The sequence below is a fragment of the Myiozetetes cayanensis genome, unplaced genomic scaffold (assembly GCF_022539395.1).
Source record: "Myiozetetes cayanensis isolate MyiCay16 unplaced genomic scaffold, myiCay2020 scf1, whole genome shotgun sequence".
In the NCBI taxonomy this organism is placed as follows: Eukaryota; Metazoa; Chordata; class Aves; order Passeriformes; family Tyrannidae; genus Myiozetetes; species Myiozetetes cayanensis.
In genome coordinates, this window is record NW_026086604.1 from 69,831,271 (window position 1) to 69,975,449 (window position 144,179).

Sequence of the window (144,179 nt, forward strand, 5' to 3'; positions counted from 1 at the left end):
CGCCGCTTTGCTGGAGGTTGTTTACAAGACTTGTCCTGGAGGGAGAGAGCAGGGAGAGACAGCGTGCAGAGTTCAGCTCCGGCAGCAATGCGGCACGAGCACACCACTGATTCATTTTCTGGGCTGGACTCTTCCCACTGGAAGGAAGAAACGCACTGATTTCCCTTTGCTGCAGCCTCGAGAAGGGGCTGTTAAATGCGCTAAGTTGCTTTCCTTTAATGCCAAAGCTAAATTTGAAATTCACAGGCAGGAAGTTTTCAAGGGGTCTGTATACTTTGAGAAGCCTCACTGACGTTCAATAGGATTCAGGCATTTAAGAAAAAAAAAAACAAAACAACAAATCACCCCAGTGGCACTAGGCTACGGTATATTAATTTTGCAGTAAACTAAAGTAAGAAAATTCTAACAATTTTCCAAAAGTAACAAATTACTAACATTAGGTAGATGTTGAAGAAAAGCATTCCATGTGCATTCCCTCTTTATCCTTCTAGGTTTTTCAGTCAACAGATTTTCTAGTTGTTCCTGAGGACATTTCTGAGCAGAACATCATCAGACTATTCATTTAGAAGCACGAGGTTTTTTTCAATTTTCCCCTCTATCACAGATAAACCTCCCTACCTCTACAGTCCTGTGTTTCTAAAAATCAGCAATGTTAACTAGAGAAATCTCGCAACATTTAATAGGGACTACTCACAAGGATGGACTGCATAATTTGTGAACGTCAACTTAAGATTTTTGCATTTTCAGACTTACCATGACTGCACGTCACTTCTGTCTTCCTTTTATATTATTTGCAGCAACCCACATTCCAAACCACTAGAGCAGAAATTTGGCCACCTGAGTGTCAGACCCGCAGTAGCACAGAGCTCAGCAGAGAGAGAAAAACAAAACACACTCCATTTCATCAGGCTCCCAGCCTGGGACGCTAGGACAGTGTTTTCAGCCACTACCCAGACAGTTTTGGACATCTCCTTTCTGGCTATCAAAGTAAGAGTAACTGGGACAGAGCAGCTGGTGCAAGTAAACTCACACTATTAAAAAAACCCCCAAAACAATAAATCTGCAATCCCTGGATTTGCTTGGAGATATGGAGCAAAACTGCTGATCAGCACAAGAAAATTAGACTCTCAGTTTCTTGGCTGAGATCTCTCTCTTGCACTTGACAAGAGAAAAACACCTTCAAGAAGCCAAGAGCAAAGCAAAATTTCATAGATAACGAAGGAAAATGGGACTACTCAGAAGACTTAAAATGATGCAGATGTGTGCTCTTAGTCTATTACAAGTCTGAGTTATACTCAGTTTCAGATCCAAGAACCTACTTTTCTTTAGCACCCAGATAAAAGCTTCCTACTCGTATTTTAGTCAGCCAGTGGTAAGCTCAGTCAAAAATAATGATCAGGACTGTTAATTTTCTAGTTTGCTTTCTGCTGATTTAATTGTCTGGACTGTTTGTATCAACAAGTATTCTTATCAGCTTAACTTGTAATAAACTCATATTCTTAGCTGAGCCACTGACTGAAAGGAAGCTTAAACTGCTGCTCAGAAACATCAGTTGATACAGTAACAGAAGGCATAATTAAATACAAATCTTAGTTTCTTCACATAAGTTTTAACACTTGACCTTTTGATAATTTATGCAGATCATCAGAGCGTAAAGATTAGATAGATTCAAATCACCCTCAGGGTTGAGCACTGCAAATGACAATGAGGACTTAAAAATCACACTGGTCTTTCCACCCTTCTTCCATTTCAAATGCCCAATATGTCAGAACAAATGCAAAGATACAAAAATGTTTGAAGTTAAAAGTTGCTACAATTCTTTTCCTCATATACTTTAAGAGTTAAAAATTACACTTTGCACACACATCCATGCCAAAGAAAATTCTGCTATGCTTCTCTTCAGCCTAAGGAGCTGCCAAAAAAGAACGTGGCCCATCACAGTTCCCAATTCAAAGAACAAACTCAAACCTTAGCAAAATACAAGGGCAAGAACTGATTTTTTATTAACCTATTTTATGGACTCTCATGAGGAAAATGAGTCCTGCCAATGGTTCTTCACTGCATGAGACTAATATCTCATCAGAGGACACAGCATTATTTCACTTTTATGTCTGTCCCTCAAGAATACTCCCTTTGATGAAGTAGTTCAAGGGCAGGCATCAGAAAGTCTGTTGTAGCAAGGTACAACATATGCATCTAAGCCACATAAGGACTCCATCAGTAAAAACTACACATGGTAAAATTCCTTTCGACAAGCAAAGCAAATATTTGCATCATGATGGCTCTAGAGGAGGATAGTGCCTTGTACCATTGGTCACTTCCCTTTCAGGTCAACTTGATACAAGCAGAGTACTGCTGAAACTAATCCACAAAGGATGGAATTTATATTTGAAGTTTCTGAGGTAGCCAACTTTTTTTTTTTCCAAGTCAGATTAAGTAAGTTACCCTTTTGAACCTAAATAACCTCTTTTTAGCATCTACTATACAACATATATACCACCACATTTTTTTTAAACTATTACTTCAGCTATAAACAAGTATCTTGCAAAAAGTAGAGATGACTCCCCCTTGAAGAACTGACAGATAAACAGATGACCCCCAGCAGATCTGGGGTGGTGGTCACAGACTCTTACCAGGCACATTTCAAGACACAAGTCTGAGACATGCTCAGCACACCTGAAGATCTAGTTACCAACATTTACTAGTTGTGTCTGCCAAGCAATTAATCACTCTGAAGAAGAATCTCAGACATCAGTCTCCAGCAAAATGCATTCTGCTTTTTTTTTTTTTCCAGGATGCTGTACATGGTTTTGTTTTGAACAACTGTTAACCAGGTTGGTAGCCAGCCATGCTGTACGCACATCTGTATGCATACTCATGCTGATTCTCTTATCCATTAAGGAGCCTGCAGAAATAGTAATCAGATTGGGTGTAGGTGGGCTAAGAATTTTTTTTTTTGAACTTATGTACTTTGAATGAAATTCCAGGCTTTTCTTCTGAAGGAATTCTTGACCAGTTACATAGGCAATCCATTTGTTCCATTTAAAATATGGGCTTAAGATTTTACCAGTGCCTGGTCCTTTGTCAGCAACAGACATGTAAACCCACCACTAATGGTAAGTTTAAAATGGCAAAAAGAAGACACACTCAAAATCTCTTTATAGCTTTCATTGAAAATATAAAATAGGTGTAACTTCAAAAAGAGGAACATTCCACTCCAACCGAAATTTTAAAATACAGTTTCATGCTAAAAGCAAAAGTCTCGATTTGAGCCTCATGGAAGCTGCCAAGCAATACTAAAAAACCTAATCTTTCACATTACTTGTATCTGTGCCTTTGCTTATGTGAGTGGTGGCATTTTTACTAGATTGATCTGAATCCTCAGTTTTATTTTCTATTTCCATTGCACTGCTTTCCACAGGACTCTGGGAAGATTCTTCACCTATTTCTGCTTCCATTTTTGTGACTAAATCGTGTTCTTTATCTTCCACATCCATTCTTTCCTCTGTTTGCGCCAGCTTATGTTCCTCAGTTTTGTTTTCCAATTCCTCCTCTTTCCTCTTTGCTTTAAACACTTCAACTCCCATCATCCTCAGGTAATGAAGTCTCTCGTTCTTGGGCACAAAGGCACGAAGTGACGTCTTTCCTTGCCAACCACACAGCACTATGGGACACTGAAGATCATCAGGTTTTCTAAAAACAAGCAGTTATCTTCAGTCAATTATAAGAAAGTTAATCTTCAAAACTTCATTTTATAGCCATACCCCAATAAATAAGTGCACAAAATTAAAAAAAAAACAAAAACAAAAAAACAAAAACCAAACAAACAAACAAAACCCACAAAAATCCTCAATGCTATTAAATTTCTCAAACAAACAAAATAATTTTCTGGCTCTGGTTTCAGAACTAATACAAGGAACAACAAGATGAAAGTTTACTTTTAAGAAGTTCTCAAGAATTTTGTCCACGAAAAGGTACTTTGTCCACAAAAAATAATAATGAAAAGTAACATTTTCCTTTCCAATGCTGGACTTTACAGGGAAACAAACAAATACATCACATGCAGTGAACTGTGGATATCTGGCAGAACTACCAGCTCTCCTTCATAAAGCTAAACGCTACACTTGTTTTAAGAATACACAGGCAAGACACCTTCTCTGTCAGTCTCTGTATCCTATCTGGCTTTACTGTTAACCTCACAGCATCCCTATGCCTCTACTTCTGTTTTTGTTGAGCGAAAATAAATTCTTGTCCAAGTGCATAAACGGAAAGCAATACATCTACTTACTCAGGGTCGGGGTCATACTTCAGAACTACACTGCCCATTGCTGCAGGGAATGGGGGTGGGGAAAACAAACAACAAAACATGTTACTTGGTACAATGTTAAAGTGATTGTAATCTGAAAATGTTCAAGAAAACAAGTTTTTAGACAGTCACACAGAATGAAATGGTTAGCAGTTATCTACATCAATACACTGAACTATAGACAATATCAGGTTTTATTCCCTCTTTTCCAGACCAAAGTATTTCTACAGTTACAGAAGCAACTGCCAACCCTGCCTCCTCCAAATGCCAAACAAACAAATTAAAATACAAAACCCACATAATGGATTAATTTACTCAGTGAACCTAGCAAGGAACCTCTACTTAATTAAAATGAACATAAGAGTATGCCAGCTCAAACTTTTAGAAAAATTTTTCATCCCATTTTTTCTCATCAAACACTGAAGTACAAGGATCAGCAATGAGTTGGAAACTCATCTTCATTTCTTCAAGCATCCAGTGAAGAGGAAATAAAAATTTAATACTAGTAGACATTGCTCCCCATATTTAAGGAAACTGAATCTGAATAACTATATTTGATACATAAGATCATGACATGCAACTGCAGATGACAACCAGTTTCAGCTGGAGCACTAAAAGGCATAAAGATCAGAAGTGTATATAAAATCTTTGTTCATCAGATATTTTATATGCTGCCTCACAGCACTGCTTCACAGAAGTCACAAGTCTGGCTCTGAAGGTCATAAACCTTGAAGACTGCAACCAGAAAGGACTAAAATTTCTAATAGCACAGATGGTTTCAGTAATGTTTTCTTACCTAACAAGTATATTCAAGATAAATTTAGCCAAAATTTTTAGCAAACACAGTTTATGTCACAAGATTTTCATAGTCCTCTGTGTAATGTATAAAAATAATTCTGTCACAGAACAAATTAGAAGGCTTACCCATGTCTTTGACTTTCTTCTGTGTTTCACTGCTAAATTTACTTAAGAATGGGTTTTCCTGGGTTAGCAGAATTTTAACATCTTCTATGCAGACATTTATAATCCTCGCATGAATGAATGGGTACAGAGTATAAATTCCCTGTTTAATAAATAAACACAATTATTTCAAAATGCAACTCTTACTTTGTGAAGGAAAAGTGTTAAAAACAGTATGTCCTTTTACCTAATATCAGAAAGCAATTTTCACATTTTAAACCACACTGAAAATGCAAATTGTCACCAATCTGACAAAGTTCATGCCAGCTGTGTTATAGGCTCTAGAGGAAACCAAAATATCTGCTTTGAAAATACAACGCTACGTAATTACCTCTTGCGCTAATCGGAATGCACATCCAAACTGTTCACCATCACTGTTGCGAGACCAGACTTTTATCCCTGTGTTAATAACCTGCAAATGGCAAAGCCAAAAAGCGTCATTAAGGAGCATAAATTCTAAATTACCAGTCTAAACCTTGTTTTTCATCAACTGTTTGACTAAAAGGAGGAAGAAAGGATAACTCTGCTGTAACGTTTGTTCACTCGCATTGGACACTGAATTAATGTGAAAATTCATCCAACAGAAAAAGGATCTCCCGCTATAAAAATGTAGTGCCCTCTCATCATAAAATGCCTTTTACTCCTTTTCATATTGAAAACTGAACAGTGTGAGGAAGTGGCAGTTTTAAAATTAGGGCAATGAACTATTAATATCTAATTTCAATTTTAGTGAGTAAGAATTTTCTGTGTGATTTTGGGAAAGTCAAGCAAGGACAATAACAAATGTATACGACATTAATATTAGGACACTATATGCTTTGTGGTATTCAAAGTCTCACTACCTAATGCAATGCACTAATTTCTTAAAATTTTGTCAATTATGTAGCCATTTCCTGCATGGGGGATAAAAGAATAATTATTTATCCATCTCAACGATCTGTTGTAAAGATGGACTGAATATCCTCAGCAATTTTCAAGATTTGACTGGACCCAGATTGTATCTGATCTAGCTTTGAAGTCAGCTCCCTTTGATGCAAGGCAGAAGCTGGACTAGATGACCTCATTCCAACTTAAATCACTCAATGACTTGAAAGACAAATCTTTAGCATTTGCAAGATGTTTACCATAGGGAATCCTATAAAAACATTTTTTCTCCTCTAATTCACAAAAACTTATTATTCCATAATCAGTCAGCTCAACAACTTCTCAAAATGTTCATTTGTTGAAAGTACTTTAAAACAGTGTCCTCATATAACGCAGCCACCTAATAATTCAGCTGAAAGTATCTTATTTTTGGTAGGCTTTCAGAGCTCTTAATGATTTTATAATTAAAGGGTTCATAAATACAACAGCATCAATGTAAACTTGTGCAATTACCTGAAGACTGCATAAAAATGCTGATACACACAAAGCAGTTATATATATTCGCTCTGTTTACTTTTAAGTTGCCTTTCATCCAGCAAAAATTTACCGATTTTAATCCTGAAGGCTGTTATTTACCTCTCAGAATCAACTCTTCACCTCTAATAGAGGAGGGATGGAGAGGAAAACATTAATCCAGATTAAAAAAAAAAAATCTGTCAGAGGGCTAATGTTCTATATAAACAGCAAGCTTGGCAATAAAGTTCAAGGAGATACCCACTAGTGCTTATAACCTCCCTTGTGAAAACCCGAAGATGAACCATACCTTCATCTTCTCACTGTTGTTCAGAAGCACATTCCTTAGCTCCTTAGAAACCATGTACAGCTGTCTCTTCTTTCCTTCTTGAGTTCGAGTCAGTAAATTCATCTTGGGAAATGATGGGTCCAATGCATAGAACTTCCTGTAGCCATAATGCTTGCTTTGATTAACTGAGCAATGAAATCACATACTCAGATTGCATGGGCTAGCCCACTTCCTCTGGCTACCTCTGCAAACACTTAGCACTTTGCTTCCACAACACAAAGAGTAGACTTTCTAAAGTGTATGACATCAGAAAAGACAAGCTGTCATAGACACTAAGATATAATTGAAAATTTCCAGTGCAAACTCCAGTTGGCTATTTTCATTTAAGAAGTGTTTAAATGTTAAGGAGAAGAGTCCCTAGTGTAAAATTAGGCAAAAATCTTTACACACAATCAAATAGACCCATCATTTGTGATGAACTAAACTACTAATATTCCCAAACTACTAGGAATCTTACTGCCAAACCAGAAACACTTTTTTCTTACTCGATAGGAAGGAACAATGGATCATCTTCAGGGAGAAAGACAAAAGGGTCTTCTTTAAAACCAAACAACTTCATTTTTTTAGATGGTGGTGGCCTAAAAAGAAAATAACACTGCACTGTTAGTTTTAGTAAAAGTACTCAGTTTCAAATTAGTATTTAGTCAACACTTGCTTTATGGTAACAACAGTATGCCAAAGCGAATACTGGCATTTTCCCACACTACACTAAGACAACAGTACTCACAATATAACTTCTTAACACGAGGAAGCAAAAGTAGTGCGTTAAAACAGAAACCACAAAAACAAGTAAACAGAGATTTCTGACAGTGATTGCAAAGACAATAAAGATTTTCCAAATGTTAACTTCCGAAAGTATTTTTTTTCCTTAAAAGAGAAGAAAGTACTAACAGACTTTGAAAATGCTAATAAGAAAACTGGTTAGTTTCCAAACTTGCTGAAATACAAGACAGAAAACATGGAAATGCAGGACAACTGAATGAATTCATTAATTCTTCTTGATCGACTTCTAAATGAGTCCAGTAACAAAAGAACTATAGAATACTTAGCAATTACAAAGCTGTGGCAGGACAAATACTTACCCACATACTCCTTCCTTTTTGCTTTGCTCAGTGTCCGAATTCTGCAATCCTTGCATTTTCTTAGACTCCTCATTTTCAGAAAGTATTGGTTCTTCAGTAATACAGTCAGAACCGTTATCTGAATTAGTTGCTGACACTTCAGTATCTCCTGTTCTTTGCGGTAACTTCTGATGAACCTATTTCAGATTAAATTATTTTCAACAAAGCAAAGTAGAATCCAAATTGTAACAGAAGGCACCTACGTTCTCCCTTTGCATGTGCTTTATTCTTGTCAATTTGTATCCAAGTGCTTAAACAGATCCATTCAGGGAGTTAATCCGATTACTAGAGTAAGATACCACTATAAATTGCATTTACCTCTAGTACTGATCTGCACAGTTTCGTACCAACTCTCCAAGAAAGCTATTTTTGTACTATTTACAAAGTCATGTTCAAGCACTCAGAGAAGACTACTTTAAGACAGGATCTGCTGTTTTCCTCCTAGTGAAACATGCATCCTGCAGCTGCACACCTTCCAGGAGAGTGCTACAATGTTCAACTTAGAACAGAATAAACTACCTAGATGACACTTGCTACTGAATAAATGTTTCTTCCCTATTGCCACATATACATTTTACTCGTAAGCTGTTCTAATTAACCAAATCAAATGAACAAAACCACCTAAAGGAGCTTATTCCCACAAGACGTTTTTCTCACAGACGTGGCAATCTAAGAGATCAAATAAATCACGCCAACTTGAAATCCTGTTGACAGGATTTTAAAGACAATTGACAACAAATGGATTAAAGTCAGATGGCTGAAGCTGCTGCTCCTAACAGCTTTACATCCACTCCCCCTGCTGCTGATCTCCTAGACTAATCTGTCAGTGAATCACCCCTGAGCAACCAGCCACTGAGTAAGATAAACTGAAATCAGAATTAGCTTACAACACAGCAGAAAAAAGCCTTCAGCATGGGGACCGCACACACTGAAGGAAGTGACAGCTTTAGCTACCCAATATAATCTGCTTCCATAATTCTTTCAAAGGCTTAATTTTAGGTTCAAGCTTTATCTTACTATTTTACTATAATTTCAAAATCCCCTCTTTTTTTTTTCTATTTTAGAAGTTGTCATTTTTTTTTAAGTACTTAAGGGATTTAAGAATTTATTTTTAATTGACACACTGAGCTATAACTGAAGGGCAGATACAAAAAACAGTTATAGTATGTTTTCTATTATGTGTAGTATTTTTAAAAAATTCTGAAACATTACTAATAATTAACATTTTAGAAAAAATTACCTTAGGCTGACGTTTATTCCAGGGCATTGGAGATTTTTTAATTAACACAGCCACAAAGAAACCACCTGTGTTCTGGTGATGTGGTAATATCCTAAGACTAGAGAGAAAATAAAAAAAAATGTTGCAGTGTATTCATATCTGCATTCAGGCTCTCACAAAATACTAAAAGTGTCACATTTATATTCATTTCCAGGATAAGCTAAGTATTCCTAGTAGGATTGTGCAGATTTAATTTATCAAACTAGAAACAGGATCTAAAGTAGCGCATTCTGGCAAAATTACTTGCATCAGTGCAACACATTCATTTCACAGTTCACATATGAGCTTTAATGACTCATTTCTAAACAATATTTTTAGAATAGTTACAGAAAGCCTTTCGTAGCAAGTAAGTTACACTGTTAAAATGCCGAAAATTTACATACTTTTCCAATAATTTTGGCTATACATCTCTATTGGATGCAAAGAATTTGACCTTTTTGTGTGAGTACTTACTCCTCAGAAGCAACACGTGATAATTTCTCTGAATTCAATGGACTTTAAATAGTCTACTGCCATTACATAGGCAGCAATCAAAATATACTCAGACCTATACAAACAGGTCTATACTGCAATACATTCTTAATCTGACGTAATTATATGTTGCCCACCATCATACATATTAATCATCAAATCCTCATAAGATCTACTCTGGGAAAACTTACCAACGCTCTAGATTCATTGCCTTGAGCTTCTCTTCATCTTTTAATGGAAACATAGTGGGACGTATTTGTGTTTGTCTATTCGAAGGCACATCTTTCCACTCTTCAAACCACTGTCCATCTTTCAGCATTACCTTCAAAGGAGTAAGTATAAACATTGTGAAGAATATAGGTCACCATTTTATAAGTTTTAATTATAATATTTCCAAACCAAGGTTTCGATGCCAAAAAGAGAAATTATTTTCTGTCATAGAAAATAACACTGCTGTCTACTAGAGATTAGAACTGAGGAATCCCAATTTCATTACATAAGAAAGATGCAAGAGTGCTGCACAACAGCTAGGTAATCACAGAGCCCCATGCCACAGGTGCACATAGGTCATCGATAGAGATGTTTTCAAAGAAAGCTGCTGAAGAACCATGTCCCCCATGAATTTTCTAGTGTCTATAACTTTACCCAGAACTCAGAACACATTTATAAATCCACTTTAATATACCGTGTAGGCCTAACATCACCTCATTCTGGTTAGAGGTCAAAGCTTTTGATGGACTCTTGAGATACAAGCAGAAGGTTAGAGCCACAAATATTGTAGGAAGGCATTCTGAATGCTCTTTGAGAAAGAATACTAAAGTGAAAAAATAAGTCAGGGAAAATCTCACTTCAGAGCTCTAGATGCTTGGTTTTGTACTGGTTGTAAGAAAGGTCATATCTGGGTACATGTGGGGCAAATGTGTAAAATTAATATCTGAAACGAAGGCCCATTTTTGTCATTGAGGCAACAAAATAAAATAAAGAAGTTGCAGCAATGCTACATGTCATAGTGCTAGATGGAGACAAGACAGACTGTACATCTTTGGAAGTCATGAATGAAACCTGAGAAAAAACAAACAATGGGACTGATAAATAACTGAAATCCAAAAGAGTCTAGAACTATTTTGGATTTACCAGAATAACTGCTCAACAGCCCTGTGCTGTTCAGTTTTGGTTTACCAGCCTAACTGGTAGACTGGTAGAATGAGAAAGCACTAAAGAACACGCCGAACTCTACTGCACATTTTACTAGCCATGTGCTAGGGTAGAACAAAGAGTGAAAGTGCTGCAGAAGTAGATTATCGGATCTGGAGTTAAAAAAGGTCTCTTCCTTCAAGACTGAAATAATTCACTGGAGTTCACTCATCATCTGGCTTCAGGAGAGAGTACTGAATGCTGCTTCTAAGCACCTAAGTGTCCCTTGAACAAAACCTTATTTCTGTTTTGCTGTTTCCAGAGATTTACAGTCAACTGATGCTCAGGAATATTCAATGTAATCAGTCACAGAGCTCCCAGTGAACAGATGTTTCACCAGGGAATAAATAAAAAAGGCAATAAAAGTAAAAACAGCACCAAAGCAGGAAAATATATTCAGTGACAAGCTAGCCAATGAGGCCTGAAAAAAACAGAGTACCAGCAAATAAGGACTGAAGAAAGTCTTGCAAACTTTCAACAGATTTTATTAGCCTAGTTTCCAAAATACCTGTTAAGAGATTTATAACTTTAACTGCAGAGAAATAAATGCAACAGGGAATACAACATACCTTAGTCATCATTTTATATATATATATATATAAATACATATATATATAAAAATGCATATATATAGTAGCTTTCTACAGAACCAAAAAAAAGTAAAATTAAGATTACAGAGCCACAGTTATGTATTTTACATTTATTCTTCAGGCACAAGTACAGCATAAACTTTTGGAACTGTAAGAAGAAAGAAATCGGCTAGTTTCTCAGTTGGATTTCCAATGGCAGAACATACGCAAATCTTTATTCCACATATCTTGTTCACTAGTCAGCACACAGGTATAAACCTGCAGCCTGCCATTGCAAGGGACTAGTAAGATGGTAGGACAGAACAACCAATGGCATTGCAAAGGCACACACTCAGAACTAAAATTTAATCAGTTTCTCTCCCTATTACCAGGATGGCCTTCTACTCTTCTTGAGTATACTCTTAACTGGAAGTTGAAGCAGCTATGGGTTTTTTTGCCCTTCCCTACTAGTCTGTTTCTAGAACTGAAGTCACATAAGGCCTGGAACAAAATACAGGATTCTATTAATATTCTAGATTAGTCACATCACTGCAGGTTTTAATAGCTAATTTCCAAAACGGGTTTCACAGGTTTTACTTCCAAATGATTCAAATGGACCAGCTGAAGAACTACAGAATCTAACATTCACAGACTCTAAAGACCACGGAGGATGGATAACTTTAAAAGTGGCTGAAATTACATTGCCATCTACAGGCCACATACGCACAACAGGAAAGGGAATTATACCACTAAAGTATAGGAGAGAAACCTAAGAAATCTAGAGGTAAGAGAAGAGCAGATGAAGAGACAAGAACTTACTATCAGAAAGACTTTTAGCTCTCTCCCCTAAACATCAAATCACTGGCATTAATCCAGCTCAATCTAACGTTGTAAAATGTTACACTTCAAAATTTCTCTAATTTAGTACTCTACCACAGACAGAGAACTTCAAAAAACTATCAGTTTAAGTACCTTCCATTTTGTAATTCCTGGCATCCTCTTCAAGCCTGGTAACTCAGAAGAGACATCAGCAAGTTCTAAGGCACCTGAAATCCAAATATAAAGAGTCTTGAAAACAGGATTGAAGAGTTGTGTTGCTAATTAACTTTTATAAAAAGTTTCCCTTCAAATTTTAAGAACACTGCTTTTTAAAACTTTCCAGAAACAAAATAATACACAACTACTACCATGTAAATCAACAAAGATGGTAAGAACTGCTAATAATAACTATATAAGTTTGCAACCTATAAATTAACCAAAATATAATGGTTCAATATTTTTTGTAGTAGCTGCATAGAGTAGTGCTCTATGACTTCTATCATATAACAAGGTTCTAGGCAAAGCGATCATTTAAGTTTTTATTCTCATTTACTTAATATTCCAATTTACCACACTGATTAAGTATTTTTCAGGGAATAACTCTTAGGATAACAAAGCCTTCTAAAAGGCCTGCTATATTCTCATTTTATGGATTTAACATCTCAGTATATTTCAGTGTGAGAGGAAAGAGAATTTATTATTTTTTAAATTGAAAGGAAAATTCCGGAAACTCTTTGACAGTAAGGTAAGTACTATCAAACTAACAGGACAAAAGACTTTATGTCTAAAATACGTCAAATTACTACAAGAAATATCAGAGTATAACTTAATCTACTGAATTAAAGCTTTAAACTGCCCCAAGTCCAGAAAGAACGATATAAAAATTCACTGTTTAAAAAGTGGTCCCTCCAGAGATGAGTAACTTCAACATTTCTTTTTTGTGATTCTGAATACTTATTTAACACTCAGGTAGGCTTTTTCCTCGTGCCGTACACAATTTATCAACCAGTTCTATATGACTAACCATTGACTCTTACAGTGACAGTTTAAGCAAGTCTTTTAAATAAATGAAAAAGTGATATGTGAGTTCATAGACAAATTCAAAGATGGTATTTCAAATGTGCTTAAGCTTGATATTTGCATGCATCCTTTGAATAGTCCTGCCTCTCTACAGCATGACTTCAGCTGACGCCTCAAGACTACATCAGATTGATCAGGCACTAAAGAGTGTGCCAGAAGTACCACAATTTCCATTAGTTTCTAAATGGTACAAAGTGTCCTTTCCTTACTCCTTCAGCCCTAAGGGGAAAGCAATGTCTCATCTGCTCTGCAGGTAGCAGTCAACACTGTGCTAGAAAGTACCAACAATCTTCTGGACTGACCGGAGCGAATTCTTGAAGTTCAGTGCCCCTTGCAGACCACTGCACTACCTCACCCTTCTTTAGCTACTCCTGTGTTCAAGTTCCAAGGGTAACATTCACTAGTCAGGACACATCAAAGCCTCCAGGTAGACTTCAAAATACCTCCACTGGGCCAAGACTAGATCTCAGTGTCACAGCCAGTCAGGATCCTTCCTTCCAAGTACTGAATTTGACCCAGATACTGCAAATGCTAGCCTGTTAACATCCATACTGCTTTGTGCCCCTATCCAAACTGGTCATTGTTAAATTTAATGCTGGCTTACTACAACTTTCAATAAGCCAAGCCTAATATAATTTACTGGAAACACATTCATGCCTACCAAAGAAACTACCTCTAAATAAAAACGTCATTTGAGTGGAAATTAAATAGTCAGTTCCTAATTAATCTGCAAGCACTTTAGCTAAACTGCTGTTTCTGAGACAATGAAGTTTCATGCACAATTTGGGGCCAGAACAGTGACTGGCACAAAGAAATCATTACACAAAACAGGCTACCAACTTCAAGAATAAGCTCAGTTCCAGGAGCAATACAGCTGCTTCTGCTCTGTAAAAGACTCAATTTAACACAAAGTTGGTGGAACTTTTCATGCCAAATTTCATTAGATATCTCCACATTTCAGGTTACTGATTCAGAAAAAACAGTATCCACAAGCAACTAAATAGGCTACTAAACCCTACTATTGCAAAGAGATGCAGTGCAGCTTCTCAGTCAACCTCAATTTTTCCACCTCTTGTTACCTCAGCCATCATATGCAAGTCAAAAATGTAAAAAAACCCCATGAGTTTAAAGACATTGAAATTTCAATCATGTCAAAATGTGGGTCAAAGGATGCTAAAGGTAACAGTGACTCTCACCTACTGGTGCACAATAACCATCCTCTAACTGCTTAACTACACTCTGGGCTTTTTACTCCAATAGTGTACAGCAGCAATGTTCCACGCTGGGTTTTCCAAAGGAATTAGGAATGTCAGACAATGGACTCCAACCAGTGGAGTCAATTAGCAGAAGCCAGGTAACAGAGACTGAATTCCACTGATTCACACAACACTTAAGGTTTTATATTTGCAGCCAATTTAGGCCCATTTCAGAAGACTGTTCATAGCAACATTAATGAAATCCTACTGGTACCGAAAAATTTATGTAGTTCTGCAAACTAGAAGCGTATTACCCACACTAAGCTTACTACTAGTACCATCATACACGTATCTTTTTTTGGGCTGAGATTAAAAAAAAAAAGTTTCCCAATTCCACCCAAACTCACATTCTCACCTTGACTTTTTTCCAGCAGAGATGCGATTACAGCTTCATTTTCGATAGGATTCAATGAACACGTAGAATACACCATTCTCCCACCTTCTGCCAGCTGTTCAACACCACGGGTTGCAATTCTCAGCTGCAATCTAACAGAATACTCTTGGTCTAGCCAGCTGTTATTCAGGAACCCGAAAGAAGCTATACTGCAGACACACAACTCTGCATGGACTAAGCCAGTACAGCTACAGCTGTCACCAGTACACAAATTAAAGTCAGTTTCAAACTGTATCAGCTTAGTGCAGTCTATACTGCAGACACACTCACTGTTATACCTATTAAATCAGAACAGCAATTAGGTCAAACATACACACTGATGCAGGGTAGCTTTTAATGTAACATTCCATATTTTGTTCTTTCTAGTGCCCCATCAAGTTTATTATAAAGTACTCAACACTAGAAAAACAATACCCCACAACATGACTCTTCTCAGAAATCCAGAGTTAAAATGAGCAGTAATCTGACTATTACAAATATTATGGACAACACAGCTTAGGTAGCAATGGCCTTCTGAGAAAGGTATCCTTGAGCTGGATGACCAGCTTAGATGTACCTCCACACTTAAAACTACAAGAAAATCTGCAATTATGAATGAATTACCAAGTAGTCATAGGTTAGATGAGTCGCAGTAACCAATGGCACCCCCAGCTTATTACAAATACACAGTAAAATGTTCTAAGATTTCTCATTTGTGTTTCAATCTGAATTTTATCATGTGCCAGCACTAGGATAACTACTCATTCACCATCAGCTAACATAAATCAATCTCAGGTAACTGAAACCATTTATGTATGATTTCTAATATCCTAAAGACTTTAAAATATTACTAGCAAATTTTACAAGTTACTATATATTCCAAGAGTATTTGCAATGCTAAGAATCCCAACCAAATGATTTCTTCTGTTTTATTAGCTACCCTGTCTAAATCAATTTAATGAACATTAATATGTCAGATATTCGTAAGAATACCAGCAATTTGGATTCACATGCTCCACTCACATCTGGAACCCTACACTTCCTCTGAATAGTCTCTTGATTTGAGAGAAAAGTGACTCTTCTTAGTCTCTGCTTTGTCATAGATTAACATGTGAAAGCATGCAGATGTTGAAGATATGGGAAAAGGAAGAGAGAGAAATGAAAGAAGTGCAGATGTGTCATAAACATTTTTACCCATGGAGCTGCAAACTGTTTTGTGTTGTCCACTTCTTCCATACATCAATGTTTTTCCTCATGGTTCCATCTCCGCTGCAACAGAGGTTGGAGTAGATTTGTATTATTTGTGTGTAAAGCTCTTTTCACATCCAAGTCATTTATAGCAGGATAATTTTTACAGTTCTCTCACATTAACTAGTTTTCTAACACTGTACTCTGTTTCCTCACTGTCTTCTTATTTCAGTATCCTGAGCTTAAGCTAAAAATTTGAAGCCCTTTAACGGACCAAATTTAAGGACCATTTGGAATGAAAAAAGTTCACCTTGATTCCGTATCCCCACATCTAAGACAACTTAAGGCATTCACCTGTTTTGGAAGTTACTATAAATAGTAACTCCCTAAGCAACTCAAAAAGCATGATTTGGTAACACACAAAAAAACCTTCCATGTATTCAAGTTTACATGCCAGATACCTGCAGGGGACGTCACATAAAATCCTGTCATAGAAGAGGATCTCTTTTTTTCCATCAACATCTATTTGTAGGTTAGGAATGCTGGAGGCATCATGATTTACCACCATGATGCACGGACTGTTTAATCTCTTAGCCTGATGAACCAGCAAATAGCAGCGCTTGTTGTCGACATCATTAGCAATTACGAAACCCTCTGGGAACATAAAACAGCGGAAAGATGCTTTACTCTTCAACATCTAAGTAATTTTACATAGTTTATTGCCTTATGTTCAAAGTTGTATAAACCTTTCACTAGAGATTTTTACTTAAAAGACTGCTCGTGAATAGAGGTGCCCTTACTGAGTATAAAATAAGGTATCTTGAAGTTTAACTTATGCGTCACAGTCTCAAGAGTTCTAGCTTCCATCTAGTGGCAGTAAGACACAGCCAAGGGCCCTTCAACTTTTCAAAGTAAAACCCCTGTAACAGAGAAAACCCCCACTATCACCAAGCTCTACATAAGCAAATTTTCAGTAGAATGCAGAAAAAAATCCACACACTCCCACAACTTTACATTTCTGTGAACAGTATTTTCTGTGAGCATCTAACCAAGAGTAAAGATTCCAAAACTTAAAAAAAAGATAAATATCAGAACTACTTTAAATCTAAAGCAGCTTAATCCAGTGTTTGCAGAATACGACTAAACCACAGGGGCTCATGGGCCATCATCTACTACGTAAACTTTGTTTATATATAAGAATTAATGTCTAATCACAGCAAAGATACATATATATGTATACATACATATATATATATGTAATTAATCTTTCTCCTTCATGCCAAGGAAGCCCATGAAGTTTCAAATCAAAGATGGGGTACCTTTCATATCGTTATCGCTCAGTCACCCTGGAAATTCAATATGTAGTTAAATGTAGTTACTCATCTGCAATATTAAAAATAATCTTCTACAAGAAAAAGCAGAAATTCCACGTCACAAAAGCTTTTAGTAGTTTTTCAGACTTACTGGGAAAAGGAACATTCATGTCAGCATGCAACATTTCAATGAGTTGTGCAGTCTTAGATCCAGGTGCAGCACACATATCTAGAATCTACAAACACCAGAAAGTTAAAAAAAGTCCTGCTTTGTATTTTTCAAGTACTCAAGAAATTTACTATGTGTTCTTTTTTAAACTAAGTATTTTTGCACATAGAGAATTGATTGTTCTGACCACCAATTAGAAAAAAAAAAAGTACAGTCCTGATCTTTGAATGCTTTACCTTTGAGAGTCTAAAATATAAAAAGGACTTTACATTCTAGGGAACAAATACACCAGATGAAATAGAATTTGAAAGAAGAACCTGAATACAGATATAGGGATATGGTCCTTTTACCAGCAATTCCAACTGAAGTTAACTGGTACTTTACATATACACACACATATTAAGAGCAAAGTTATAATCAAGAGCAAGTAGTACTTTTCTTTAAACTATTAGTAAATTAATCAGAGACAGCTGATTATATAGATATTATAAAAATGAACTGCCAACCCTCCCCACGCATTTGCATTTTAATGCAAAAAATCAGGGCAGCATCAATCTCTTCTTTCTATATCTTGAAGACGCACTTGGGAAGTGTTTGAACTGCCCTGAGGCATCTGAACAGAACAGCACCAACATCAACAGACATGAACACCTAAATTCTAGTGTATTTCTCCTTCCTGGTTCATCAGGAACTTGTGATCGAGTCATTTATAGTCACTTTCACAGCAAATCAATTGATATCTAATACTGTTCTCTTAAGTACGGAAGCCTAGAGTCCTTCCTCTTGTCTAGTTACAGATTATCAGAAACACATCTATCTCCCAGATCTTTGGCTCCAACAAAAATTAGCTGAAATCATGCAACAGGATAAAGGATGGGAAGGGATCTGCTCAGATCCTCATGCAAGCCCCTGGCATGAACAAGACTAAACTAGAAGACAGCCCCCAGAGAAAAGCAAAGAGAGCTCCAGAGAGCATGTGGTTAAGTGCTAATAAATCGTGAAACACACTCAGGAAGACAACATTGAACGTGCTCTTTAAAGTAACAGTTGTGACACTACTGTTTTCTAGTTCTGCAGGTAATACAAAAAGATAATGAAGAATATACAAGGCTAAACATCCTCTAGAACTTGCCAGCAAAATGACGGTGAGGAAAACTAAATTGTGAAAAACAGATTGAAAATGAACACAGATACAGAGAGGCTTGACAGTCACTAAGTTGATCCTTGTACAAGATGGAATCAGCAAGACATGATGTACAGGACATGCTAGTTAAACATGAAAAGTAACGTGCAGTTCTGGTCATAACAAGCAGTTCAGAAGCTAAGACAATAAGGACCAGAAAAGGTCCTAAATGATAACAGTTGCTGTCATCATTACAGCAGTTATTTGTTCTCTTGGCACATGACAGGATAAAGAACCTATTCTAAGCCTGATTTATGAGCAAATCTGTGAAATCTTCCACTGATTTCTGGAAAATGCCTGCTGAAATACAGTCACCCAAGTTAAACATTCAGTGTAAAACCCCTATACCGCTAGTTTAGCATATACAAGGCGTGTGCAAAAATACTCCCACAGTTTGTGTTTTACATTAAGTTGAATGTGTTCACTACCTGTTCAACTCCAGACAAAACTGAAAATGCACCTGTGACACATCAGGACTAAGTCTTTCAATTCATTGTTCACTTAAGAGAGATGAGAAGACCTTGATTCACATCAGTTCTGTGTCATACATTGGGTTGGGGTGAAGGTAGAAGATAAAGTGGTATGTTACGTATGCTAGGTAATGTTAATATAAATTACAGACTAGGCTATAAAATACGTCAGAAGTTTGAAAAACTTAAAATTTTAAGATACATCATGAAAATTTAAGAAAGAACACAATATGACAGCTTAAGGTAACAAAATAACTAGCTTATTAATTTAACAGATCAAGAGAATAAAGCCACCTGACAGATTTAGTCTGCAAGCAAGCATATAGTATTTAAACATCCCAGATGTTAGAACAGAAAGTTTGCTACCAGATATCCCCATTCCTACAGTCTGCTATAGGAAAATATCATGGGCATTCCTTAGACACCTCCAATAAAATTAGCACCCTATAGTGTTTAGCCATCACCAGTACTGTGTTTCAATTCACCTAAATTATTTTGCCTGACAAATTTACAGAGCAGAAATTTAAAACTTCTTCAAAAGGCATAGAGGAGCGAAATCTACCCGGTAGAGAACATTATCATTTGGATCTGGAAAACTACATCTGGTTCACAGTGTGATGGAGAGCAGGAAGTTAAAAACAGTCATCTTACTTTAAAAGCAGGTTGAAGCATGAATACATAACTCAAATGCAGCTGAACACATTTACACTTTGAAAATAAGACTATGCAACTATTAAAATCTAAGTGTTTCTTACAGGGTACTACATACAGCTAAATAGCAGATGTTCCTCTGAGTGTGTTTGTGATATGAACACTGGTTGAGTGTTACTGTTGATGTGCAGAAAGCATAAAACATACCAACACAAAACAGAACTGCGCATCAGTATTGATACTGCTGTTGTGATGTGCAGTTTAATCAAACTAACTTCAGGGAAAAAGTTTTAGTACACATTATATTATAGAGTTACCTTATGATGAGGGCTAACGTTAAGCAGCAGAGGTGGGATCATACTAACAGCCTCTTGACGACTGATATTTCCCTTAAAAATAAAAAAGAAATTAAATTTGGTTTTATTCACAAAACAATGCATTTCTTTTGCAACAAAATTTTTAAATCACTATGTAGTAAAATACGAAAGCAGTCAGAAACACACTACTATAAATCTAGGTTTAAATTTTGTTCAAATGTAACCAAAAAAAGAAATCACAGTATTCACACAAGTGTAACTTCTGACAATTGCATACTTATTCCAATTGCATTAATTCTACAGTCACAGTTTCTGCTCAAGAGATGAGAAACTGGCTTCAACCAGGTGACAAATCGCTTGAGCTAAGTCTTGTCATGCACACACGTGCACTTTTTACCGGATTTAAATATCTGGCTTCTAACAGCAACTAATTATTTTACAGACACTCATTTTAGCATCCCCAAACAACAACAAAAAAATGCAACTAGTTTAAGAAAAGTATTTGTAGCTGTGGTTATGTGCCAAGAGTTGTGGGATGAATCACAGTCAACAGCAACATAAAATCCAGATTCTTCTGAGTTATTCAACTCTTGAGAAAAAAGGTACAGTCTCACTCTCTCATAACGTATTTCAATAAAGCACTGCTCAGGACATGAAAGTAAAAAACCAAGATCTATCCAAAACTTACACACTCTGTCTCGCTAACCAGAAACTGATGAAACTTTTCCAGTTGTGGGGACTTGCGTAAGATTTTTCTACTCAAGTTAGTGTGCCAGGCTAACTCTTCTGGATACCTGGGAGAAAAGAGAGGGGAAAAGGGCAGAAGCAGAAGGAGACCGACACACCATGCTGGATGTCGGGAACAGGCAGGGTGCCTTAACTTGCCTTCAGACCACTCACCAGCTCAGCGCCTGTGGCATCTCGACTTTTTGACCATCCACCTCCAGGTCCTGCAGCTCCTTGAAGTATTTTTCCTTCAAGCAGTGGAGAATCTCTTTGGCGTGGCTGCATGCGACAGGCGTGCACAGGGACACCGGATGGAGAATCACAGAACCACGGGATGGTTTACATTGGAAGTGACCTTAGGGATCACCCAGTTCCAGCCCCCCCAGTAGAGCAGGTGGCTCAGACATCCCTTGTCCCGGCCAGCATCCCGCCCCCGCGGTGCCCGGGGCAGGTGCCCAGGGCAGCGGCCCCAGCCCTACCTGCGGTAGCCCGTGATGCGCAGCGTGGCGGGCAGCGGCTCCCGCAGCGCCGCCATGAACGCGTCCCACTCGCCGGCGGGCACGATGCCCAGCTCCCGGTAGTACCGCTCGAACAGCTCGTTCTCCTTCACGATCTCGGGGTAGCCGCCGGTCCAGCCCTGAAGGAACACGGCACCGCCGTCAGCTCGCTGCCCCCACCCCCGCCACCGCTCCGCTCCGCTCCCCGCCCGCCCCGGCCCGGCTCTCACCGCCTGGTCCCCGGCGCCGCCGCCGCCGCCCCGCTCCTGCCGCGGATGCTGCTGCTGTCGCCGGCGGTCCCGCGCCCGCCGGCCCATGGCGGCCAGGCGGCGGCCGAGCCGCGACAGCAGCCCTGCCGTGGGGAAGGAAGGGCGGCCCCGGCCCCGGCCCCGGCCCCGGCCCCGGCCCCGGCCCCGGCCCCGGCCCCGGCCCCGGCCCCGGCCGCTCCCGCTCCGCTCCCGCTGGGCCGGACTGACGGCGCGGCTGCCGCGCGCCGCGTGCTCGCGCCTCCGGGGCGCACGCGCGGACACGCCCGCTCCTTCCCGAAGCCCCTTCCCGGCGGAACTTCCCGAGAAGCCGAGCGCGCGGCCCGCCCCGCCCACCAACAGGCGAGCCGCTCGGGCCACGCCCCCTGGCGCCGATTGGCCCGCTGTGCCCGGTGGGCGGGGCGCCGAGCGGGCGATGAGTAGGGGCGGCGGGGGGCGATGGGGTTCGGTGCAGGTGGAGGCGACGATGGCGGCGGGCGCGGGTCGCGATGGCCTTTGCGGCTTCTGGCACAGGGTGGAGGGCCCCGAGGAGCGTCGGCTGCTGGAGCTCTTCTCCTACGGGCTAATAGCGCTGGGCGCCGTCTCCGCCCTGCTGCTCTGCTTCATCCCCATGCCCTACGGCCGGTACTCCACGCGGCGCTTCGGCTGGCTGCTGCCCGCCCGCGCTGCCTGGGCGCTGCAGGAGCTGCCCTCCCTCCTCGTCCCAATCGGGCTCGCCGCCTGCGGTGGGGAGGCCATCGCCGCCCGGGCCAACCGTGTCCTGCTGGGCTGCTTCGTCCTGCACTACACGCACAGGTGCGGGCGGGGCGGGGGCTCCTTGCGGTGCCGCCGGGGCGGGAGAGGGAATCGGTCTTCATAGGAGCGCCTGGTTGCCACTTCCAGACCGAGGTACTCCGGTTAATTAGCGCTCGTTACTTAATATCGCAGTCGCTAAGTCTCTCGGGGTTCGCTGCGTTGGGGTGTGGTGCGCTGTGGCGGGAGCCGGGCGCGAAGCCGTGTCGGAGCGGTGCCGCCTGCCGTGTTCGGTGCTCCCGCGGCAGCCCCTCCATCCCTGCGCTGCGGCCGTACCTCGGGTAGCGACCCCCGTGTCAGCAAAGGGCTTGATCAGGCTGTCTGAAGGGACCTAGTGTTGAAAACAGGGGAAGTTCAGCACTGTGTAGTCATATAAGTTCAGTGTTGTGAAACAGTGGCTGTTTCCTGTTAACGTTCCTTAACGTGGTCTTTCAGCATAGTGTTCGTTGAAGGAGTTGGGCTGGATGAGGGTTTTCTCCAGCTCGGGATATTCAGTGATTCATTGAAACACTAGCAAAGGCCGTTCATGCTCTGTATTGTCCTATAGTCAACTTGGGTCTTTAGTAAAAAAGTTCTTGGAGAAGGCAGCTTAGCTGGAGCTCAGGTAGGGTTTTGCCATTGACTTCAAGTTACGGACGATATCTACTGGTCATACTCTACACGCAATTTTGCCACAATGCTAATAGAGGAGCAATAGATTTATCACGTCATGTTAAGCTCCATGTGTGGCTGATACGCTGTTGTTTTCCGGTGCTGAATGAGAGAGGCTGGTGCTTTTGACTGAAAGCATTCCACATCCTCACAGTGGAGAAGAATGCAATACAATTGGGCTGGTGGCTGGTTTTGAAAACCGAGGACTGTGTCTTTATTCCTTTTTTTCATTCTTAAGAATAAAGGTATTAGCTTTCTCAAGGAATCTTAACTCATCCTCGATATCTGGAAATAGCTAGGAACATGAGACAAAGGTTTGTAGAGCAAGCTGAGCTGTGCTGCAGTTTTTTTCCAGTTGCTTGTTGCAATTGCCAGACTGAGGGATTCTTCTGTAGGTGAGTGCAGACTGGAAGAGACCTCTCTTATCTATTTCCTTTTGTTATAATGTAGTATGCTTTAAATAATCCTATTAATTAATTTGTTACTCTTTTTTGGAAGCTGTTATGGTTGTGCTTTCTTTGGAAAGACTACTTTGACGCACTAGTCCTTGGGTAGATGGAAAACACGAGAAGAATGCTCACGCTTCAGTAATCCTGGTCCTGTATCCCTACAGATTGTAATTAAATCAATAGGCAATTGGGAGTTGGCTAGTTGCACCAGAAAGATCACAAGAACATTCCCCTGATCTTATTTAGAGCTTGTTGGTTTATTCCCATAATCCCCCAGGAAAAGCAATCAAGATTCCTTTCCCAAATGGGATGGCAATTGTGGGTTTGTCATGTGTTTAGCAGGTGTCATAGGGTAGACCAAAATTGTCGAGGTGAAGCAATTAAGGTTTTAGAGTGACTTTTAAGGTAGGAAGGAAACTGAGCTCAATTAGGTTAATTTTAAGGGCATTGACCTTCCTCCCCCCCAGAAGCACTGGGGGATTTGGTGCAGGGATCATGAGAATTGGCTCATTTCAGAAAGCTTGATGATAGTACTGAGGATTTAGGAACAGAGGAGGATAAAAATAGTCTGTACTTAACATTAGTTACATTTACTCCTTTCAAAGTAATTGCCTTGGATAGTTCAAAAGGAAGTTCAAAATTTCTGTCATACAGGGAGAGAGGACTGATCTTGTAATTCCAGTTAGGCAACAAAATGAATGTTTAGGTGTTAAACCAAGTGCACCTGTCCTTCAAAACAGGGGCCAAAACCTCTAATGCTTAGAATTTGGAAAGTAGGATAGTGTGGACTATGGATTACAGGTTTTTTACTTCAAAACTCTCTCTTTTGTTTGTTAATACAATAAATTTTCGTTCCTTGTTTGTCATAGGGCACTCATATTTCCTCTTCTGATCCGTGAAGGAAAACCAACACCATTTTTCACTTTTGTGTTAGCACTTCTGTTCTGTGTTTTCAATGGATACTTGCAGGGCCGAAGCTTAAGCAACTATGCAACGTACCCTCCGGGCTGGTTGAAAGGTCCATGCTTCATTACGGGTAAGTCAAATAATGTTATGAGAACTTAAGGTGTAATTTGCCTTTGTCCTCACAGCTTGTTATTGTAATTTTATCGTATCTTCAATGCCGTTTTGTTAGTATTCTCATAGGTATTTCTCTTATTGGTCTATCTGGAAGCCTTTTAACTTTTTTTTTACTTTAGAGCTGTGAACTGACATTTCTTTCCACAATATCAGTGCTAGGTGAGCTGACTGTCATCTTTACTCTTTAGCACCAAAGTAAATATTGTCATGTATTTTTTTCAACGTAGAAACTTGAAGCCTCACATGGAACCAGGAGCATGCATATTTAGAACAAACAAAGCAGTTTTTCTGTGTGACATGTAGATCAAACTGAAGTAAACAAACTCATGGAGTAAAGATCTAGCAAGGGTAATTGCTAACTACCAAGATACCACGGCTAATACCAAAGACCTTGGTGTGAGGATATTTACATGTGATACACACGCATGCATCAGCACATCCGCCCTTGTAATAGGGGTGAGCTTTATCAAAGGATGAAACTGGCCCCCAAGGAAGTGGGTGGAGGGGTTGATCATTCACTTGCAATCTGGAAGGGAGTACATTAATTTATGGTTGAAGTCATGGATGTGATGAAAAGGCTACGATGCTTAGTGACAAAATACTGTCACCCTATTTTTTTGTTTCCTAGGTGTCTACTTTTGTTGACCATGAAAATCATAGTATCATTTTCTAATGAAATCTTTACAAAAAAAATCTCTTTCATGTGAAGATAAATCAGAATATTTTGTCTCATCAGTCAAAGGTGGAAGACTGGGCTGTGCTTGATCTAAACAAGTGCCCTTCTTGGTTTTGTTCTGTAACCAGAGCAAGTTAGCGTTTCTCCAGAACTTCTCAAGCCTTTCATAATAAGAAAAAGAAAGTTTTTTCCTTATTACAGTGTTGTTGTGGATAAAAGTGGAGGACCACTGTGCTAAATGCTGTAATGACTATAAGATTGAAGAAACGTAAAGGAGGTCCTCTTGCCAAGGTTAGGAGGCAGTACTGCTTGTGCACTAAAAATGGAGAAATTGAGGTACAACGGAATAACTTCAGTGAGTGCTAGGCACGTGGATATACTTGAAATTCTCTTGATAGTTTCAGATTTCCAGTTTCCGTAAACTGGGACCCAGCAAAAAAATTGGTTAAAAGATCTGTTCACCAAAACTGTTAAAGGCTCTGATGCCTAGTTTAGTACATTAATAAAAAGATATCTTAATACAGTGCTGTGAACAAATCATGATTAAGGAGCCATAAATCAATTCTTCTTTACTGAAAGATCTTAAAAAAATGAAGTTAATAGGTTTCCTTGGTTTATGTTTTTGAGTTTATCAAGGATTTCTGAAAGATGCAAATGAATAAATGATAATAGTTAGGTTCCTCTGCCTTCAATTATGAATGCTTCTGTGTATGAATTAGTTTGACTTGTATTTGTGGGGGGTTTATTGTGGTTTTATTTTGATTGTTTGCTTTTTTTTTTTGCAAGTAATGCTAATCTGGAATATATGCTTATATATGTTTCTAGTACTGTTAAATAAAGTATTGTTTTTGTGATTAAAGAAATATTTTGAATTATAATAAAAAGCAATCCTGAAAACTAAGTTATCCTAAAAACTAAGAAAGCCAAAATTCCTGGTACACATAGCAACCATTTTCACAGTATGACTACAGCTGACTTTTTTGACACTGTTAGTACAATAAATTTTTATATAAAACTTGACATAGCTGTGAAACAGCCAAACTGAAGACGTGTTTTTTATTTTATTCCTGTAATTAGAGTATCTTTTGGGTTTTTTTGTTTTGTACTACATATTAATATAATTGGATCTTAGCAATTTATAATGGCTATTTGGTATTCATCCCAGCTGGGTACCTTGAAATATCTGCAGTTTATGCTTGTGGTTTTGGTCAACTCAAATGCCAAGGGGCTGTACTCCCTGAACAAGTAGACTATTATGTTCTAGTTCTTCAAAAACATCTGGCAGTGTCCTTAAGCCTCCATTTAAAGTTACTAGAAAAAGTTACTAGAATATTAGCAAACAACAGCAAGAAAGCATATCTGCTGAGGGCTAGCAAGATATTTCTTAAGCTGTGTGGAGTTATATGTGGAAGATAAATGAGAGAGGGTCTAAAAGTAGCAGCCAACCATGGTTCAACAGTCGGAAGCTGAAATGAGATAAATTTGGAGTGAAGACTGAAATGTGGAGAAGTCAGGCTGATTAACTGTCATGATGAGAAGTTTCAAACAACTGCTGTGTTCTGTCTGGAGCCTTATTACAGTTTCCCTGTTTTCAGGCATTTCGTGGTTAACTCTGGGAATGCAATAGCTTGTATCTACACCAGCAATTGATTTGGATCAGGAATATACTTTTGCTGTGATTCCCTCACGGTTTCTCTGGACTGTGTGTTGGTTTAGTTCAGAGCAGTGAACACAACTGTTTTCAGAGGAAATGGGAATGTTTTGCTTCAGATGCAGCACCATGAGCTTGCAAACCTATGTGGAAACAACTTCATAATATTTCAGCATGTACCTTACACGTGTGCCAACAAACAGCTTGTGAACTTACCAAGACAGCCCATGATACCCTGAAGCTGTGAATGCTACAAAAAAGGACACATATACCTGTGTGCTTCACCCTGATGTTCTTTCCTAATCTGTCTGCACTTCTCTCTGGAAACTCGTTCCTTCCTTTGCTTGCTTTAACATCTTTAAACTCTTTGCAGTATGCCATGTGTCTTTTCTTACTCCTTTAAATCCCCATTCAACTACCTCCTTTGAATGTTGATGGTTAACTCTTCTGTACATCAGAAACTTCCCTCAGTAGCAGTTCTGCAAAGCAGAGCAGCACTTGTAACTCAGAAGGTGCAAGGGACTGAACCTCATCTGTTGCATGAAGCTTTTTCTCTGGCAGTCAGGCAACCAAGCACATGTGCCACTTCTGCTCTTGTCACAGAACAGACATGAAGAGCGCCTGTGCGTTGTCCTTATCTGGGTATGATTTTGTAATTGAGTGATGTCTAGATATTATCTCATAGCCCAGGGATGTAGATTTGCCTGTATCTCTGCTAATATCTACATGCATCTAGATATTCCAGATAATCACTTGTGTTCTTGGAAGCTAACCACAGAGTCTGAGATGAGGCACTGGTTCACATGAAATGTTTATTTGACATTCTCAGTCCAGCTGCAGAAACAGGCCTCCTGATGTGTCTGTACAGCATCTTGCACTGCGTATTCTTGAAATCTGGAAAGGGAAGGTGAGCCAGACAGCAGCTACCCTCCTGTCACTCTGGAATAGCCTGCAGAACAGCAGTAGGTCTTCTTGTGTGAAATTCTACATGGGCAAGGGTAGAGAGGGCACCGGTGCAACAACACACACGTGCTCTCTTGTTACACCAGGTTGTCCGTTAGTTAGACCTAGTTACTGTCATCCTTGTCCAAATGTTCACCTGGTATGTGCACAAACCTTCATCTCCAGGTTTATCCTGATAAAGGAAAAAGCCTCTTAATAGTCTCATGAGATCATCTGTGTTGTGTGGTGCATCCTGTGGATCTGAAAATCTGATGTAGTATTCAGTGGCTCCCTTCCTGTTTACATGTCCATGTTTCCCTCTGCTGGTAGTCAAGTCATGCGGATTGTAGGGCAGAACCAGCTCTTGGCTTTGTAGAGTCGTAAGACTGCCATGGTGTGAGTCTGAAGATTAGGACAGGGGAAGAGCTCCAAGCCTGACAGCTCAAGAAGTTTGGACAATACCCTCAGGCACATGGTGTAACTCTTGGGGATGGTCCTGTGTGCAGGCCTGAGATTTGGGCTTGATGATCCTTGTATGTCCCTTCCAACTTGGCATGTTCAGTGATTGCCCACAGAGTATGGGTGCAGGGAACATGGTTATGCAGTGCCTTAGAGGAAAGGGGATCTTGAAATTGAAGAGGTGTGTTATAAAAATCGCCTACATTTATCAGTGTGTTGTCCACAAAGAGATGTGATTGTTTCCTTCTGCCGTTTTGCAGCTTTCGAGTCAGAGGGGTAAAAGTGCACAGGATCAAACTCGTCTTCTGTAGTAATTTGGCATTCTTAAAGCAAGCTCCAGCCTTTCTGCGTTATCTGAAGAGTTCATATACTAATTTATAAACAGATGTCCATACAGAATGCACTGGAAACATTCACCAAAATTATAGTATATCTAATGTATAACAAATCATAGTATTATAGATATATGGTATAAACTGTAGTATATCTAATACTAAAATATAGTATATCTAATCTATGTCATGATGATGTATTTACATCAACTATAGAGTTGATCAGTAAAATTTTACTACAAAAGGCACTTTACATATAGCATCTGCACACCTGGATTGCTAATGGAAACTTGCTGTGCTGTATAAAGAAAATGTTAACAAACATGCTGGGAAAGGTAGCTTAAGTCTTGGTATAGTGTGCTCTGACAACCTACCAGTCTTGAAGTGTGGCCTTATATATTTGGACTTACAGTTAGTGCTTTTGTTGAGATGATCACACTCCTGGATTTCTCTATATTGAAAAAGAGCCACCTGAAAGACTCAAGTTATGTGTGTAAAAAGGCAAAGGTTTCTTTATCTGGCGTGTGAAGTGGCTTTGTCCTAGAAGAACATCACTGGCATATTCTTGGTAATTTAAGTAAAACTGATAACTTTGGAGGTGGCTTCAAAACAACACAATGGATCTATCTTCAAATCCCAAATCTTGTCTGCTCCTAGTAGCAAGGAAGGCTGCCTTCAAAGGAAGATAGCATAGATAACGTTGCCGAAGGGTGAAAATCATGAATTTCAGTCCAAAATTCCTTTTGATTTATCCCATAGTTATGGCAACAAGACATAAGGATGCAGAATGTGACAACAGTCTCAGTTTCTATGAAAGCCTGGTGCAAATGGCTAAACCATTTTGCTGAATGACACAAGTAAATCGTATATTAACTCCTTCATTGTTTTATTCCTTTTGCACAAAATTCTGTTGTGGAAATTCTAGTATGTTATCAGTAAAAATAGAAAAGGAGAGTGAGGCTAAAATGTGTCCCTCTGGGAAGAATGAGAATGGCTGTTTGTTTCAGGGTTTAAAATTTTAGTGTATTTGTTTTTCTGTGTGAAAGTTAAGGAATTACATGATATCTGCATATGTGCCTGTGCATACATTTATATATGTCTACCAACATAAGAATAAGCTTCATATTTGTGGTACTATTTCATGTATAGGGAGCTCTTGATTACTGTGAGCTCTGCTAACTGAAAAGCTCAGTCTGTCTCCAGAATTGTTTATACTGCTTACATTACTGCTGCTTTAAGCTGATATGCCTACATGTGATCCATGACCATAGTTTTTCTGAATGAGTGCTTTCACTCGGTGTACTGAAGATGTACTTTCAATATTTCTTTTCAGGTTTTATAGGGTGGTTGCTCGGCATGGCAATCAATATTCATTCTGATCATATTCTCAGAAATCTGAGAAAACCAGGGGAAACTGGTTACAAGATACCAAGAGGTAAGTGAAAAAATGGTACAGAGATTAATATAGCAAAAGCAGTATATCTCATTTGAGAAGTGGTAAAGAAAGCTGGGACTGAAGAAAAGGCTCACTTTATTTTTTTCCTCTTAAGCCAAGTATTGTAAGCAATCTGTTTCATGATATCACTTAGCTTGTGCAACTCTTTGGATTTCTTAAACCAACTTTGGCTGTGTTTTTCAAAAGGGGTAAAAATGTCACATCATTCCACAACTTTTCTGAGAATCAACAGGAGGGTGGAGAAAGAAGACCTAAATTATCAACCCAGTGTGGGGGCAGGAGGGGAATGCAGAAAGTAGTCAATGGCTGGCCCATCTGATGTCCCATGTATGAAGAGGGAAGCACCTCACGTAATCAGAGAGCAGCAACTGCTATCGAAAGGGACACACAGTAAAAAGAGGACAGAAATCCAAACAAAGTAGGGCATTATGAATTCTGGCCTTCATGGGAAAATGGAGAATATGAAAGGTTTTCCTATGGAGCCTATTGGAGTGTTAAAGGTTATTGATGTTTTTGGAAACATTAGACTCTTTCAGGTACATTACAAGCACTGAGAGAAGAAAAATAATACTACCTCTGAACTTGTTTTGCCTTTTTTTTTAGTTGTTGCTTTTTCTTGGTTGTTAAGGGGGGTTTTTTAATATAACTGGAATATTAAGATACATAAGGCAGTAGACTGTTTTTCACCCAGAAGGTAAGTTATAATTTTAATAGCTGTAAATCCAAGTGCTCATGTAAAATATGAATATGAACATACTGTACTGTGTTCAGTGCACAAAAAGATTCTAAAGGAAATAAGATGTCATTTGCTGCAAGATCAGGAGGAGCTGGTCTTTTTGGTGCTGTTTATCCAGTTTAAGTGCTAGAATTTTATCTCCCTTTTGTCAAAAGAGTAGAGCAATTAAAACAAGGTCAAAATATGTCCTTTATTACAGTTGCCAAACACTTGTTTGAATAGTCCCTCTGGTAAAACACATACTGAGATGTTATCAGTTTGTACATTGACTTTGGAATTAGGGTGAAAGTTCTTAGTTTATAAAATTTTCTGGCAGGTGAGTACCGATTCTTTATGCATAATTACCTGTACAACAGATTTAATGTGGACTGCCAATTACTTTTGTCACTGAGTATCGGGGCTGAAGCAGTCAGCCTCATGAGGAATGGAAACAAAAGAGCAACATATTTTAAGCTAGAGAATAAATTTGGGACTTTACTTCATAATAATAATAGTATTGTTCATAAGTAACTTAATTTCTGAAGTACTTAAAGAAATGAAACATTGTAGGCTAACTAACTCTATGAGTATTTTCTGAGACTCAAGGTGAGCATGTCCTCTATTTTTACATATTATAAAAAAGGTTTAGTTTATGATCAAAGAGATAATTTGATATTATTGTTAAGTAACTATTTACAAAGACATGTACTTGCTTTTGATACTAGAAAATCTGCTTTTCTTTCATTATTTTAAGAGGAAAAATGGAGCTGGAGAAGGTCTGTCTTAGAGGCCTTAAGTGATGCTTCATAGTACAGCTTGAACTTAAAAATACTGCTTCCACTGCCTTTAAAATTATATAGAGACATTGGTGATGTAGCTCTTATTTGATGTACAGTAAAAGATAGCACTGGACATCTTGATTAAAGTGCTTTTGAAATAACTCTGTCCTACTTTCAGGAGGAATGTTTGAGTATGTCAGTGGAGCCAACTTTTTTGGAGAGATCTTGGAATGGTTTGGGTTTGCCCTTGCCTGCTGCACCATGGAAAGCCTTGCATTTGCATTGTGTACCCTTTTCATCTTGGGTTCAAGGGCAAGGCAGCACCATCAGTAAGTGGTTTGTGTCTTATAATTTCTGTTGTCTCTGCCACACTGCATTTACATTTCACAAATCATGCATCATCCCATAGCAATGTTGCAGAGCAAGTCTTGTGAAAGAGGCTGCTGCTGCTGCAAGGGAGAATATAATAGAGAATACTCTGAGAAGAATAAGCACTGCAGAATTTCAGCAGAATAGTACTGAGCATAAACGCATACAATGTACAATGAAGTGGTCAAAATAATGTTTAAATGAAGGTAGTTCATCCTGGATCTGTAAAGATTACAGACAGATTTGGCAGTATTGTCTTAAATGATCATATACTCTATTTTCCTTTGCTGCTTTAACTGGTTTCTACAATATTAAAATTCTGAAAATCACTCTAAAGTAGTCTTTAATAGGCACGCTTTATAGCTAAGTCTCTATCATATTGTCTATAATCAAGTGAATGGACAGTATGAAAACAGTTCTGGTAGATAATAATAAAGTCTCTGCTCTAATTAAACAGTGTGACTGCTAATGTACTGTATTCATAATGTGGCTTTCCTGTTAAAGGACCATAGTTTGTGGAGAGTAGTTTCTTGATTCTCTTTAAGGAATGGCATGTTTAAAGGAATTTGAACATGTTTTAATTTTATTTTGGATCATTTTCAGCTTCCTGCTTTGGTTCTCATGCTGAAACTTAGTGGCTTAACAGGAAATAAGCCTGAATATATGGAGGGAAATAGGTTGAAAAAAATGCCATTGCTGACTATCTGTGGGGGCAGCCATGGGTATGTCTAGTGGAGTCCTGAAAGCTTCCAGAAACTGAGATTTTCATGCACCTTGTTTGTAGAGTGTTCCGGGTCTGTATTACTCTCCAAGTGAACAAATTTTTTCTGCTGTCCAACCTGAACCTTCCTGACCTGTCCCCTCTTGACCATCCTTTCTTATTTTATCACCTGCTATTAATGAGCAGAGTTGCAGAGTATCTTGGGCGAGGAGGAGTGTCTGAAGGTTGTCCAGTCAGCTGGTGTGACCTACAACCACCCTTTTGCCCAGGGCCTCATCCAGTTGAGTTCTGAGTGTCTACAAGGGTGGAGGCTTCAGCACATCTCTGGCACAGTGCTGAAACAGGATTTTCCTCATTCTCATGGGGAAGAGGGTTTTTCATTATGACCAGTTGGAATATTCCATGTTGCAACCTTTATCTCCTGGTGCACTTGCTGTGTGCCTCCAGGAAAGGTATGGCTCTGCCTTCTCTTTAGTGTCACAATAGGTGATAGAAGATTGCAATTAGGTGTGCCTCTTTGCTTCTTTTCTAGGCTGAACGAACCTAGTTCTCTGAATGTCTCATATGTTCCAGCTATGTAGTTGTCTTACCATCTGCTGAATTCTTCTCCAGTTTGTGGATATCTCTATTGCACAGGAAGCCAAAAACTGGAGGCAATAATGCAGATGCATGCTCTCAGCTGCTAAATGGTAAAGAGAATAAGTCCTTCCTTTGACTTGGTGGCTCTGTACTTGTTAAGGCAGGCCAATGTGCACTCAACCTTCATCATTGCAGGGATCCATTACTGACTCATCCTTAACTTGTCCACCAGGATGTCCATGTCCCTTTGTGCAGAACTGCTATCTAGCCAGGTAGCTTCCACCCTGCACTTCTGCTTGGGGCCACTGCATTCCAGCTGCAAGAGTTGGCATTTCAGTCATAACTTTGCTCCATTGTCCTAAGAAATTCACCTTCCGTGACCTGTAGGCAGCACCTGTAGGTAGCCATAACAGGGTCCCTAGTCTCCTCCTTGCCAGGCTAAGCAATGCCAGGTTCCTCAGCCTCTCTTTGTATATTATGTTCTTCAGGTTCAAATTCCGTGGTTGGTTTCCATCAATCCTAAGCCTTGATGGCACTCTTTCAGACCATTAGGAAAAGCTAAATGTTGTAAAGGAAGTAATTTGCACTAATGGAAAAAAAAGCATAAAAATGGAAGAGGAGTGCAAGAAGAAAACCCCAAACAACTAAAAAATAACAAATCCATGTAACTGAAGAAACATTTTAGTGTAGTCTGTTTAGTTTAAAAAACTTGGAATAAATTATTGAAATGGAAAAATAGCGTAATGATGGTATTCCACAGCTGCAGGTTACTGTGCATTGCATGTTTTGTCCTCTGCTTATTCCAGCTTTGATCTTGCAGTTGACTGTTGATAATGTGAATATCTGCACCTCTGAGAACCCCAGGTGAAGTTAATTCCTTTATTTCAGAGAAGCAGAGAATGAGTATTTGAAAATGGGAGTAAACGTGTTTGTTATATAAGGCAAAAAGACAAATAATAGTTAATAGTTCTATGTATTTCTTCTTTGTTAATTGTCTGGATTTGAAAATACTGATGTCCTTGAGAGGTATTAGCAATAAGCCTAGTGTAGTGTTTGTCATGTTCAGTTTGGTTATCCAAATCCTTTGGGACTGAAGATGTTTCTATGCAGAATGGGACTCTCATTCTAGTATGTGAAGTAATCCTTGGTTCTGTGTGACGTTGTTAGGCAATTACATGGTTTTAGTTTAATTTCTTCCCCCTCTGCTTCTGAAATGCAGATACTCAGGATGCATAACAACATACATTTTGAAAGAATAGGCTATTCCTTCCCTGACTGCTCTCACCACATCTGTTGGTTTGATTTCCCATTGCTGGCAGAACAACTTAAGTTTTGTTGTAGTTGATGATCAGATGTTGTTAGGATGAGTGCAGTAAATGCCATTTTTATATCCAGAGTAGGTCTAAAGGCATTTTTTTTGTTTGTAGAGAGAAAATATATGGATTAAATTGAACACATTGTACAATCACTTAATTTCATCAACAGCATTTGGAAGACTAAATATTCATCAGATTTCTGTCTTTCTTTTACAGATGGTACCTTGAGAAATTTGAAGACTACCCAAAGGACAGAAAAATTGTGATCCCGTTTTTGTACTGAGCTGTGCTTTTAACACTGTCTGAGATGGACGCTTTTAGTAACAGCTAACATTTTACAGGTGGTGGCAAGTTAAAAACATACTCTGATCCTGACTGTGACAAAGCCTGTCCATCAGTGCTGCTATTACTTACTGCTTTTTCCTCTTAATGGTAACCGAGAATCTGATGGACATGGTGAATAGGATCAGAAATGCTTTTCCAGCAGTGAAGCACCTTCATAAACACCTTAGGCAATGAGTCTGACTGCCTCTGCAGGCTTCTGCTGTTTCCACTCAATCTTGTCATGCTGTCCTGAGGATTGTGCCGTGAGCTCAGTCGCTCTCACTGCAGTCTGGATGGTGTATTCTGCCTGTTATTTGCCTGCATACACAAATAGGATTGATTTTATTTTTTCTTCCTCACCTTTCTAATCCCTTCTTCCTCCCGCCTGCATTTTCAGGAGAGCTGATGATGCAGGCCAAGGAACTGAATGTAGTTGCTGTTAGGTGAGAGGCAGTGTTCCTCCTCTTTGCATTCTTGCATACGGATATTGTATAGATAATTGCATACGGGATGCTGTATAGATAATATTTAATGCTATTTACCTGTAAGTTCTAGGGCTGTCTTCCCCAAATGATAGATTAATATTGTCATCTACCTCTTAAAAGTAATAGCTATCTCAATATGCAGTATGTGTCTTCTCACTCTAGACTATTTTTCGAAGGCATTCTTTACTTAGGATACTTAGGGCAGTCTAGCACTATTAAAAAATGTGTAATGTTTTCTAACTTAGTTTATAAAAAAAAAACTTGGGATTTTTACAAAATTTTCTTACTATGTTGTTTTAAAAAAATCAAGTGTTTTCCGTCTTCTGTTGATAACATTCTAGGTGATTTTATATTCTGGAATATTTTGTTTTACTTGTCATGTAAATGTCAATGCTCATACCCCAACATTTTACTCATGAAGGACTCCAGAGCACTTTCAAGAACATGATGGGATTCCAAGCATACAGACTTTCATGTTTCAGGCACATCTGTGTGCTTTGCATGATTGTGATAATAAAGAATTTTTTAGAATTTAGAAATCCTAAGAAAAAACCCAACAGAACATAATTAAAAAAAAATCCAACAAAAAAAGAAAACAAAACACAAAACCCAAATTATAGCAACTATAAAAAAACCAAAAAAACCAACAAATTAACAACAAGGAAAAAAAACTTCCACAAAATCAAAAAATTCTGCTGCTACTGTAATGTGGAAATAAATGGAAATCAAACTTTTGCCATGTGTCTTCTGCTTTCTCTGCTCTTTATGTTGGATTGTGTTCTTCAGTACAAGTTGGTAATAGAATTTTGCCAGATGCTGAGTTTTCTGATATGGTATTGCAGTAAGATTTGCCTAAAGCTCAAAATTCTTTCTTTGCTGTTGAATTACACTGCTCAAGTAATCAAAGTAATGTGTCTGATGAAATTTACCTTTAAAATTTTAGAGATTAATTTTCTAACTTAGCTAGAGGTGAGCCCTTGGACTGCCGGTTACTCCTTGTAATGTTGACTGAGGGGATGATTGTTGTGATCTCAGCCAGCGTGCAAAAAGTTCATCTTTGGGAGAACACAGGAATACCCATTCCTGGGTGCCAGTGTCATTACTTGATTCTCAAATTGTTTAATAATTCCTTTAGTGTTTACATGTTTCTTCAGTGTTTTACAGGAAGTTTGAGGCTTTCCCTGTTGTTTTTGTTATCATACTAGAATTTAGCACTTTGATCGTAGCTGTTTTGGTGAACATTCAGTCATGATGTTCCTTGGACAGAGAAAGGATAGTGAGGAGGATGAGTTATTCCTCAATGCTAAAATGGACTTAGTGGACAATAAAACTTCAAGAGAATATGCTTTAAGTGATCCTAAAGAGAATTTTAGAAACCTAATCTTATATATCAGGATATTTCTAAACACTGTCACATTGCTGTAGCAGTTTTTAAAATTTTGCTGTCTAAATCATCAACTGTTTTAGTTGGGAAAAAAACCAGGATTCAAAGAGCACTATCTCCTCAAAGTGTTTTATTACTAATTCACCATGAACTATGGAATTATCTTGTACCTTCAGGGATATTTGTTAAAAAACCACTAATGGACAACCTACCAACCCCAAACAATCTGGCTGCAGCACTTTAGTCTCTAATACATTCTTTTTTAGCTTTTATGAAAAGGCAAAGCTTCTTATTGTAGTAAACAGCAAGAGAAAGGTTTCTGTGTTCACTTTGTCTCCTATTCAAGATCTAGCTCTATATAGTCAGTAGTCTTTTATCATAGTTCACAGAAAATTTGTACTGGTGCCTCAGTTTTGTTCTGCTACTATGCTGCTAAATACTTCTCTTGGCTAGAAGTTCATCTCCTTTGCTCACATAATGTTAATTTATGATTTGCTTATAGTGGGATGGAGTTCTGAAATGTGATGGTCAGACAGCTTATCCTTGTTCCTTCTCTTCTTACAGAAAAGGAAAAGCTAAGATCTAAGGGATGTGAATGTCAGTGTGCTTAGAAATTCTAGCCAATTGGATTAACAACAAAATCAAACCACACTGTTTTGGTTTTTGTGTGATTATATTTATTATTCTCACTATTAGAACCTTCCCTAAGTAAAGTGCAGATTTTATTTGAGGCGGTTTATTAGAGCACAAGTCTTACGAGGAGCAGCTGAGGAAGCTGGCGTTGTTTAGCCTGGAGAAAAGGATGTTTAGGGGAATCTTAATGCTCTCTACAACTACCTGAAAGGAGGTTGTAGCCAGGCGGGATGTTGGGGTCTTCTACCAGGTAACAAGTAACAAAATGAGAGGAAATGGCCTCATGCTGTGCTGGGGAGGTTTAGATTGGATATTGGGAAAAATTTCTTCATTCAAAGGGAAATATTGGAACAGGCTACTCAGGGAAGTGGTGGAGTCATCATCCCTGGAGATATTGAAAAGATATGTAGTTGTTGCAATTTAGGGATATAATTTACTGGTGGACTTGGCAGTGCTGGGTTAGAGGCTGGACTGAGTGATCTTAGGGTTCTTTTCCAACCTAAATGACTCTGATTCTTGCATTTCAAGACCCAGGTACATTGGTAAAAGCAAATGATCAATGGTCAAATGCTAGAACTGCCTTTTGTTTAAACAATATCCCACTTATTTGTCATATTTCACTTGTGATCCCCTTTCAGCAGCTTTGACAGAATTTTTTTTGTTGCAAAATATCTTAATACCAAAAAATTTTTTTTAAGAATATATAGTGTGAAAATAAACTGTTCAGCCCATTCCAGAGGGAGAAAACATGCATGTTTGCTATTGGGTATAATATCTACAGTGATTTTTTTTTTCTTTTAAGAGAGACTTCTAGTCAGATTGCCTACCCCTAATAAAATATTATTTGTGGTGTCTTGCTTGAATACCTTTCTTTTCTTGTTAGTAATTCTTGCTCTAACTTGTGGAGGTTGATGAAGGCTTTTGTACCAGCAGTTTCATTATCCCAGTTGAGATCTTGGGGACTGTAATAATAAGGTTGGATTAGAATCCCCTAGATGCATATGTGAACTGTACCAGATGTACTTGAAACAATTACTAAAAGTTACAAAATAAATTTGTCTAGTCACACATTCTTTATTACCTAAAGCAGAGTATGTAGCTGTGATGTTCTACACTTGCAATTAGAGCAAAGATTAACAGAAGCAGAGAATACTTGTTTGGGTTCTTCTCCTGCTTCTAGGTCACTCTTAAAACAGCTGTACTGCCTGCTGTTTTAACTATTTAATTGTGGTTCAGCACCATATCTTTTTGTGGAGTAAAGGTACTGTATGAATGACTTGTTATATAAACTTGTATTCTACCACCAGTCACAAAATCCTTAATGCCTACCACAGAGTTTTTACAGCCTATTTGTGAAACAGCTCTAATAAGCACTAGTCTTTGATTGAAATATATTAATAATTTTTGTTATGAGACTGTCCAAGCCTGTTCTATGCTATTAAGTTTTACCAATAATGGTTGCAGTTGTGGGGGAAGCCTTTCAGACATACATCAGTCTTATGAAGACAGGAGACTGCTGGGGAAAATTGCACCACTTTTTGCAGTGATGCGGCATTTATCATCATCTCTGTGCCCATGCAAAAATACATGAAATACACGTAAGCAAGCAATTGTGAAAGTTAGTGTTGCAAGACAACTAAAGGGTAAAGCCTAAAACAAGGTTTACAGCTGAGAGAGTTGCACAACTGAAGCTTGCTCTTAAACTTTTTAACGTGTTTTTTACATCCCTTGCTTGGTTTATCATGTTTGGTTAAAACTCAAAGCCAATACATGATGCTTTGTTGTGTACAAGTGGATAGTGGAAGCCACAGGTTATTTGTTTGCAGACATGAAGGAAAACCTGTGTGACAATTGACACACCATTTGGTGTAATGCTTCTCTGAAGATGATGCATTACCAATGTGCTAGTAAGAGCCTCTCATTGTTGTTGTTTGTCCCTGCCCCCTAATTAATTTGCAGCCTCTTGCTTTGCAAATACCTGTCCAGTTTTCCAGAGAGAAAGCAAGTGGCTGGATCTGAAGAGAGAGCACTAGCAAAGCCACACGTTCCAGCTGCTCTGGGAGGGTGAACCACTGCCAACTTAGTTATAAACTTCTACCAGAAAAGAAAGGGCTGTGTAATCTGTGAACCAGGGTTCAAACATTGAGAAGCACTGTCAAGATTAAAGGCCAGCCCAATGCTAGCTAGCAAAACCTACTCCAGGTACCTGCTATTATTGTGTCCTGCTGGCTGCTGCATTGGTTAGGGATTCAGTCTTTTTTATCTATGTCAGTGTATATGTGAACAGTTCAAGAGGCTTCCAGCTATGCCCCTTGCTCCATGTGTCGTGTTTGCTGCAGGAGACCAACCAGATGCTGTGCAAAGCCAGGGTTCTGCTAATGTGCAAGGAAACCCTGTGACAAAGCAGCCCAGTGCTGTTTTGTTTTGTGAGGGCAAATATCTTTCCACTTTCATTCCCTGCCTGTCTCTTTGGAAAATGATGGTGGTATTGGAACAGGAGAACTGACTTGAAAGTCCCAAATAGTACTGTGAAAGTGTTCAAGTGTTAAAGGAGAGTGACCAGTATATACTAACATCATATACTAACCAAAGATGAAAGTAGTCCTTATTATGCTTCAAGTAATCCTTGCAAATTTTACTAGGACTCAGAACTAAAGAGCGATAGCTTAAGCGTAATATTTAGCCTAAAACAGTGCAGTATATGATCATTACTAATAGAATAAAGGAATAGTAGGAAAATCAGTTTAGAAAATATGAATAGCTATACAGACAGCATATAACAGTGTAGTCTTATAAACAGAAAGCTAAATGACCAAGAAAAAAAGAGCTATTTTCATGAGCAAAAAGAGAACTAGGTTGTTGATGAACAATATAATTTTTATTAATACTAAATTGAAATAACGTTGTAGATTTCACAGTTTAGTGATATTTCATACTTGTCATTTAAATAGTAGAAGAGAAATCTGGTGCTACACATTGAACCTGCTTTCACCCAGATTCCCATCTGAAGACACTCAAACCCCTCCTTGAAATACAATGTCTAGGAGCAGATAAATTAGTTAAGGGGTGGTTTTGTGGTTTTTTGCCATAATAGTTTAATTCCCACTAAGTGATCTTGAAGTATTCCTGTAGCATTATTCCTCGACGTAATTTATATATATTTTTTTTTTAATATTCCATCAATTTTCTAATAAAACTAGATCTAAAAAAGTCAGGTTCCATTCAAAATTACCATAGCTATGATATGTGATTCTCTCAGTTCTCAACTTGTTACTTCCTTTTCTCACTGAGGTCTGGTGTCCTCACTAGCCCCATGTGGCTTTTGCTTCTTCCTCTTATTTCTCTTCCTTTTTTAAGTTAGTCTTTGCAACTCAGTGCTTTGTTGATTTGTTGCCGTTTAAAATCTTGGTTAAAAGCATCTACTTTTGTCTTGATGCCAACTGGCCACCAAAGTAACTCTACCACTCCCCTCTTCAGCTGGGCAGGAGAGAGAGTTGGAAGGGACACATCAGGATCTTCAAGTCCAGCTCAGGACCATCCCCAAGAGTCACACCATGTGCCTGAGAGTATCATCCAAACACTTTTGCAACTCTGTCAGGCTTGGTGCTGTGACCACTTCCCTGGGAAGCCTGTTCCAGTGCCTGACCACCCTCTGGGTGAAGAACCTTTTCCTGATATCCACCCTAAACCTCCCCTGACACAGCCTCATGCCATTCCCTCAGGTCCTGTTTCTGATCACCACAGAGAAGAGATCGGTAATGACAGGTTAGTGGGTTGAGGTAAGGACAGGGAGAGATCAGTCACCTGTTACTGTCACAGGCAAAACAGACTTGACTTGGCAAATTAGTTAATTTATCAGCCATGAAATCAGAGTGGGATTATAAGAATAAACCCCCAAACTTAAAAACATCTTCCCCTTACCCCTCCTTTCTTCCCGGGCTCAAATTCACTCCCAGTTTTCCCTCCCTCTTCCCCTCCAACAGCACAGAGAAATGGGAAATGGGAGCTGTGGTCAGTTCATCAGTCTCTGCTCCTTCCTCCTCTAGTGGGGACTTCTCACACTCTTCCCCTGCTCCAGCGTGGGGTCACTCCCACAGGAAGGTCCTCCATGAACTTCTGTGTGGGTCCCTCCCATCGGCTGCAGTTCTTCATGAATTGCTTCAGTGTGGGTCCCATCCATGGATTGCAGTCCTTCAGGAACAGGCTGCTCCAGTTTTGGTCATATGTCAGGAGTCACGAGTCCTGTCAGCAAACTTGCACCCACGTGGGCTCTTCTCTTCATGGGTTCACAGGCATTGCCTTTGTTGGACAAGGGGGAAGCTTCTGGAAGCTTCTCACAGAAGCCCGCCCTGTAGTCCCCCCCTCCTTGCCACGTAAACCCAATACAAAGTTTGAATTTATAAAATTTAAAAATAAAACAATTACATGGCACTTGTAGGAAAGGTCTTTTGTCAATTGCTTTAAGCAGTTTTCCTAAACTGAAACTGTCATGCAATGTTTTTGGAAGGTAGACATTTCAGACTTCAATGAATAATGTGCTATAATTACTACTTTTAAAAGGATTACTACTAAAAGTCCACAAAAACAAGGTAAGAGTACTTTGTTTCCTAATTCTTCATACCAGATGAATTGTCATTGCAACTGCTTTTAATTGCAATACAAAGTAGACAAAACAGTCGACTCCTTTACAGATGCAACCCCATCTGCTACTGTGGCTAAGCCTCAGAGGTTTTCTTGAATATTCATGTTTCTGAGTCAGATCAAAAAAGGATAAATTACAAGTAACACTGCAGATAATAAACCATGCCTTATTTTTCAAGGAATAATGTCATCTTCTACCACTTGGTGTCTGCATTAACGCTTGGCTAATTAGAAACATGAACTGATTACCTAACATTTTCTTGCATATAAACCCCAGTCAAACACTGTTCCCCATTGTCTTATTGTGCACTGCACAGATGTGGGCTTACTGGGTACCTATTGCATCATAGTTTCCAGTCCCTGCTAAGCACTGCCTAGAGCAGAAATTGCTAGTCACACTATCAATTTCAAGGACAGTGCCCTCCTCTACTTCAGGGATGCTGGAAGCAGACAAGAAAACACCCCTAAACGTGCAGGCATATGTTACCAGCAGAGGTCTGCACCAACCATCTGTGTCTGTGTTGCACAACGTGTAGAACAAGAAGGGATGCTAACCTTCCTGCTCATGATCCTCTTTATCCTCTACTCCCCAGTGTTGTCGCCCTCAGTAAGTTGTTCCATCCTCCATAAACTTACTGATAAGTAGACCAGTTCCTTGCCAGCTCCGAGGGCATAGACTCCCCACTTGGTATCACAATGCTCAGCCAAATAGGCCAGGAAAGATGGAAACCCATATGGAGAATTTTGAAATTCAGCCTTTCAAAGGCTTACGAGTTTTGTTTTGGTTTGCAAGTTTTTTGTTTTGGTTTGCAAGTTTTTTTTCTGTTACTGGCAAATATAGCGATACAAATGTACAAGGTGGATCCCTCCAGCAGCTGGGCTCAGGCGTGCTGTTTGCCCAGTACCTGCCCCTGGATCCCAGTCTCCCAAGTCACTGGCACCTGGATGTACAAGGCCCTGCCATTGCTGTTACAGCCCCTCACCTCCTCACAGCCATGCACACGTGTGGAGACGTGATATGAATCCACCATTAACTGTGCTTAGACGTGGAGGGCATCCAGCAGGAGGCCCTGAATCCTCAGCCTCCACAGCTGACAGCACTTGGGCATGCACACCTCTGAGAGGCCCGCAGCTCCATCCTGGCTGCTGGTATATTTGGTTGGTTCTCTCCTCAGATTTTCTCTAACACCATCAGTTAAAACAAACAAACAAAAAAACCCCAACACCCCGGGGAGAAAAAACCTATTCGATGATTTATTTGTGTAATGTATTTTTACATATAGAGAATTTATGGACTATTTCATGAACTGATCACAAGAAAGGTTACTGGATACCAGATACTTGAAAGTCATTTGTTGTGCTCAGTCATCTCTAATGTTCTTTGTTTCTTGACTAATAAGATCTAACTTTTATAACATATTTTTCCCTGAATTAATTTCCTCTTAGCAAAATATATTTCCCTTAGCAATCTGAAATGACTGCATAAATACAAAATCTACTCTACAACCATTTGTAGAAACAGAATTCCTGTCTGATGTTCACAGAAGGAATTTAACTTCTCTATCCACTTCCTGCAAGGGAAGTACTCGCATGTAAAAATAAGTATGATGCAAGCTGGCCCATACATGTGCAGGCTGAGCAAAGGGGCCTTCCAGGCCTCAACAGAAAGCAAAGTGAGACTGTGGCCAGCTAGGAAAAGCAAGCTTCTCTAAGTCACTCACATGGCTTCATATTAGCATGTCATTGCTAGTCTCATTAGTATGACAGCATTGGTCCCTAACTAGAAAAAAACTATGGAGAAAGGATTGCTTACCAAAGCAGACTTTTACTTTGTTGGGAGTTTTTTTGTATGTTTTGGTTTGGTTTTGGTGGTGTTTTTTTTGTTTGTTTTTCTTGGTTGATTGGTTTTAGCTTTTGTTTTGTTTTGGGGTTTGGTTTTTTTTTGGTTTTGTTTTTTTTTAAATAATAGTAAGACTAACATAGAATTGTTTGTGTTTGTGCTGGTGAATTTTAGGCAAAGCACTGTTTGAAAGAGGAGCAGAAAGGTAAATGCTGATACTGATGAGAAGAAAAGTTGGGTTCTACATTTATTAGTGATTTGCAACTTAAATATGTTCTTAAGTAGTTGATTGTAGAACAAGATGTAGGGGAAAACACAAAGTACAAAGTGCATCCCTACTGTTTATAGAGATCATTCTCCATAACACTGTATTTTTCGGCCTAGGTAAGTATGTCTCCATGAACATTTTGAACAGCAGCCTTTGCTTTCATTTTAAGTAAATCTCTTTTCCTAGAGGCTCTCCAGCAAGGATTTGGAATGTATACTAGCGAAGTCTACAGGTAATTTCGGTCTGCAGGAACAAGGTCCCATATATTTGTTAACTGCTGTACAGGTCCTCCAGAGAAATGTACTCTGCTCTCTGCTCCAGCATCAAGGCCAGCTGTTTGGCAGCAAGGCTGGGCATTCAGCCAGAGCTCTACTTGATCCAGAAAAGGTTTTATCTTTCCTAATGTATACTGTAAATATTTTGTTCTAGCAGATCTGATTTGAAACTTTCCTGGGTGATTGATGAGATCTGCCCTGAGACGCCACAGACCGTTTCCTCTTCCTTGTGGGTAACTGCAGATGTAATGTCTGTGGGATCAAAACATTTTGTCCATAACTCTTGCTGGCTTCCATGTGGCCCAAAGGAGAGAGTTCAAACTGAATGATTTTGAATCGGGCCCAGCAAAGAATTACGCCATGCAGTAAAAATGTCGAGAAATTGTTCTTAGCAGCTGTGAAGAAAGCTGAGGCAGAGCTGTCTATCCCATAAATGGCACAGTCAAGGTCAAACTACTTCCACCCTGTCTCCTAGCCCTACGTCAGAGCCATTGCTAGTAATAACAGATGGTTTCCAGGCCAGCACTGGGCAATAGGGTCCTTATGGCAAGGCCAAGTAGCGCGTTGTGCACATTAACCTCTCTTCAGTAAGAAACATATTACACAGAGCAAGGAAAGGATTTTACTTGTCACAAGGATACTGAGAGTAGAAAACAGCGGGAAGAAACACAGGAGGAAAGGTGAGAAAGGCAGTTTCCCATCCTCAGAATAGATCTTTGTAGGTTCTCCTGTCCACTCGTAACAGATCCAGTTCAAGGGAAGACTCAAGGGTTTCACAGCCTCAAGGAAGATTCACAGCCTAGAATCAGGCATAGATTTTTGCAATGACTAGCATAGTGGGTAGTGTGGGTTATAGATTGATACTATGTAGGGTTCTCACAGGTAAGTTAAGGAAGAGAATGATCAAGAGAGGGTCCCCACTAGAAGCGCAGAGGGACTGGTCAATCTATACAAACAAGGAGCTGGAGGAGCATGACTGTATCATGTAAGAATTGGCTAAGTCCCTGATACATCATCCTATGAGAACACTTCTATTAGAAAGGATTACTTCTGGACCTCTGATATGACCTACACCATCAACAAGGGAAGGAATAACAGAAGCATTTGAAACAGAATGGCAGCAAAGATGTCAGAGAAGCACTTTTCAGCCACTAAGTGATATATGTGTATGGTTGGAAAGGGCAGTAGCATGGCTTTATGCTCAGAATCGCTTCTGTAGAGTTGTCTATATGGCCAGCCTGATTAACTCATGGTAGATGAACTGAGCAAATAAGATGCAGAGACTGCGCAAGAGTTATTCATTCAATGCATTTTGTTTCTCCCACCATGCAAGACTCACTGGTAGTACCAATCTTAACTTCCTACACTGGTAGCCACATGGATTAACTGGCTTCTGAGAATTTTGCACAATCCTAAAAAGCTTGATGTTTACATTGTCTGTCACCTTCTGAGTACATGCGCAAGAGATTACTTCCATCTAACAAAAACAGGTCTCGTGGACCGTGTCTGTCATCACTTCACGAAGAACCACCTGGGATAAACTTCATAGCTATCACCAGGCAACTCTGAATGAGAAAACAGCTACAGCTTGGAGATGAAAACAGCCTCTCCAGTTCCCAGCAGGCAGGTGTAGAGCCACAAGCACATCTATCTTGGGTACAAATTAACTTGTTTCCAATGAGTCCATGCATCCTTGCCACCAAGTCAAAAGAAGACGACAGCTGAAGTTTTGTGTTTCTGTAAGCAGAACGAATACTCTGTCTACATGCTCAGTGGCATCAGTCAATGCCACACCACGAGTTCTGTCAGAGACTTTGTAAGAAAAGAGGATCCCATTGCAATCTTCAGCTGTCAAGCAACTATGACAAAGATCTTCCAGTTAAGAGCCTCCCTGGAGGCCTCCCTTGTGGCCTCACAGGAACCTGGAGCTGTTTCCAGGCTTCTGAATGCTTCGAGTCAGTGGTGGATTTGAGGCATGGCAAAAAGTAAAGCTGCCCCATCACAAAGCTACATGAGTGCTTCAGCTTGGCACATGGCAGCAGGAATGGCAGCCTCTCCTTGCCCCAGTGCATGACCTGCCTGGAGGAATGGCAGCTATTCTGCTAGCTCAACCTAAACACAATAACCACAGGCAACCAGATATCCCAATCTGTTTCAATGCTGACATTTCACTCCTCCTTCCTCATACCTTTTTTGCTTTCACCACAATAAATGTGTTTCTTCACGGATACCTATATGTCCATAGAGCGCTCTTCAGTCCAGGAGCTCAGAAGCATAGACTTACTGTGAAGCCAACGCTTGCTGCAATTGGACACCGATACTGTGAACAGACTCCTTAACTTAGTTTGCATGGCTGTGGAGTGGAGACTGCCATTCCAGGTAATGACCATGTTTCTGTCCTTCAGTCACAACAACTCCATGCAGCGCTACAGGCTGAGGGAAGAGTGGCTGTAAAACTGCCCAGCAGAAAAGGCCCCGGGTGCTGGGTCAACAGCAGCTGTACATGAGCTAGCATGTGCCCAGGTGTCCAGGAAGGCAGGTGGCATCCTGGCTTGTATCAGAAATAGTGTGGCCACCAGGGTTAAGGCAGTGATTGTCCCCCTGTACTTGGCACTGGTGAGGCCACACCTCAAGTACTGTGTCTAGTTCTGGGTCCCTCACTACAAGAAGGACATGGAGGTGTTGGAGCGAGTCCAGAGAAGGACAACAAATCTGGCGAAGGGGCTGGAGCAGAAATCTGATGAGAAGTGGCCGAGGGAGCTGTGGTTGTTTAGCCTGGAGAAGAGGAGGCTCAGGGAGACCTTATTGCTCTCTACAACCACCTGAAAGGAAGTTGTAGCAAGGTGGGAGTTGGTCTCCTCTCCCAGGCAACTAGAGACAGGACAAGAGGAAATAGCCTCAAGCTGTAGCAGGGAGGTTTAGATTGGCTATTAGGAAAAAAATTTTCACTGAAAGGGTTGTCAGGAATTGGCATGGGCTGCTTGGGGAAGTGGCTGTCACCGCTCCTTCAGGGATCCTGGAAGTATTTAAAAGATGTGTAGATGTGGCATGAAGGGACATAGTTTAGTGGCGGACTTGGAAGCGCTGCATTAAAGGTTGGACTTGATCTTAGAGGTCTTTTCCAACCTAAGCAATTCTATGATTCACTGCTGATACCCAGAGACAGGGGATATAGGCACTGCCATGACAGGGGGCTTTGTAATGTCCAGATATGTTCTATTCACCTACAGTCTTCATGATCCCAAACGCATGCCTGTTGCACTGCATGTGTGTAAGATCTCAAGATGAAAAGGTACTGGTAAACTCAAGAAGTCCTGAAGAAATCCCATCTGATCTCTGTCCACAGTTTGTGCATGCACTGGAAAGAACTGATGGTGAGGCTATTTTTCATTTCCCAAGGAAGGGAGAGAAAGTTGCAAAGTGCTTTATAGTTCCAGTATTGAGCTAGGAGGCTTTGGTGCAAGAAAGCTGGAATGCTGGTAGAAAGTCTGGGGGAGAAGTGCCTGCATACTCTTCTGGTTCCTGGCCTTGATTTTAGGCCCTTCAAAGAGCAAATGAAGACATGTGTGCTGATGGATGACAGATTTCCTGGACCCCTGGCCAACACCCACATCTGTCCACTCTACCTCCTTTGCTCTCCGTATTCCTAGTTCAAGCCTTTCTCTACAGCAATTAAATTTTCAGCCATGCCCTCTTACTGATGCACGCTTTTCCTATCCTTGTTCCTATCATCACTCTAAAGCACCTGCTAAACCATTATTATTCTTTCTTATCAGTCCCTATCTAATCTGTCCTACAGCTGCTGCACATCATTGTTAGCTAGAAACCCTGCCAAAAATCTTGCTCTCTTTTGATCTTCTGTACTCCTCTGCTCACTTATCAATGGCCCAATGTGAATATGGCTCAGGTCAGGACTTTTATACTGGCATCAAGCTGTTTCTCTTCTGGAAATCTCCTTCCTGAGATGTCCAAGTGATTTAGTTGTGGTCCAAGAACAGTTAAAAATAATAGCTCTGAAGGTGGAGATGCAGGACATAGATATATTTAACGAGAGGGAGGTGCACTGCAACAGAGCAGTTTCTATTTAAAGAGCAAATGCATATAGGTATGTGCCTGTGCTGCCTATAGATGAGGGCCAGTGGGCAGGATAAACCAACGAAAAATACTTAGGCAGCTGACCACACAAGATAAATTAGCTCCTAGAAATCTGTGCAAAATCAAATATGGCTTTGATCTAGCATGATAGCTAATAAAAGTGATCTATGTCTTTCACGATGACACCTGGTGTAACTTTAATTCTACCCACAGTCATTCTGCTATGCATAAATGATTCTTCCAGGTTTAGTATAGAAGCAGCTGATTCCCTATCTGATGCCATGTTAACATGGTAGATGAGGGTTCCAGGGCACATCCTTACTAAGCAAATTTTACATCAGCATTCTCACTGCTTGTCCCATGTGTCTTAGCACTGTTTTTTTTTTTAATAGTAAAGCTTACATCCAACAGATCTGAAGGAAAGCATTTGTATTCTAATACTGTTCCTAGAAGGAACAATGCATTACTTATAGGCTCTTCTCCTAGCGAACAGTTTAGCCAGATCTATTTTTTCCTTCCATTTTAGAGCATGTGCAATCACACTATGAGTTGGAATCCCTTCTCCTTGCCAGGATTCACACAATAGGTTCCACATTCCCTCAGCTATCCTCTACACAGCAGCCTGGAAAATGACAACATAAAGATGATCCTGGGACTACCTAGATTGCAGGAGGAATCCTGACCAGTTCATTCCCAGGAACTTTCGTGAGAGTCTCCTTAATATATTCTCTGAACCTGTCATTCAAAGGCATGTGACCCTTCTGACAAAAGCAACTCTCTGCAGGGGTCTGCATTAACCAGGATAGGAAGACAGAGCATCTGATTTCAAACAGCTCTTCAGAACCCACTCAAAAAATACTTTCAAAAGCTTTATAGATATTCAGCAAAAACTTCATTTGTTTATGATCTTTCTTACAGAGAATTTTTTCTACAGCTAAAATTATTCTTAAAAGCCTCTCTGTGCTTGTTAGCACAATTTAATTTCGATGTCTAAATAAGCCTTTGAAGAAAAAAGTCTGTAAGATTTAAATGTCTTCAATTAGGTGTTACTGCTGGCAAAACATTCTCTCTTAAGAAAAGTGACAAGTCTCAAAGGCAGCATTCCTTATCACTGACTTAAAAAACAAACCTTCCAAAATCTGTACGCTTCCAAACCTTCTCTAGATGGGGAAGAGAAACAAAATAGTACACAAGAATAACTTTAAAATTTTCATAGACTATCCTTTATGATACAGAACAATTAGATAATTATTTATGTCACTGAATACTTTAAAAAGTGTGTTAAGTATTTAATTGCTGTGTAATAAGCTCAGATAAATATTCATAATGAAGCAGCCTTTTAAAAGTAATCCCTATCAGAGTCCCAAATATATCAATGGAAATAGGACGTGGGAATGTCAAGGTGACACAATTACTCTGCTCCTGTTGTTGTGCTGCACATCTACACAATGCAAACAATAATGCAAGGTCTGCAAGGCAGAGTTCCCACAAGAAGTGTTGACACACCTCCAGCAGTGTGAGGCAAGAATCACACCCGGCTGTCCGTGCACCCTCTGTCCCTACGCTGCCACCCTGAATGCAAATATAATTGTGAACAGCTTGTGAACCGCCTCCCACGCTTTCTCCATTTACTACACAGCTATTTTATGTAGGCAGCTAGAAGAGTATTTTCATGCACATGAACATGCCTGGCTGGAAGCTGCAGCTGTTCGGCTGTTGATTTATCATGTGTTCAGCTTCTGTGACATAGGGCTGGCAACCCTTGTAAGAGTAGGGAAGACAGGGTGGGAAGAGGAGATGGCTGGTGGTTGACAGCTGTTTCAGCCTCTGCACTTTAATTGGCTCTGAATATGTCTTCACACCCTAAATTTGGCTGACGCTTACTGTTCATCAGAAGAGAACACAGAGCCTTGAAGAGAGGAAGGACTGAGCCAAGTAGAAGGTTTAAGGGAGAAAATACAACATGATTTAAGCCTGTTCAGGGTTACTCATGACAGGCTTCTTTAATGGGAAACACAAGCCATTTTGAAGAAAGTAAAAGCCCGTATTTCCAGAGGACAGATTATAAGAATGCCCCAAATCATGCTTTGTAAGAACCAGAAACTTCTGTTCTGGATTTCTACTTGTCTCCCTATCAGCTACATTTGAGACATGAAAACTGTATCTCCACTCTCATGTTCAGGAATGTGTTTACTGAAAAAAAGGGTGACAACAGTGCAGCTAAGGAAACTGTCTGCTCTTTATCTTCTCCCCAACACTGTCTCCTGGTGACTAGCACACTCTGAAGATCACTTGTTAGAGATGCACCTCGTTCAGCTGGACAGCCTTTCTCTCACACCCCCATCCCGTTTGAGACCATGGTTTGTTTTTTTACTCTTCCTACCTTCGTCAGATACAAGGCTGGTCAGATACACTGCTGAATCTACTCTCTGTGCCTTCTCCATCCTATCACAGAATCACAGAATATTCTGAGTTGGAAGGGACCCACAAGGACCATTGAGTCTAGCTCTTAAGTGAAGGGCTATGGGCCACAAAGGTTATGAAGCAGATAGATGTGGTCAGCATGAAGAAGGTGATGCATCAGAGGCTTTCAGCCTGATTGGGGGTGGCCAGAATGAAGGCCCTACGGGCCAAAATCCTGGAGATGTCCCAGAGAGTTAGAACTGTTGAAGAACCTTTTGGTCACCTCTCATTTGCTGCGTTGCCCCAGTGGAATTACACCTGTGGCAATGCCCAGCTTCAGGGAAAAGAACTGAGGTTGCATCGCTCAGGTATGCTGTATTTGCATCTCATCATTTTGAGGAGTGTGAACTTAGCCATAATAAAGGTCTGAGACACTATCTGCCTTTATCTGTGTTGTTGAGTTCAGAGTGTTCTTTATAGAAATATATTAATAGCAAGCACTGGGCAACACTACCACGTATATATCCCACTTATGTATTCAACTCAATTGCCATTATTTACCAATATTGCCATAATGTATAATTTATAATTTACCAATTCCCATTATTTGCCAACTATTCACAGAATTGGCATTGCAGCCATCAGATATCAAAGTTATCAACTACAAGGTTGCCAAAGACTCCAGCACTGTTGGTGTTGCCAAATCAAAGATGTATGTGCTGAAGCTAAAATTGAAATATAATCCTCATTCAAGAGGGAGCTGTGGTTGTGTTCTCTGTGACAAGCAGACAGATTAAAACACTTTATAACAGATTAATTTAATGACTTCAGGAGTAATGAGACTACATTTTTAGTCATTAGTTCTATGACTTCAACATTAAATGCTACCTTAAAGGAACTGAAGTCAGGAAAAGGATATTGTGTTACTGGGATAGGCAATGCTAGTAATGAGGCCTTTTAATATGACATTAATAATTTGAATCAAACATCTGAACTTCCCTATGGCAAACAAGGTGTTATGTCTCCTGAGGTTAGGATCACAGAATCAACTAGGTTGGAAAAGACCTCCGAGATTGGGTCCAACCTACAACCAAAGACCATCATGTCAACAAGACCATGGCACTAAGTACCATGTCCAGTCTTTTCTTAAAAACCTCCAGGGACAGTGACTCCACCACTTCCCTGGGCAGCCTATTCCAATGTTTAATCATCCCTTTTGTGAAGAAATTCCTCCTAATGTCCAACCAAAACCTCTTCTGGTGCAGCTTAAGACTATGTCCTCTTGTCCTGTCGCTTGTTGCCTGGGAGAATAGATCGACCCCCTGCCTGGCTACAATCTCCTTTCAAGTAGTTGTAGAGGGTGATGAGGTTACCCCTGAGCCTCCTCTTCTCCAGGCTAAACAACCACAGCAGCTCCTCACAGGACTTACCCTCTAGACCCTTCACCAGCTTTGTTGCCACTTTCTGGACTTGCTCCAGCACTTCAATGTCCTTCCTGAACTGAGGGTCCCAGAACTGGACACAGCACTTGAGGTGTGACCTCACCAGTGCTGAGGACAGGGGGAGGGAGACTTTTTATTACCTGCATCCTCACAAGTTCACCAGTGGGAAGAAAGATCTTTTGAAAAGAAAGTAAATTTTTCTGAGGATTCAAACTATATTTGACTTGCAAATGTTCTCAGAGTTTCTATCTTCAGTGTGTAGTTTCATTCACTAAAGCACAGCTGAGTTAAAATCAACTAGACTTTAAAAAAATTAATCCTTAAAAGGAAATTCTCACTTGCTGCTTTTAGAGGGAAAATCTCACTTTAAGGAGACAAGACTAGAAATATGCTCTATTTAGATTTCTCAATGGGGAATCTAGAAACAGAGAAGAGTAAAAGCTGATGTTAGAAGGTGATAATTTTTCTTGTCCTTGTGCCACAACAGGCCATTGGGTATTATTTCTTCATATTATACACACTTATGCAGGAAACATGTAATGTCTCCTTCTCTGTAGAGATATTTTAGTGATGTGCAACAAGCTTTGACAAACCATCATGAAATAAATTAATGAATTGGTGTATTATCAAACTATTGCTTATAGATTTCTCAGAGATTTCCTTCTTCTCCAAGTTCCTAAAATGAGGACCTCCGAGCAGGTTCTGCCCATCCCATCCATCCCATGTTGTCTGTAACATTCACATGGTATTTGCTGCCTTGAGCCCATGGAAAGAACTGACAAAGCACTATTGTAGCTTTAGAAATTCTGTCTACAGGAGCACAGCTTAAGCTAGTGAGAGGCAACTCCTTCTGTAACTACTTCAGGAAACAGCCTGGCCTCTTCCAAGACAGTGTAGGGATTAGTGAGAGTCTCAGGAATACTGTCTCATTAATCAAAATCTGCTTTTGAGTTATTGCCTCTTACAAGGCAGTGGTCTTTACCAGTTACTTCTCAAAATGAAGTTGGAGGTAATTTTAGTGAAGCGGGAAATCAGGCCCTCTTGAAAGTGCTGACTTTAAAAGATGGCAGCAGGATAGGGAAGAAAATAAAGAAAACAGGTCATGGAAAACTCCTGAGCTTGGAAAGTCCTCCATAAGATTCGTCATTGTGTCTTTCTGGTTTCCTGCCCGTACCTCTACTTGGAACAACCTGGTCTAGAGGAAGGTGTCCCTCCTCATGGCGGGGGGGTTGGAACTCAGTGATCTTTAAGGTCCCTTCCAATACTATCCATTCTGTGATTCTATGATTCTATGAAAACATGGAAGAGTATTTCTTAATTTTAAGATTTTTAACTCAGCAGCTTGAACATGTGGTCTTTGCTAGGTGTATGGAAAGTCAGAACACAGAACTAAAAAGGTGCAGATCTGGGCTCTAAAGCTTCCTCAGCCTTCTCAGTACTTCACAGTGCATCCATGTTGCGTTCCGGATCAATCTATGAACTGCCCAGAGTGGTTACATTTTTTATTTAAGACTTTTTAAAAGCCTTTTGGTTCGTTATAACCTCTAATTAGCATTTGGAGAGTCGCACACTCTTCTCTAAGAGAAATTATTTTTAATTTAGTGAGAAAAATAAGATATTTTGGCAAAAGGCTTTTACAGGAGAAAAATACAACCAAGAAAAAAGCATTTCACTAAAACATTAAGCACAAGGACCCATTCCACAGGAAATACCCACTAAAACAATCCATATACCAGCTTTAGTAAAACACAGTTCATTGGTTTTAAGTTACCCACAAGAGAAGGAAAAGAGTAAAAGAAAACAGATTAAAAGGGGTAAAGAAAGAGAGGAGAAAGAGAGAAGGGGAGAGAGAAAGGAGCAGAGAACAGTTATCAACAAGCTTCAATGATTCACATGGTGCCAGTTGGAGAGGAAGGAGACAGAAACTGCATGGAGTCTCGTGTATTTATAGGGTTCAGTTTTGCCTCCCAGGCAGGACATCCAGTCAGTGCCTTCCAGGTCAGAGTGAGTTGTGCTATAACCACTCACAGGCTGCAGGGCTGTGGTGTGGATGGGCTACCAGACAGCTCAGCCCTGACTGACAGCCTGGCTGCAGGACCTGCAGCTCTGCCCTGTGCTCTGCCTGATGTGCAGCCCTTACCTTGTACCTGCAGGTCCAGGCCCAGCCCTTCCCCACATGCACGCACACACAGTGAGTTGGTTCCGACCCATATCAATAATTCAGTGAGATTTGGATCCAGGATATCACAGTCTACAAAGTAATTCTTCCAACTGCTAGCACACCACATCAGCTAAAGTTGTGGAAATACCGTCAGTCCTCACCTCTCCTTGCTGAACCTGGGCTGTCTGAGAGGCAGGAATGCAAAGTATTCAGGGCTAAAAGAAAAAAGAGACAGTGTCATTCTATGGTTTATTTATATAAAAATATATGGCATTTATATAAAAAGAACAGAGTTAAGGGGCCTGTTTACTTGTCTCCAGACAAGTTCAACTAAAACCAAAACAAAACTATCCAAAATCATTTGGAAGATGAACCATAAAACCAAAGACTGCTATCAGTAACTCAAGAGGTTGAAATCTGTGCTGAAGATCTGAATACCTCATTGACCATACTAGCTAGAAGGGTGCTTTGGTTTCATTCAGATGGAAATTCTGGTGAACATGCTTTTAAATGAGACAAGTTTAACAGCTCTTTCATGTGGTTTGGTTTTGGTTAGTTTATTTCATATTTTTATGTGTACTTTGGCTGTTAGTCCTCCTGAAGACAGGCTTGTTCCTTAACAAAAACAAATTAATTACCTGCTCTTTTTAAATGACTTTCAATAATAAACATTAGGCTGTCACCTTCACGCTAGTTTCCTTTGCTCCGACATCTAAGGGTATAGTTAGAATATGATTATATAAATATATAATATAAATACAACTGCCCTCTGCTTACAAATGAGAGTCCTGTTCTCTCATCTTCTCTCCCAACCTCCTTAATGCCAGCTCTGATCACAAAATAAGCTAATTCAAAATGAACTGCTGAAAACTACTACTTCTCTTCCAAGTGCTGTCTTCTCTGAATTAACAAGTTAAATTGGCTCACTGATTAATATCAGTGCTTGTGCAAGGGAGCAGAGAAAGCAATTAGCAGGATTATGCAGAGTGGGACCTCTCCTTTTCTCCCCTTCTGTGACAGCAAGATCACTCAAGATGTACCACACAACTGCATTGGAGGGCTGTTCTAACTAGGATTCCCTGATGGTATTTGTCTTTATGCACATACAACTCTTCTCTCTGCTGTTCTGCAGTCAGGTTAAGGGCTGCATTCAACTGACTAGGGAGTCTTGGCCTGCTAGAGACTCTGTGGGTCTCCCTCCCTGGAGAGGACACCTTATCCATACGCATACTGAAGCTGCTCAGGGAAAAGGCCAGATCACTGGATTAGAAAGAGAACAGATATAAACATCATTCTGGGAGGCTGGCTGTTAAAGACAACCTTTAGACCACAGAAGACACATCATGTATCTGCATTCAATTGTGTTCCAACAGCCATACGCATTTTACTCAGTGATCACTGCACGTGAAATCCATTTATTAGAGACGAGCCTTGGAACAGGCACTGTCTCCCTGAGTCTCAAGCCCAATAAAAAACTAAGTACCCAGTGTCAACTTAGTACTTTGCAGTGCTGTCTTGGTGCTCTCTAGCCAGGCAGGAGAACCTCTCCTTGGTTATGAACTGCCTGCTGCTGTCTGTCTGTGCGCATCAGGCGGGCCTCCCTTGCCCCACGTCATGATCAGTCCTGCTCAGCCCCATACTCCTGGCCACTCAGCCCTCCAGAAGGAGGTCTGCCTGCACTCCCTTTTTCTCTCAATTACTCCTCAAAATTCACCCTTTTATTTCTGTGAGAACCAGGCTGCACTTCTCCAAACGGATGAGCCAGGGCATGGAGCAGGACAGACAATGTGGTGTTAGTGAGAAAGTGCCGTGGGGCGAGAAGATGAAGACCATGAAAGAGAGGGTACCTCATCAATGTGTCTATCAGTATCTGAAGGGAGAGTGTCAAGAGCACGGAGCCAGGCTCTTCTTGGTGATGCCAACTATAGTGGGTTTCTGTGGGTGGGTTTTGGTAGTGGGATGGGGAGGGCTACAGGGGTGGCTTCTGTTACAAGCTGCTAGAAGCTTCCTGTCTGGGGGAGCCAATGCCAGCTGGCTCCAGGACGGACTTCCTGCCACTGGCCAAAGCCAAGTCAATCAGGAGTAATAGTAATAGTCTCTGTGATAACACACTTAACAACAGAAGGTTGTAGCGCAGAAAGAACTCCAGCCAGGGAAGAGCAGAGTGAGAACATGGGAACAACAATGCAGACACCAAGGTCAGTGCAGAAGGAGGGGCAGGAGATGCTCCATGCGCCGGAGCTGAGGCCCTGCATCCTGTGGTGCAGACCATGGTGGGGCAGCTGTGCCCCTGCAGCCCATGGGGGACCATCGGGGTGCAGAGACCCCCCTGCAGCCCATGGAGGAGCCCATGCTGGAGCAGGTGGATGCATGAAGGAGACTGTGACCCTGTGGGAGGCCCAAGATGGAGCAGGGTCCTTCCAGAGCCTGTGGAGAGGGAAGCCCCTGCTGGAGCAGGTTTTTCCCAGGTAGGACTTGTGGCCCCTGTGGGGGACCCATGCTGGTACAGCTCATTCATCCTCCATACACACTCCATGGAGCAGTGACCCACAGGACAGCAGTTTGGGAAGAACTGTTGCCTGAGGGATGGACTCATGCTGGAGGGTCCATCAAGGACTGTCTCCTGTGGGAGGGACCCCATGGAAGCAGGGGAAGGACTTCTCTCCCTGAGCAGCAGCAGAAACAACAACTGACCGTAACTCCCATTCCCCATCCATCCTCCTGTACAGCTGGGGGAGAGGAAGGAGAACATGGAAGGAAGGAGGGGTGGGGGGAAGGCGTTTTTTAAGATTGTTTTATTTCTTACTCTTTGGCTCTTATCCTGTTAGTAATAAATTTAAGTAATGCCCCCACATTGAGTCGGTTTTGCTCGTGAAAGTAATCAGTAACTGACCTCTCCCGGCTGTTAACTCATGAATCGTTACTTCTTTTTTTTTTCTCTCCTCTGTCCAGCTGCAGAGGGAGAGGGTGGCTTTAAAGGGTAGCTGGCATCCGGCCAAGGTCAACCCACTACACCAACCAATGGAATAAGAGGCAACGGGTAGCAATTGACCCACACCAAGTTCCACCTGAAAGTGAGGAAGAACTTTACTGTGCGAATGACCCCGCACTGGAAAAGACTGCCCGGAGAGGCTGCGGAGTCTCCCACAACCGGAGATACTCAAGAACCGCCTGGACGCATTCCTGTGCAATGTGCTCTAGAACGGCCCTGCTTGAGCAGGGAGGTTGGACCAGCCGACCCATTCTGCGAGATACTGAGGAGATGCCGAGCCCGCCCCAGCCGACCAGCTCCAGACCCAGGCGCTGTGGCGGCCGGGGCGGGGCGCAGGGACGGCCGCTCGGGGCGCGCCGGCGCAGGCAGGAGGGCGGGCGGGGGGAAAGCATTCCCAATCCCTTCTCCCTGCCGCTCCCCGCGCATGTGCGGTTGCCAGGGCGGCCGTCTCCGGTGAAGGTTTAAAATCTGCGGGACATGCGCAGTGCCCGCTCTGGCCCGGGCGAGGGGGACACGCCACATTGGAACGGCGAGGGGAGCGCTCCGGGCAGCGCCGGGTACGGTTCGCGCCGCCGCCGCTTCCTCCCGAGCCGCGCTCGCCTCGCCCGGCTCTGCCTCCGGCCGCTCTCCCTCCACCCTCCCCGCGACACATGCGGCCGCTGCCGGCCCGCGCCTAGCGCCGCTGCCGGGCCGAGCGAGCGAGCGGGGGAGCGGGCGGCGAGCGGGCGGCGGCGCGGCGCTCTGGCCGGGCGGTGAGGGGCGGCGGCGGCGGGCGGGCGGGCGTGGATGGATCCCCGCGTGGCCTGGATCCAGCCCGAGCAGAAAGGACCCGCGAATGCGCTGTGGATGCAGATCTGGGAGACCTCGCAGGGCGTGGGGGGCAGGGGCGGCGCCAGCTTCCCGCACTACCTCTGCCTCAACTCCCCGGCGCTGGACTCCGCCGCCTCTCCGCCCCGCGGGCACGGCTGCGTGCGGCTCGGGGCGCCCGGCGACTGCTGCTCCTCGTCCTCGCCGCCTTCGCCCTCGCCTTCCCCGCCGGCCCTGCTGACCGGACTGGTGCCCGCTGCCCCCGCCGGCCCCGCGGCCGTGAACGGTGGCGGCGGCGAGGGAGGGCGGCGGCTGCAGAAGTCGCCGTCCGTGTCTTCCTCGTCCTCCTGCTCGTCGGTGGAGTCCGGCACCGAGAGCCCCGGCTTCTCCTCCTCGGGATCGTGCAGCGGCGGCGGAGGCGGCGGCTCCTCCTCTTCCTCCTGCGGCCCCCGAGCGGTGGCGGTGGCTCCTCCCGGGCTGCTGGGCAGCGGGGCCGGACCCGGGGAGTTTTTTAACTTCCACGAGAACAAAGTGAACGCTGTGAACGGGCACCACCAGCCGCCGCACCCGCCGCGCAGCCCCCACCCGCCGCCGGCGTCTCCTCAGCAGCACCAGTACCACCCGGGCCGCAGGAAACGGGAGAATAAAGCCAGCACCTATGGGATGAATTACCTGCTCTCTGGCAGCCGCGGCGTCGCCGTCAACAACTCCCCCCACCAGCAGCGGCAGCCGCCTCAGCCGGCGCTGCAGAGCCCCGGCACTCCTTGGAAGACCAGGAAATACAGCCCCGGCGTGCAGGGGTGAGCAGCTGTGGCCCCTGGGGCTGCTGCAGCCCCGGAGGGAAGGGGGGCCTCGGCCGCCTCTCCCGGGGCGCCTCCGAGCACGGGGTCGTTGGGTTGGGGGTCACATGAACTCCTCTGGAGCCGGCCGCGGCAGCCAGGCCCAGGGTAGGAGGCGGCGGGGCACAAACCGGTGCTCTTTTGTAAATCACCTTGCTCTGTGCCGGCTGGGTGGCTCCTGGACGAAGCAGCGATTCAGACAGGACCAGGGCAGCCATAGATACAGTGGGTTAGGCCTTGCCTTGTAGTAGGTTGAGAGGTGAAATTGTCAGGCCAGTATCAGAGGTCACCTACAATAAATGAAGCAAGGATAGGGGTGTGTGTGTGGGTGCTCGTCAAAGCTCCCAGGGGGCCAATTCAGATTGTAAGGGGAAAGTGGAAGGCTTCAGTTCAGTGGGACTCAAAAGAAGACCCTTGTGCTCATTTATAAATACCTCTGCTTCGGCTGTAGCAAGCTGGTTAGCTCGAGGAGTGTTAGGAGCATCACTTGAAAGGGAGGTGCCGAGTTCTGTCTGAAATGAGGATGAAAGTCAGCATGGTCCTAAAACATTTCTCTCAAGTGTGTTCTAGTCCTAGGATGGGTTGAACCAGCCAGTATCTGAACTGAAATCTTGGCTTTCGTAAGAGAACGCTTTTATGAAGTTTACCCTGCCCTGTGGCCATACCTTTCTCATATTAATAGGTGGGTAGTAAAACCGAGTATTCAGTTTTATCTTATTGGCATGGAGGAGGGACTAAACTGGAACAAAGCCCCTCTGGGATGCTCAGTTCGATTGCTGTATTTCACCTGTCAAATTTCATTCAGTCAAGGCGAAATGTTGCTTTCTAACATGAAGGTTATTTTATTCTTGGAAAAAGTGCTAGCTGCCTTGACTGACCATAGCAGATTTCTGATATCACTTCAAAAATAGTTTCCTGCAACTCCTAAAATCCAAGACCCTTGGATGCCTGTGGAGTAAAGGCACTGCGTATTTGTGGAGGGGAAATAGCTCAGGATAGCAGGATACCTTTTCAGAGCTGGGGATTTTTAAGTGAGAGTTCTAAGAACAGTGTCTTCTCTTTCTCTCTTGTGTGCTACTGTCAGGTGTTGAGTACACTGAAGTTACTCTGAAGTTTTAAAAGGTATTTTTAAAGTTCTGTTTTTGCAAACCATGGCCTCTCCTGGGAAGAACAAGACTTGTGATTACTGCTTTTTAATTCCAGACTGACAGTGCAAATTCAAATTACTTACAGAAGCTAGAATTTGAATTTTTAAGAGCTAGGAGCTCTGGGCCCTATACTATATATTTAGATGTATGTCTAAAATTCCAATAGTATGTTAATAATAGCATGAATTTTTTGTTTAATTTTCAAAGAGATGCAGTAGAGCGCTGAGTTAACTTTTTAATTTATCTGTGTGAGACGAGTCAATGCTAGTGAGGCAGATCTACAGGCAGGTAGAGGACAGAGCTGCCTGAGGTCACCCAGCAAATCTATGGCAAACTTGGGAATCAAATCCAGGCATTGCAGGTTCTGTCATCTAGTTGTTTCACAGCACCATCTGTGCCAATCACATGGAATTTACATTTGATCTTTTGCCCTTTTGTTTTCTGTTGGCTTTCCTTTAATATTGGTTATGCTACTCTTCAAGTATAACTTTATAGAGAATTTATACATGAGAAAATTGTTTAGCTGAGATCCAGTTACACTGTTCGGTTCTGTGAACACAGGTAGTTCTTTTGCTGATGTGTTAACGACAAGTTTTTTGCTAAAAACCTTTGAAAGTGGAAGGTGTGTTTCCTGATCTTCTGTCAAGGATCTGTATTATTACAGTGAGACCTGATTGTAGGAGTGGAGTATCAGTAACCTTCAGCATGTGTGATCCTTAGTTCCAGAGCTTTCCTTAAAGTAGAAGGGAGCTAGTGCTGAAAGAGAGCATCAGTGTTGAAACCATAGACCTAAATATGAGAAGCAGTTTCTTCCTTAGAATTCTCTTACCCAAGGTGAATCCTGGACAGGTGTGTATTCTAGAACAGTTTTCTGTTTGGTGTTAGTAATTTTTTATGAATTACTTGCATGATTTAAATAAGAATATTGTCACAGATGGAGTGGACTTAGGTGTCTATCATGTAATTCATGACTATATCAGTAATTCATGACTGCTGGTGAGTTTAACGTAATTTTCCTAAAGCCTGGGTGGTGTAGGCAATGCAAATAAAAATTACAGTGAAAAGGCTGGAGTGGGAACAGATCCCTACGGGACTTTCTTGTGGTTCCTTTATATTCCTGTTTAGTTGCCTGCTGTTCCTTGGAACTGTCAGCCTGGTCCTGAAGCATCACTTAGATAACTCATGACCTACTGACAGAGCATCTTCAGTGGTGCCAAACTGGTGTACTCAACTTTTGACAAATGTGATCCTTAAAATCTTCAGTTGCAGTCTGGTTTGGGCATCAATTATTGGAAGAAGGACTTGATCATAGATGCTCTTATGCTTACACTATACTTGAATGGTAGAACTTACTCTGCTGTGAATATTGCTATTGAAAGAATGTTTTTCTGCAACATGCTGAAATTTCCAAGTAAAATACAGTAGCTCACAGTGTTACTGTGTTGTCTTTTGGTAACATACTAAGAAGGATAATCTCTGTTTGCCCTCTCCCAGGCTGCAGCAGCACTTTTGATGAATTGTCTGCGTGCTTTGAAACAGTATTGTGCTCTCTGCTTTTGCATTCAGAGCTGGAGGTGTGCAAGTCATCATCAGTTTTTTTCCAAGTTGCTCCTAGTCAGTGGCTTTGTGATGATAGGTGTGGTGATGTTTAGGAACTCTGTATGCTCTAAAGGCTGTGTTTTGCTCTGTTTTTATACAGCATTCATTTTCTTCCAGTGGACTCATGCTTTCACCCCTTTTTGACAGCAGCATGGCAATCTTTGGAAAGGAAATTTTCTCATAAAACACAGGTGTGGGTAGCTGTGCTTGATCAGATTACATCCTAAAGCTATGCTTTTGGATGCTCTAGGTTGTCCTGTGTCATGCTTTTACAGAATTTTGGAAGGTAAGATGTGAGGAGATGGAAGCACTGGAATAAATATAGCTTCGGGAGTGATTAATATATTAGCAACAGTGTAAATTTCTATATGCCTTGGCTTTAGTTTAGGACTACAGATGACAAAATGATTGTTTTTAGATGCAAGGCAGAGAAGCTTTCTTTAATATTATGAGTTTAGTTCATACTGTTGTGACTGATGTTCAGAACTACATGTTGTTTCTTAGTACTGTGAAGTATTCTCTTGTGTGGTTTAAAACTATGCTTAGCATCTTAGGGTCTGCATTCTTTGTTCAGCAAATACCTCCTGTTTCTGTGAAGACAGTATCTTAAATATAAGCATCCTGAGAGTTTAAAGGTGCTCAAATTTTATTTCAAAATATGGCATCAAGCTATTCTAAACTTTTTACTGAGGACTCACAGGTCTCACATGTAGACACAGAGCTAATAGAGTGCTTTGTCTTAAGATGTAGCAAATAGCTTATGAATAATATAAAATCATATCAGATTCAATTATTTTGTTCCTTAATATGAATCTAATAAACTAAGTAAAGAATTAAAGCATTTTTAACAATATGAGCCTGTTCTGCCTAATGCTTTCAACTAAATGTTCAGACTAATTGTAGATGTTGAATGAGATTAACACTGAAATACCTGGCATATCTGCTTGGCACATTACAGTGCTGTGCAGAAACAACAGAACTGGCTTGTTGAGGATTAGTTTGGATACCAGAACTGTTATGATACGTTGGAATGGTGCTCTGCCTGGACTAATTAGTGTTGCATAGTGTCTGATGACTTACCACATTCATTTTTCCCCCTACATAGTCAGTTGTCTTTAATCGTCTCTTGATAATGACACAGAAATTCTGCTGTAGAGCACAGGAGTGCAAAGACCTCTGCATTTCCTTAGGCTGAAGGAGGATTCAGGCCAGCATTCCCTGATAACCACAGCAGGTACCTGGGGAGAGTTCTCATAAGCAAGGTAAGCTTATGACTGCTTCTCCAGAAGACTTGCTTCGGTGTTCACCAGTTTGCAGCTGAATGGTACTGTGTACAAAAAGTGATCTCCAGAGATGTGATGGTGCTACTATATGCTGAGTCTGTATTAAGTTTTCTTTATTTCTTCACCTGTATGAAGTGTTTCTAATTCCAGTCTTACAGGGTTTTTTGCTTTTTTGATATACTGCTGAACTTTGACCAAAGATAAATTTAATTACGGGCTTGTGGAATGCACTATTAAAAATGCATTGCCTTTAGGACCTTGCATAGCTCCAGTTGCATATTTGTTGACACTTGCTTCTTATGCTACTGTCAGAGCTGTCAGATGTAAACTAGGGGATACCACATTGTCAGCCCCTTTTGCAAATTTTGTTTTCTTGTACTTTGAGCTGGAAGAAACTCTGTGGAACTCTTTGGGAATTCTGTGATGCCTTTAGTGTCTGCACTGGAGTGTCTGGCTTTTGTAAGGGCTTTAAGGGTTTCTCGAGGGTGTTTATTTTTAACTTGTTCCCGTACTTAACAGTGCTGTCTTGCTCCAACACCTTTTGATAAACAATCAACACAGTAGGCTATTCATCCACACTACTGTTAAATCCATCGTGTCTGCTGTCTCCAGTGTTAGGTGGGTACCTGTAGTGGAGGTGTTAAAGTAGGAGGCAGGTAGTGCTGGCACTGTACACTCAATTCTTGTTTTGTTTGACTACAGGATCAGGGTAGAACAAGGCAGTATATACTGTAGCATGCGAGGAGTGGGAGTAGTTGGTTGTTAGTCACAGTAAATTTCTGGAGAGAGCAGGGGGATGTAGTTGAATGGATTGTTTTCATGCCTGAGGGCTGATACACAGCCAAGTTCAAGGTTAGTTGCTGGATGAATATCAAAAGAACAGAACATCTGTGTTTTCTGCGGTCAAGTAAGTTGACTAGAGTAGGTAAAGCCCAAAGTTTCCTTGTAAAGGGGATACCTAGCATACAGTTAGATGCTTTTGGCAGTGGAATGAAAGGACTATTTTGGCAGCAGTAGACCTGAGAGTCAGTAGAGGTACTAGAGGTCAGAAGGGCTAAGCTACAGTGGTAAAACACGAGAAGGCTTTGTGTGACAGGTGCTCACATCTGTGTATGAAGGAGAATGGGACATGTTTGGACCAGTTTCATCTTGGCATCAACTTCATGATGTTTTTGCCAGTTGTTAGGCTTTGGCAGTAGGGATAATTGGCATTAAGAACATCAACAGCTGTACGGGGCGAGACCATTAGAGGACAGTGCCAAATATTGGCAGAGGAATATATCAACATGAGCCTGTGGTGATATTTCCTGGAAGCATCTCTTAGCTTTAAATGATGTATGGTTCTTGGACTACCTGGGCTACAGGCAGTGCATTGTTACACTTATTGTTGATTTTGTGTGTGAACGCCTTGTCTTAAACTTATATGATCTTCTGGGATCAGCAGTGACCTGTGGGTAGAGGTTCCTTAGTTAAGTTATGCATTATGTAAAGATCCCTTTTTTTTTTTTTTCTTCCTGAGGCTGTCACTAGGGTTGTAGTTGTTGCCAGTCACAACTCTGTGCATGACTGAGGCAGTCCATGAGTGTTCTTTGCAGCCGACTTGAAAAAAGAGTGGGAAAAGTTGAATAACCTGATAGTTGTCTTGTTTTCTACTCTGTTTGATAATTTCTTCTGTTGAAACCGTTTTCTGCCTCTGGATGTTTGTCCCCTCTGTATGCTTTGCAATTCTGTTGTATCTTTGGAACTTGCATGAACCAGAGCTGTGTGTGATAGTGTCATGGTATTCCTGCATGTTGGCCTATCTTGTTCTTATACTTTGTCTCCTGATTACTAATGTGAGACTTGCATGTTGTTTCTGTTCTCTGAGGCTTCACTGGTGATCTTCTTTTAATATGGAAACTAGGAGTTACAGCTGTTTGTTTCCTGTTTAAAACAATTATTTATCAAGTCTTCACCCTCATCCCATATCAGCTTAGTTTCTTCATAAGCCTGCATAAGTGCATATGGGGCCATTGTCAAAAGCCACTTGGGAATCCAAAGTAGATAAGAGTAGATAAACAGTAGATAATCCAAGTAGTTAACAGATTTGCCTTTGTGGTTCTCTGATTCTTCCAAGTAGCTCTTAATGTGTGGTTTTTTTTTTTCTTTTGTTCCACTACTACCATTTATGATGGCTATGTTAGCACCTTGATACTGTCATAACTGTTTGTGTTGCATTGATTCTACTTTTGGCTACTTTGACTATTTTGAATGTCAAAACTAATGCTTTTAAATAAAAAAAAAAAAGATAACTACTTAGTGTTGTTCATATACAAATGCAGTATCAAGTGAGTGTAACTTGGTGAATACCAAATTATCAGGAATAGATTTTTCTATGGAGTATTTTCCACCAAAAAGTTGCCTTGGGATAAATTCTCCCTATGTAGTTATGGAGCAGGGAAACCTCTGAAAGATAAAAAAAAACAAAAAAGAAAAAAATACTAGCTTCTCTGCATGTCATGCATTGGGATCACTTGACTTTCTCTGTACTGATCACTTAATTCACTTAACAGAAACAGCTTTTGGGGCTCTTGAACTAGTTTAGCCTTTCTCAAGGATAGCTTTGCATCTCATTAAGTTGTTCCTCATAATCGTTTTTGATATCCTTAATCTTCCAATCCTCTTTCCCTGCTTTGTACATGACTTCAGGGTTTCTGAAGACATCTTCTGATGGAATCCTCTGACAAGGTGGTAGAAGCTCTTTTTTTTTCCCCTAAAACCTGATTTTAATGCACGCTTCTGCTAAACAACCAGCGCGATATCTTTAATAGTCACTGGAACACCTTATTCTTTTGGTTACAATTCTTAAGTTAAGGAGCTTCCTCTTTTATATGGTGAACTCAGCAGTACTTAAATCCAGGAAAGGCTTTTCTAGCTTTTGTTGCCTTGCAGAGATGCTGTCTTTGAATGTGCAGGATTTGCTGCTAGTGATGCTTTGACGGATACGTTTTGAATTAGATTCTGCTCCTTGGGATTACGTCAAGAGTTGCTTCTCTTGAACGTTTCATTGACTAACTTGCTGTAATGCACACCTGATCTACATGGGCATAGTCTCTCATCACTAATGCGTTTCTGTTCTTGCCATCTGACTTATCTGGGATGTTAATCACTTGCTATCTTTGGGCATTTGGAAAAGAATGATATTAAGACATGAATTTTGGGATTTAGTGGTTCTATGTATTGGCATAGCGAGCTTGCTGATTCAGTTCCAGGGTTTAACATATGGTGTTCTCCTTCACTGGTACAACAAAATAATCATGGTATTTTCTTGGTGGTGTGGTGAAGTCCAACAGTCCAAATCAGGAGTAATGTACTTCAGAAGATTACATAGTGGGTCTGTTTTGCCATGTATTAAATTGGAGCTGTACATCTGCTTATTTTTTAAATTGTTTTATAATGTAGCTTTTTTAGAGGACATCTAGCCCCTTAATAAGGTAATTGGTTGAGTTTTATTGGTTTGATGTAGTTTGCAAAAATACATTAGTTTTTGATTCTCTTTCAAAATGCAAACAAATTCTGTTACTTAAGTGTGGAAATTTGCAGTGTAAATTAGTTTCTTGAGCACATCAACTATCAAAGTGTTTCTGAGAGGTAAAATCTAATTGGCAGGACATTTGGTCTAAAATTAGGACAGGCTTTGACTTGAAAGACTGTGGGGCAAAAAGGGAAAGCTTAGAGGGGAAATAAGAAAAATATGATCTCTTGCGGAAAAGATACAGTATATTTTATAAAATACTCTTTATTCTGTGGATGAGAACAGAAGTACTTTTTTCTTCCATTCTCTCCTTAGTAATTAACTTGCAAAGTAAGCTTGATTCTTATTTGAATGTGGTGTTTAGAGTACCTGTCTGTAAAACATTTCATAGCTCTGATTTGTAAGTTCTATATAGTTGAGATTTTTTTTTTATCCTGCCAGTCTTTGTAGTTTGCTGACTTCCATACAATTACAGTGTCAAAGATAATTGCTCCCCGAATTACCTGGTAATATGAGACTCGTTTTTTGCAGCAGTACAGTCTGAATGTAACACTGTTTTCATAGAAGTTTCTCTCATCTGTAGTCTTAGAACATTGCATAGGGTATGTATAGAGTACTACTGCCTGAACCTTACTGGTATTGAGGAGGACTAGTGTACAAAGGCAGAGGCACCTGAATGGGTGTTGTGAGTGTAGTGGGAAGAGAAGAGTTGTAAGTTCATCTCCTCTTCATGGGCTTAGTTTTGTTTTTGCCACTTTTGCAGATATCCTAATCTTAGATCATACTGGAAAAGTCTGTGTCTCAGAATATCATATATATATATATATTCTCCTTTATTTCACTGAACTGTGTTCCTTAGACTGTAAGACTGATTTCAGCTTCTGAATGCATTTGTTGTAGTGTGAGATTTCATCTGCATTTCAATGATAATGCAATTGTGCTTTGCTCTGGTTGAAGGTGATGTAGTTCGACAGATTTCCCAAATACATTCAGTGACTGCTGTGCCTTTCACTGTTTAATCTCAAGACAGCAAGTCCTCACACATGTTTTGGAGTTCTTGCTTCATTGAAGGAATGTATTCTATGTCTTGTAACCTTTATTTCAACCCAGATTCCGTTGAAATGTGCTTATACCTCCCCATTTCTTTACCTCCCTTTTTCTACACACCTGTGGTGTTACACCCACGTGCTTTAACAGTGGCATCTATTCTTTCCTTTTATAATGATTCTTGGATGATGTGTTAAACTCTGGTTAGAAAAATACTCATTCTAGTAAGTAGAGGATATGATATTATAATTGTTCCATATGAAGGGTGCGGTCATGTTTTTGTCTGTTCCTTTAGACTAAATTCATGTGCTTAGTAGCATAGACATGGTCAAAAGAAAGAGGCTGCATACTTGAGGGAACAGTCTCTGTAGCTTTTTATTCACCTTCTGGTTTGTTGATGCTGTTTGAGAATTTCATTTCAGTGCAATGAAGTTAGCCCTTGAAGTAATAAGTCAATCTTATGTATAATAGTAGTTCTAGATACAGTACGTGAATAAAGTACATACTCTCCTTTCTTAGATACCTGCCTTTAAGGGAAAACATTATACAAGTCTGAGAATGTCACCTGAGATTTATTTTAACCTGGAGACTAGGAGTGTGTCTGCCTTTCCTAAACCAGTAAAAGGGATAATTATTTGGTAAACAGAAGACATTAATTGTGTTGCATAGCTTAGCCTGTAAGCAGGAGATGCTTGCTGTGCTTAGCAGTAATAGCATCGGTAAATGGTAGGTTCCTCCAGGCTGTTAAAATTAGCAAGCTGAATAGTATAGCAAGTGCAAGTAGCCTCTCTTCTTCATCCCTTCATTCTAATATTTTCCATCTTGCATTAAGAGTACAGTTACAGTTATCAACAAGTTACTTTCCCAGTGTTTCTATAAATGTAGTAAAACTGACTTGTGAAAAAATTGATTAAAAGGCCTACATTAGCTAGAAAAGTAGTACAGTAGGCATCTTAAAATGCTATAGAAGATAGTTAAGTGTGGGGATGCTGTTGGGAGTCCAAATTCTTTAAGAAGCCAGAAGAATTGAGCAAATTGACTAGCTATATGTTGAAGGAAGTGCTATTAAAAAAGAGTTAGGTTGTTACTTATATCTGCATGTACATCATGTGCTGCAAATGGAAACTGTGTTCGTAATGATTAAAATACTGTCACAGTCCTGACTTAAAAGGAGCTTATGAAAATCATAGAGGCTACGTGGACAAAATACCTAAGTAAAAGCTATCCCTGTGTTGGCTGGCTGAATGTCCCATTGTTACCTGTTTTTTTCAGACAGCACATTATTCCTTCAGCTAGTAGAGAAATTACTCCAGGATAAGTCCTGAGCAGCATACAGGATCTTGTTTTATGTGTGTGAGAGCTGCTTTTTTTTGTGACTGTGTTCCAATAACCTTGTTTGAGAAAAGATGTTTAGAAAAATGTAAACTACTGTAATATTGAATTTTCAAAAAGCATCTCTCAGTTTTGAGAAGCTTCTTCAGGTGGAAGCCAAAAGGGTAAAGTGCTGAAGTGGTTGTGCTATCATATGCTGACCGTGAGGATAGCACTGATTCTTATCCAGAAGGACACAGACCAGGAAGATGTTCTCTAAGAAGCAGAAACTGTTGAATTAAGGAAAAATGGAAAGAGCAAACAAAATAGAAGTCTGTTAGGATAGAGGGTTTGAGAACTGGTTTACTAAGTGCATTAAAACCTGAAAACCTTGCACATTGAAAGCAAGAAGCTTTGCCGGTGTCACTAGGGTTCATAGAGAGACATGAAAAGGCACCTGGGGGAAGTCAGATCATGTAGTAGGAATTAAAGTGAACTAATTGCATTGCCTTCTGTCAGAGAAGGACTTAAGAGACTTATGAGAACTTTCTTTGACTCCGGGCAACTGTCATTTTAAATTTCAGTAAGTGTTTAAATCCAATCAGAAGAATGATACTTGTTGTACAGCCATGTCTTGTAGTATATGCCAAATAATTTCAGAGGAATTAACCATGAGTATAGTTTGAACTCTAAACGATTTTTGATTATCTAGCCCTTTGCTGTTGTCCCATGCAAACTGAATCATTAAAAGAGGTACTGTCTTACCAGTACAAAGTGAAAAATATGAAACTGACTTCATGTTACAAGGTAGATCAGGGAAGAAAATGTAGACTAGTGATGGGTGATATTCTTCTTTCATGATATGCTTAAGGATTGTGACTGTTAATCATGTGAACAGAAGCTCAGTGGGGCATTGAAGTGAGAGTGCTTATGTGTTGGCTATTTTTCTTGAGCTCACTGACACACTAGAGGCTGCTTTTGAAAGGCTGGGCTGTGTATGGTAGAGGTTGCAGTGCATAGGGAAGCTGGGATCCCTTTTATTCTCCTCCCCTAGTACAGTATGGCTACTCTAAATGTATTTTTTTTTTTTTCCAGAAATGTCTCCTGTAGTGGTTGGATGGTGCTGATACTGTAACAAAACAGACCGTGCTTGCATGAGCAAACATAAAGAAAGGGTCTAGTGCATGTTTTGATAAAGGTAGTTGTGTCTCACAGGTCTCATTTTCTGGAAGGATTAATTGTTAATCTGTGTTCCTGTGTTCAGTCTGATAACAGAACTACTGGATTTTTTTATTATTCAGAAGGATGTTTCTGAGATTCTTTTTTGAAGACTTTGTAAAAACCTAACAGATAGAGGTTTGCTGGGCTTATGGGTTAGCTGCTTAGAAATAACCAAAGGAAAGAATAAATTATTGAATTTATAATAAGGGAAGATTACCAGTAGAATTACTGACGATGCTGTTGCTCCATATCTTCATAAATATTTAGAGGGAAGAAATTAATGAGAAAAGGATAGAAAGGGTAATAGAAAGCTAGAGCTGACTGCAGATGGTTGCAGTGGAATTTCATTTTTCATTAGATTATAAAATTGCTGGTAGAGTTGAATTTTAGTAAATACAGAATCATGACTGAAGAAGAATAATTCAGGCTGAATATACCCAGTGGGTGGGCTTTATGTTGGTAGTTTTGTTCAGAAAACACCTTACAGCTCCTTCATAATGGTTTCTTTTAAAGAGCAGCTGTATAATCAAGCAGCAGCATCAATCTTGGCAAATGTAGGGACAATGAAATGAAAACAGGTGTGTGTCATAGACTGAATGGCGGAATTCCATGTTGACTCTGTGTGTGTTTCTGCCACCTGTCAGAAAATGTTGTGCAAACCGAAAACAAGCTGAAGAAGGTTAGTAGTGATCAAACTTGGGACTTGCTTTTGTGTAAAGAGAGAGAAATCAATGAGGATTGGGAGCTTGGAAAACTGCTGGTGGATAGAGACAAGTGGATATGAATTGAGAACCTGGGAAGTGTTATGTTTTGAGACGAGCTGCCAGTAACAACTTTTTTTGTCCCAAGAAAAAGAGCATCAGATAAAATCATTACCAGGCAGCAGTTTTAAAGAAAGCACTCTTTATTCTGATGCATACTTAAATTCTCATAGAATGCCATTATGACAAAAGCATAAATGGACTAAAAGACCTGGAAAAGTCAATGAAGTCCTTTGAGTTAATATGCTTCATGATTGGGATGCACCCCAAAAGTATGCAAAAGGAAATTATTGGAGGCTTGGAAGGATAGCTGCCCCTTTGCCTTTCCTACTTTTCCTTACTTTCACCCTGTACGTACTTACTGCAGATTTTTATAGGCAGGAGAATAGGAAGTCTTCAGTTTGGCCTCACTGCTTTTAGCTATATTTCAAGTACTTTTTTCTTTGGTCTTGTTGTCTTGCAAAGGAAAAAAATAGCATAGTTTCTATAAACAAAACAGGGTCATGTTAGTTTGCGTTTTCTGTCTTGCTCAAAAGTTTTGGAATCAAGTAGATTGATCAACAGATTGAAACATTAGTTAAGCCTACAGTGTACTTAAATATTCATTTATGGCTCCAGGCTCAGTTTAAGATCAGAGAAAGGGCAAACAGTACTTCTAAATATGTATGCTTTTTGGAAGTATCTTTGTGCTTTGCTGCTAAAATCTCATTGTGTATTGAAAGGATTTCTGACACTTAACCTCCAAATTAGGCATCTCTAATTTTTATCTATTATAGGGGGAAATACCTATTAAAATGAGTTTCAGAAGTCTCAGGTGAAGAATTAAGAGTTTTTGAAAGGCTAAACATATTAACTATAGATTGATTTTTGGTGTTAGGACAATATTTGGATTTCACTAAATTGTGTGACTAGGTATATTTCTTGAGTTAGAGAGAAATTATAAGGAAAATTAAAAATATGTCAACATCAAAAGAATGTCCTTGTAAAATGTCACAGCGGTAGCTATTTGCATTTTTTTTTGTTTGGCATAGCTTGATGCTTTTCCACTGAAAAAAGCAAACATGGCATTCACCTTAAAACTGAAATTTGGCAATAAGTGTTCTATAGTATTGGGAGATGAGAAACAAAAGGGCTTAATAGGTGTATAGTGTTCCAGTGTCAGAACTCTTCATGTAATACTGGTATTAAAATACTTTATACTTGAGAAAATATTTAATGCTTCTCACTCTGCATTCAGTGGAAAGGTTACTTCCTGTATGAATGAATGGCTAATAAAGAGCTTGAGCGTCAAAGGAATCCCAATTTGTCAGAGTGGACATTTTCACATCAAGAAATACTCAAATGTCCCTTTTATTACCCTCCACAAAAATGCATCAATGCCAGTGGCCTGTTTGCAAGTCTGTGTAAGCTAGCGCATACACAGAAGTAAGAACTGCTGGAAGAATAAACCTACTTGAAGATTTTAGTTGTTCTGGTGCTGTTTCACATTTGTGTCATTATGTAGTTTTTAAGACTCAACTTTGTTTTTTAAAGAAAATAAACATAGTCAGGAATTGAATTTGACTTCTAATGTTGAGCCAGTAAGAAGTTCAGTAAATATCTACTAGAGTTAGCGTTCTGAGTCTTTTGGTTAAAGAATGATATTGAATAAAGCCTGTGGCCTATTTCTGGTAAAATTTGTTCTAATAGTTAAATTGCCACTATAACTGATCCTGCTTTCTCCTTTAGACTGCACGAAGAAATAATTGACTTCTATGACTTCATGTCCCCTCGTCCCGAAGAAGCAGCTATGAGAAGAGAAGTGGTAAAAAGAATAGAAACAGTCATCAAAGATCTCTGGCCTACAGCTGATGTGAGTGTAATTTAAGTTGTGATTTGCTTCTCTAGTAAATTGTAGAGCTTGGTTCACTTAACCTTGCTATTACATTTGCTGTTTTAGAAATTACCGTATAATACTTCAAACTTAAGGCAATTGACTTAATATCGCAGCTCTTACAGTATTTGGCAGTTCATTTTAAAGAGTGGGGGAAACTTCAAACCTAGATGTCAGATTAATGAATGTTACTGATTATTTTTTCATTTTGAGAACTGGAAATGTGAAGAGCTGTCCACTTTAAGTAGTGCATTTCTTGTAGTAATACAGCTGTAGGACAAGAGGGCATGGTCTTAAACTGTGCCAGGAGTGGTTTAGGTTAGACATTAGAAAGAAATTCTTTACAGAGAGAGTGATCAGGCATTGGAATGGGCTGCCCAGGGAGGTGGTGGATTCACTGTCCCTGGAGGTACTTGAGACTGGATGTGGCACTGAGTGCCATGTCTAGTTGACAGGGTGATGCTGGGTCATGGGTTGGACTCAGTCTCAGAGGTCTTTTCCAACTGGGTTGATTCTGTGATTCTTTAAATTGATTGTCTTATAACTTAATTTTGAATGTTAAAGTGAGCCTGACTACTTCTGTGTCCACTGCTATAAGGACTCCTGACTGTGGATATTTGTAAATAAAAATACTTAACAAAAGAGCAGCTAAACACAGATATTTTTTTTTTTTTTTGTACTCTTCATGAATTTGACATTCAGGGGGTTACTTTAGCCCTACTTTAATGGGAAAATTGCACTCTCTGAGATACTTTGCAACCAAAGATGGTGTAATTTCAAACACTTTGTTACCCAGTGTTTAAGTTTGCCATCCAAAAAGAATGCATCATCTAAAAAGAACTGTATCTCTAGCATCACCTTCGTGATTACTAGATAGTAACTGTTTCATTTATAAGCAGAAAAATGGTTCAGATCACTGTTATTTCATGTCCTCCTGTGGGAAAGAGTGAGGCCTCTGACCACAGCACTGAGCTAAAGACACTGTAAAGCTCATCTGCTTCATCCTTACCCATGTAAGACTTTTCTGCCTTGTGGAAATAGATAGAAACACTGAAATGGCCCAGTGTTGCCCAGCCTTTTCATAGGAAGAAAAAAGTGAACTTATAAATTGTGCTCTACTCTGTCAGAGAGTGAAGGAGGTCTCAATTCTATAGATTGGAAGCATACTAAAAGTATTTGATGTGGACTGTGGATGTATCTCCAGCATGCCTGCTTTTCCACACGACGGACATCTGCTGCTACTTCACAGTTGTCCTTAACAGTAAAATCTGGAGTATTTATCTGAATTGTATGCTGTTTTTTAAACCTAAAATTTGGAAAATTTATTCCCTTAAACTCTTCCAATTTCAGTAGAGCTGTCCTGTGAGGAAAAAAGGAAGCAGGAAGGAAGGAAAGTGATAAAAACTGTCGAACTGAAAATAAATAGTGAGAAGCATTTGTTTAAATGTGAGCTCTGCTAGCAGGATTAGTATTTATTTCACGTTTAAAAAGTGCCAAATTTCCTCTAAAGTTGCCTGTGTAAGAAAAAGTATATTCAAACATGCTTAACATAGTGTATAGTACTTTAAGGATATAGACTATATCCTTAACAAGTTGAGAAATATATTGTCTTCTGAAAGTTAAATAAAGTAATCCTTCATAATTACAAGATATTTCCTTGGTGTGTTTTTTTGGTTTTTTCAGGTCCAGATATTTGGCAGCTTTAGTACAGGGCTTTATCTTCCAACTAGGTAAGTAATAGTTTACTTTTACGTAAAGTTTTTCTTTTAGAGAAATGGTAAACTTCAAAGAGGAGTTTAGATAGGAATGTGTAAACCTGTCACTGTCAGTCAAACTTTGGTCTAGTGTTTAATGTGACAAAGGGAAAAGCTTTTGAACTTCAAGATTTGCGATTAGTTTTTTTAATGCATCGTACTGCTCTATTTACTTATTGACCCTTGTAAACACACAGTGAAAATGAATGTTTATTGTTTACTGTGTAAAGATTGTTTTGTTAAATAAGATGAATTACTGAGAGTGTGTCACTTATCACAGAGTTACTTTGTAAACTTGAAAGAGTAATCACTGTGGTGTATTTTCATCGTTTTGGAGAGCAAAATGTCTTAATTTGTTTAGATCGCTTAATGTTTCAAAGGATGGATATGGAAAACCTGCATAGCTCTGTCTAAAAGACTGTTGTCTTTACATTGATTAAATTTTCAGTAGGAAAGCACTGAAAATTTCATTTCTATGAGTAACAATCACTGATAAAAATTGTTTGGACTATTAATGTGCTTGTCAATATGGGTATATAGATGAGGGATAGAATTGGGCTGTGGAAGTTAGAGAGGAGGGAGCAGGAAATGTAAGAGGGAGAGGAGCTCAAAGAACTCAAAGAAGTGGAAGCAAGAAAGTAGAATGCTACTTTGGGTCCTAGAGCGCTACAGACTCTCTTGCTTAACAGTCTGAAAAGGAGTTAATTGGGAACCTAGATTACAAGTTGCAAAATGATCACCCTGTAGGGTGATATGTAGCATGCCAATTTTATCATGTCTTTTGGGGGTGTATTATGCTTTAGACTTAATGGATTTCATACTGTGTTCTTTTTGTCTAGTGATATTGATCTGGTTGTTTTTGGGAAATGGGAGCGGCCTCCTTTACAGCTGCTGGAGCAAGCACTAAGAAAACACAATGTGGCTGAACCATATTCCATTAAAGTACTTGATAAAGCTACGGTAAGTAATAGTCTTTGGAATACTGAACTAAAAAACTTTCAGGCCCCTTAAGATGTTGGTGATAAATAGTGTTTTTAATTCATCAAGCAAATTAAATTTCCTTAAGCTCTCTGAGCAAGATTTCAGTAGAATCTGTATGTGCTAAGCATTAACATGTAGTCTTTTACATGGACAGTGGTAGTGTGTTTGCTGGAAGGCCATACCTTGTGCTTATGTTGTCAATAAGGATCTGAAGGGCAGTATTGGCAAAATATCCAGTCACATAAATTGACTATTAGCATAATGTTTTTCCACTGACCTTTGAGGGGAATTTGTTTACCCAGAAAGCTCTAACTAGAGCTGTCCATCTTGAAAGATGATTTTCAGGTTGTTGTGTTTCTAATGGCATAGTAAAGTGTTCCAAACCTAACACTTGTTTTTCCCTTTCAAAATATACTGCTTGAAAACTTTTAGTCTGTGAAACTGATGAGTATAATCTCTTGCATCTGTCTTGAAACCCTAACGAATCACGTTGAATATGTTAAAAACTTAATGTATGAGAAATTTGTATTAGTGAGCAAGTGATGTTTTCTTCAGGGGACTAAGGTGAGTATTCAAAACTTCTATTAACAAGCTGCTATGCTTTGTGGTCTCCAAAACAGGCTAACTGTTTTAGGTCCAGAATATTCTTGTGGCTTCCGCTGGAGTAGCAGTATATAGCAGTAGCTCTGGTAGTCTTTGGTTTACTTGAGAACAAATGGGATTTTCAGAATCTGTGTTACCAGTTAGTGATGGAAAATGGCAGTAGGCTAGCCTTACAATTCTATTAGCCTTCCTTATTTTATTTCTTCTGCTGTTGGTATAAGATGATGCTACACATCTGCTCTTCTTGATTTTCCATTTCAGATTAAAAAATACATGAAGTTCAATTTAAAGCAAATATCAGCTGAAGTTTAGGTTATGATTTGAGATGGTTTTGGAAAGTACTGCTTTCCAGGTGATAGTGTGAGGCTGAACTACATATTCAGTCATTCTGTAATAATTCATTGCTGCTATATTGCTACTCCTGCTTTGCTTTATCTCATCCGGCCTTCATTTGACACTACAGTGAACCAGTTCAGCTTGATAAACCAACACACATTGCTTTCTGCTAGGTTAGTCTTCTATCAGTTTAGCAAGTGAAGGGCGCAGTGCTGGGTCAGAGGAGTTCAGTTCCCACAGGTTATGAGGTTAGAACATCTATTAGCAGGAGTGAGTCATTAAATTAAGTAAGCTTAGTTGTCTTACAAAACACTGGTATTGCAGCTATGAAGACAGATGTCCAACAGCTATGGGTGTAACAGTGATTGTAAGTTAATGTAATTGTACCTATGCATGTTTTTAATCACCAAACTAAAATGCGTTTACTTGTCAGTCGAGTTAGGACTGTTACCTCTTCTCAAAAATACAGATTTGATAGTTGTATTAATCTGCATTGGTAGTATCTCTGTGTCTCAAGTAAGCTAGAGAATAGCACCAGTATTATATTTGTGGGGATTCATAATTTATTTAATCTTTTCAGGTACCAATAATAAAACTTACTGACCAGGAGACAGAAGTGAAAGTTGATATCAGTTTTAATGTAGAAACTGGTGTGAAGGCAGCTCGATTTATCAAGGAATACATGAAGGTACCAGAATGTTATACTACTTACCAAGGATGTGCTTAGATGCTTAGCTAACCTTTTTTAATATGGCTTGAAAATTTACTGCTGAAGACTATTTTCATTAATTAAACATGGGTGTTTTAATTTCTATTGGTATCTATTCCATGTTCCCTTCGAGTGCTAGGTGTTTGCCTGGATAAACCTGTACACTGAAGGGACTTTTACAATCGTGTCTAGATCTGCAGATAGCTACTAAACTTTACTTCTAAAAGTCTGTTTTCAAGGTTTGCTTACCTTGAATTTGAGTGATGCTTGGTTATGAATACCATCTTGCTAAACTTCCATAAACCAATTCCCCTGTAGCTACATACTTAAAAGTATCCTTTTATGCTCTTTAGTAAAAATGTTATTCAGATTGAAAGTTTTGACTATAGTAAGTGACACTGGCATTCAAAGAAGGATATAACAATCTTAATATTTTGGGGGGAAGAATAAATTTTATATGTAAACTCTTTGATCAAATGAGAGTCGAAGTCTATTCATCAGCTTTTAGAATAAAAAAAATGCATGTTTCAGTTCTTCCTGTAGAAACACTTTATAGGACATCACTGAAAATGCTTTTGTATTAGATTAATTTTTGTATTGTTGAGGTCGTGTAGTTCTTTATTTGTTTTTGAATGTTGACATTGTAATTGATAAGACTTATTTTGCTTTGCAGAAATATTCTTTGCTGCCTTACTTAATTTTAGTATTAAAACAGTTCCTTCTTCAGAGGGATTTGAATGAAGTTTTTACTGGTGGAATTAGCTCTTACAGCCTAATTTTAATGGCAATTAGTTTCCTGCAGGTAAGTCTGTTCCTTATTTGTTTCTATGTTCTTTAAAATATTTTGATTTTTGTACCTATGCCCTTTTGTTGTACTGTTTCTTCCGACCTCCCCTCACAATGCACAACTTTGTTGTTATGGCTCTAAGTGTTTGACTGTTGGCAGTTCCTATGGACCACCTTTCAAACATCAAAGAACTTCTCTTCCCTGTGTGAAGTGAAACAGCAGCAGGAGCCTTGTGAAAGGCATAGGGGCTGTGCATTGCTTTTTGTACCAGGGTCTGTAACTGAATGGTGTTGCCTAATGATACCTGAAGGTGTTGAGTAAATCTGCCTACAGTTCATGTGTTGCTTCCTAGACTACTAATACTGAATGTGCAGAGTAGTTGATTTCAGTGTTTATTAAGATTATGAAATCTAAAAGCCGGGTTGTTTTTTAATTATGTTGTTTAGGTCTTGACATGCCTAAGACTGGCAGATGCTATACGTAACTGATGAAATAACTGAGTTACGTTGTTACAAATGAGTCACAATGGCTTCCAGTAAATTTTTTTGACAGTAAGCTTCCTACAGGTATGAACAAGTGCAGAGTTAGCATCTCTTGGCAGCTGTGGTGGTGGGAAAACTACATATTCTCTGCTGCTGCTGCTGATTGAAATATTACTATCCGTTTTATATAACAAATATAATATGTGGAGATGGAGACAAGAATTGTATTTCAGTTGGGGCAGATAGATTCTGCCCCTCCTTCTGAAAACATTGAGGGATAGATTTTCTGTGAAAAATGGGGTATTACTTTGTTACTAACTAATTACAACAATTAGTACATACTAAGCTGTAATTTAGTAGAAGCAATACTTCTTTATTGCTTTTGACTTAAGGGAAAGAATTCCATAAGCCTCAAAAAGCCACAAGAGGAAGGTTGAAAGAATTCTTTGGCTTCCAGATACTGCTGAAGTGCTGCCCCCTCTTGGTTATGTGAGAGTAGTTTAAATACATGAAGAAGGAATGACTGAGTTGAGACTTCTGTGAAATAATACTCAGCTGTTTAAATGAGAGCTTTTTGTTGCCCTGTGTTCATGGTCTGAAAACTATTAATTTTTAATAATCAAAAACTGTGTTTTGTGACAGCTACATCCAAGAATTGATGCCAGAAGAGCTGATGAAAACCTTGGAATGCTTCTAATAGAATTTTTTGAACTCTATGGAAGGAACTTTAACTACTTGAAAACTGGTATTAGAATAAAAAATGGAGGTGCCTATATTGCCAAAGAAGAAATCATGAAAGTCATGACTAATGGATACAGACCATCCATGCTATGTATTGAAGATCCTCTCCTGCCTGGTAAGATTGTATACTTCTTGTAGTATCTCAGGGCTCTGGCTCAACTTGTGATCTCACAGATTCTGTTAGTCTGTCAAACAAGTTAAGAAGCTGCACTGAGAAGAGACGGTTGCTGGTGTAGAGGTACAGTTAAGGAGTAGGGCTAAGGGATATGGACCTGAAGTCTTCCAAGATTCATAACCTGAATAAATGGATTGCATGGAAACAGTGCAGTTGCATAATGCATTGGAGATTCAGAACTATGTTGAGCATATAATAAGAGTCTCTGACAGCACTGAGAGGCAGTGAAAGGAAGAAGTCCATGAAATGCTGGGAGGGGGCTTGTTAGTAGGAACAGTTCTCCACTGTTCATTATGAGAATGGAAGGTGGAGCATTTCCCACCTCAGTCTGTGCTGCCATACTTCAGGTAAATTATACCATATGGGAAAAAATGCCCCAGATGAGGTATCTGTCCTGCAGGGAGGTGCCATAGAGACCACATAGGAACATGGGTGTGTATCCATAAATATACAACAGGGGCCCGACTGGTGGTAAGGTGCAGAGTGGTTTGCATAACTGGCTTCTGTGCAGCACTGGGACCTTTAGAGAATGCCAGTTATGGTTGCATGTACTTTTGAAAGTAACTAACATACAATTATATTTTTTTTTAAGATTTGGTTTTGATTCAGTAACCTTCAAAATAATCAAGATTAATTTTGGCTGAGAGCCACAAAACATTTCCAGCTTTAAAGTACTCAGTTTGTATTCTATTTAGACTGTTGCAAGTAGCTAAAATTCCAAAACAGCTTTTTATTAAAGTCAATTTTCAGTTAATTTGGACTTCAGCATTAGTATTTCTGGAATGTAATTGGCACTCAAACTCTATAGTGTCACAGCACTTTTAAAGCAAATACCATGGATCAGGAGCTGAAGTCTGGCACCTTGTGAAATACTCAATATGTTGAATGTTCACAGTTCTTTAGAACGCATTGCGGGCTATGATACTCGTTTGTCTAACCACATATCTGATATGTTTGTAGCTCTGAGTTTGGGTCCATCACGATTCTTGTACTTAGCCAGGCATAGGTGTGATTTTGCAGAACTGCCACTTCATCACTGAGATTTCCTTCAGGACCTCTGTACTTACTTGCCTGAAGACCTGTTTGAATAGCAGCCTGAGCCACAATTGTTTAAAGTCAAAAACATCTACTGCCCTCCAGTTCTGTTCTATCCTATCTACTGAGGACTGAAGGAGAAGATATTGCATATGCTACACAATGTTTTAATCACTGCTAATAGTGCATTGGAGAGAAAAAATGAATTTTAGGTCCAATACTGGCTCTGAACTGTTCCTCCTAGTATAAATCTTGCATCAGTGAAGAACTATAGTTTAGAAAAAAGGTATCTTGTTGTATGCTATCAAAGAGTTGGTAAGAATTAAATTCTAGAGGAGTTTATATGGCTGAGATAATGTAATTCTTACAGGAGATAGTGTTTTGGCAATGGAAATGAAAGCTGACAATAGCTTGAAGTTATCTGACCACTATGTCCCATAGGAATATTTTCTGGCAGCTAATACAGTCCTTCAGAACTTACCTGATGGAGCTAGGAGGAAGATGATATAGAACATATAGGATGGTTTTTTGAATCAGATTGCATGAGTACAGCCTCCTTAGATCTAGACTTACTGTACAAATATGTGATTATCTTGAATTACCTGTCAAGTGTGTGTAGATAATGTCAAGAATTCTGTTGATTGGTTTAGATCTGTTCCTCCTTCTGTCCCAGTACTAAAAACTTTTCCAAGGATTCAAGTCCTTGCCCAGATGACAAGTCATAAGTTCTGATTAGTTTGTGTTGAGATCCACTCAGTGTCTAACTCAGCGAGGGCTGGTGGCAGAACTGTGGAGGAGATAGGAACAAGTATTTTGGTAGAGTGGACACAGATGTCTCTTGACTTAAATTAGCATAAGCTGTTAAAGAGTTTTGCCCCTGCAAACCTGTGTTTGCACTGTATGCACAAGTCTTTAATCTTTTTTCAATCCTTTTTCTTTTTTTTTAGCCTGATCACAACTGTCTCTAAAGTTCCAGTTAAGTCTTGGAAGAAGACTTCAAAAACTGACTTTGTAATCAAAAAATGAGACAAAAAATATGGGGATAAAAAAACCCCTTGTAATTTCTTAAAGTTGTGTAAAAGTCCCTCCTGTGAGTTTATGCACTAGTTCATTGAGGGGATACTGAAGGGTATAACTCATAAGAATAGCTTTGAGCAGTCTTGTAGGGGACAGGAACACACTTAGTGGGATTAGTTTCTTTAAGTTGGAGGAATTGTGTTTTCTTCAGTTTGAAATGGTGACATCTGCCTAACAGATGGAAGGTGTCATTAGAAGGATATGATACTTCAGTTCTACTTCCTTAGTACCTTCTGTTAGTTCCTGGATTTAGAAGAAACAGGCATCAAACTATTGTGTTCCTGTTTTGGTCATAATGGGTTTTGCGTAGATACTTCTGGGTGCTGCAGGGTTTCCTCTGAAATTTTCAAAGACTGATTATTGTGTGCTAGAAAATGATAACTTGTGTGATTTGAGAACCAAGATTCCAACAAAGATGTCAGGAATCCACACTTTAAGTGGGAAGTGTTGAAATATGGATTTGAGTTATCAGACTAATCTACTGTTGATGCATTTTGAAGTAGTTGTTTATACTTGATTTTTTTACATAGTGTAAGATCTTTCATCTTGAGTTAGTGTCCTAGGATAGGGTAATGAGATGAAAATCATTCCCTTAGGAGGGAGTTTCTGTAAACATCTTGTAGCTGCACCATTTCAATTTCTCAAAGCAATTGTCCTATTCTTTGATATATAAAAAGTAAAAGAATTTATTTAGGAGAATTGCAAAGCCAGGCACTCAGAAGTCTATTCATGGGAATATGTTAGGCCAGAGTAGATGATATTATCTTAGAAAAGGTTTTTGTGACATTGTTCTAGCAGTATGCTGTCTTGGAAGACATAACTCTGGTTGCAGGTGACAAATTTTTAATCTGTGTTTGTAAAACAAACTTGGCACTTATGCAGCAGACTGTTAGGGAGACTTATTATTTTATGTCTTTAGGAATCCAGTGATTATCAAGGTCCTTCAGTCATTTCTGATGTTCAGAACAGGAATGATTTTGATCTCATTTCAGATTCAGTGTCTAGAGTAACTAAATTGCTACACTTTAACACAGCGTTTAAAACCTGGAGTTCCACCTCCACTGCTCCCTTCCCTCCCATCCCTTTTTCTTCCATTCTGAATTGCTGTGGGCTCTAATGAAAGTTCTAAACCTTAAATTTCATGTGTTTTCTTTGAAAAGAGACTCTTTAACTTGAAGGACTTATTATGCTTCATGTTTCTTGCTTCTGTATCTTGATAGGTATCAAGTACAGGAAGTAATTAGATTGGCAACAACTGTTGGTGGGATTGCCTCTTCTAGCCTTAGTGGCTGCCCAGAATTACTCATTGCAGCTTTTCAGTATCTGCTATTTGTCATCAGAACCTGCAAATATATATGTGTGTGTATAAAACGTGTTTATAAAAATGCACAAATACATTGAAGTTAGCATCTGAAAAAACCTCTTTAATACTGAAACTTGCAAAAAGGTGTTTACTAGATAATAGCTTAGCATAAATGGGTCTGCTTTAGTCCTAGATCGTGGTCTTACCTTTACCTTTTTCAGGCTGTGTTCTTAAAACTGCTTCAGATAAAGGAGTGGTAATACTGCTAGTGAGTGATAGAAACTTTGGACGTGCTCCTTTCGGGAGGAAAGCTTTGTTAGAAAGAATAAGGATTGAATTATACGTGAAATCACATACCATTGTTATCTGCTAATGTACGTCTTTTGATTGAAGTATGTACATTTTATTTTAAAGAGTGAAAGCTTTTGGGTTACATCCTTTAACTGATCAGTCCAGATTGTGACAAAAGAAGGGTGCTCAGTTTTGTAAGACACGATCCTCTAATAAGAGTGATCTCTCAGAGGAAAATCTATTCAGGACAGCAAATGCAAATGTGCAGTTTTTTGGCTTCATTAACACAGTGCTTTCTTGATTAGGTAGGGCCATATCTATTCAGAGTTGACTGGTGCAGGTCACAGTAGCTCCAGCTGCAGTGTAAATCAGAAGCTCTGCAGACTGTGTAATTGATTAAGACTTGTTTATTCAGACACTTTAATGAACTAATTACAGGTGCAAAGTGAGGCAGTCCAGGAACCTAGGCATGAGCTATTCTGCCTCTGTTCTCAACTCTGCTTCAGTTGTGACTCAAATACAACTTTGTTGATTTAAACTGAACTGCCTGAGTATGCTCTAAGTGGATTAGGGAAGGCTTATGATTTCTTTTGCTGGCACAACAGTGCCATTATGTGGTAACTGCTGCTGGACACAAGTGTCCTGCTTCTGAGAAACCTATACTGAATTAATCATTACTTTTCTAGTAGAATTAACGTTTTTCTGCTCTGATTTCTTGACCACTGAAATAGCTGCCTTTGGACTAAGTCCTTTGTGAAGTCCTCTGTGAAGAATACTACTATGTCTCCTAGATTGACTGTCCTAAGCCCACACTGATCTCTGCTTCTACTTCAGAATACAGTGCAATAGTAAATAGATAATTTGGAGAGACTTCTGTAATTTTGAGGCTGGTAGCTGCTGCATATTGCAGCAGTGCATTCAGAACAAGATAGTTACTTCAGTAAAGTATTTTTATATACTTCAGGAAGTATTTCTTGTTCAGTTTTTATTTGACCATGTAAATTATTAGAAAAGTTGTGTTTTACCAAAATGCTCTTGTTTTCAGTCTGTTTTCACCGATTATGCTTTTCTGTTAGGGTGGCATTATGGTTGTAGAATCTTGAAGGATTAAAATGTGTTGTCAGGTAGTAAAGTCAAGGCTGTTTTTCTTTTTTTTTCCCCCTGAATGACAGATCTTGGCATGTTTGTCTATAATGGCTTGCTGGACAAAATGCTTAGGGGAATGAAGAATTCTTCTGAAGTCAAACTGAGCCTCATTGGATTCAGTCCTCCAAAGGATAGATTCTGTCCTTTACTCACCAATTTTCAAAGCTGATTTTTCATTAATTTCTTTTAATTATGGGCCCTGATCTGATTTTTAAGCTTAAAAGAGTCGTGCTCAGTGGTTCATCACTCTTGAGTGTTCTCACAGCATTTCACACGTTATTCTGAAGGAGGGAAGCTTTCACTCTTGAGTGTTCTACCCAGTCAAGACTTAATCTGTATTTTATGCAACTTGAAGGAAGTTTTATTTGTGTTTCTTAAATTGAATGCTGACAGTGAACTTTTGGTGTCTGGTGACAAATATATCTACAAAAACTCCCCACATGTTTCATGCTATTAATAGCAAAAGTCAAAGGTATCAAATGTATGTACATTTTCACTGATAGAGAAACTGTACCATGTTCTTAGCTTCTGAAGTTCCTCATATGGCATTGTATTTGGAAGGAATTCTGGTTTAAATGTCACTCATGCCTAAAGAAGAGCAGTTGAGAGTGCCAGTAACTTGATCAAAAAACAATGCTGTACAAACTTCTGGAGTCCTCTGTGATAGATTTTGAGCAAATGGTTTATCCTGTGGAGATAAATAGTCTGTATGAGCTGGTTTATTAATGTCTAGTTTTGATAACGTTAAATAAGGGTTGATGAGTGTATATATGACCCAATGAAGATAATGTGGCTGCACAAGTGTCATTTTAAGCTGAATTTGGCCTGCAGAAACTCTACTGGTAAGTGAGGCATGATGCTTTGAGTTAGGTAGGTTCACTCTTGAAAGACAGCTATAAAAGCTTAAGCTGATCTCTGTGCTGTTTCCTTCAGGCACTGGTACATGAGTATTTTAAGTGGTAAATTGAAGGCATAATGTTATGTCATTTCTAAGGTTAACTTCTGTTGAGATAGGCACACTCAGTTGTTCTTGATATGATTAGGATGGGATAACCAGCTTGAACAGTTAGGCTGTATTGTTAAGGCTTCTGAGCTTTAAGTATGAATAATTTTTTGGTTACTGATATTAAAAAAAGATAATCTGATGACTGTCACATTATTTCAGGAAACGACGTTGGCAGAAGTTCTTACGGTGCCATGCAAGTGAAACAAGTTTTTGATTATGCCTACATTGTTCTTAGCCATGCAGTATCACCACTTGCAAGATCATATCCAAATAGAGATTCTGAGAGGTAATTAGTTCACTTTTTAAATATCCATTTTTCTGTGTAATCAATTAGGAATGTTTGGGTCTAGATCAATAAAAATAATATTGTTGTTTATTGTTTAAATGTGGCTGTATTGAAATCTGCACAGAAACTTAAACTGCCCAGGGATTTGAGAGTGCAATGCCTCAATTTGCAGCATTGAAAGGAAGAGAGTGTGATAAAACCCAGGATGACTCCAGTATGAGATTCTGTTATTTTGTGGAAGGGAACCAGAAGATAATTGGTGTTTCCTCAAACATTCTGCTTAAAGTATTTTAAGGGAAGGTTTTGCTGGTTTAATGTTTGGTATGATGTATGTCTATAATATGACAGAAAGAAATGTGTATAATCAAATTGCCTGTGTAGACAGAAAATTAGACAACAAGACTACGGATTTCCTAGTTCTTTAATACATGACCCCATGAGCTGTTTTAAAAGACCTGATATGTATTTCAGAATTAAAAGAAGAATTAGAAGTATTATATTAGAAATAATTAAAAATATTGAAAGAATCAGTTCAGTTTGACCATAGTGTCAGGACTGCCATTAAAAGTAGCATACTTGTAGACATGCCATTTTTAATGCAGTTCTTAGTGTCTTTCATAGAAACACTGTATAACCAGTACTTTCTCATCTCTCACCTTTGCAATTTTGATGTTTTTTGAAAGGGGGAGGAGAAAGCAAAGGAGGGCATGGCAACCATGTTATATTTCCATTCATGTGTCTGCTCTGGTGTATTTTATTCTAACCCTCAGTATAAATTTGAGGCTAAATCAAAGTATGTGTCTTCCCTGAAACTTCCATAGAATCCCACTGGCTTTGAGCTCCCCAGCTAATCACAGGGAGGAGTGGCTGTAAAAAGCCACGTAAACTATCTTGACATGACTACCCACTCTTGTCATGATGTGAACTTCCAGCATTAATGTCACTGGAAGTTGAAGTAGTTTTTCTGCAGTAAGTTTACATCAAAGTGGATGCTGTCTTTCAATGGTGGGTGTAAAACTGGCAGTACTTTACTCTAGGTTTTCGGTGGTATTAAACTCACAAAGGTTGAGAGTGAACTGTGATGGAGGTACAGGTGGAGTGATACAGAGTGTTACACACTGACATTTGAGACTGCTGTTTTAAGATAGATTAAAGGTCTATCTGTTAAATGTGTATTGCCTGACAATTCTTGAAACTTTGTTCTTATCTAAGTATAGAACAACTTAGGGATTCCTGAAGTTTTGCTAGTCTCTTGGGTCCTGGCCTCCATTAACTTCTGTGTTTCTCTGAAGGATATAGTCATTCTGTTGTGAGGTATCTGTATTTATTACAGACATCAAAAAGTATATTTGTAGTGCATTTGATAGAAGCCTCAGGTGTCATCAATATGTGCACTCCACATGTACTTACACTTCTCACTATATTAGGGAAAATGTTTGGATTTTGTCACAGCTTCAAACCTGTGAAGCAGTCCCAAGCAGCAGTGTTCAGGTGTCATGTGTCTGACCTGTCTGCAAGTTCTGGGCTGTCTGTGCCAGCGATGTCTGAATTTCAGAACCTGTCATGCCAGTGGCTTGCCTTTCTATCAGGGGTGTGACAAGAGGAACAGCATTCAATTAAGTCCTGTATACAAATAGTTCCCCCAGCACAGTCTTGTCAGTGCCAAGGGACCTGTAGGTGGATGATGAGCTGTTTGGTAACAAGTTTTGTTGTGGGATCTCAACAGTCCATGTTTGAAACTGAGGTTCTTAGTTAAACTTGATGTGCTTGGGTAATCCAGGTGTGTTTCAGATCCCTCTTCCACTGGTGAGACAGAGTGGTCTATGCTCTGTATCAAGACTTTTCTGTTGGCCTGACCTAAAGCCTAGCCATCCAGGAGCCCTTTATTCTGATAATTTTTTTCCCTTTTCTAGGCTTGTTGAGGGTAGACTGAACTATAATATAACTATAAACAATGATCTCCCTTGAAGACCAATGACATGATATCCTACTAGAAGGACTGAGACTAAATAAAGAGTACTTGAAAGGATAGAATTTGCAGGAGGCTGAACTGCCTAGGCTGACTTGAGTTTTTGGTTTTGTCCTAATTGGGGCTAACTTTTCCCTAAGTGGAATTACTTGTTCTTACACTGTCTGATGGGTTTGAATTCATATCAACTTTTTTCCAGGGAAGATTTCTGCCTACAGAATTCAATTGTGTAGATGGCAGTCTCAGTAGATTTCAGATCTTTCTTGATGACTGTTATTACTCTCTTCCAGGGTCAGTCCAACTCAAATGACCAAATGTCTAAGTTAATTTAAGGCTCTCTAGCCCTCTGCTGCTTCTGATATTCCCAGCAGGGAAAAAAAAGTCAGCTTTTAGTCCTTTGGCATTGACCTTTTCCTTCTCCATGTTCTGTAGTAACAAGTCTCACAGAATAATAGGGGATAGATTCAGATGACTCTTTCCACCATTGTCATTTAAGCTTCTAAATACATCTGAGGTGAGGTGTAGTGGGGATTGGAAGCTACCTTCTCTCATGGAAAAACTTTCTTCCAAGTGGAAAAAGTAATTCTTACAGCTACAGAAATTACCTTAAAGCTATTTTGTTCCCAGTCAGTCTCACCCATCCCCTTTCAAGAACAGGTCAGGAGAGTTTCATAGACAGTTTGGTTGATTTTATTAGATCAAACAGCTTCCTGTTACCTTGGAAAAAAAGAGCTTCCTAGCAGGAAAATGAGGAGACTGATCCATTTTGAATCTGTGCAACTTGTATGCAAGATAAAGTTTGGTGTTCTGACTTCAGCCAAGATGATTGAAAATCGTGATTACTTTCTTAGTATTTAGGGCCACAGAGATGTGAGTCTAGTTTTAAAACTATAGTCGTGGACAGATTATCTTATGCCTAAGGATTGGTGTTACTAAAGCTGTTCGAAGCACATACTGTGGTCTTTGCCCATAACCTGTCTCTAGGGAAGAGTGTTATCTTAAGTGAGCTAAGTTCTTTTTTCTGAGGAGTGATGTTTTCATAGAATCACTTAGGTTGGAAAAGACCTCTAAGATGATTGGGTTCAGCCATTAACCCAGCTACCACTGCATTCACTGCTGAACCATGTCCCTCAGTGCCATATTTACATGGCTTTTAAATACATCTGGGCATGGTAAGTCCATCACTTCCCTGGACAACCTGTTCCAGTGCTTTATGATCCTTTTGATGAAATTTTTCCTAATATGCAATCTAAACCTCCCCTGGTACAGCTTGAGGCCATTTCCTCTTGTTTTGTCACTTGTTACCTGGGAGAGGAGACTGGCCCCTACCTGGCTACGATCCCTTTTCAGGTAATTGTAGAGAGCAGTAAGGTTGACCCTGACTCTCCTTGGGGCTAAACAACTCTCAGCTGCTCCTCTTAAGACTTGTGCTCCGCACCCTTCATCATCTTCCCCTCTCTTCTTTGGACACACTGTTTTTGAGTCTTGACCTTTTTCCCATTTCTGTTCTGTTTCTTGATAAACCACAGGAAACCTTAGCAGATATTTGGCAACAAGATCTTGCTTATTGATTAATTTTCTTTGAAATAGTAGACTGTCTGTTACCATCCTGTCCATGGCCTCTATATTAAGCTGTAATTTCACATTATACCTCATCTAGCCTAACTGCCTCTGGACTATCTCCTGTCAGCTCTGCTTTTCCTTTCTTCTCAGTCTCAGTCTTGCCTTGGATCAGATCTAGCAATCCTATAGTCAGAGGATGAGTCAGATTGATTCTCTGGTCTGATTGAGAACAAATATCTCAACACTTCTGTCATGTCAGGAAGTTGATCCAACACATGACTGATGATGGACAGATCAGAAGCAAGAGAAGCAGAATGAGTTCACATTTGCGTCAAGAGCCATTTCACAATTATGCTAGTCTAGTTGTGACAAAGATGCATCCTTAGGTTAATATGAATGTTCTGCAGATCAGGATGTTGGCTGACACGTTGGTCTGTTGCAGAGTCCATATAGGAATGTATGCTCAGACCGCATCTCTAAAGAGCTATGTAGTCACATTTGTGAAGCAGTTGAGGTCATATGAAATGAGGATGGAAGACTCGATTCTGCTCTCATGTGCTCTTCAGTATAAGGAAGACTTTGGAAGTCTTCTCTAATGGTGCCAGACATGGTGCAGGTGGACGAGGGAAAGGGACTGTCATGCCAGCAGGCTGGAGGTTGAGGAGTTGTCATTTACAGGTGATAGTCTTCAAAACAGCTGTAGTCTGAGCCATATAGAAAGTGATCTTTCCATCTCTGTGCTTAGAAAGTTGTTTAGTCTCTTTTACGGTTCAACTGATCTAACTGCTGACAGGTGTGTATGTTAGGTTTTGGTTGCCACTGGTTGGCCAGAATAGTTCTGGGAGCTCTGGGAGCTGTCAAAAGGAATGTTAAGTTTGCCTACCAGATCTGCTGACACAGAGAGGAGAAATGTGCTGTTTGAAACAGCTCTTCATTTGCTTCACATCTTGAATGGTGGTGGTGTCACTAGAATGCTTGCTTTCTTTTCAAAGGTATCAACAATACCAACTTCTCCTATGCAGAGTTTTTGTCAGGGTAAAGGTTTGAGGGTGTTTTTTTTAATCCTCCTGCTCAAGCCAGATCCTTCTCAGGTGCTCCTTAGTTTGCTTTTAAATTAAATTGCACTTTTAATACCCCAGGGATATTTTACTTATTTTGACTGTTCTCTCACAGACTTGATGTTTTTTCATGCTCTGCTACTGACTCATTCATGTGGAGTTTGGCTGGAGCTTTACATATTTGATTTTACTGAAACTGATGTTATCGGTCTGAACCTTTTAAGAGTGATCTTAAGATTGATTTGCGCAGTAGTTGTGCTGTAATGACAGCTAGAAAGTGTCCCTGTGAACTGAGGTCTTGCAGTGTGTAAAAAGAGAAACTTCTAAGTTCTTACTATAAAATATACTAGACATATAACTAGCTTATTCCTGGTTTTGCTATATGATAATATTAAGGGAGAAACCTTAAAGAGGCATCTTTCACAGGAGAGCTGTCAAATTTTATTAGCCATTTTTTCCATGTCTTCCATCCAAGCATCTTTGAAGAGTTATGTGTCTTGTACATCTATAGCAATTCTGGCCTCAGTCAAATAAAAAGCCCCAAAAGTGTGAGGTTTTCTTGTAATAAAGGCAGGGTAGATTAATAGGGGTTTTTTTTCCTAAGCATTTTCAGTGGTGAAAACGGATCTAAGCATAACTTTTAAATGCTTATATAAAAACTTGTTCTTTGAACCCGTGGATATGCTGAAGTCCCATACATAGGAAATAGTATTCTTTGAGATCAGTGTCTGGTTTGATCACACTTGCTTCCTTTTGCTGCTACATTAAGTATATGGCAGTATAGCCTCAGTCACTTTTCAGTTTCTGATGTCTCATAATGAATGTTTTTAATTTTGCTGTACAAGCAATGTAGCATGGATCTACCTTTGAACTCCTGACCTTATAACTTACTGAATTTCCTTTTTCCCACAAAAAATTAGAGTTTAGGTATTTGATCTCTGTGCTCTTTGAAAGGAACTGGTGATAGAACATATTCCTCAGTTCTCTATGTGCAATTCTGACACAGTTGTTGGTGTAGCAGTAGTTTCACCCATTATACCGATTTGATAGCAGGCATTTTAGTGTATCAGTCACCCAGTCTGATAAAAATACCAGCCTGTATTGTTCATTTTCCTTCTGGTATATGAAGTCATGACTCTTGGTTTTGCTTCTGGGAAAGTACTCCAAGAAGCTCCAGGCTTGGTGAACTCCTTATCTGTTGTAAGAGCTTGTGTTATTCGATCACTTTTCATTTTCTGGTTCTAAGACCAGAGCTGGTGGTAGTTGTGAAATTTATAAGTTGTCCTGGAATAAAAGCTCAGCTCTTTCTGAAGGCATTCTCAGATGAAACTTCTTAACTGCAAGATTTCCTTCCCTATTCTGGTGCTGAAGAGACCCAGCAAGTGTATGTTTGACTCCCATATTGGCATTGCTGTCTTGGGAACTGCAGCTATAGGGCCACAGCTGATCCTCTGCAGTTTTGGTCATCCCTGTCTTCATTCTGTCTCCTCTTGCTCAACTTTCCTTTTGAGACTGAGAAACTAGAACTGCATTGAGTATTTAAAATGCTGTTACATCATGGGAGTGTACATTAACAAAATGTAATCCTCTGGCTTATTTGTCCTTTTCCTAATGTACTCTGCTTAGCTATTGAACTGCGGTTCCCAAAGAATTACCTATTATAACCCAGATCTTTTAGCTGCTTGAGTGGTGACAATCACACTTCTAATTCTGCATGTAAAAATGCAAGATCTTATTTTCCATTGTGCATCATTTTATTTACATTCTGTAGGTAGCATGGTGGATGACATGCATTCTGTCCTGGTGGCCCATCTGCAGCTACTGGACTTGTAACTTAGATGATGTTATTTGGTTCAATGTTTCCTTAAAATGCTGGAGTGACTTTTTTAGTACTAACAGTGACATGTCTTTAAAGTTGGAAGACTAACATGGAATGTGATATTTGGTCTTGCATGAAATAGTAATCCCTATGACAGTAGGAGAATTAGTGATACTTTTTAAAGCGTTGCTATGAAACGACCTAATAAAGGTAGTCTGAATACGTTAAGGCTTTGTATGTCCTGCCTTCCCATCGTACACCTAAACCAAAAGAAAATTCCAGTACAGGTACAATGTACCTTTATGATGTGAAATACAAAAACTGTAATGTAACTATGGGAGATTTTCAAAACTAAAATAACACTACCTTCTCCAAGGTGATAACTTTTCACAGCTCATATCTGTACAATAGTAATTTCTTTGTGTGCTTGGACCATGGAGCTTATAGTTAGTGTTTCAGCCATTAGTCTCTGATGAAAGGAAAGCTTGAAAATTTAGCTCTCAGACAAGAAGACAATACCTGCTCAAGGAAAACAATTCAAATAGCTGAATATTGGAAAAACATGGTGGGAAAACACTGTTTTGATAACTGGTTAGTGTTCAACAGGACCAGGTAAGCGTTTTCTCTGAGCCTCATACTGTTACAAATTTTTTAAAATACTCACTCATTCCAGTTTTGGAGCCAGTCTCGTTTTCACTACCTCACGATCCATGGTACTTCCTTTATAACTGTGGGAACCTTAACACCTTTTAAGTGGTCTTGTAAACCTGTAAGCAAGGATTAGTGAAGGTATCAGTCTCCAGAAAGTCCTGGGATCTTGGTGTCTTCAGTGCATCCCATACCTGTTGTAGTCCAGATTCTGTGGAAATAATTCTGTGTTGTAATACAGATTTCTGTATGGAGAAATGCAAGAACCATAAATTGCTTTTATCAAGTACACTGGTGTCAGCATGTACATTCTTGATAACTAAGATGCACTACATTTAGATATACAGACTAAAAGTCTTACCTGTGTGTTAGTGCTTGCATGTTGGAACAGTAGAATAAAAATAATATACTAATATAAAAACTGGTGATTTAGAGGATTAAATTGTGCATTGAAAAAATGAAAGTTCAAAAGAATTCTTTGGTTAGGGGTGTCTGACTTTTAGCATAATTTGGTTGCTTGTTACAATGCTTGCAAATATGTAACCAACAGTCTTTGTTTAATACTTAATTGAAAAATTTTTTTAGCACATTAGGTAGAATCATCAAAGTGACCCAAGAAGTGATTGACTACAGGGCCTGGATTAAAAAGAAGTGGGGGAGCAAAATTAATTTATCACCTGAACTTGGTAGGTATAGCAGGAAACCAACTTAAATTTTTTTTCTTGAATTTGATGTAATCAAAATACTCAAACCTTGAAATTTAATCATTCAAAATAGCAAAATCATTCAATATAGCAAAAAATAAAAGGAACTTGTAACTTTCTAACCCAAGACTAGTTTTCTCTGAGCCTGTTTTTCAATTAGCTTGTTAAACTGCAGTTCTTCTTAGACTTCAAGGCCCATATGCTTGTGTTCTGTGCTCTTAAATGATACTTATGTTTTCTCTTAACAGATAATAGGTTGAAAATAAGAGACCAGATAGCTCTCTGCAATGGAGAACAGCAACAGAACAGGGACTCTGAACCTTCTTACAATCAACACTTGACTTTGTCATTGGGCAGCACACAACAGTTATCCTCGGGATCATCTGCATCTTCTGTATCATCACTCTCTGGCAGTGACATTGTAAGCTTTTTCTTTTAATAGGTTAAACTAATAAGAAGCAGAGTTTCTCTTATGCTTCAAAGCCTCAACTGATACAATATCATGTGATGTGGTACTGTCCCTAGACTGCTACAGCAAATCAGTAATGTCCCCTGCTCAGAAAAATTACTGAAATCAAACATTTTTTCCATTAAATTAAATGGGTCTTAATTCCATCCTAAATCTTTGGTACCCTTGGTGGTAGTATTTAGATGTAATGAAATATAACAACCCAAATTAACAGTGGCTAATTAAGTAGAAGAGTAGAAATACGTCTTCAGAAATCTACCTGTTAAACAAAATCTTCCACTGTCGAGTTCTGATCCTTTTTCCCCACACCCAAAATTGAACATGAGCTTCATGTTGTGCTGTGAAGGTGAACAACATTCCTTACTATTTTTAGCCAAACAGTCAGTTCATGTTTTAATGGTAACAGAGCACTCACATAAAGTCTTGTCAGCTTCCTTACTCGAAAGTAATTGCTGGGCTTTATTGTAACTTCCTGGAAGAGGAGGCTGCAGTCTCTTGAGGTATGTTCCCAGATGCTTAAGATTCTGTAAGGTAGGGTTTTTTTCTGTATGAAGTTAAATCATTGCAGAATTAGGCAGTGCAGATTATAAAGCACAGCATTACAAGGTGTGAGGTGCTCATTGTAAAACCTACTGAAGCATTCGGTCATGGGTAGAGGCATTGATGGAACAAGATGTAGTATGCAGTCAGTTACAATAGTGAATAACTGGATGATGCCAAGAGAGGTCCAAATACCTGTTTCTTGGTTGTTTCAAAAACTAGTCAAATATGGAATTAAAAGTTGGGAATTGTATTCAATAAAATGTTAATAGCTTTTAAGAGACAAGAACCACCTTTATATGTTCTGGTTACTTTCTAAAATTATTTTATAGTACTGATTTTTTTGGTGTTGAATTGTCTTTTCATGCCACTATAGTATATATGGCAAATGCTTTAGTTGCACCATCTGGCTAATGGAAAAAGAACAGCATGATGCTTGCCAGTGATACTGTTAGCCATGTTCCTGGTTTAAGTAAGTCAGTAGGCAAGATTTTGCTGTAATAAATTTTATGACAAAATGCAAATAATGGCTTAATGTGCACTCCCAACATAATGGGTGGTGAGTGGTTATTGAGCTCCCCTTAGTCCCATTTTGCCTGGTAGGAGATGAAACTTCATTGCCTTATGCCAGACAAATTAACAAAAAGTGAAAAGGAAACGCTCAACAAGATGGACCTGAAATCTGCTTGGGCATCTACAAAGTAGAAGGAAATGCTACCTTTTTTAACAAAATAAAAAACATTATGTCCATGTCCTTGTGACAGTCTCTAGTTTAAGGCCTGGTCACATATTGGCATTATGTCCTTAATAGACCGATAGCATGTTATCTTAATTTGGAATGGAATGGCATGTTTCTGGCAAATAACTGATGAGTTCATCCTACTCATACTTGGGCATTTGAGGAGGAGCAAGTTCTGGTTGAGCAGTACTGAGATTGCACCTGATTGAGGAAGAGAAGTCTGTTCTGCCTTTGCCAGGTGGTCTGTGCCATGATCTGGCATAATGCTATGCCCAGGTTGCAGCAGAGGAACCTCTAGCACGTGTGACAACTTCGTGTTTGTGCCAAAACTTCTCATGCAGTACAAATAGGTATGATGTGGTGAGCTTTGGTATCAGCTTCAGAAGAAGGGGATAATGAATATGGTGCATCTCATCACTTTGGAGTTATATGTAGTTTTTCCTCTGCTCTTGTGGAAGGGTTGTTCTTCAGGAAGGATTCTGAATTTATTTAAAGTTAAATCACCTGAACTTCTCTGATACTGGAAGACTGAAAGCAAGGGACAAGATTATAAAGAAAACACAGGGGACAAGGAGACCTTAGAGTCACAGTTTACTATCTGTTCCCAATAATTAAATTTTATTTTAGTAGCAATATATTCATCCCTATGTCATTATAAAACTTAAACACAAAGTCTACATTAAGACACTTTTTCTGGAGGTGTATTTTGTATGACTGCAGAATATCTTTTGCTTGCTTATCAGCTGTAAGATCCTAGCTGTTAAATTAGAGGGACTAGATAGTGTATTTGGTTTTCCATTTACTGATGAAGTCTCACTGGCAATAGTGATCACCTGCATCTGGAACTTTTTGAGGAAATGGACTTGGAAACTTGTGACATTAGTTGATCATATTGCCCCTCTCCAGCCGTCCATGTTAGTGCAAAAGGAGTTGTGTTCTGAAGTCATCACATCACTGTACACTGGCTGTAGGTCTGGAGACCTTGCATATATTTGTCAACATGTCCCAGAAGCAATACTGGCAGTGTGTATTGAGTGTGCAGGAGTTATCATAGCAGTGCAGTATTGCTCATAGGGATCCTAGAATTTTTATTAAGCTCTGTAGTTTAATAGTTATTTGTAATATAGCATGCTGTGTGGTTTTTAAACAGATTTGTTTTCTTGAAGTTCTGACAGCAGTACAGGTTTGACTTTATAATCTTAATTATAAGACTCAGCAGCTGAATAGACAAGACTTCTTGTGTCTTGGACTTATGGGCCCTTCAGATACAGCAATGGTTATAAATTTATTCCAGCAGTGGGAGAACAGGTCTCAGAATAAAACAAGGAGCAGGTTTTTCTGGAGACTGGATTGGCATAATGTGTAGGGATATGAGAGCTTACACTTACTACCCTGAGTTCTTTGCTTTTCTGCTACTCCTTTCCTTCCTTTGGGGACCATGGCAACCTTTTGAAGGTGAGAACTTGTGTACTTAGGAACAAGAGAAATGCCTTCTTCAAGGACAGCCTTCTCTTTCCCAGTATATTTTAGATTTATGTGCTTTTTCTCAGCATACCACCTGAAATTCAGGAAGAATTTTCACATCTAGAACTAGTTTGCTACTTAGCCCAGCATGCGGATCTAATGAGACCAAATCATAATCTGAACAAAAAGTATCATTTTATGGATTTACAAAATACCTTAAGCTGGCACTGTCTGGCTGGTGAAATTCTAGTTGTTGTGCTGTCTTTCACGTGTCCTAGTCAGCTGCAAAATATAGGTCATGAAAGACAGCTTTTCAAAGGACCAGTAAATTTTGGATCAAAAACCTCATGTAAAAGAACCTGTCTTCTGATACCACTGTTACTACTAATGAGAGAGAGCTGTTCAGTTTGTGGGGTTGTCTTACTGTACATGTCAATACGGACTTGCTCACCAGTACTTCTAATGTAGTTCTTTACAAAATACTGAGTGTTAAAATTCCTACTTTTTTACCTCAGCTCTCTGAAAAATATAAATATTAGTGATAAGGAGCAAACTGAGGAACACATGAGAAAAACAAGACCTCTGATCACCAGAACGTATTAGACTGTTCATATATTTTTCTGGTTTCTGTTTATTATCAAACTGATCTATGTAGTAAGTCTTCTCTCAATTAAGCCTTCTGCTCTTCAGGTATTTAGAATACTCTGTGCTGCCATGACAAAAAGCAGTGTATGTTCTTTATTTACTCTTGCAAACAAGTAAATTGTAAAATACTGTGTATCCCCACATGGTTCAACAAATGTTTAATTGAATAATGGAAGATGCTTCATAAAGGACTTTACCATCAAGGACAGTGGAAAGCATGTGAGTGTTTACTCTGGTGGCAAGAGTTAAACTGTTCTGTAACAGAAAACAAGCCTCTGGCACTAGGAAATCTCACCTTCATACTCAGTTAGGTGAGTGTTATGAGAATCTAAAACCAGGTGAAAAGAAAGATGTTTGTACTCAGCTCTCTACTTGTTCTGACTAGTTACAGATGTCAGTCTCACAGCCTAAGCAGTGACCAAATTCCTCATGAAAATATGTGGGTTTTTTTTATTCTGGACCTGCACTCTGTAACTGGTGACCTGGATTTCTTACTGCTAAAGCATTGTAGAAAAATGCTTTCTATTAGCTCAGGAAGTTGTGGAGTAGTGCTGGAGAGTATCTACTGCCTGATAAACAGTTTCTGCCAAGTAAAAAATAATCCTATGTATGTCTCATTTTGATCTGTTTTGATTCCTAGTGGTAAGTATGCTCTGAAATTTTGATACTGTTATGCCAAATAAAGCTTAATATTTTATGTGACAGTGATACCTGTATATCTGAAACAGATGTCATAGGAAAATTTAAAGCTATTTTCTCTTGCCTGATGGCTATATAATCTCATATCCAGTCCAACGCAGAATCTCCAAGTTGTCTGCTAGAAGTTTGGATCTAACAATTTTCATGCACTTTATCTCAGTGTTTCTGGTGATAATACTGCGTGGGCTTGTATGACAAGATGATTTTGTGGTGGGTTCTGAGTTCTCAAGATTGTGCAGTCATGCCAAGGTAGTTGAAGTTTCAGTGAAAACGGTACCCTTATAGTCTAGCTTTGGGGATGGCACAATCCTTGCCTCTTTTTAACCCTTAAGCATTTACAGTATCTTCCTTCAGACTGTTCTTGAAAGTTCAACTGTAAGCCTTGAAGGTCAGCCTCATAAAATCCTTCTGTCAGAATGTCAGTGCTTGATTTCCCCACCATTCTGCCCCATCAGCTAATGAATGCGCTGAGCAGTACCTTCAGTGTTCTGGGAATGTGTCTCTTCACTGTATCAAGAACTGTGTATTCTGAGAGTAATATATAAGTATGACTGATAAGACTAAGACTCACTATACTTCCAGTTCTGCTGAATGCATGCAAGATCCACACTGATTTTGGAACTCCTACTTGCTTTGCAGTAATTATGGCTTTGTACTTGAACTCAACATGCTTAATGAAGTTTCACCACCTCATCTTCTTTCTTATTAGCCAAAGACCGTGAATTTCAGCTTATTAGCTGGAGCTGTTGTAATTCCATATTCACAGAGAGAGGTGATAGAGTATATGCCTTATCTTGTCAAGATAAATGTTGCGCTTCTTTTAAAGTTAAGTTTGCAGATGTAAGGTACGCACTTATCTGCAGTAAAGGGACAGACACTGCAGAATATGTAACAGCTCTTCTTGTAGTCTTGTTAAATTTGTCTTAATGACTAATTAATTTGTAGGGTTGCAGTTGAAATTTTGTGTGTAAGGAGAGGTGGCAGAAGGGGGTGGCCTTGTAAAATTCTTAGTCTGAGAGTAAGAGCTACACAGATTTTTTTCTCCTACTTACCTGAATAGTCTCATGTCCTAACCAAAGTAATAATTCAAATGTGTATTGATAGTTGATCATAATTATTATGCAGGCTTTTTTCTTGCTCTTTTCCCCTTTCTGAACAAGTAGAGGCAAGTTCTTTAAAAGGCAGGCCCTCTTGATTGTTAGTGTAAGTGCTGATTTGCAGCCAGCTGGTCTCCACATGAAGCAGTGGGCAACTCTGAGTGTATAGGCACTGACAACCTGATGTTACTGGGAAAAAACACTTGATTGACATTTCATTTGAGGATTTAAGAGTTTAAGCCCCATATTGCTTAAAACTCCACTCTTTTTACCTGCTAATGCTGGTGCAGATTACCATTGGTTTCCATGAACTAGAGGGGAACAAATTTTTTTTCCAGTGCTTCTTTTGCTTATTTTCCTCTTTCACCATATAGCCCCACATTTGTTTTTGTGTTTTTTAAGCTATATCTCAGACCATGTGCTGTTTTATACTGTCTCATACTCTCCATCGGTTCCATGCTCTCTCTATCGGTTCCTTGAGCAGTCTTTTAGCTATATCCACTTGAAGTAAATATCTGCAAAGCCAGAGGAGGCACAACATTGAATGCAAAATTCTGAAGTAATTTTATTTAATAACAAGTTATTCTAAGCAGCAGACGGTACAGAGGGAATTTTTATGTCAACAAGTAAGATGGGATTTCACTGCTGTGATGTCAGTGAAGTAAGGAAAGCACATAATTTTGGAAGAGTCAAGGTTAGACTAGTTTCTGATACCATAGGCTAGTTGCAGTCTTGCCATATCTTAACATTCCCTCCCATGAAAAAACCCCACAGAGGTACCTGAGCCATTTTAGGATGGAAGAAAACCTAAATATAGTATTTAGAATCTAATATGATGTATGTTGCATAATGAATCCTGTAATTTAGTGCATATCTTGAAAATCAAACTTGAAATATTGCTATGTTGTTAACAGTACAGACCAGATGAAAGCTCGTGAAATGAAGGTACTGGGGTAACAAAGGAAATTTAAAATTACACACTTCTGGGATCTTTTTTTTTCAAGGTGGTGACTTATCTGAAATGTAGTGAGTATTGATAAAACATGGAATAAGTTCACAGTCAGGCCTGGCAGGATATAATGAGGTGAGGTTAAGGGGGTACTGTGCTTGTATTTAATCTTGGTAGATAATAATGAGATTGCATTTTTAGCTGTTGTTCTGTCAAATGAACACTAATGCTTTTGGAGGATACATGTTTTTCAGTTTTCTTGTGTATCCTATATATATTGTTTCACCTTTCCCCTTCTGTAATCAAGATGACCAAGGTATTTTCCTTTTGCAATGAAAGGCAGAAAAATCAACCAATTTTATTTTAACTCGAGACATTTATAAGCTGGTCAGTGGAAATGGTGCAACTGTAATGATTCAAATTGTCTCTTATCTATTATTTTGTGACCTCCCATAGAAGTAGAAATTTTTTTCATCTCAATTCTGCCTTATTTACACCATAGTTGAAGTTGTGGCTCCACCTACCAAGGTATGGCACAGGATGTGGAAGACAGGAGGTGAGGGTGGGTGGGGGGTGATCATGAAATCACCTTGGAAGCACGGTGGTTTATCAAGCAGAGTTAAGTCCTCTGGGGCTAAAAACGTTCAGTTGAGAGCATCCATGCAAGTTCTGCTTCTGTGCGCGGCCCTGAAGTATGAAATTTTGAAGTCCTCTGGTGTTGCTTTATGTTCAAAGGAGTGTGGTTTTACACTTTCACTAAGCCAATCGACTAGTTAGATATACTTGCTACCAAAGCTTCCATTCATTAGCTGCTCCTGCTTTTCTGTGCTGGTGCTCACCTAATCCTGTGGTGAGCTGATTCAGAAGGTGAAGCTAATAAGGGGATTACTGTTTCTGTAGTTCACCTCTGTGTATTGGCTCATAATCGTGCCAGATGATAATGCAGGCATAATGGAGAAGGTCAGAATGAGAAAAGAGGCAAAAGGAGTAAGACTGGCAGCAGTTATCTGTTAAATCACTCTAATTGTAAGAAAGGAGAGGAGCATATGAAAAACCCTGGGTAGTGTAAAGTGTTAACTATAAACACAAATTTTCTCAGAGTTTTCAGTTCTTTGAAAGCAAAGATGGAACACAATTCTTATTGAAGTGGTCATTGTTCTCTCACAGCTTCCAACTTGTGAATGGTATGGGAAAGAGAAGAAACATTGCTTAATCAGTGGAAGAAGTTTCGAGAATGGAAACAATAAGAATCTTTTTGCCAAGACCTCTGTAGTTCATTCTTGGAAAGAGGAGTGTAAAAACCCAAATCTATCACGTTAGCAAGATACTTGCATTCTATTGTTTAAGTTTTTATTTCTGAATACTGTCTTCTAGGATAGACTCTTTTACTACTGGGCCAAAACTTTAACACACTTGGATCATTAATTGATCTAAGGTCAATCCAGCTTTTAAAAGAGCCTACTGCCTTAGAAATTGAAAGCTTTAAAATGGTAACTATTGTTTGTGAAGAAGTTTCAACTTACTACTTCATGAAACAAAGCAGAAGGCACAACTTGTTCATCATACATTTAGGCTGATGTAAAGGAAGCTTAGGAGTATAATTGGCACATGAAATTCATGGAAACTGAACTGTTGTCTTGTTGGATGCTTGTACTAATACACTTTCCCTTGTACCTTAGACCTTGAAGTTAAGAGAATTGAAATAAGCTCTTATGGCCAGACCTAGTTAGTAAGGAGCTTTTGGCAAGTAAATATTCTCTTGCTGTTGAGGCCCTGGGATGTTTTATAATGAGATGCATTTTGCAGAACAGAAAAGGGATTTTTTTTTTTGTTCTCTTCTTAAGTAAGGAAGTCTGGATTGTAAGACTGCTTCACATGACTGCAGTGCTTCACTGTTTCTGTCTATGCAGATGCATTACTATGATCAGTAACCCTTGAGTTTCCAATACTTTAGTCTTCCAGCATTAAAGTAAATTAGAGTCCTCACTAATCAAGGCTATGAATAATAGAAATCTTCCTTCCAGGTACTACGTTCTTACTCAGAAAGTTGAAACTGGTCTAAAGAATATATTTTGAAATGGCAATTTCCCAGTAGGAAAAAACCTGTCTCTGCATCTCTTTAGAAGATATTTTCCTTGCAGGATGAGATACTCTGAATGATAGGCATTCAGAGTAGTACCATTCAAGAGATCAGGAACTTACCTTGGCTCTTAGTGCAGTCACTGTAGCTTTATCCCTAGATTATTTGCTAAAATTGAGGGGTGTTACGCCTTTATTTTACATTTATCTTTTTATAATGTGATCTCCGTGACCCTTAACCTTAGTAATGGTCAGAGCTTTTTTCTTCCGTCGTGTACCTAAAGTGTCAAGAGTATGTATTTACTTGTATGTCTTCTGAATTTCTGTAATGCTTGAAGTTTACATGTTATACTTAAGAATCTGGTCCAAAAAAATCAAGAAAGACTTAATCCCTCAGTTTTGGCAGTGCTTATGGAAAATCAGATTTGTTCATATTGGGCTCAGTTTTCTGATCACTGAGGTTAACCTTTCAGTTGAATTCGTAAGGGCTGCTCTTCACAAGAGTGTTTAGATGGTGTTGAGAAGTTAGGATATCAACTCTATGCATACATCCTATCTCAGCAGTCCAAGATTGCCTTAGGAGAGAGATACAATCTGCTTGTATGAGATGTGTATCAGTAAATAACATTGAGGCAGAAGAACATAGCTGTTACAAAATTAACATAAAAGAACACAAGGTTCCTTGTGGTGAAATTTATCTAGTCTCAATTAAATGGTATGACTCCCTTTTCTCTTTCCATATGCTGCTCCTTCCTGACTGGAGTTAACTTTTTGTTGCACAAAAGCCCCTTAGAAATCTCATAAATGAGAAGTGTCACAACTGGGTTTGGTATGTCAACCTTCAGGGGTCTAACTGTATCCAACAGAAGAGAGAATTCTTTGAGTGGAGGCATTAAAATTGTTCTTTGGTCAGGTTTGTGAAGGTTGGATTGCAGAAGATAATGCATTGGTTTGGAGAGATAAGATCCCCTTTTCCATCCCATCTGTTAGCTCATGGTTACTTGTGAGCATGCTTAGAACTCTGTTCAAACATGACTACCCTTTCATTATTTATCTCTCTTCTTATAATCTTTTTATTAATTCCATGACCAACAGTGTCCAAAGAAACTTCATTGCTGTGGAGACCTTAGCCTGTTCATGTGGCTGATACTGTAGGATTGGGCAAAGGAGAAAAATGTTATCTAATCCAGGCATGTGCATATAACCAAGCTTAATTTTTTTGGTCAGTGATACAGCATATAGTTTCCCATTATGATGATCATATTTATTAAACAGTGAACATCTGATCTCATAAATAACACTTAATTTTCTGCACATATTCTTGTTACCAGTTTGATCTGTCTCTAGTGAATTCATGATGCAGTTATCTGAAACTGCTTCACAAAGGTTTACTGTAATTTTCACCACCAGTTGAATTAGCAGGAGAGTGGCTCCTTTCTTTCTAGAACTTTTATTTTTTAGAAAGCATAACTTTGTATGTACCAATAAAAAATGATTGTTCTAATGGTTGAGTTTTATTGAGGACTATTTATACTGGGAATATTCACTTCTGCTGGGATGAAAATTTTGCTTTGTAGTAGTTCATTGCTTAGGCTACTAATTACTTACAACTGTTTGTCTCTCTTAAATGACTTTCTTCTTCCCCAAGAAAAACTTTAAAATATTTTCTTGTTTCTGCTTCTGAACAGCCTATTCTCCAACTGAAGAATCTAATTTAGAAAACAAGGTCATGTGAGGGCAAGTAGTAGTGCTGGAGATCTATTTAAATATGTGAAGAGTCTTTACTTCCAGGCAATTAATCTTTAGAGAAAGAACAATAGAATGTTTCAGTAATTGTTATAACAGTAAAGATCTGTGATGATGTGAGGCAGTAATGTCTCTTCATATGGTTACTCCAAAACTACTAAACCAAGCTCCCATCTCTTCCTGTGCTTTGAGCCAGATGACTGGGAATGGAAAAAACACTAGTGGTTTGGGATAAAGAGTAGGTTTTTCCATTGTTTTTAAGTTAAGAATATAGTAAAAAGCAGCAGTAAAATGTAGGGAAAGCTACTTTTGCCATTATGTTATAGCTGAAAAATAAGTTTTGCGAGATCTGTGTTCAGAGTTGTTTCAAAAGGCTGTAGCTTGCTTTCCAACTTCCTTGACTTAGAAAATAATTGGTCCTTTAAGACCTGAGGCAGTGGGCTGTTTTCAGACTTCAATAGTTCCTATAAACCGCTAAATCTGTGCTTGCTTCTTTGCTTGTTATCTGTTAAGTGCTCCAGGCATACTGTATTTTAACATCACCTGTATGTCTGATTATCATGCATCTGAAATTGCTGGTGATCAGGCTGGAAGGAGAAGAAGGAACAAGTAATCAGTCATACCAGTTCCATTACAGCATCTTTTCTGTAATCCTGCATCCGTCTTGCATCCCCTGAAGAATTATCAGTTTTCAAATGGAAAGTGAAGGGAGTAGAACTTCTCATGAGCAGTGGAGTGTGCATGACTGGTGAACATATATGAGTCTTGACTGGCAGACCGTCTCCTTGTTTCTTGCTAGGTGGAGCCCTAACTTTACTGTTGCTGGGTAGAATGGGAGAAGATTGTAACAATTATAGTGAGTAACTTGGAGATAAGTACTGAAGGACTGAACTGTCATGACACCTGGAATTCTAGCCCTTCTATAGCTTAGTGTTGCTGTTCTTGTTCTGTTTTTTTTTCCCAGCCTTAGTTCCCATCTTTTAGTTTGAATTTGATAGAGATATAACTGGCTTTAGATTAGGCTGACTGAACTGACCTGTGATTGCCATAGACCTGTTGACATTGTCTCCGTAATGTAGGTTTGATTAAATTTTTGCTAGATGTGTAAAATAAACATTGTGCTGGCTTGTATTTTACTTTTTTACAATTGAAAAAATAATTATATTTTACAGTATTCACGTGAGTTGATATTTGGGTGCATTTTCACATGCATAGTCTGTATATACTGTACTTTCTGTAAAGTTGCTTTTCTTTTCCCCTTTTTCTCTGCCAAAAGGAATCAGATACACCACCTTGCACAGCTCCTAATGTTTACCAGTTCAGTCTTCAAGCACCGACTCAGCTTTTGGCCAGTTTACCACCCACATTGCCTATGCCAAGTGGTAAACCCCAATCTGCACCTACGGGAACCTTGATAATGGCCACCAGTAATCAGGTATGAGCCAACTACATGGAGCAACTCTTTCCTGAGAAAGGGATCAAATCGGAAGTGTAGATCATTTGCGCTGTGCTGTCAGTCTAAAAAGCTCTGATGATAACCTTTATGCAGCCTGGGCTAAGCTTCGTGTAACCGTAGAAGTACTTAGCTGCCATATCAGAAGTGCGGGGAGAAGAGTGGGTGGGAAAGGGCTTGGTGTTTGAGTTCCATCTCTGCGTATAGGAGCCCTTCCACAACACAGACACATAGGAGTAAGTTAAAGAGCAAGTGTCAGATGTCTTGACTCTTAAAGTTGTATTTGAGAGTCCTGGTGCTCAGCTAGTGGGATATTTGCAGATCTTGAGGCTGTTTAAGTTCCTGTTCTTCAGTGAGAAAGTTCATGTAGGTGGTATAGCTGTAAGCTTGTTTTTGAATCTGAAGAAAAAGACTAACATTTCCAGGCTTGTTCGATTGTCTTGATTTTGAATTGTTAGAACAGATCCGGTTACTCTTGTAACTTTCTGTAATGTGTTTTAAAGATAGGAAACAGGAAATTAATTATGGGGAAGTCTACAAAAATTTTTACCAAAAAATAAATGTGTGCATAAATGTGCTAGGAGGTGAATGTATTTTGGTTAATATAGCCATCAGAGTACAAGGGAAAGAAAAATCATCAGGATCATCAGTTTTGGTTTGGTTTGGTTTTTTTCTTTTCTTTTTTTTTTTTTAATAACCTCAGTACTTCTCATTATCTGCCAGAAAACATTCCCTCAGTCTTGATTTTTAAAACTATTAATATACCTCACACGAAATTTAATGCAAATTGTGGGTTATTGTAGGTTGCCTATGATAACAAAATAGTGAGCTGATTTCTTTAAAACCTGGTTTTGGACAGGTTCTTACAATGTTTTCCTTCTTTTCTGAGTCCTTCTATCAGAGTTCTTGAGAATCCAGGGCCAGAATATGTTCAACTTAATGACCTTGCCTTTTTTATTTGATTCAGCACTTATCTTCATGGACCTTCACTGGTACACTCTCCTGTGTGTCCATGTCTCTGTTCCTGGGGAGCCCAGACCTGGGCCCAGCACTCCATGTGTGGTCTCACTTGTGCTGAGTAGAGGGCAAATGATCACCTCCCTTAATCTCCCTTTGGTTTTAATCTAAGTGATTACACAGATTCCTCCCCTTCTTCCTCTTTTTCCTACTTTCCCCTACTGTTCAATCTTACCTAGGCAAAACCAGCTTATCTGCACAGGAAATGTTCTGTTAGTGAGAAGCTAATAAAACTATATATTGCTATTGTAGTGTCTGCAATTGAGTGTTCACTTGTTAATGTACAGTCTGAAACTTTTGACTTTTTTTTAGAATAAAACTGGAGAACTATTTTAAGTTAAACTTCATCGAAAATACAGACTTAATCTAGATGATTTTCCTTAACAGCTCTTCTTTTCTGAAGAGGTACTCTAGAGTTTAGCTTCAAAATTACACAAAAATAAAAACCAATTTAAAGGCATGCAGTTGTTAGTACAAAACAAGTTGGCGTTCAGAATGTTTGTCAGTTGTGAAGAGGCAACATGTTGTATGAATTTTGGATCTCTGTTGGAATTTTGAATCTTGGAAAACAATTGCTTTGTAGCACTTCTTTTGGCTTTCTGCTACTTGGCTGTCCTTTCCAATGATTAGCTGTTCTTTTAGTAGCTTGTATAGTACTTACATGTTTAAAAGTGGGAATTCTTCTGTGGCTTTTGCTTGACAAAGATGTGCCTTTGAGAATCACATTAAATCAGAAGAATTTCTTGCTATCTACAGTTCTTTTGGTAAAGATTATGACTGAGTCAGAAGTGGGATATTGAAGCCGTTCTACCCAGAATTGTACAAATGTCACTTTTTCACTTGTGTCTTCTAGACCATGACTGTTCTAGATTAGGTTGATGTCTTTCCTTTTGCAGTTGATAAAACCTAAGACCATGCTAGTTTATAACTTTTAATGGGCAGATTCTACTTGCTCAGCGTTCTCCTGATGGATTCGAACATGTACAAGCCTTTTTTCTTAACAGCAAGTGTTTCTTCAAGAAGTTTTGAAAGGGATTCATTTGTCTACGTGGTGTATTCAGCTTTTTCCCTGGCAACCTCCTCCACCTCAGTTCTGCTTGGAAAGCTGTACCTAGATGTTGAGTGCAACTCTCAAAAGCAGGATGTGCCAATGTCAAGAGCACTGAATGTATTTTGAACAAATTACAGCCTTCTAGGCAAGTCTCCTTCTGTTAAAGCTTCCTAATATTTTCTTTTTTGCAACAAGCTCGATGTGATTACCAATTTTGTTTACATACTGCATAATTAATTGGAGAATTTCCAGGTAGTTCAGGGACTGATTAAGCTCCTGGCACAGGTCTGTGTGCTTTTCAGGATCATCATCCCTCATTTTTCTAAGGTAATCATTCTTCTACTCTGCTGAAAAGCAGCTTGAAATTTCACTTGGGAGAGCAGAACAGTTTATGAAGCAGTGCTGCCTGCTGGAAATACGTGGAAAACAGATACTAACATGCATGTCCAGATGAATGGAGGGGCAGAAATTGCTGGTAACTTCCCATGGAGAGGAAAGGACTACTTTCCCTGTTGTTACTTTGAGATCAAGTTAAGTTCAATTCATGCTAAATTGCTGGTTGCTAGGTCACCAATGAAGGCAGAAGAAACTTCCTTTTTCTTAGGTCTGAAGAACTCTCTAATTTAATTTTAAAGATGCTTTTCTTTTTTCCCTGAAGGGTTGTCTTTTGCTTCCAAAGAATCTAGAACCAATAAGCACCAGTCCCTCTGTTGTACTGACTCGCTTCTGATGTGTCTAAGACCCTTTAGATGAGTAGTGTCTGGGAATGTGTTCGTTGCAAATTTCATAGCAGCATGCACTGGCTCAGTTGGGAAGCACGGGAAACAACTAAGAAATGAAACCTTAATGTCAGTGCTGAAATACCAGTCAAAATTTATAAAAGATTTGCAGGAGTAGTTTGTTTTTCAGGTTTCTTTGTGTTTGCCTAGTGAGCCCAGACACTTAAACTTCAAACTGCTTGTTTATAGTGCTTTACAGGCACTTCTCTGGCTAAAATACTTTTGCTTCGGAGTTTCTTTATCCAGAACAATTGTTAATGCTGTTCCTTTGTCTCACTAGTAGTACTGATCCTGCTAGTATCTCTGAAATGATCACTGAAAAGTTAGCAGCACTGAAAACAAAATTGGTCAGGGACTTGAGTCAAAAATGTATTTCTTTTAGATAAGTGCAAGCAGTTAAGGTTTGTAAAGACACATTTTAATTCACATCAGTGCTGAACTCTACTAAATGTTTGAGAAGGCCCATCAATGTGTCGTCAACTATCCAGATGTACAAATATGCTGAATTCCTGTAGTATAATGTGGCACTTCAGAGTTTTTAGTATGTTAGCTTCAATTTAAAAAAGACCTGATTTGTTCAATGGCATTTTTAAGCTGTTTAGGTACTGAAAGTTTCGTCAGTCAATCAGATGACGTTTTTCTTATTTTTTTGTCTAGAGCACACTCGTTTAGGGTGGAATAATTTCTTGGTGTCCCTGCATTTTCATAGGAGGGAGTATACTACTGTCTACTTTAGAAATGGTTTTGATTCTAAACATCAGACTCCTATCTTCTGTGTATGACAGAATGTTGTTTGCTTCTTGATTTAATACATGCAAAACTAGGAGAAGTGGGTGATGTTTTATTTCCTTTCTTAAAGAAAGGAGAAAAGGAAAAACTGCATCTGAGTTTGAGGTTGTTCAGCTGAAAACAGTACTCAAGATATTTTTCATCTTAGTTTGTCTGATATTTATATGGATGGCCTTTAAGCAATGTTATTCTTCCATGTATGGAAACTGACTTAGCCTGACCAGACCCTGGATAACCTATTATGACTCTGCTTACAACCAGAATGTTGAATTAAATGAATTCCAGAGGTCTTCATATAAATATCCAGTCTAGATGTTTATAGGACTGTGTGAAAGTCTCTGACCGCCTTGGTGGTTGCTTCCTAAGTGGTTTTTGAGTTGCAGGAAAGACAAAGTCTAAACAGTAGTTTCTTAGAAACATAAACTCACCATAAATGACAGACTTACTGAAACGTAGAAGTCATACCTTCTTTTCATTAGTGTAGTACTCTTTTATCTTCCAATGTCACTGTAATCAGATTTTTGCTCCTGAACTGAGATTGATTTGAATAATCACATATTCATTTTGTCTGCACAGTTTTTTACATGTACTGTATTGATATCAGCTCATCATCTGGAAAGTGGTTTGCTCACTGTGATGCTTTTTTATTTGGAACAAAAAAGTTGAGTAGTTTCAGTGAGGTAAGATTTGTCTTTTAAGGTCTGAAATTGTCAGCTTTGTGCTAAAACAGCTATTATTTCTTGTTCTCCTTAATGACAAGTATGCAGGTAACACTTCATGGCCCATGTCACAACATCAGCAAAGTTGCCGTTTGAGTTCTGTCTCCTGGTAGCATTGTTTTCACTCTCACCCCTCACTTTTAAAACTTGACTGGTGACAAGATCAAAAAGGGTATTTATTTTGCGTACCATTTTACTTTCTTTAACATGGTTCAGTGTTTGCTGAGATGATGGTGGCAGTCTCTGTTGTCAGTCATTTCGGGACTAGGTCCTCCGATCTCTGAAATTCTAATTTATCTTTGATGTGGTCATACTAATATTGCCTAACCTGTTGTGAAAGGTGAAGAGAACCAAATACTTCCTGTTATGTGGTAGCTCTACCAGTAGCCTGTAACAAAGTGAAGTTAGATACGAAGGATTGATAAAACCTGCTCCCTTACGGCTTTAATTTTTCCAGTTCTCTTGTGTTGGAAGATAACATCTAAAACTTTTCTTGCTTTTGAGCTCTTTCTAGTCTCCTCTGTGATTTTTCTTTTTTGCTTCTCTCATGGTTGGCTCCATAAGATGCTGTTTTCTCTTTTTAATGGGTTTGGGCTCATTTTATAAATCTATTCAGGACTCAAGATCTTGTCAGTTGTAGTTGAAAGTAGCCAGTAGGTCCTGGAAAGAGGGGAAGTGTCTTTGATATTTGCAGTGCTTTGGGCCTTATTTCTCCAGATTGCCAGTACTAAACAACTTCTGGAAGAACTTATTTTACTTTTGCTATACTTCAGCTTAGCAATGTAAACCATTTATAAATCTTGTCAATTAAGAGTACACCCAAGTAGCTGATGCAAATGTGTTGTAGAATTCCGTTAACTAATATAAAGTTATGAGGCTTGGTTGGACCATTGCCTAATACTTGGCTTATTGCTCATGCAGTTATGACTAAAATGTTAGTTTTGTCTTTGTCCATTGTTTCTCTGCAAAACAATGAATTTATTTCATAAAGAACAAGAAGTTAAATTTTATAGTCTATTTTGAGATGTTGTTTTGTTCAGAAAGTGGGAAAGTAAAGATAAATCCTGGAAAAAGGGTCCTTTATCTTGTGGGGTTGTTTGTTTGTTTTGTTTTGGGTTTGGTTTTGGTTTTATTTTGTGGGGTTTTTTTGTTTTGCTTTGGCTTTTGGTGGGGGGTGTTTGTTTTTCTCTTTTTTTTTTTTTACAAGCTTAAAATGGAGAAATTAGAAATTCTGAAAATAACTTTGTGAAATATTTTAAGGATGCATGTTAAGTTATTTAAGGGGATACTAAAATGTTAATGGTACATTAAAGTAGTTCTGAATACTATGGTATTTCAGATGAAACAATTTTGAGATATATGGTATATACACTTCTGATCATCTGCAGACCAGATTCAGTTCTGGCCAGTAATCCTGTAGTATTATCAACAAAATAGTAAATAAGTGATCTTTCCAAACTGTTTTACCTTTCCTAAGCCTTTCCTTTAGCTTTGTAAGTACTTACTATTTATTTTTGAGCACTATATATAATCTCTTCAAAAGAGATTATATTTCTCTGCTTCTGTCATTTTTTTCTCTGTACAATCTTCTCAGTATTTCTCTGCTTTTCTTAGAGATGCTATCAGGCAAAAAACCCTAAAGACCAAAACAGTTCAGAAGCCTGTTTATGTTTAGACTTCAGCTCTGTTATGTTACTTAAGTTATTTCAAAGACTAGGTGATTTCTTTTTGGCTATGAATTTTCTTTTTGAATAATGACACTCTCTGAATATCAGCAGCTTTGTATAGTAAATTTGCCTGTAATTAAGAATAACATTTTGGTTTCCTTAGCAAATAATTACTTGGTATTTTCATTTCAACCAGATTTCTGTTGGCTGGAGTAAAGGCTGGGAACATCCTTAGGGGTTTTTTGAGGCTTTTTGATGTGTGTGTTTAGTTTTTTCTGTTTTCTGTTAAGGTCTGGACTATTTGTTTATTTTTTTTTCTTTTTTTTCTGGAAACTTTAACCTGGTACATGATACAGAATTTCACCTCACTCCCACCCCCAGGCTTAGCTTAAATGCAAATTTGTTAGTTGTCCTTCCAGATCTAGCAGCTTATTCAACACAGCTGAAAACCAATTAAGGTCTGTCATTGTGTTGTTGAATCGTTTGTCCTATGATGGGAGAGGAGAGTATTCTATCAAGAGGAGTAGATCCAAAGGAGTCAAAATCTCTAAACTGAAGAATTGTGTGCACAAGAGAAAGGTGTTTTATACAACCTTTTGGGATTTCCAAAAGACATGAAATAAATTTCTTTTACCAAAGATCCTGAAAGCAGCTAAGTGAATGATGTGTTAACAATGAACAAATTGGAAGATGAGGAACAAGGATTCCATATTTGTAGTAAATGGAGTTCAGTGGGAAAGCCCTGCAGGAGGTTTTGCTACCTGATGTCTGAAAGGCAGTGGCAAAGTTTTCTGGCTTCTTAAGGGATGGCTGAGAAGGGATGCAGAAGGACCTTTCAAGGTGATGCATCAGGAAATACTTTAAACTTTGTAGAAAGTGGTAGACCCTGGGCTGACAGATTCTTGCGCAGATGAGATCTTTATACTTTCGCAGAACACTGCTTTGATAATGCTCTCTTGATTTCCCACTGAGAATGGAGTGTCAAGCCAAACTTCAGACGTTTCAGAACAAAGAATAGAAATTAAAACATTGTGTAAAAATCCATGTACATACATCATGAACAATGAGTTTAATTTTGCCACATACATCATGAACAATGAGTTTAATTTTGCCTCTTACATCAGGGGAAAGTTAAAATACAAATGGAAGCAAAATAGGGAAGGATGTTAATAGTGGTCAAATACATGGAATTGCTTCTGCATCAAGAAAAAATAATTCTTCAACCTGAAGAGGAAAAAGAGGAGGTATGATGGAGGTCTCTAGTCATCAGCTGTATAAGAAAAAATGTAGAGAGCAGAATGACAAGAAGTTAATTACTCCAAGAACTGAAAAATCATCTGACAGTAGGTTCAAATTAAATATGATACTCATTTAAGCTGTGAAATGCCATAGCAACAAGACACAGGATGCTAAACACTTATGGTTTCTAAAATCTGAGCAAACTAGCAAATACTATTCAGCTGAGAATTAGTAAACATAAAGGCATCACCTCTGACTGAAGAGGTCCCTGAGCTAACTTCCTTACACACTTGCTCTCAGCTGATGTGTCATAAGATAGATGGATTCAGATTCTGCTCTGGTGGTTTGGCAGTCTTTATCTTGGTGACCTAAAAATACAATGCAAAAACTTGATCACTAGTTAAAGTTCATGTTCTGGCTAAATCATTAGTTGTTCTTTGGAAGTTTGTTTACCTTTTGAACAAATGAGGGATATGACTTCTTTTGAATATGGGTAGATAGTCTAATTCACATACTTGCCATGGTGCATGTCTGATCTTGCCTTTCTGCCTCCAATTTTTTTGCTGAATCCTCAAATGGAGGATGAAGTTTTCTGATTTTTTACATTTCCAGCTGAAGAGGGTGGATAGGCTTGCTGATGATTTGTATGCTCCTTGTTCCAAGTTTTCTTCTGGTTGTACAGTAGCAAAACTAAAGTTTTCCTCTATTTTTTAGCATATAGTTGAAAGTAACTAATGACTATCTGCTTTTAGTGTTTTAACTGTTAAAGGATTACTTTTACTGTATTTTGACCTCATTTACAGTAAATGCTTATGTATAATTGAGTCAGATGTACACTTACTGAACTAAAATACTTAATGGAAGACTGGGACAAGATGTGTTTGCTTGAAGAACTACTTGCCAAAAATATAAAACATTCTAAATTATTTTCATGTTGTTGACTTTCATAAATAGCTCCTAGTAGACATTTTTGCAACATATGTCAATAAATAAGGTTTGGGAAGTTGTGTCTCCTATCAATGAGAAATTCTCAACTTGTATTTCCTTCTTCTATTTGTCCTTGAATTATTTTACCATTGGTAGTCGGAGGGTACCACTTGCATGCCTGTCTTGGTAGTCTAGAAGTTGCATATTGAAGGTTGATTGGATTGATGTAACACACACTGTACCAATTAAAAAACAGTTTAAGGGATTTTTGCCACCCTGCAGTTAATGGTAGTTACTCCTCAACACTGATCTTCAGCAGGTTGTTTTTCTGGATCCTCAGTGTCTCTTCTAATTATAATTTGACAGTAAAATGTTGTTTATGGAATTGTACTTTCAATAACTGGTTTTGTTTTGTACGCACAGTTGTAATGATGGCTTGGAGTTCTCCTTTCTACTCTAAACTTATTTGAAAATACAGATTATGAAATATGTGCAGCTACTTTACTATTCTAAGTAGTTGCCTCAAATGTTTATTTTGTGTTCCTGTTTAACGACTTCTGGTTGGTTAGCTTTTGTTAGAGGTAGTCACTTGTCTGTCTTAAGTTAATTGCTGTCAGACGTCAGGAAAGGAGGTTGCTTTGACGTTACCAGTTTTTTAGGAAATCTGTTTCAGCTTTGTGTTTTGAAACTCTTGTATCTATTTTAAGTATGTACACATTAAACCAACTTACTGTATGTTATTAAGCGATCAACAGAGATGTCTATAGTACCTTATAGTGTGGTAGATTAACCCAGGCTGCTACTAGACCTTTTGGGCAGTTTCTGTTCGAGGGTGTTGGAGCTGCCACAAAGAAAGTGTCATGCTGTATTTCTGATCATTTAATTATTTTGTCTTGGTCTGCATGTGAGGTACAATCCAGGGTCTTGGTAGGTGTATGATCAGACCAGTAGGATTTACAAGCTCCTTACATGCTGTACCTAGTTTACATGTCTCTGAGTGAGATTATGGGTAGAGCAGACTTGTGCTTTGCATGCATCAGCTCATGTGATAAGGCCCTTCCATGTATCCATGATGTTTCTGGAAGTCTCACTGAGTGTCTCCTGTGCTCGTCCTCATGCACAGATCCTCTAAAACAGACGCATCTGACACAATTAGTATTTAATGTGGAAGTTCTCTTGTTTTGTAAGGGTGATGCACAGTGAGGGTATTTCATACTGAAATCCAAGGGTTCTAAGGATGCTTTGGAATCTGCACCATTTCATTTGCAGGACACTTACTTCAGAAAACACTTATTAAGCTGTTAGTGCCATTGGACTTGCACAGCTAAAATTAGACAAATACAAAAAGACCAGTTGCTTCAAGTAGTATTCGAAGGAAGTGATTTGTGTGTTGAGGAAATACAACTGGTAATGTGTGCTTCATTTGTTGTCTGTATACCTAAACTGAGTACCTTTTTTTTTTTTTTTTTTTTTTTTAGCAGCACAGTGGAATGAAGTTTTCCATGAAAGGAAATCATAACCAGGGCAACAGCTACAGCCCCGTCAGCAGTGGAGGCATGAGACAACCAGTTGGTAACCGAGGACACCACCAGTACAATCGTAATATATGGAGAAGAAAAAAACACAGAGACAGTTTGCCTATTAGTCTGAGCAGATAATGGCAGATGCCAAAATGACCTTCCCTGTTCAGACAAACTGAGTGAGTGCCACTCGACTTGAGGGATGGAGACCAGCGTCCAGCACATCGTTTTATTGGTGTTGCCAAATATCTGCAGCTGACTTCTTTGCATGTTTCTTTGTGTGGTGGTTCAATCCATCTTCAAGAAGTAGTTGTGCTTATCTGTGAAGCCTTATAAATGTGGAAGTTTGTTTTCTGCCTTCCCACAGTGGTTCATTCAGTGCCGAAGCAGCTCTGACAATAGAACTGCAAGGACATTTACAAATGCTGTAGCTTTTTTGCTGTGGCTACATCTGTTCCTTTGTGGGTTCTGTTTTCTTTTATTTTGGAAGTGAAGGAAACTTCAGCCCCTTGGAATTTTTTTTTTTTTTTTATTGCAGCAAATCAAGCTGGGAATTCATAAAAGTAAATTTGCTGCTCTCCTGTTTTTCTTTCAAAGTTCAGAATTTTTTGCTCTGTAACTATTGGAAGTATGATTTGTGCAATAACTTGGAATTTTTAACTTAATTTCATATTGTCACATAAGTTATATTTAAGGGGAAGAGGTTTTTTAAGTTACAGATCCTTTCCCAGGTTGCATTATCTAAGTTGGGTTCATAGTTTTGGCAGGTTGTCTGAGCAGTGTTACAAACATGACATTTGGTAATATTTGAGGCTTCTTGATTCACAATGAAAGTGCCATTTGGCTTACAGTTTTAAGAAGGTATTAAGCTCCAAAGCATTTTGACCCTGTGTTTTTTAGCTCATTGTCTGGCCTCTATCAGTCGTCTTGCTCTGACCAATGAGTTTTAATTTTATTCCTTTAAATAGACAACAAATCCAGCATTTGTAGTACCGGAAGTAAAACGTGTGAGAGGGATGGGAAAAAGGTTGGTTCAAGTCCTGATATGAAATTAAAAAGCTGTGAACTACATGCTTTGATGAATATTCATAACGTAACCTGTTAATGTTTGGGTTGAAACAACATTATTAAACAGAGGTACCCGGCTTAAGGAATGTGGAGAAAGGAAATATGTTGATTCCATTAAGGAATCTGTATGCAGATGCATTAGTTCTGTTAAGAGCAAATATATAAAAAGTACTTCAGCTGCTCTAAGCATTACAAGAAGTATCTTTTAATGTGTTGCAGGAGAGCACAGCCCAGTGTTGTACACAGAATGAGTGGCTGGCACTTAACTTACAGATGCATACAGGTATACTATGCAAGTGTGTATTGCCATGACGAACACTGTCTTTAACTTTTTAAAAATGTACATCCTGCCTAACCCTGAGTTTTTAAAGCACCACAGTTGTCCTGGGAGTAGGTCACATCTCATGCCCTCTGACTTCCCTTTTTTTTAGTGAGAGTTCTTAAGCTATACAGAAAACTACAGATAAGTTATGTAAGTCCACTAGCAGAGGAAGCTGAAGAATCCTGTTAACGAGACATCTATATCTGTACACAGTATAGAAGGTTTTAAAACTGATATCTGAATATTGAAATGAGGTGTCAAGCATGAAGCTTTTTAATATGCTGTATGCCTTTGAAGCAGAAGTAGTTCATGTTATTACTGAATCTGTTGAACACAAGGAGGTCCTTGAGGGGAGAGAGGGCAACATTCCAAAGTAGAGTAGTGCATATCTGTTTGCAAAAAGTTTGTCTTAATGCTCCAGACTCATCACAATTAAAAAAATAAAGTTCTAAAAATTGTGAGCTGATTCATAAATAATATCTAAGGGCTGTTACATGAGCCTGTACTGCTTAGTCTTCACACACTAGCAATATTGAGCATAACTACATTAAAGAGCCTTCAGAGGCATTAGTTGGTGTCTTATACTAGCATCCATTTTTAAAGCAAAACTCATTTGAAAAGTGGTATCATGTAACACTTCAGTCATGGTGAACCAAATAAATTGGCCTGGCTATCACTGTGGTTATGTGCTACAGGTTTAAAAAATAATGTTTAAATTTTTTGTGTGGACAACTATGTGGAAGCTAAAATCGACATATTTTTATGTAAAGTTTTCTATTCTTTGATTTTTAATAAACTTTGGAGACCAGTCACTCTTCTGTACTTTTTTTTTTGGGGAGGGGGAGGAGGAATTTCATGGATGAAGTAATACTTGACCTTATCCCATTCTTTGATGTACACTTTGATCATCTACTGAGCACCTTCAGAATGAGCTTGGAAGGTGGATGGGCAACCTCAAACATTGGTTATCTGTTTCTAGAGGGAGTGATGAGCATGGCTGTTGCTTTTGTAGTTGTGGATTTGATCCCTTGATAGTAAGAAAGCAAAGTTGCTGGAGGTAGTTACCAACAGTGTTCTTAAGAGGAGATCAACTGACTGATCCTTTGGGATACCTTAACTTTAAATCTAACTGTAAGTCTCTTCCTGTAGTTTCTATATTACTTTCAAAATGTTTGTCTAGTTTTCAGCCTCATCAAAGATTGGTTGTGTCTTTTTGTTGTTGTTGTTGAGTTCTGTTAACCCTCTGAGAGGACCGAAATGCCAGTAACTGACTGTAATTGAAAATTTAAAAAATGAGTCTTTGGAAGGAATTTGTGTAAATCTGTGAACTCTGAGAAAGGGAACTGAACTTTTTTTTAATAGACAGCCATGTAGGAATTATGAATCAGAGAGGTACTTGGTAAGTCTTAATGGGTATCTGCTGGAGAAAAGTAGAAAAATCGTGGGAAGGGAAAATAATAAGAACTCAGTAGTAGCTGGGTGTAGTGGTTTAGATTTCAGGCCCCACTATTGGCCTCTTCCTGGATACCAGGTCATAAGTAAGAAGTCTCATATCCCAGGTATGCCATCCTGTTTTTTCTTTGTCTTCTTTTCTGTCAACATCAGTTCACCAGTGGGACATGGCTGACAGAGGGATATATATAATGTCATCAAACGCAAAGATTAAGTGTAGCAACATTGGTCTTGTCGCTTCTGTTTCCCTAGGCTTCTCTTCCCATTATCTGTCCAGATAATGATTTTGCTTTATTCTTGCGACAGATTCTTCCCATCTATTTATCCTTATTAGTAGTCTGCTTTTAATGCATTAGGACTCTCCTTTGAACACTTGTGCTCTGATAATAATCTGAGATACCCACTTGATCTGTTTCCCAGCCCTACTGACTATTTTGTACACTGTTGAGAGCCAAAACCAGCCATAGATTTTAGATGTGAGAGGAAGAGACTGGAAATTGAATGGAGAAGGAGAAAGAGCTCAGTTGTGGTCTATCTCTGTTTACAAGAAATGTCAGTCCTGGTGTTGCATTGGACTTTGCACAGGGATGGCGTTACCAGCACTAAAGCAGGGTAAGAATATAGAAAGATGAATACTGGTACAGTGCTGCTGGTTCAGCAGTGGTTATTTCCATAGGAATGGCCTCTCGAGACTGGTCAAAGAGTAGTGTTGAAATACAGCATACCTCCAAGCAGTGTGACCTCTTTATTGTTTATAGGTAAAAAGAAAAGCTTAAATTGTGAACTAACTCACTGTATATGTGTGGAGAAGTAAATGTATCAGCTTCTGAGCTCTCAAGGACAAGAAGCCTTCTAGTTGCTGGCTACTGCCAGTATAGTCTGGTTATAAATTGAGTAATACCTGGACTAAAACAAAGTTATGACCTGAATTCTCCAACTGCAAGACATAGAGCCATTGATTAGGTAGCTGGTCTTGTGCACTTAGACTGTTTTGATTGGGGTTGGAAGCGTTTTGGAAAGCACATGTGGTACCAAAAAGAAGGATTTGGGAAGTAACCTTTGAAGAGAAGCCTGAGAAGAAACATCTTGTAGGTCAGGACGATGTATGAAGAAAAATACCAGAGGATGCCCCAGAACCTTGACTGATAGTGCCTTGGACTAGTAGCTGTGGGTACCTGTAGGGTATGGAGGGACATGATTTTTTTCCTGCCTGACCTTCACACACCAGCAGCAAACCTCACTACCTGGAAGGGAGCTGAGACCCCAGAAAATGTAGTGCTTTGAGGGAGTAAGTGTATGAGTGTGTGAATAACCAGCTTGGATAGAAGCTTTAGTCCTGTTGATTCGTACGTAAACCCCAATGTTCGGTCCAGTATTAAACAACCACCGAGTACAGGTGGTTGTTTCATTTTTCTGTAACAAAAAATGGTGTCAGAATGACTAAACCTCAGGTTCACAGCCAGAAGGCTCTTGCAGCTGACCTTTTCCAAAATCATCTTCAAGTGGCCTTAGGTTTTCATCTCAGCCAGGATATTAACTTGTATTAAATTTCGTTTGATCTTTTCTCCATTTCTTTTCAGCACACCGCATGGGCTTTAGTCCTGGAATGCATTTTGGATGACAAAAGTCCTCCATTTGTTCTTGGCAGTAGGAAATCAATTAAGGAAACCTATGGACAACTTGCAAGAGATTCTATTGGACAAAAGGTTTTTAACCAAGGATTCTTACCAGAAGATCAGCTATGTATTTCTGTTATAATTGCCTAAAGTCATGGTCACAGGCTGCAGTTGTGTTTCAGTTGAAGGATAACAGGGATGACTCTTGTTGGACATATCTGTTCCCAAAATGTGCAAAACTTGTTTCCTAAAGCTCTGGTCACGCAGTCCTTCTCAGCGTTTTGCTACTGCAAAAGTTTTGGTGTAGAGTTGCCTATGGCACAGCAGCTTTTCAGTTTCAAATCAATTAAGGATTCTCCTGCCACTGGCTTTTTTTATAAGCCTATTCTATTGGGGGGATTGTTGCCTGAGCATAAAAAGAAATTATGAATGGAGGGAAGAGCCCATATGCAGCAGATACTGTTGATATACACATCTGTGCTTGTGATCAGGAAAATTTTCAGTGGTGTTACTGCTAATGACCTTTGTGCCACTGCCTCTCCTGCTAGGGTGGGTGCAAAGGACATTTCATCTGATCTCAGCTATTTTCCCCTTATGCACCTTCTGCTGTGAATTCTTAGCTGTGCAGCAAGCTGTTTCCTACTTCGGTAACTTAGGGGAGTTGAACAGTAGCTTGATTTACAGACTCACTAAAACATGGCTTCCAAATAAATGCCTCAGTGACTCATTTTTAAATCTAAACCAAACAGGGTTTAGGAGTTCCTATAAAAGGAATTTGTGTGAGAGGATGAAAGTGGTGGTTACACTGTGGTTAAACTGTGAAAGTGGAAGGCCTTAACCTCTGTGCTAAAAATGCCACTTTTTATTAGTGAAAACTTTGGCAGTAATCCCCTTGGGGATGTTCTGTTGAGAAAATCTTTGTAAGAAATTTCCTTGTTTTTTGCTCTTGGTTTCCAGAGAAGAAAAACTAAGTCTTCTGATGGGCTACATACATGACTTCAGGATTGCTATTGGATGCATCTGGCTAACTTGAGGAGCCAAAAGGAGTAGGTGATATCTCACCCTTGTCAAGGGTTGCATGTCCAGGTGATTGATAGGGATCACTTGAGTATCGCTTACTGTGTAATTGTGGGTGAGATCATCAAATAATCTCTGTTCTCCCAGGGAAATTTCTTAGGAGATTGAGGAACAGAAAGTAAGATAATCTGTTAGTCATTCATACATGTGCACGCAGTGTTCTGTGGAATGAGCAAAGCAGAGTTGCGGTTTCCAGCTGCAAGTGCAGGATTTGTTCTGCTGTCCTTAAAAGGGTTTCAGGGGGAGCCAAGTCAGCCGAGCAGGTCTGTTTGCCCCTCTGATTAGGGAATGCTGCCACTTCTGCTCGGGAACCGGTCTGTGCAACAGTTTTATGACCTGTTCCTGGTATGGCAGCTGAGCAAAATAACTTGCGATTTCCTCCCACTCCTCTGTTCGAAAGGAATGGTAAGGGGATGTGAGGTTATCAGATTTGCATGCGCTGCGTGATTGTGAGGGTTAGAAATCATGAGTGATTAAGCACTGGATACAAATACTCTAGACTGGTAGTGAGTTTTCCTTCCTTTGAAGTTGTAAAACCTGGTGGGACAAGGCCTCAGGTAACCCACTCTAACTTGAAAGCCAGTCCGGCAGGACCAGGTGACCCCTGCAGAAGTTCTCCTCATTAAATTTTTCTATGATACCATGAAAAAGAGTAAATATTTTTTATTTTACTTTACCTCTGTTGGGTTTATGAAATGTTTTAATGGGGACATAAGTCAGGCAGGAATTGTTAATTTTTTTTTTTTTATTTTGTCCTGCACTTGATAAAATATATCTGCAAATTCTAGGACCAAGAGGTTGGAAACAGGTAAGAACCTGTTTATTATTAACTTCTGACTTCTGAAGTTAGTAATCCCTGGAAATAAGTAGTCCCCAAGCATAAATTACTGATCAAGAAATAATGTTTTGTACCTTTTCTCTATTATGATGATTATTCTTGATAACAATGTGTTCCCAGAGTTCAGTCAACTTGCATTTGCAGTGGTAACATAAGGAAGATCTATGGGAGTAGTGGTTTGTGTAGGATATCAGCAAAATACTCCAAACTGCTGTCCTTCACATTTTGCTCCCAGTAAGAGTTGCACAGATTCATCTTTTGATGAATTCAGACTTTTGATAATTAAAATTTGCTTGTTTGCCTTTATTCTGTAGCACATAAGTAGGTAGATTACTTACACTAATACTGCCTGAAAAGTACTAAGCCAGTACTGATGGAGCTGAAAGCATCATGAAAAGGATTTTTAAAGGTAAGATCTGGAAGCTGTTATTAGCCTAAGTTTTACCTAAATCACTCTAGATTCTGGTTAGATCAGAGTTGTCCCTTAACTTGCATCTTAGAAATCGAAGAGTGAAGAATGTTCATCAAGAGTGGATATGTAGAAAAGGAAATTTCCACAAAGAAAGAGGAAGGAAAAGCCAAGATCTGAATGATCTTCACCTGAAATATAAAATAACCATTCCAACCAGAATGGGAATTTTGACATGCCAAACTGCAGGTCTAGAAATAAGGACTTGGACCCAATGAAAAATCGCCCCCTACTACTAGTATGATGTATGGAGCAGAGCTCCAGGATCTCTAAGATACTAGTATTGCTAAGAAATGCCAAAAGTCTTACCTGGAAAACTCATACCAGTATTTCATCTTTATTTCAGTAGGAAAGCAGAATAGGGTTAATTAGAAACAGAGGCAAAATTTAACACTAATTTATCAAATGTTTTTTAATGCCTAGCCCAGTATTGCTGCTATTAACATATATGTATTTAAATTGTTCAGTGAAGCACATGGTATGGTTCAGTGCCAGATGGTGACTAAGCCAGAGCGTTCTGAATGGGAATGGCATCAATAGATGGCGCTGAGTACAAATTTTTGGGCGAAAGTGGTGCTGTTAGTTGAAGCTTAACTTCGGAAACATTATTTTAGTGGTGTTTGCTAATGATCATGACACAAGAACTGCCACGCACTGACTGAATGTCCTGATGTGACAAATATTGGAAACATGACCTGTACAAAGTGTTAGAGTTTTGTAGTACTGAGTATATAGAAATGGGATGAAATACAAAGCACAAGGCTGGAAATTGAGAATTTATAGCTACTTCCAAACAGTGAAAGCTGATGGGTTAAAGATGATAAGGAGGAGAGAGACCTGGGTATATTTGTTTACAGAATGACTGAATTCACCAGCTTGTCTCACAAAGATGATATGTGAACTACACACATATCAGATGAAGTATTTCCAGTAGTGTTAGTGATTTTCTTTTATTGCAGGTCCAGAGGCTAACTGGTTAAGTTACCTGTGGCTTTCCTCGTTTCAGGGAGGGAAAAAAAGAAAAAGAGAAAAAGAAGAATAATTCAGTTATGGCAGGAGCTGCAGTCACAGGTTTAAAGAATCTTCTGACACCTGAGAATCGACTTCAGCTGGAGATTCATCAAAGCTCGAGTTAGCTTTTATAATGTTGTGTCAAAATGCTGTGAAGTACTAAGGATGACAGTTGCCTTCACCCAGCTTTTTGCATCTGTTTGCACTGTTCTTGTGTTGATAAACTCTTGATCTGTGTCTTTGATGCAGCAGTGACTTACCTCCTGGGGATGCTGAACATGCTAGCTGGCTGTCATTTCAAATCTGTGAATGACGAGTAGAAGATCTGACTGGATGTAGTTGGTCTAGGGAATGTGGGATGACTGAGGTAACCAGCCCTCCTTTCTCAGTTTTGGCCACAAAAACACGTGATTTTATTCTGGGTTTCCTGTCTGTTTTCCAGATGATTTTGTGGTATCTGGAATAAAAAGGCATGCAATACGACGGCTGATTTGGAGAGGGGGCACCTTCAGGTCTTGGGTGTTAAACCATTCTCTGGAGGTGTAATGCTCTCCCAACTGCCCCTCGAGCACGTGGCTCTATGAGCCCATAAGGACACACAGGAGCACGGCTGAGGGACGGACGAAAGAGGAAGTTTATTTGGGGATGGGGGTTTATATGGGTTTCAGGGGGATTGGAAAGGGACCAATTACAAAGTCAAGGTACCACAGAAAAACCCAATCAGGTAAAAAGTTAACAGCCAATAGAAAGAGGTGAAACAAAGGCCAATGGGAAGACCTCAAGGTATCTTCCCAGGACATTCCTGCATAAGGGTCCTTCACAAGGGGGTGTCGGGAAGGAGACAGTGACTTTGCAAAATACAGAAAAGCCATCTTAAGATCTGTTTAAACAATATTAAAAACTTCTGTTTCTATAACCCTTGAGCTGTTTTCTTCTTTTCCTTCACCAGTCCATCTCTGGCAGGATTTCTTCCACCTTATATAGGGCAAATGCATTCCTACAGTGCAACATCTCAGAACCCTCCAGTAACACTGAGCACTTTAGTGGATAAAATGGGATGTGAATTTCATTATACCATTTGACCTAGCCTGGCATCCTAGCTTGATCCCTGATAGCTCTCGCTTCCCATTCCTGTTCGTTGACCTACTGATACAGATAGGTCTAAACTCAAAAGTATGGGAGAGGAGCAGTGGGATACATCTGAGATTGTGAGGAATGTAATCCTATAGGCATGAAAGCTATTTAAATTCTCCTTTCATGGCTCTTGGCTGTCTGCAATGGCTTGAAAAATGGCTAATTCTTCATCAATGAGAAGGGTCCTCCCACAGGGAAGGAGAGATCTACCACAGGACTTTTGTGTCTAAACAAAATAAATATCTCTGTTTCCCAAGTCCCTCTTCCATCTACTTGTACAGTCTGGTGTTAGTAACCTGAAAGAATTTTCTTCTGCACTATTTTAGTGTATTTGCCTTAACTTGGAATATATAGTCCTAATGTAGTCTATACTGTCCCAAAGGGGAGAAATAACTCCATTAGGCTGATTTTACCTGGGACTTGCTCTACAGTATTCTTAATACCAATGTTCTCAAATTTATACAGGATATATTTGATGTTTTTTTTCCCTCTGTACACTCCCTGCAGATCTAAATTTGATGCTTACAAAAACCCCTGTCATGAATGTGACTTTAGATTATCGTGTGGTCTTACAGCTTTATACAACAGAATTTTTAGTGGTTCTTACCCATCTCCTGGAAAGAGTCAACGTTTAGGACTTAATGACAGATCCTACCTTTTTGAATCTTTATGCTTGCTAGTTTCCTATTTCCAGTCTTTTCAACTGTCTGAGGCATCCTACTTTAAAATACATTTTGGATCAGGAAATTAATTATTGGTTTATTTTCTCAGATGACAGGCTTCCAGACCAGTGGAATTTTTAAAGTTTTCTTGACATGTAAGACATATTCATGGCACTAAACCTTAATCCCAGTGCTGTGCCTGCAGCAGACAGGGTGCTGGGACCAGCCCTGACTATGCTGTTGTCATTCAAGCTGCTGGGGCATGAGTTCATGTTGAGAGTCTGCTACATAATCGTGCAGTGATCACGAGATGCACCTCAGTGATCAGAGCATGTTCCACCACAGCATCAGCCACACATGGAGGCTTGCTCAGAGTTGTCTTCACCTCTGATGTGCTCAGAACAGCCAGGTGGGTTGTCCATGTGTATTTTCATCAAACATTATGGAAGTGCTGAGACATCTGTGTGTACAGCAGCATCTTGCAGGACAGTGCTAAGGTAGTTATCTGATTGGAAGGCTTGGAAATGCCTAGACAGACCCTGAGATTTAGGATGCTGCCTGGAGTATCTGAGGGTATAAACAGTCCTGGCAACCAACCTTCAAAAGCAGAAAAGGCTTTTCAACACTTCTCAAAATAATCCACTTGTTCGTTATGTTCTTTAGGAACTAAAAACCTGTTCTTTCTGGTTCTGGTGAACTCCTGAGAGGGGAGAGGACTGTGGGGGAAGAGAGGTGGGAAGGCATCTGATTGTGAGGACTGTAATCCTCTGGCATGTATCCTATTTAAATTACCAAGGCAAAATGCACTATTCATTATGCACTTAAATTTTAGAGACCCTTTTGATGCAGGAGGTAGAAAGAGACTCAGCAGGATCTTTCTAAAGATGTTTTATGAATTGTGTGAACATGAATTCATTTTCCAGCATTGTTGAAGTAGACTGCTGTCGGTAGTTACTTCACGATTAGCTTGTCCTTGTGTCTTTCTAGGTAAGCATTGAATATGGAGAAAAAAAAAGGCTTTTTTTCCCCATGCATTTTGCAGAGGTTTGTTTGTTTTGTTTTTTTTTTTTTTTAATTATTATTTTAAGTGCAAGTCCCTGTGGAGTCCTGGAACTGAATGTTATTCATCCAGCAATAAGACTTTAAATTGACTCGAGTATAGAATTTTTTTATTTTACAAGATTTTTGTGCTGTTAACAAGGGAAATGCAGTTTGCTCAATTCAATGTGCTCTGACTGCAGGAAGGGTGCGCTCTTGCACCACTCTTACGTCCCCGTGCAAAATCAACAGCTTGTCTGCCTCTAGTTTGGAGGTGGCGCTACCTTGATTGAAAAACCTTCCCTGAGGCACAGGGTAGCTTTAGAGGTAATTTAATTTTGTTTCATACGGATAAGACTCAGACACTTTATTTGTAATAAGTAATGGATCACTGACCAAGCTAGCTGTTTTTCTATCAAAATTTTACCTGGGAAGCCCTACATTTGATTTGCACTGTGCAGCTGTACCATTAGCAAAATGTTTAATCCTTCCAGATGTTAAATTGTTGTTTCCCTCTTAGGGATCTATCAGTCCCTTAACTACGCACATCTAGCTCAGGTGCATGAGCTCCTAATTGTTTTAGCATGCAGAAGAGATTTTTTTTTATTCCTAAGTACTCTTGGGAATGGAACTGGGACACTGACAGGTTTTCTCTAGCTAACCTGAAATGGATGTTTCATTTCCCACCCCCTTCTCCCACCCACCTCCATTCAAGTTTACGGTATCAGTTGAAAATAGAATATATTCAGCATGGATGTAAAAGACATTCTTGAAAATAGCTCCAGGCATCATCCAGACTGGGGATTCTTTGATTTGTGCAAAAAGGTACTTGTGTTCAGAGAACACAGTCCCTTGTGTTATCCAGCTTTAGTTCAGTGGTCAATTTACAATTAATACTACTTTCTAAAGGTTAGAGTTGGTGGAGCTAAATCTTTGTTCAGCAACATAATATCAGCAATCACCATGGCAAATGAGTTGGCGTTCACCAAAGGTGCTTGGGGAAGAATAAATATGAATAAGACATCTAACGCAGAGCAAAGATATGTGTAAGCCAGAACTTAATTCAGTTCTTCTGTGCAGCTCAGGCTGTGTGCAGGAAGTCTCTGCTACCATCAGTTTAGGAGTGAAACTTGTGCTTTGAAAGAAGAATTGGAACTGCAAGTGAAACAAGCCGAATCAGTTAACCTAGTATGTAAATTAGGCTCTTATGTTTAATTAAAGAACTTGTAAACACAACTGTATTTGTTCACAAGGTCATCCTGTGTTGCAGATTAGGATTAGAGTTGTTTCAATCAAGGTTTGGGTGTTGGTTTTATGTTTGGGGTTCCCCACTCCAAAGGCTTCCTTGCCACTTCTCCCTGGAAGTCACTAGAGATAAGGATCCACCTGTTTGTCATCTTGTACCTTTCGGTGGGGCATTGTCTTCATTTAGAATAACATTCAGTATGAACATCTAAGACTTTCATTGGCCTGTGTCTATATTAACACTGTGGGAAATGGGAGATTTGAAGAGCTTGGCTTTCGCTGTCAGAATATGACAGAAGTGTCAGAAGTAAGCATTTGGTCTACTATAGCAGAAGGACTTGATCTTTCATGAAGCCTTTTTCTCTCCCAAGCTACTTTGTAGGCTGTTTAATGATACAAAAAAAAAAAAAAAGGTGGCTTGTTAGTACTGCATATTGAACACTCGTATTTTGCCAAACCTTTGTATGCTGAAGGTGTATAAAATATTTTAGATTTCTAGTTTGGTTACTGTATTTCTTACTTTGAATTCAACATGCATTTTAAAAAAGCTTTCAGCAGTGCAGATGTCTTTTTTTCCTCCCCCTTGCCCAATAAGTTACTTCTATATAGCTCTCAGTCATAACATGCATGCTTCAATTCAGATTAATTTAAAAATCTGAGCCGTCTATTCAAAGTATAGCTGGATTTGGAGAGGCCAAGAATAATACCCTCTTTAGTTTCTGTGTAAACTGTATAATTTCCACATATGACTGCACAGAGTACACAGATCAGGACTTTTTCACATTTGAAAAAAGATAAGTGAAGATGGATTTGACACAGGTCTAAACTACCAGACAAGGGAATAGCTGACAGTCTCTTCTGACAACAGTTGAACATCATCAAACAAATATATAGGTGGAGGTTGAAAGAGAGTAAAGGGAATGATTTTTTTAACTCCTGGTTTAGCCACAGAATTTCTTCCTGAAAGATTTTGTATATGAAATCTTGAGTTTGAAGAGCAGTTGGACAAATCCCAAGAAAAGAAACCCATTCAGGACTATTAAATGTGAGATAACACCTCTGGATGCAACAACCAGAGCTGCAAAGGAGTTCGTTTGGAAAAGGAGATGTGTGGTGCAGATGGAGGCATGATTTTTCATCCCCTTTCAGAGGCAGGCAGCAGTTTCCAGGGTTTTGGCTGGCTTCAAGTTGAGGTAAGCTGTCTCCAGATAAACTAAGAATGGTTTATGTGGAGAAGGAAAAGCGCAGAAGGGAAAAGTAGTTTCTACAATGAAAAGGATCTGGGAAAAACCTAATAAGATTAAACTAAAGAAAATTGCATTAAAAGAGTCTGGTAATACTGCCTTCTCCAACTGTATAGGAGAGTGGAGAGCTGTAAAGGGCTTTAGAGTGAGGAGAATATGAAGAATAAGGTAATTGCACAGAGGTGCTGGAGAGGGGAAATGGAAGGAGAGATCGGTGGATTCTGTGGCAGGTTAGGAAAAAGTGGTACATTAAAATGAGAGAAAATTGGCAGCTGTTTGTGGGGTTTAAATGCTTTGTTTGTCCATTGTGCCTCTCTTGCCTACCTACAACATAATGCCATGTGGTACTACAGCCTCCAGTTACAGTTGTCTTTTCTGCCATCCACCACTTCTCTGATTTGTCTCAGCCAGTCTCTGACACTGCTGTGTTGGAGGGTGAGTGAATGCTTCTTCTAGCACAGCTCTACTCCCAGCCACATGTGGGTTTCAGGCCAGCAGTCTGTGGTGAACATTAGTAAGGCTAATGCACTTATATATGTGAAAACAAGCTCTCTCTAGTGTGTGGAAACCTCTTTCATATGAGTGTGTACCTTATTATTTCGATGTTCCACTGATTATTTTAATTGTACCAAATTTCTGAATGTTGCCTATTGGGCTTACCCTCTGGTTTAGATTATTGTCAGGTCTGGTTGGGTACAGGTTAGGGCAGCCTGAGAGCTGATGTGAAGTGTGTGGGAATCCCTTAGCCATGTCTTTAAAGAGTGGGCTTTTTTATTTTAAAACTAAGTATATCCCCTCTTTCTATGTATTTCATTAATATTTCACAGTGTTTACTAGAGGTATGCAGGAATACTCTTAATTCCTGTACTTAACAATGTCTACCACTAAACCACTTTCCTTTCTGGAAATCCAGCGATTTCATATGCAGGGAATGCCTCCATTTTTATTCTGTAAGTGCTCCATTTAAACATAAACTTTGGGAGGTGAAATCTAGATGACTCATTACTTCATTATAAAAACATTTAGTATGCCCCTGTATGGAAAGAAGAATCAGATCAGGCAGACTATATAGTACATCAGAGTAATTCTTTTCTCCTTATCTGCAACCCAGTTTTTATTTTTTGTGGGGATGCTTCCTCTGTTGGTGCATGTCAGAATACCACTGTTGAATTAACTGATTTAGAGCATCTAAGAAAGGGATCTCAGAAGTTTTAATGCAGTGCAGGATATAATGTTTGTAAAACGTCTTGAGGAGTGTAAAATACTGAAATAATTAAGAAGTCCTTATAAAAATCTGAAAGGGTGATGCTAAGGTTCAAATGTTAGCATCTTCAGTGGTTGATAAATGGAGTGTCTGTATAAGCTGAATTCTGCAACTTTCCCTTCTCAACTAAACTGCTGTGATTTGGTGTCCTGTGCCAAGCTGCTCACATTCTTGTGAATTAGAGTACCTCAATCTTTTTCCTTTTCCTGATATTCATCCCTTTTGAGCCTGATTGAAGTTGACCAAGTGAATCAAATCTTCTAATAGAAGCATGTAGATGGGGCAGCTAGAAAATGGAATTGCATAAGCTTCATTTTCTTAGAAAACCCACCTACAAATATGGTCTTCCAGACCTACTCATTGGTCTGGCATCCCACTGAACTACAGTTTTCCTTGTGTGACAATCACGATTGGGAAGCAGAGAACATTTTGATTAAATTTATATCCTTTGTTGCCACAGGTACATTCTGTAGAATGTAAATCCTACTGCTAATTAAGTTGTTCTCCATTTGATATGATAGTCTTAAAAAATGTAGCTCACCTCAGGGAGTCTCAGAAAGTAAAATGTCCATACACAGAATTTTAATTTACCAGGAATAACTACCGTATATCCATTCAGTGGAAACAATAAAATCTATTTTCATTTTTTAATAAATTCTTTTCAGTCTACAGAAGTTACTTTTGTTCTCAAAATGTAGCAAACAATTATAATTCTGAAAAAGTCACGTATTGATGATTTAGATTGAATTGAACAATGCAGAATAAAATTATTTGACCTGATCTCTGTTTGCTTCATGCTCCATTTTTTTAACTATAGAGAGGTGAACAACGATTAGACATAATGTCTGTGCAGAAGCAGTGTGCTCAAAGGGTGATGTCAAATACAAATCCTACATGATGGGTCTGATTGTATTTTGTATCTGCAGAAAACAAAACCTGATGGAAGCAAGTTGTTTCATGAGCAGCAGAACAAATGCACTTCAGTCTGTGCTGGTTGTGTTATTTCTGTCTCCTACCCTCGATCCCAGTGCCTTATGTGTCTCCTGTGATATCTCCACTCGGCAGAGGCCTGTAACTAATGTGGAGTTGTAGCTTTCCGTGGTCACATGGAGGGTGCACACCTTCTGAGTTAGGACTGCAGTTTGGTGTCAGGACACTAATGTACTTGTGCTTCTCCTTCACCCACCTGCAGATTTTTAGAGAAGCTGTGGAATGTGAGTTCCCTCAGGCCTTGTGCAGCATTCACTCTGCAAGGATCACCTGAGGAATGGGGACAGACTCAGCAAAGAGGAGAGGAGGATTCAGGAGGACCTGATGTACTCCACAGGTCCACAAGTAGGTTACCAAAAAACTGGAGCCAGACTTTCCACAGTGGTGCCTGGTGGGATGACAGGAACCAACATGTATAAATTGGAACATGATGTAAGGAGAAATTTCTTAACCATGACAACAGTCAAACAGTAGACCAGAGTGCCAGAGAGATCATGTAGGCTCCTTCCTTAGAAGTTCTCAAGACCAGGTTGGATAAAACCTTAGGTAGTGTTTTGCTGATCCTGCTTTGAGTGGAAGATTGTACTAGATGACCTTCTGCAGCCAAGGTCCCGTCCAATCTGAGCTGTTCTATGATCCTATTTTTCTGGACAATTTGGTTGACCTGGTGAGACAGCTGCATGGAATATACAGGGAGTTGCATTAACAGTAGATTGTTTTTTCCCTTACAGAAAACAAACTTCATTTTGGTTATGATAAAAATAGGTACAGATTTTGTTTTTCTTCATCATGGCAAGCTGATAATATTTGGGGGGGATGCCTTTCCTTCACCACATCCTACACCCTTCTCAGATCAAGGAGAGTGAGGAAAACCTTCCTCTTAAAACAGGACTGTGCAGGATGAACTGAAGAAAGCTATTTGTGCTCTGGTATTTCAGTTTCTCTTGCAAGGAATTTCAATAGACATAATCTCTGTTCCCACATATTTAACAGTTTTAATATTTATTCATATAATTTGTCCTTAGTTTCTTACTTCTACTATTTATAAAATTACTTTTAGTTAAAGTTTAATCCTCTTAATGTAGTTCCACATCTTAGTAGGAGTATTTATTGTCTTACAGAGCCTTTTTTCTTCTACTACCGCTATCGCAAGTGTTTCACAAATCATGGAAGGAAGGAATCAGCTTAGGTAATTAGAAAACCCCCCATATTTCTTGCCAGTTTGCTTCATTTAAATGTGGTAAAAGCCTCGGAAGCTGACTTTGGCTTTCTCCTTGAGGTTTTTTGTTTGTTTGTTTGTTTGTTTATGAGCCTACTACACCTCTCTTGAGCATTCTGAGGTGTGCTGACTGCTGTATATCCTTTTTGATATCCTAATGTGGTTATTCTGGACACAAGGCCATGAATGATGGGACTTTTTTAAAAACTCATCTGTTTCTGAAGACAGCTCGTTACATTTGTGATATGAATGAAATGTTTCTTTTGCACCATTAATCGATGGAATTATCTTTGCTTGAGCCATGATATGAAGTCAAGAGCTTAAACAGACTCAGAAAACCACTGTCTTTCTACTATTGATAACAGCCTGGACTGCAATGTTAGATAAGACTGAGAAAAAACCAGCCAGACAAGGAAGATTATTAGTTTGGCCACTGTGTGGGCATCATAAGAGTTTCAGGGAAAAAGAGGTGGGGTAGAGAATCAGCCCATCATATTTTCAAGGCTAGACAAAAGGTTTTCTTGTTACAAATGGAAAATAAATGTTTTAATTTTGACTTAGGTGAGAGAATATACTGAAAAACTTTAACTGCTCTTAGTATATATAAATAGCCATAATATTTTGAGAAGGTACGAAATAGTTGAAAAATACACTTTCTGAAAGGAACAATAATTGAAAACAAGAAGCTAATTAAATATTATCAGTACCATTCAGGATTTGCTTTAAAAACTAATAGGAAAGGAGAGGGGAAAAAGACTATTGTAATTATTTCAAGTAATATCAGCAAGGAGGTTTCAGTTTTCTTCTTCCCAATTTGTCTGTTAGTTTTTAGTTACTGTGTGTGATAAATTCTTACTATTCATACCTTTACCTCAGAATTTAAATCATAGTAGACATATATTTTCCCTACAAGGGCACAGTTTTCACCAATTCCAGAAAGACGCAGCGTATGTGACAGCGACTTGATGACATAGAGCACTCTCTCTTCCAGCACTTCTGGAGCAACTACTGGGCTGGAGCAACTACTCCAGGAACCTCAGGGAACTCTGCTCAGATGCAGCTCCAGAGGAGGCTGCCACTCTCCAGATCTGGAGCGGCAGGGAGTCCCTGGTGCTGCTGGTTAAGGCTGGGGCAGAGGGAGGTGGTGTCCATACCTACAGGAGTTGTCATCAGTTCAAGGAGCTGCAGGAGGATGGTGGCACATAGCTCGTCATTAGGGATGTGATGATGAAAAACAGATTGGTTGGATCCAGGCAAGACCCAGTCACTGAAGAAACAAGAGCCTGGACTCTTGGCTGCACACAGGAACAGTCAGACCCCATGGCCATCAGGGTAGCAAATGGAGGCTCCCATGATTATGAAGGCTGCAGACCTGTGAATTCAGGCAGCAGGAGGGCAGTTCCTTCTCCAGGTACACATCTGCACCTACAGAAAAGGTTCAGTGCCCTGGTAGCAGGACACCAGGTATCAGAACCAGTGAAGTTTTATCTGTGTGACAGCACCAAGGGGAAGCAACCCATGGTAATAGTGGGAGACTCCCTCCTGCAGGAAGCAGAAGATCCATGTTTGCAACCTGGATTACTGTCTAGGGAGATTTGCTGCTTTCTGGGGGCTTGGATTCAGGATGTTGCAAAATGACCCAAGCTAGTCCCCCCTGCTCCTTTTGCCTGTGGGCATCAGCAACACTGCTGGGGAGACCTTGAGTGTACCAAGAGTGACTGCACATCTCTGGTGTTCAGCATCAGCTCTGTGGAGACCCAGGTAGTTTTCTATTCAGCTCTGGTGACCCAGAGATAGGGAAGGGCTTGAGGTAGGATTGGATGTGTACTACATTTCCTCTTCTTATACTTAATGAGAGATTCCTGTCGGCCTGTTTTTTCCAACCTGTCAATGTCCCTTTGGACGACATCATGGCCCTCTGGCATATCAGCCACTTCTCCCAGCTTTGGGTCATCTGCAAACATGCTAAAGGAGCATTCCACTCCTCCATCCAGATCACTAATTACTCTGTTTTCTGTCATTATGCTCACACATTCCCTGCTCCCATGGATCCTACTGGTTGTGGTTTCATCCTGGATGGTGCTGGGTGCTGATTTGTCAGCACCTGGTGTACTTTTCCAGGAGGAATATGATGTTCATGTTGATAATTTTATCTTCATCCTCCTATGATTTATTTGGGGTAATTTCTGTATGTTTTCTAATATACTTTTACACCTTTGCTCTTTCTTCATCTACAACTCAGTGTCACATCAACATTTACTATATCTTGTGTCTCTTATGTATTATTGTTAATAAAGGTATTATTGTTCTACTGTCTTACCAGGCCTATATTTCTCTACACTTTATGTTAGAGGCAGAATTATCTCATTCTACATAGAATAACTTACTACTACTGCTAGCTATATAAAGCTATGGTTGTACAATACAAAGATATATGCAAGTAAACAAATTAACCACAGACACGTGGTAGCCAAGTAAACTAATTTAGAACAACCAAGTAAAGTAAACCTGCAGGCAGGTCAGGAAAAGTTGAGACAGAACAAGTCTGAGACGCTTCAGGTCTGGTGCCTTTTAAACTCATTGCAAAACTTATAGTTAGACACAATCTATGGCAAAACTATATTACATGGCTACATGGCCAAACTATTAATAATTTGATTCCAAATTTTCTAGCTTTGTATCAGTTAGTAAGTTGTGATTTCAGATTTCTGTGTTTTCAGATCTGTTGTTCCTCCCATGTGAATTATGAATAAGAAATGTGTTCCTAACTATCGTAACTTGGGTTCTAATGTCATCAGATTTTGGATGCTGCATTATTTCTATCAAAATGAACTAGCCTGTTTGGTTTAATGGCCATGACGTCAGGCTCTAGGAAATGCCTAATATATACCATGAGCTCTTTAAGATGCAAATTATATAGTTTTTGAGTTATAGCAGTACTTTCTGTACTTGGACTGTATAAACACCCCAAAGTGATTTTCATTCAGCCTGTTCTTCGCTATGGGCTGAAGAACATCTCATTTCCATATATCAAGAGAAGCTTCTTGCTTTGCTACTTTTGAGGTCAAGGTCTCATAGTGCTCTTACTGTCAGTGTTCAAATTGCCTGTGTTATCTCTCTTGTGTCTTTTTGCCCTTGTTACACACCAGGTTGAGTGCAGATGAGCTGTCTAGTGTTTGCATTTACAGATTATCTGTACTTTCTAGCCACTGTATATTTAATCTTCATTTTGTATAGCGAAGAACTATTCCCACAGCTATTCTTCAATAGGCTCTGAGTGTTTCAATATCTTGTCAGTCAATTAATTTTTATTAAAGACATAGCCTTCAGGAGGCTCTGCTGGGAAGGTCTGATACTGCCTGCTGCACCTAGCTGTGGAGCTGAATAGAAATCTGTCACTTAAGAGCAAGGATGAGTCTGGATAGGAATAGAAAATTATCACTGGCAGTGGTTTAAGATGCAGTTTTGATACGAATTTAGATGCAGATGCCTATAAATAGAATAAAACTTTAAAGCGAGTTAAATAGGTTTTAAAATGCAAATGGAAGACTCCATTTTCTGAGAGTTTTCTTTAGCATGGCTCTTTCATTTCCCGCTTCACAAAATCCATTCTCATGGGTTTAAATTATTTCATTTTCAACTTCACAGTTATTTACAGATGGGGAAACAACCATGCAATATGCTCATGGTCCTACCCAAACTGTGATTGCCCCTGTTCAATGGAACTTGTGAGCAGCCCGTGGGTGGCCAAATCAGTCCAGATGTATTACAAGCATGAACTTAATAAGACTCATTTTTAAACTCTCTGAGGTTTCTGATCCCGCTCTTCTCAAAATCCCTTTTCAGAATATGATTGCATCAATAGGCTAGATATCTTCCTCTCATTTCAAATGTGTATTTATTCATGGCTCATTAAGAATCATTTGTTCTCATGCATAATAGTTCATTTTCTTCCCTGATGTTAACTCAAATATCTGTTATTATGTGGATAGGTACACATGCTAGAATAATTTTTTGCATGTTAGAGGAGAATTGTTTGGAACCAAACAGCAAATACTTTCTCAGTTTCTCTTAAAACAGGCCCCCCTGCCTTTCATCTCTCCAGCAGGACTTCCCCTCATGCCTTTTAAGAATTGACTTTGTTGAGTATAGGTCATCAATCCTGGATCCATTATTAAGAGGATTTTTCCATCTATTCCATCTTGGGAATACCTTTGCTGACAGATTTTATAATTTTATTCTTGGTTGTTTTGAGTTTTTTTTTAAGTACTGCATGACACCAGCAATTTGTGTAGACATACTTAGGCAAAGTGTCTAAGCACTGTTTACAGAAAGAAAAGCTAACATGACACTAGTTATGAAACCAGAATAGCTGTGCCTGACTTAGTGTACTGTGATATGCACTGATCATGTTCAAAGCAAAGCTTTATCTACTGTTTCTTCATAGTGTTGGTACTGACAACAAAGTTCTTCCAAAATAATCCTCTGTCTTTCATAAAAGAGAGAGAAAGAGAAATGAAAAGTCTTGCATGAAGCATTTTGCTAGCAAAAGATATCTCTTGCAGTAATATGTTGCAATAGAGGACATTCTGTATCTGAGGAGATTCTTTATAACTGTGATATTTCCCTCTTCACATATTCTGAGTTCTATTTTAAATCTTACTTGAAAAGTTTCTGTGCAGTGTTTGTCAGTCTTATGCAATTACTTATGCCATTATGTATTGCTACACTGTAGGACAGCAGATCTGAAACATAGTTTGCAAAATGCTAATTAGAGGAAAATTTGCCTCAATTCTTATGTAGGAAAAAAACCTTTGGTTTGAACTGCACTGTTAAGTCAGTTTCTTTCAAGTCATTGCTTTTTTATCCACGAATTATAAATTAATATATAATTATAAAATATGTGAGGATCTGGATAACCTCTCCCCCAGGTTTCTCTTTTCTGGTTCTTTTATCACATCCATCACAGTGATACCTATGGTTACCCTGAATGACAGAATCCATGACCTTCAAAGCACATGGATTTTGTAGGGTAGCAACAGAAATTAACCTCTAGGGTCATATCTGAAAAGCAGCTGTCTGGTTGTAGATTTTCTTTCTGCATTGGCACCTGTAAAATTCATATGATACTTGAATTCTTGACAGTGCCTGTAAGGAGTGAAAGTTAGATATGAAAGGGTATAGAATTTCCTGACAGAGACTGAAAAAAAAGTATTAAAAATTAATAATGTAAAAGAAATATGTAAAAATTTAATAACTGAATAGTCATTGCTTATTAATCAGTAAGTGCTGATTCAATTAATAACTAACAATTTAATATTATTCAATGATAGAATATTAAAAGAAATTATTAAAATGCATATGAGGTTTATTATATTTTTTAAAATTATAATAACACTATTATAATTTTATATACTGTATGCATGCATACATACTTATAAACATAGTTGTAGTCATATCACATTTTAGTGACCCTTTGCCAGAGGCAGGCTTGTGTCAAAATTATTTGGGTCTATCCCCAATGCTTCCCCTACGAATGACTGGCCTTGTTCATATAAGTGTGGCACTCAGAGAACCTGTGCCTCCGTGTCTGCACTACAGATTTTGCACACTATTTTTACACTGGTCTGCAATGGTTGTTGTGCTCAGCGTTTCTTTGCCTCACATTGCAACAGCCGGCAGTTCATTGCTGTTGCATCGGCTGTTGCTGCTGGTGGTTTTTCATAAATGCTATGTCTGTTGCTTGTGTTCAGATAGTCTTTTTGACACCTGAGGGTAGCCTCGTCAGCAGCCTGACTCGTGTCCTGGGGCACCTGGTCCATCAGAGCTTCCAGTGTACAGGCAAAGAGCTGGAACAGATCAGATCAGGATATTTGGACAAAGTCCCTGGCCAAACCTTTTGAGGAAACTAAGTAGCTATGGCATAGGACAGAAGATCCATTCATCAGTGCATAACTGCTTACAAAGGTAAGTAATAGAGAATGAATGGTTAGTTCTGGCTAAAGAGAGATCACCAATGGACCTACGAGCACTTGTGCTGCTCACCAGGAAAGGAGATGTATAATGGGATAAAAAAATTGCAGATGATGTAAAGTTATTCATGGCAGTAAGGTTTGGAGCAAGCTATGAAGAGTTGAAGGACAGATGAAATTCAATAGAGGTAGGTGGTAAAGCAGTGGACTTTGGGGGAAGATATACACAGCTTCAACTGTAAACTGACGGGTTCAGAACTGATCTATACAACTCAGGGGCAAGATGGTATGGTTATGCTAAATAATGACATTGGCTCAGCACCCAGTAATGGCCCAAATAGCAGATCAAATGGGAATTTTTAGGAAAAAAATTACGCCATTGTTCCATTGTATAATTCTATTTGTCTAACGTGAAATTATATACTTATACATACATACATATATATGCAGTTGGGATATAGTAGTGTCTGCAAATCTGTTCAGTGCTCTACAATACAAACCCAAGAGGTCTAAACTGCTAAATCTAGCAAGAAACCAGTTCAAAGGCAATAAAAGGAAGGTTGGGTTTTTTGCAATGAATATATTTAGAGATTTATGTGCAAGTCTTGATGATCCTCTGCTTTGCTATCTCTGATAGCAGACTCCTCTGCAATGCTTGGGGTGTGACTTTTTTATAGCTGACAATCTGCTCCCTTTTGTCAGACTCTGACTTCTCTATCCTTGCATTGGAAGATATTGCCCCAGGATAACCTCTCTCTTGGCACACTTAGGTAAAACTATTTATTTCCAAATTTGTTTTGCTCTTTTACAGACCATGTCTGAAGAGGACTACTTGGAGGAGAACTCCAGACAGGATGGTCTACTAAAAGCTGGTGCAAGTGGCCTCTGACTGTGGGAGAGGAGCAGTGCCCCAGTGATCACCTGTAGCAAGTTGGTGGCAGGAGAGATTGGGTGGTGTGGCACTTCTCTGCTGTGTTTTCATGGCCTGTTTCTATATGTATGTGAGGAAGTGTGCAGTGTTCATCTCATGCCACGGTAAGTTCATCACCTTCCTCTGTGCCCTACCTGACGTTGCTGTTGACCCCACAGTGACCCACTGACAGACTTGGTGGTTACTAGAGAGCAACTGGGAATTTTCTAGAGTTGTGTGAGGAGTGGGGAGCAGAAGGGGTAAGGTAAAAAGCACCAGATTTCTGATTTACCTCTGTCATCTCCATACAGGCAAATAAATGTCTATCTGAAATACTGCTGTGCACTCTGTTGATTTTGTGCATATAGCCAGCACGTCGTGCAAAGCTGATAGTGATTCAACATTGCAAATCTGCCTCCTTTCTCTCTTTCCTCTGAGCCTTGGGAGAGCTTCACAGAAACAGCTACAAGGACCCTTATCTACTTCCTTTGGGTAGCAATCCTGCTGTCTTCAAGCTTGCTTCCACAGCACGGGCACATTGCTGCAGGTATCAGGGCAAGAGGAGATAAGGGTGGAGACAAGCCTGCTGAAAGGACCACTCCTACAATTCTTTGCTCTTACCTGGGCAGAGCAAACCGTGGGGTGGAATTTTTCTTCGCTGAAAGGATGGTCCAGCACTGGAACAGGATGCCCAGGGAAGTGGTGGAATCCCCATCCCTGGTGGTATTTTAGAGACATGTAGATGAGGGACATGGGGATATGGTCAAGTGGTGAACTTGGCAATGTGTGTTTAATGGTTGGATGTTACAGGTCTTTTCCAACCTAAACAATTCTATCTGAAGCAGAAACATTATATTTCCATCTGTTTGCAATGTCCTGCATAACCAACTGCTGGTGTCAAACAGAACCTCTCACTGACACTCAGTGAGTAACAAACAGCATGCAGAAAAGAAACAACAGAATGCAAAAAGGCAGAGAGGGTCCCAGAGTTGGACAACACAATCAACAGAGAGGTTTCAGCAATTGTTTGTGCATGCATCAGTGGTTTTGACATTCTATTTCTAGGATAAGCTATTACTGACTGTTTGTCTCTTTAGAAATGATCAGTTTGACAAATGATGGCTATAAAATGAAGACTCTTAAATTGCTGACCTTAGGAAGCCTGAGGAGGGGCTAGCTTTAGTAACTGAAGACATCTTAAAACAGAGACAAACCATATTTACCATCATGGAGGCTATCCATCAAGAAGCAAAATAGAAATAGCTTTTTTTTCCCGCTCCTAAAATTCAATACATATAGAAAATTTGCAGTTATATTTAGGAAAATAAGAAAGGAAATTATGACATCATTAATATTTCTCTATGTATTGTCTGTCAAATGACTAAAAAGCTGGTAAAAATACCTCTACTGAATTGGAACAAGATCCCAGACTAAGCTGGAAGTTTTGTATGAATGTAAAACAGACATGAACTTGTTGCACATATGTCACAGTTCAGGAGAAATCACAACAGAGGAATTTGGAGTAGGTTTCCATTCACCATTTGATTTGCTGTTTCGTGTCTCTCTGAAATAATTTGCTACAGCTGGTACGATTTTATTAAAACCATGATTTTATCAAGCTGGTGTGGTCCAACTGCTCAGTTCAGAAACAGAAAATGCTCAGAAGTTGATTTTGCCAATCTTTCTTTATTACTCTCTGCAAGAGACAAATTATTCCTTAGATCTGATGAAAAAGCTCCGATTAATTTTGAGGACAGTGTTTAACAGTGTATACTCTTACACTCTCCCTAAATTTCCTGAGGGATTCCAAATGTGTGCTATTAGTTATGAAGGTGGCATAAATGGAAGAGATAATCTTTAATAAGCTGGCAGCAAAGTAAGATTTTAATGGACAGCTGAGAGATTGTACTTTTAAATTCAGATGGAGATGAAAAACTGTGTAGTAATAAACATTTTAAATAGTGGGGAAATGAGAAATTGTACCATTCAGTTTTAAAACAAAATGTTCCACTTCTTATTAAGGACCACAATAAGTTTTTGGCTTTGCTCTTCAGTGAGGAAAAATGACTGGGAGCAACATAAAAAAGAACTACCCATTTATTTCAGTCACTCTTCAGTGTACATGCCAGGCACACTACCCACTTCCATGACTGCAGATGTCTTTTGTCATGACATGGACAGGTATTTACTAATTATACATCCTGAAAGATATCTTTTCCAACAGAAAAAAACTCAGTAATGAGTAATTTTAGTTTGTTTAAGTGTCCTCTTGCTGAATTCCAGATTTCTTGCACACAAAAAATCATGTGAGAATCAGAATAAAATGTGATAAATTTTTAAGACAGTAGTCACTTCCTGTGAAAGACTTTGCCCTCAAGAAACAATGTACAGTGATCACATCCTTCTCCTTAGTAGGGATAAAAAATGAAGAAAAGCTGCAAATGAACTCTAATGAGCTAACAAGTGGTAAAATTTTACTGGTCCTTCCAGCTGGTACAAGCAACAAGAAAAGCTGAGTTCAATTATTGAGGAGGTGTTCTCCCTAAAAATAAATAGTGAGAAAAACTGCAAAGCAGGGCAACAAATTCCATCATCTACATTCCCATCATGACTAACATCCCTGGCAAAACCAAGGGAAGAGGGCAAGAGGGCAGTGCATCTTCAGAGAGAGAGTAGAATACAGCAGTGAGTGAATGGAGAATACCTAGGCAATCATTGTGGCCTTTGTGCTTTGCTTCGTGCACACTCAGGACCTCCTCTCTGCTTGCTATGGATCCAGAATACAGTGCATGTCTCCACTGGCCACTTGGCACTGAATGAAGGAGCCCTGCCAAAGTTCCTCAGCTAGTCCAGAGGTCTGTTCAACAGTGGCCTGAATAGATGTATCATTAGGTAACTTTGAATTTGTCTCTGACCATGTCTGCCTTGGCCACCTACCATAGCAGGGCTGCTAAGCCACCTTGACTTTCTACACTGTAGCTGCACTCCACTCTTTTTGTCTCCAGAGGGTTATCTGAGATATATGGGATCCACTAGATAAACTCCTGTCCCAGAACAGATATCCTTGAGTAACTTTTTCAAGGTCCAGTGGACCTAGATGGGAGAAAGAGAGTTTAGAAGACCCTTTGCTCTACATAGGTCTCTTGTCTGCTAAACTTTTGGGACAGCAAGCAGTTAAGTTTTGCACTCGAAGTCAAAACTCGTATTTCAACAAATAAAAGTCTTGAACCTTGGTTTAGCTTAAATTTAAGTAAGGCTTGACCCATGCACTTCACCTGCTGACCAGAAACCCTCTCTCACTTAGCAGGTGCCTATTTACCCAGTCTTCAGGAAGCCCTGAGCTGTTCCCCACCTCACTAATAACAGTGTCTGCAGTGAGTTCCTTGCTGTTTGGAACTCCAGTTACAGTCAGGTGTTAGTGGAGATAATGTTCTACAAGCAGGGAGTAATGAGGGAACAGGGTATTTTGTTCTAGTAAATCCCCAACCATCACAGTGTTTGCTGTCGTGTGCTGTGCCAACAGTCACCCACCCAGTCCACTCTGCTGAGGGTGGGTCAGGGTCATCAGCTTGATCTTCTAGGCTGGAAATGGAGCTGTGCTGTTTGTAAGGAGGCAATGTTGTTCTGTTAAAGCAGACTGAACACGTTTTTCTTTTACTAATTTGAGTGTAACCAACCTAAGAGCCTGGAATATCTCTCTGATGGGTAACCTATAAGCAGTAGTTTGAGTGGATAGCTGTCACAGCAGTATAGCTGGTGCCTCTTTTTGAACATCTCATTACAATACTAGGAGTTTAAAGTGACAGCAGTTGCACACTGGTGCAACTAAAATGCTCTATTATGCAAAGACTGATAATTTATAACAACACAAAGATTCAATTATTTGAGTACAAGATGCACACAAATGCACATTTGCTCTCATTGCCCCGATCTACAACCTAAAAAGAATCATGTAATTGCCTTGAGCCCTGCTCCTGTTTTGATGAACACAGGATCTGGAGCTATCTTGTGATAGGTCTTAACCCTTGCTAGAGTTTGTATGGTGCAGGCTCCCACGTTGCATGGTGCAGTTTCACATGTGCTGTGCAGCTCCAGTGCTTGGATCAGGATTTTATCTGCCCTGGGTTACATTGGGTAGTCATTAAAAGTGGATTCGTTAGTACTGTAAACAGTGGCTGGGGAGGAGGCCAGTGGGAGTGATATTTGCCCCACCCAGAAAGGAGAGAGAATTCTCCTTTAACTGGGGTGAATAAAGGAGCCATTATGTTCCCCCAAATCCAGCCAAACAGTAGTGAATTCGGAGATCTAGGACTTTGAATTTGAAGTCTCTGGTCTCCTTAATATAATTCAGAGCTTCAAATGGAAATAAAAAAAAAAATCATCATCAGGTACTGAAAAGCTTAAAAGTGATGAAAAATTTATTATGTCTTTTGTAATTAGGTACCTGGATTCTGCATTAATGTCTGGGTTTTCAAGCTTTACCCTGCAGTTACTCATTCTTAGTCTGGATATCTGAATGATATTACCTGGAAATCTTCTCTTATCATGTGTAAAAAGAGTGCAGCAGATCTAAGACTTAAGCATCACAGATCGGAGAATTTGGGTGGTGAAGTCTGATATTAGAGGGCAGAGGTAATGTAAGTGGAAGAAGAAGTAAAAGGGATCAAACCCAACAAATCAGTGACATGTACCAAACCCAGGAGGCTCCTTGCACCAGCATGACAAAACATATCCAGTTTCTGTAGTGAAAGTCTACATAGCATTACATGTAACCTTGCCAGTTGTGGCCTCTGATGCATCTAAAGGATCTTGCCAGTTAGTTAGCTTGACTTCAGCCTTTGGGCAAGAATTAACTTCATAGCTCCAGATTCTTGTGTGCCTTTGCTGCTGCCATCACTTTTATTTGATCAGCATTTCATCTAGAGTGTGCTGGAAAAGGAAAAAGAGGTTTTTAAAAGGATAAAAATCACCAAATTTACTGGACAAATAGTTGGAGTGTATTTCAAAGGCAATGTTGTGATGATTTTTGGATATAGGCAGGAAAAATGAAGAATCAAATAAGCCATAAGAATATTTTTTTGAGCATCATCCAGGGCTTGTGACTTTTTCAAAGCATACATCTATAGAGGAAAGAAATGAGGATAATAGAGATGAAAAATGTGAACAGACCTGAAACCTGAAGGAAGTATTCACAGTATTGGCAGTGATAAACTAGGACAGAAATCATTCAATGCAGTTCAACATTACTGTTTTGAAAAAGTAAAATTTTTTTGGCTAAGTTTGCTATTTGACTAGGATTGCTAACTCAACAGAACAGAATTCAATAAAAATGTAAATTAT

The 144,179-nt window shown here is 39.4% G+C and overlaps 3 protein-coding genes across 6 annotated transcripts; 2 read left to right on the top strand and 1 right to left on the bottom strand.

Moving 5' to 3' along the window:
• Positions 1 to 3,153: 3,153 nt before the first annotated feature.
• Positions 3,154 to 22,019, bottom strand: NSUN2 (NOP2/Sun RNA methyltransferase 2). Its single transcript, XM_050320261.1, has 19 exons — positions 21,899 to 22,019; positions 21,651 to 21,808; positions 21,346 to 21,450; positions 21,134 to 21,239; positions 20,446 to 20,517; positions 17,807 to 17,891; positions 16,804 to 16,996; positions 16,349 to 16,423; positions 15,137 to 15,267; positions 12,599 to 12,672; positions 10,055 to 10,185; positions 9,354 to 9,450; positions 8,075 to 8,250; positions 7,478 to 7,570; positions 6,954 to 7,089; positions 5,598 to 5,678; positions 5,231 to 5,369; positions 4,289 to 4,328; positions 3,154 to 3,693 (listed from the first exon to the last, which is right to left on the bottom strand). The coding sequence occupies exons 1-19, from the start codon at positions 21,983 to 21,985 to the stop codon at positions 3,306 to 3,308; spliced, it is 2,367 nt and encodes a 788-aa protein (XP_050176218.1). The 5' UTR covers positions 21,986 to 22,019; the 3' UTR covers positions 3,154 to 3,305.
• Positions 22,020 to 22,349: 330 nt separating this feature from the next.
• On the top strand, positions 22,350 to 38,781 carry SRD5A1 (steroid 5 alpha-reductase 1). The gene is made up of 5 exons (XM_050320323.1): positions 22,350 to 22,729; positions 24,696 to 24,862; positions 30,300 to 30,401; positions 32,095 to 32,245; positions 35,118 to 38,781. Exons 1-5 carry the CDS (start codon positions 22,350 to 22,352, stop codon positions 35,182 to 35,184), a joined length of 867 nt encoding a protein of 288 aa, XP_050176280.1. The 3' UTR covers positions 35,185 to 38,781.
• Positions 38,782 to 58,622: 19,841 nt separating this feature from the next.
• Positions 58,623 to 117,510, top strand: TENT4A (terminal nucleotidyltransferase 4A). 4 transcript variants are annotated; one of them, XM_050320273.1, is made up of 12 exons: positions 58,623 to 59,451; positions 73,103 to 73,226; positions 74,931 to 74,977; positions 75,841 to 75,961; positions 77,502 to 77,609; positions 78,304 to 78,432; positions 79,542 to 79,755; positions 85,833 to 85,959; positions 93,602 to 93,702; positions 93,969 to 94,141; positions 105,424 to 105,582; positions 115,267 to 117,510. In XM_050320273.1, the coding sequence occupies exons 1-12, from the start codon at positions 58,631 to 58,633 to the stop codon at positions 115,444 to 115,446; spliced, it is 2,304 nt and encodes a 767-aa protein (XP_050176230.1). In that variant the 5' UTR covers positions 58,623 to 58,630; the 3' UTR covers positions 115,447 to 117,510. The 4 variants fall into 4 exon arrangements, with proteins under 4 accessions (XP_050176230.1, XP_050176242.1, XP_050176250.1 ...); XM_050320285.1 differs by having other exon boundaries at positions 115,270 to 117,510; XM_050320293.1 differs by lacking the exon at positions 105,424 to 105,582.
• The last annotated feature ends 26,669 nt before the right edge of the window (positions 117,511 to 144,179 follow it).

What these genes read in the sequence shown, in the direction of transcription:
- NSUN2 (XM_050320261.1), bottom strand. Translation starts at nt 21,985, where the DNA reads ATGGGCCGGCGGGCGCGGGACCGCCGGCGACAGCAGCAGCATCCGCGG. An exon ending in CATGAATGTTCCTTTTCCCA is followed by an intron (nt 16,997 to 17,806) that starts GTAAGTCTGAAA and finishes TTATGTTCCCAG; the next exon opens with AGGGTTTCGTAATTGCTAAT. An exon ending in AAAAAGGAAGGAGTATGTGG is followed by an intron (nt 7,571 to 8,074) that starts GTAAGTATTTGT and finishes TTTTCTTTTTAG; the next exon opens with GCCACCACCATCTAAAAAAA.
- SRD5A1 (XM_050320323.1), top strand. Translation starts at nt 22,350, where the DNA reads ATGAGTAGGGGCGGCGGGGGGCGATGGGGTTCGGTGCAGGTGGAGGCG. An exon ending in AGGTCCATGCTTCATTACGG is followed by an intron (nt 24,863 to 30,299) that starts GTAAGTCAAATA and finishes ATTTCTTTTCAG; the next exon opens with GTTTTATAGGGTGGTTGCTC. An exon ending in TGGTTACAAGATACCAAGAG is followed by an intron (nt 30,402 to 32,094) that starts GTAAGTGAAAAA and finishes TCCTACTTTCAG; the next exon opens with GAGGAATGTTTGAGTATGTC.
- TENT4A (XM_050320273.1), top strand. Translation starts at nt 58,631, where the DNA reads ATGGATCCCCGCGTGGCCTGGATCCAGCCCGAGCAGAAAGGACCCGCG. An exon ending in ATCTCTGGCCTACAGCTGAT is followed by an intron (nt 73,227 to 74,930) that starts GTGAGTGTAATT and finishes TGGTTTTTTCAG; the next exon opens with GTCCAGATATTTGGCAGCTT. An exon ending in TAATTTATCACCTGAACTTG is followed by an intron (nt 93,703 to 93,968) that starts GTAGGTATAGCA and finishes TTCTCTTAACAG; the next exon opens with ATAATAGGTTGAAAATAAGA.